This window comes from Podarcis muralis, chromosome 5 (genome assembly GCF_964188315.1).
Source record: "Podarcis muralis chromosome 5, rPodMur119.hap1.1, whole genome shotgun sequence".
In the NCBI taxonomy this organism is placed as follows: Eukaryota; Metazoa; Chordata; class Lepidosauria; order Squamata; family Lacertidae; genus Podarcis; species Podarcis muralis.
Window position 1 is genome coordinate 100,695,594 of NC_135659.1, and position 130,689 is coordinate 100,826,282.

At 48.2% G+C, this 130,689-nt stretch overlaps 4 protein-coding genes and 1 long non-coding RNA gene across 8 annotated transcripts; 3 read left to right on the forward strand and 2 right to left on the reverse strand.

Moving 5' to 3' along the window:
- Nucleotides 1-8,746: 8,746 nt before the first annotated feature.
- On the forward strand, nucleotides 8,747-25,762 carry LOC114599873 (WAP four-disulfide core domain protein 2-like). Of its 2 annotated transcripts, XM_028735666.2 has the most exons (4): nucleotides 17,325-17,502; nucleotides 17,820-17,969; nucleotides 24,506-24,658; nucleotides 25,579-25,762. In XM_028735666.2, the coding sequence occupies exons 1-3, from the start codon at nucleotides 17,394-17,396 to the stop codon at nucleotides 24,655-24,657; spliced, it is 411 nt and encodes a 136-aa protein (XP_028591499.2). In that variant the 5' UTR covers nucleotides 17,325-17,393; the 3' UTR covers nucleotide 24,658; nucleotides 25,579-25,762. The 2 variants fall into 2 exon arrangements, with proteins under 2 accessions (XP_028591500.2, XP_028591499.2); XM_028735667.2 differs by lacking the exons at nucleotides 17,325-17,502; nucleotides 17,820-17,969 and adding an exon at nucleotides 8,747-8,932.
- Nucleotides 25,763-29,447: 3,685 nt separating this feature from the next.
- On the reverse strand, nucleotides 29,448-40,126 carry LOC144327876 (uncharacterized). 2 transcript variants are annotated; one of them, XR_013393057.1, is made up of 4 exons: nucleotides 39,998-40,126; nucleotides 31,251-31,356; nucleotides 30,988-31,127; nucleotides 29,448-29,891 (listed from the first exon to the last, which is right to left on the reverse strand). It is a non-coding gene; the product is annotated as an uncharacterized LOC144327876 (long non-coding RNA). The 2 variants fall into 2 exon arrangements; XR_013393056.1 differs by having other exon boundaries at nucleotides 30,988-31,356.
- Nucleotides 40,000-44,819, forward strand: LOC114599876 (waprin-Phi1-like). Of its 2 annotated transcripts, none has more exons than XM_028735671.2 (4): nucleotides 40,000-40,172; nucleotides 41,210-41,359; nucleotides 41,975-42,127; nucleotides 44,168-44,819. In XM_028735671.2, the coding sequence occupies exons 1-4, from the start codon at nucleotides 40,064-40,066 to the stop codon at nucleotides 44,197-44,199; spliced, it is 444 nt and encodes a 147-aa protein (XP_028591504.2). In that variant the 5' UTR covers nucleotides 40,000-40,063; the 3' UTR covers nucleotides 44,200-44,819. The 2 variants fall into 2 exon arrangements, with proteins under 2 accessions (XP_028591504.2, XP_077785610.1); XM_077929484.1 differs by having other exon boundaries at nucleotides 40,004-40,172; nucleotides 41,219-41,359.
- Nucleotides 44,820-49,499: 4,680 nt separating this feature from the next.
- Nucleotides 49,500-95,820, forward strand: LOC114599962 (uncharacterized). Its single transcript, XM_077929530.1, has 28 exons — nucleotides 49,500-49,581; nucleotides 50,877-51,068; nucleotides 52,537-52,677; nucleotides 55,463-55,606; nucleotides 57,589-57,732; nucleotides 59,072-59,182; nucleotides 60,609-60,719; nucleotides 61,365-61,511; nucleotides 61,863-62,015; nucleotides 63,542-63,691; nucleotides 64,518-64,580; nucleotides 65,601-65,666; nucleotides 66,958-67,095; nucleotides 69,297-69,328; nucleotides 71,037-71,229; nucleotides 75,078-75,152; nucleotides 77,094-77,237; nucleotides 78,694-78,840; nucleotides 80,431-80,658; nucleotides 82,245-82,379; nucleotides 83,211-83,351; nucleotides 83,488-83,643; nucleotides 86,623-86,760; nucleotides 86,854-87,036; nucleotides 89,886-89,933; nucleotides 91,963-92,130; nucleotides 93,800-94,023; nucleotides 95,740-95,820. The coding sequence occupies exons 1-28, from the start codon at nucleotides 49,515-49,517 to the stop codon at nucleotides 95,818-95,820; spliced, it is 3,720 nt and encodes a 1,239-aa protein (XP_077785656.1). The 5' UTR covers nucleotides 49,500-49,514.
- A 3,859-nt stretch (nucleotides 95,821-99,679) lies between these two features.
- On the reverse strand, nucleotides 99,680-108,538 carry SPINT4 (serine peptidase inhibitor, Kunitz type 4). The gene is made up of 4 exons (XM_028735665.2): nucleotides 108,294-108,538; nucleotides 106,344-106,529; nucleotides 102,087-102,254; nucleotides 99,680-100,810 (listed from the first exon to the last, which is right to left on the reverse strand). The coding sequence occupies exons 1-4, from the start codon at nucleotides 108,385-108,387 to the stop codon at nucleotides 100,800-100,802; spliced, it is 459 nt and encodes a 152-aa protein (XP_028591498.1). The 5' UTR covers nucleotides 108,388-108,538; the 3' UTR covers nucleotides 99,680-100,799.
- Nucleotides 108,539-130,689: the final 22,151 nt, after the last annotated feature.

Consider the following 130,689-nt stretch of genomic DNA (forward strand, 5'->3'; position numbering starts at 1 on the left):
GAGTTTTATTGGCGTAAACTCAGAAGATAAGCCGTTTTTGGCTTATAACACTTCGGCTTCTGTTCTCGTCATCTTCAAGGCACCTCCATCCAAACTGCAGCTCCCCAATTCCACCCTCCAGCCCCGCCACGTGGCAACAATCAGTCTCTCCCTCTCCCTCCCCATAGAAACTACAACTCCCAGAATTCCTTGTTTTCCCACGCCACCGAACAGAAAGCAGCCGCGGAGTGGATGCCTCCTCCTCGTGGTCAGAAGGCGCAACTGTCCGCGGACCGATCGAGTTCCTTTGCGCCTCTTGCGCACCGAATATAGGGACTGGCAGGAGTGCCAGCTTGGCCCGCAACCGTGGGTGCCCGGGCCGTGGGTGCCGTGCAGAGTGCATGTCCCCGGCACCGAAATGTGTGGGTTCCTGGCCCCTCATGGGGAATTTTGCGGTTGCTCGAGCACCCCAGGAGTTGCCACCTACGGAATGAAATTGGGGAGCGGAGCAGTTTGCAGAAGGCGAAGCTGCCCTGAAGCATCCCCGCCCCGGGCAGCTTGCAGTCGGGGACTGTCGTAGACTGCACGCCTTTGGGGCTTCCCTCGCGGGCAAGCACACACACGACTTGCCCCGGGTTAGCATCCCGACCCTCCAACTGTCACGAGCTTGCGACATTTGGGTTAACCTCCCGAAGCGGATTTCTCCGCGGTGCGCTTGGCTGCGAAGTTGGGGGAGGGAGGACCGAGGCCCCTCCAGCATCTCCAAGGACCGTGGGAATGGGGGGGGGGGGAGTCATCGATCCGCCTCTGCCTCCTTGATTCCACCTCTCCCGGCAAAGGTGCGCAGGGCTGCAGGACCCGGGCTTAGGACCCTCCCTGTGGCCGCCAGTCAGGTGCCCAGTCCCGGCCGAGCGCCAAGAAGACTGCATTGCAAGGGGGTTGCGCTAGATGACCTTTGGGTGATTTCCAACCCTACAGTTTAAGGATTCTATAGGATTCTCAAGGGACACCTGGGAAGCAAAGGGAACCAAGACGCAGGTCCAGCTCCGCGGAGTTCCACTTGCGCCTATCAGTCCCCGCCTGCCTGTTGCAGAGAAACTTCTTGCTGCTGTTTAGTCGTTTAGTCGTGTCCGCCTCTTCGTGACCCCCTGGACCAGAGCACGCCAGGCCCTCCTGCCCTCCACTGCCTCCCGCAGTTGGGTCAAACGCATGTTGGCACCTCCGAGAACACTGTCCCACCATCCTGTAGGAGCAAAGTTCCAGAGTTTAACTCAGCGCCATACGCTCCAGCTGAACTCCTAATATTGCGTTTAAGGCATTAGCATAGAACCACTTGTGTGCTTCCTCTCTCTCCAGCTGCTTTTGCCACTTGCGTTTTGAACTGTGGTGCTTTGGCCTCTCTGAATTCCTCTCTTGTGCCCTTGCACTAACGATGCCTCCTTCTCTGCCACCCCCCATTTAAATTTTCATTGTTTTTTATCATCCACATCCCGGGGGAGGTTTCTTCTAAACCAGAGCCTCCTCGGCTCTTGCTCCACCAGCAATTAAACCTGCCCTGTAACCTTTTATATTTTAAGCACCAAGAGCCTGGTTCCATCCTGGTTCAGGTGGAGCTCTGCTTGCCCCAGAATTAGGGCCGGATTTAGATGAAGAGAGGCCCTCGGCTACTTCACTTGTGAGGCCCCTCCCAACCCCCCAACCCCCAGCCTCACGACTAGAAAACAGAAGAGTGTTATAAACAAAACTGAATGAAGCCACGGATGATGATGGGTACCGTATTTAAAATTCTGCAATTCACAATTTCTCCTCTAAAGGACATCAGAAAACTTCATCAAAATTTGTTTGTCTAAGTTTGTCACTTTCAATGTACAGAATGCTCAGTGCAGACAACCTCTCTTGAGACATCATGGCCCTTAATGCATTTTTAATTCTTTTGGATCTTGAAAAACTCCTCTCTCCCGAGCAGTTAGTGACCATAAGGCTAAGAAATAGCCGCAAGATTGCTTCCACATTAGGAAAGGCCATCTGATTTTTTTCCTTGTATATAATTTGATAAAGGAACTGGCGGAAATGACTGGCAGACCAGGGAGAAGAGTCGGTGGAAGAAGAATGGAAGAAGTTTAAAGACTATTTACAGAAATACTGTAAAATTAATGAATGTTAGAAAAATGTTGGAATGAAGTTATATGGCTTTAGTAGAAATGTTATAAGGAACTAAGTATAAATAGATTAATAGAGTATTAAAGGGAAAAATAAGGTTAGAATGTGTCGAGATAATTATAGGATAGAAAACAGAGGAAGATGGAAAGGAATTGCTGAAACAATTAACAGAAGTGGAATACAAAAAGGGAGGTGTGAGGAGGTCGAGGAAATAAGGGAAAGAAAGATAAGATGTTGAAATTGTTTGATGTTTTTTAAATGGTTTTTGTTTTGTTTTGTTAGTTTAATGTGTTAGTGTTATGTAGTGTCTTTGTATTGTATTGTATTGTCTATTTTTGTGTGTGTGTGTGTTTAAATTGTTGGAAAAGTAATAAATATTATTTTAAAAAAATATATACAGTGGTGCCCTGCAAGACGAATGCCTTGCAAGACGGAAAACCCGCTAGACGAAAGGGTTTTCCATTTTTGAGCTGCTTCGCAAGACGAATTTCCCTATGGGCTTGCTTCGCAAGACAGAAACGTCTTGCAAGTCTTGCGATTTTTTTTCCGCTCCCCCCCCTTTTTCTAAGCCGCTAAGCCGCTAAGCCTTTAATAGCCGCTAAGACGCTAAACCGCTAATAGCGCTAATCCGCTAAGCCGCTAATAGGGTTGCTTCGCAAGACGAAAAAACCGCTAGACGAAGAGACTCGCGGAACGGATTATTTTCGTCTTGCGAGGCACCACTGTATATAATTTGATAATGCTCTGTATGTGATGAAGAGTGTTCTGCTGTAAGCCTATGGCTTTGTCTCACGTACAGGTGAGTATTCCAGGGGATACTTCCATCAACAGTTCAACACCTTGCTGAATTTCTTGCTTAGATGCTATCAGAATAGCAAGAATGGAAAAAAACAATTGTGCAACATCGCTGTACACAGTACTTTTAAAATTGGGTTCAGGTGCATCTAATATAGGAATAAAGGATTTTATCCTAAACTTATCTCTTGAAGAAAGTGCATCTAAGGCATCAGGTGCACTTCTGTCATTTCTTTGTCGTTCCCTCACTCTTTGTATCCTTGTTTTGTTGTTAACATTTGGCAAGGTGGCTTTTGCTTGTTTCTCAAGTTCATCAAAATCTTCTCTTTAAAAAATCCAGAAGTGAACTGTACAAACTTGCACAAGAACTCAGTAACAGGTCTGATTTCTTCAGGGCTTTGCTGACCTTGTGAAAATGACCCAGCACACAGATTTATATCTCTTAAGATTCTGCAGATTTTGGCTGTAAACTAGAGTCCCACAAAAAAATTTCAAGTTGGGCCTTAGAGTTTCAAATTGGGCCCCACTGGCTGGCCCTGAGTCTCATAGTTGCTGGGCCCTGGTTGCCCTGCCCTCGCATGAAGTCTTGGGTTTGCAGTTTTAGGAGAGGGGAGACTGCCTGCTGGGGGGTGGGAGGGCTGGGGAGGCCCCTTGGATTTTGAGGCCATAGGCTTCAGCCTACTTAAAGGTAAAGGGACCACTGACCATTAGGCTGACTCTGGGGTTGCGGCGCTCATCTCGTTTTACTGGCCGAGGGAGCCGGCATACAGCTTCCGGGTCATGTGGCCAGCATGACTAAGCCGCTTCTGGCGACCCAGAGCAGCACACGTAAACGCCGTTTACCTTCCTGCCAGAGCGATACCTATTGCTCTACTTGCACTTTGACATGCTTTCGAACTGCTAGGTTGGCAGGAGCAGGGACCGAGCAACGGAGCTCACCCCATCGCAGGGATTCGAACTGCCGACCTTCTGATCTGCAAGTCCTAGGCTCTGTGGTTTAACCCACAGCGCCACCCACGTCCCTTAGACTTAGTCTACTTAGCCTATACATAAATCTGGCACTGCCCATAATGTTCCCCAGACAGTGCTTCACAAATCCAACCCCCTCTTCCTGAAACCACTGCCTCTTCCATGCATTGAGACTGCAAAGCTGTGTCTACCTTTGTGACCCTGCACACAGAACAGGCAGCATTTCAGAGCAAGCTACCACGGTGGTCCTGTCTCTCAGCATCCTACATTTGGCTTCCAGGACCTCACGTTTCCCTATATCATTGGTGCCAGCCTGCACCATGACCACTGACTCCTCCCCATCTCTATCTACCAGGCTACCAGTAGTGATGTATGGAAGTGAGAGCTGGACCATAAAGAAGGCTGATCGCCAAAGAATTGATGCTTTTGAATTCTGGTGCTGAAGGAGACTCTTGAGAGTCCCATGGACTGCAGGAAGATCAAACCTCTCCATTCTGAAGGAAATCAGCCCTGAGTGCTCACTGGAAGGACAGATCCTGAAGCTGAGGCTCCAATACTTTGGCCACCTCATGAGAAGAGAAGACTCTCTGGAAAAGACCCTGATGTTGGGAAAGATGGAGGGCGCAAGGAGAAGGGGACGACAGAGGACGAGATGGTGGGACAGTGTTCTGGAAGCTATGAAAATGAGTTTGACCAAACTGCAGGAGGCAGTGGAAGACAGGAGTGCTTGGCGTGCTCTGGTCCATGGGGTCACGAAGAGTCGGACATTACTAAACGACTAAACAGCAACAACACCTCAGTGATGGGAAACATCCACAGCCCTTTCACCAGGTGGGCAATTCACCCTGCGCTCTGCATGCCCATGGCACACCCAGCTATGCTCCTCATGACTGAATCACCCTCTGTGAGGATCCCTCCACCCGAAGCTGTCAACTTTCCCCCTTTTTTAAGGGAAATTCCCTCATTCCGAATAGGATTCCTCTCAAGAAAAGGGAAAATTTGACAGCTATGCCTCCACCCCATGCAGGATACAGGAGGAAGAAGTTGCCCGACATTGCAGCTGCATTACTGGCTTTGTTGAGGTTGTGCAATACAGAGGGGGGGGGGGAGCATAAACTTGAGAAGCCTCTGTGACATCCCCCCCCGGCCCAGACACAGCAGCAGTGTTGTATGTAAGCACCACTCATATTTTTCTGTTTTCATATTTACACCATCCACACTCCTGAAAAGGTAACTTTGCTACAGCTGCAGAGAGATGTTGCAACAATCCTAATTTTAGCACCTCTCTAGTGAAGGTCGAGTTGATTTGTTTGGTGGCAAATCCAGGTGGAGCTGACATTTGGCAAGGAAAGGTGTTCTGGGTCATCTCCAGCCTCTTTCAGTTTGACACCCCCCGTGGAATAGCTACAGTGGTACCTCGCAAGACAAATGCCTCGCAAGACGAAAAACTCGCAAGATGAAAGGGTTTTTGGTTTTTTGAGTTGCTTCGCAAGACGAATTTCCCTATGGGCTTGCTTCGCAAGACGAAAACATCTGGCAAGTTTGTTTCCTTTTTCTTAAAACCGTTAATACCCAGGGTGCATTGCTTGAAGAGGTGCAGTTGCGACTTGACTTCGAGGAGCAACTCATAGCACGCGGTGTGGTAGCCTGCTGGAGAATGTTGGGACCACTTCTTAAAATTACTGCAGACTTAATACAGTGGTGCTTCGCAAGACGAAAAATTCGCAAGACGAAAAAACTCGCAAAACGAATTAATTTCGTCTTGCGAGGCACCACTGTATTTTCTACATTCACCTTCCTACTCCAAAAGATCTGGCACTGAGAACCTTTTGGTAGTCTTGCCACCTGTTAAGTTCGTGGCTCCTGGAGAAAGAACAGTTTTGGTGCCCCACCACTGCCCAAAAAGCAAAAAAATTTCACAAAAAAGGTGGGCATAGATTTGCATTTGCTAATTTATACATAGAGATGCAAATGTAGAAGTAATCCCATCTTTAGACAGGTGAGCTGTGCTGTCTGCTGCCCAGGTGCTGGTGTGTGCAACTGTGATGGGCAACTTCCAGGCCCCCTAACCTACTGGATACTAACGCAGACATACATCCTATTAACCAACCATTCATTTCAATGGGGAGGAAGGTACTCTTAAGCAAACGCTAATTGAACACAACCCTTCCACATGTTATCCTTCCAAGGGCCTGAGGGTGGCAGGTTGCCCACATCCTTTGATCCTCACAACAACCCTTTGAGGTAACAGGGATTGGCTTAAGGACATGGCTAAGAAAGGACTGAAGCTGCATGTGGGAAGATTCAAGGCACACAAAAGGAATTGCTTCTTTTTGCAGCACATGGTCAAACTTTGGAACTGAGGGCACTTCTCCACACAATGCGCAGATAAACTATGGAACTCCCTGCCCCAGGAGGCAGCGATGACCACCTACTTGGATGGCCTTAAAAGAGGATTGGACAAATGCATGGAATAAGAGAGGGCTATCAATGGCCTCTAACCAGGAGGACTCTGCTCTGCCTCCGAAGTTTGAGGCAGCAGTGCTTCTGAATCCCACTTGCTGGAACCCACAGGAGGGGAGAGTTGGTCCTGCACTCGGAAGCTGCTTGCACCGCTGGTGTTTTTACAATTGGAAAATGGGATTCCCTGGCCCTCATCCCTAGAACCAGAGTGGTTCAGGGTCTAGAATGTCTTACCAGGACCTGGGAGAGACCAGAGTTCGATTCCCTGCTCGTCCATAAAGCTCCCTTTGGACCAGTCACTGCCTCTCAGCCTAACCGACCTCCCAGGGTTCTTGTGGGGATTAACTAAGCAAGGAGGCAGAAGCATCTTTGCTGCCTTGAGTTCCTTGTAGAGGAAAAGGTGTGATAGAAATGGGACGAATAAATAAAATAGTCCAGCACTCTGCTACAAGCACCAGATGTCCTGCCCGCTTGGTCCTACATCCTGTGACTATTATCCCCTTGTTACTATTTTGTTATGTTCCTGGTGATCTTGTATCTTGTGTCAAAGCGCATGATTAAATTGTTTGCTCAGGTGAAACTGGCAATAAAAACGGGATGATTGATGGGCTGCCAAGGTGACCATGTGCTTTTTATCTTTTAATCTCTCCCCCCCCCCTTTCCTTTTAGAGTGCACTCTCCTCCTCTGGAATTTGTTACATTTACTTTCCCCCTTTGGGATCCTTTCACACTCTGCTTGTTCCTTAATCCCCGTCTTTGCAAAGGCACGCCCTCGTGCATCGCACACACAGAGACACGCAGCCTTGTTGACACGCTTAGGCACCATGTTTCAAACACACACATGCGCTCAGCCCAGCCGCCTCCCCGGGGTCTCCCTGCCTGGGCGACCTCTCTGACCTTGGACAGGCCTGGAACACAATGTGTTATGTAACCTGGACACACAGCAGCAGCAGCAACACAACACCATCAGCTCACAAAGACATGCCTTGGCAGGGAGGGCACTGGGCTTAGCTGCGCATGCAGCCTTGCAAAGGTGGGTCTTGCTGTTTGGAAGGAAAACGGGGCGCGGGGGTGCTTTCCACCTCCTCCTTTGTCCAGTGAGAATCAGCAAAGCCCAATGGTTAAAATGACATCTTGCAAGCTGGCAGATCCAGGTTCGAATCCTGGAATGCCCAGGTGACCCTTAGATGATGATGATGATGATGATGATGATAATAATAATAATAATAATAATAATAATAATAATAATAATAATAATAATTTTTTATTTATATTCCACCTTCCCCAGACGAAGCTGGCCTCAGAGCGGCTAATAACAGTAAAAACAACACAGTTTACATAGAATCATAATCAATTAATTGAAATACATTCTAAAATCAGTTCATTCTGAAATCAATTCAGAGTCAAATTCATGGCAACCGTTGGGCTAGAGCTCTGTGAGGTTTACAGAAGGAGGGGGTCAGACTATGCTTTGACCAAAGGCTTGGTGGAACAGCTCTGTCTTGCAGGCCCTGCGGAAAGATGTTAAGTCCTGCAGTTCAACACCATTTACTGCCTGTAGCTTCCGGTTTATAAAAAAAATGCAATTTTGTGGGTTTGGCTGCCTTATAGAACTGTAGGAACATTTCTCTGCAAGGCAGGAATCACATTAAGGAGTCCCTGTCAGGTGGAGATGTGTTGTTTGTAAGCCAGCTTTTAAAATAAAGCAAGCTCCCCCCCCCAAAAAAAATGCTTAGAAATCAATGGCTGTGTTTTTCTCTCTTCCTCTTTAAATGAGTTTTAAATAAATGTAAAGCAAGAAAAGTGACTTAAAGAAAAAACATCATTGGGCTAACAGAAGCAGCAGCAAAACAAAGACCCACTTCGAGCTGGTGCAATAAAAATAGAAGGCTGAGTATGATTTTCAACACAGAATGGAATAAAACCCATTAGTACTGCCATGGATGGGGCAAATCTTAGAGGAACAACATCACATATTATTGAATCAACCAAATCCACTGATAAGCAGAGGGAGGGGGCAGACCATGTTCATCCATACTGACATCTGTCATGAAATCACACCAGACCTCTGCAAATCTACCCTTCTGACATTCTCCCCTGGAAATGCATCGCTTGTTGCTCAGTTTTTCCAATAAAGCAAGTTCCTGGCTGCGTTCTGGGTCCGAGGAACAAGGCAGGTGACGAGGTGGCTTTGCATCGATCGCATGGCTGCACCCGCTGGGCAGTCACTCAGGCAACCCATCAAGTCTCAGGCACGTCTGGGGCCGGCTGCCAGTGCCTCGGGCAAGGAGAACCAGCCTCAAATGGAGGGGGGGGACCTTGACTAGTCAACGAAGGTCACCTTGAAGCGGCCCCTCCCACCCCCAATTCCACCCACACCCACACAGCATGCCAGAGGGTTTATATCTTGGCTCGCCTCCACTTGGCTCCATGACCCTTCCCGCAGGCAGCACCATGAAGCTGGTCCTCACCGTCTGCGTCCTCCTCCTGGGGCTCAGCCTAGAGCTCTTTGGGCCCAATTCTCCATCAGCTGCAGCATCTCCTCTCCCCAAAACCATTTCCCAAGGTGAGTGCAGGTCTGTCATTTCCTCTTGAAGGGCTACAGGCTCTGGGTCTCTTGGGTGCCTGTCAGAGAGGCTGGACGAGGGAGACGTGGACCTGAACGAAACCAAGGCAGAGTCCTCTGACACCTTATAGAATCGTAGAGTTGGAAGGGACCCCAAGGTTCATCTAGTCCACCCCCTGAGATGCAAGAATCTCAGCTAAAGCATCCCTGACAGATGGCCATCCAACTTCTGCTTTAAAACATTCAAGGAAGGAGAGTCCACCTCCTCCTGTGGGAGACCCTTGCCCTGTGGAACAGCTCTTACCTTCAGAAAGTTCCTCCTGATGTTTAGTTAGAATCTCCTTTCTTTTAACTTGAATCCTCTGGTTCAGGTCCTCCCCTCCAGAGCAGGAGAAAAGCAAGCTTGCTCCATCTTCCAAGTGATGTTCAAAGACAGCTATCATATCACCTTTCAGTCTTCGTTCCTCCATCCTTTGAAACAAGTCCTTATCCGCCTGCCACATTTGAGCTGTTCCTAGTCCTTGTTTTATTGGCTGGTTGCTTAAAAAAGGGTTTCGGGCTCTCAGCCACCCTAGAAGTTTGTTTAAAAAAAAGGAAGCATGTTGTAAATGTAGACAGACAAATTAAGACGCAGCCCAGCAGGGAGTTGGACTTGGACTTGATGACCCTTAGGGTCCCTCCCAGCGCCACAATTTTGTGATTCTATGTGAGTTTGCGACTGGCAGCTTGTAACTTGTGACTCGGCTGGTGCTCAGCCAGCTGGCACCACCTGCCTCAGATCCCAGGTGAGTGTGCATTTCATCTGTGGGATGCTAGGGGGGAGGACCTGGCAGAGGCTGGGATGACCCTGAGGACTGAAGCAAATGTGAGGGGATTTTAAGATGGGGTTTGGAGGGAGGGGATGAGAGACGGAGGCAGAGAGAGGAGGAGAGAGAGAAGGAGAGCGTTTCTGGATTGCCAGAAAATCCATGGAGCCCCGTATCCCTTGCTTTGCACTCTCTGACCCACACAGGCTCAGGAATGCAGTGGGACCAGAGCAGGGAGGTGGGTAGAGCTAGAGGGGGGGTCTTGCAAACATTAACCACTGCAGAGGCAAAAGCAGGTTGACTCTTTCACTGCCAGAAGGAGGATTTCTGCCAGTTTAAAAGAGAACTCAGAGGCAGCGTGCAGAACCCAAAGTTATGTCTGCACCAAAATGTGTGCTGGGAGCCAGAGACTGGACCCGTTTCCAGCACATGTGTTAGTCTGCTGCAAGATTAGCTGCATGTGGAACACTAAAGGCAAGCACTTTTATTCTGGGAGAATCGTCTGTGGACAAGAGTACCCTTCCATTGATGCCCTGAGAGACACAGTGGTCCAGTGGCTAGAGCACATGGCTCGGGTCTAAGGGACCTTGATCAGCTCCTTACAGCACCAGAATTGTAATTGAGGTTCTTGCATCGCAGAGGGTTGAACTAGATGACCCTTGTGGGTCCCTTCCAACTCTTCAGTTCTATGATTCTATTAACTTGTTGCACGACCTTGAGCATGTGGCTTCCCCATCTGAAGACGGGGGTGATAGTGTCCTACCCTGCAGGGTTGTTGTGGAAGCTTTGTTCATTGGTGTATTCTCCTCACTTGTATTCTAATCTTCTCATTCTTTAAAGCTGAACTGGAGCAATCCAGAATTGATGTTGGCTGCAGTTTAGCTTTAGAGAGCAGGTTTTTGAGCAAAAATAAAAGAGTTCTCGGACAAAGAGCTTTAAAGCAGGGACTGTACCTGGAAACAGAAGAGGATAGGTAAGTGTGGGTCAGCCCTAGATGGTGCTTGGGGGTCCATTGAAAGTCTACAATTCTGGGATTCTATCATGGCTAGAACTAGTCACCAACTCAAAGACAACTCCAGGGGCCATAGAAATTTGCAGTGAAATCCATGGGCTCCTTCTGCTCTCTTAGTTCTCTTACTTTGTTCATCTTGAGCTAGGTGGCTTCTCAGTTTCCTTGGGTGGCTCCAGGTTTCTTGGTCCTGAATGGGGTAACTGTGCCCCTGAAGGACCAGGTGCGCAGCCTGGGAGTCATTTTGGACTCACAGCTGTCCATGGAGGCACAGGTCAAATCTGTGTCCAGGGCAGCTGTTTACCAGCTCCATCTGGTACACAGGATGAGACCCTATCTGCCTGCAGACTGTCTCGCCAGAGTGGTGCATGCTCTGGTTATCTCCCGCTTGGACTACTGCAATGCGCTCTACGTGGGGCTACCTTTGAAGGTGACCCGGAAACTACAACTAATCCAGAACGTGGCAGCTAGACTGGTGACTGGGAGCGGCCGCCGAGACCATATAACACCGGTCTTGAAAGACCTACATTGGCTCCCAGTATGTTTCCGAGCACAATTCAAAGTGTTGGTGCTGACCTTGAAAGCCCTAAACGGCCTCGGTCCTGTATACCTGAAGGAGCGTCTCCACCCCTATCATTCTGCCCGGATGCTGAGGTCCAGTTCCGAGGGCCTTCTGGCGGTTCCCTCACTGCGAGAGGCCAAGTTACAGGGAACCAGGCAGAGGGCCTTCTCGGTGGTGGCACCCGCCCTGTGGAACGCCCTTCCATCAGATGTTAAAGCGATAAACAACTACCTGACATTCAGAAGACATCTGAAGGCAGCCCTGTTTAGGGAAGTTTTTAATATGTGACATTTTAGTGTATTTTTCATCTTTGTTGGAAGCCGCCCAGAGTGGCTGGGGAAACCCAGCCAGGTGGGCGGGGTACAAATAATAAATTATTATTATTATTATTATTATTATTATTATTATTATTATTATTGACCTCTGAGAAAGAGCAGAGAAAACTCTCCCCCCCCCCATCCTCCCGCTGCACCCATGGCCCTCCCCCCGCTCATCTTCTTGCCACCGGACCCCAACTGCTCACCTGGGAACCAGCAAGTTCCTCCCAAACTTGCTGCTCTGAGCCTAGAAAGCAAACAAGGGCTGGGCTTTCTGTGGCAAGGGAGCCTTTTGTCCTCCGGAGCAGGAATGCAGACGTCATGGCGAAAGTCAATCTTTGGATACATCGAGTCCACACCTAATCTCATTAATCTGGACAGAGTCCAGACCGGACAGAGACTTGGAGGGGGAGGTCTTCTGGGCCGGCCGGCTGGCCAGCCAATCAGGTCCACCTGCCCTCCTGCCCACTCCCTTCCAGACCCTGGCCCCATCCTCAAGGTGAGAAGCGCAATGAATCATAGAACTGTGGAGCTGGAAGGCAGCCCAAGGGCCATCTAGTCCACCCCCGTGCAATGCAGGAATCTCTTGATTTTCTCCTATTTACATGCTGCATCTTTTCCAACATGATGACCAAAGTTCTCCCATCCAGGCACTGAGCAACCCCAGCCCTGCTTGGCTTCAGACTCATCCAGGCCCGGCTGCCTTTGGTCCTTGCAGCAGACTGCTAGAGGTGGTCAGGTCAAGTACACAGTAAACTGTGACCTGTTAGGATAAGAAGGCCGTACTTCCAAGCCGCCCAGAGCTTGCGATAATCCAGCTGCCGTGAGTTTCCCCATGTCATGACTCCATGAGATTTGTGCGCTCGTGCAACGTCTTTAAGAAGCAATCTTTTATGCATGCACCACACCCCCAAATGCACAAATGCATGGCTGTGGCAGAGAAAGCGAACCAAGCATGCTAGGATGGGGACGGTATTGCCCCAAAGGCTGGGGCACAAAATAAGCAGCTGCTTGCAATTTGGCAGCAGTTAGAGAGGTTGCTGAAAGGCAGAGCAGATCCTCAGGCTGAGCAAACACAAATACATCAGGCAGCAAACAAGTCCTAGAATGCAATGGCCACCCCCCCCGCTCCCCCCCCCCCTTTGCCACTGTTGCTTTCGCCCTCCTAGTTATCATCTGCAAGGTAAGTACCAATTAATCCTTTATGTAACAGACGACAACTCAGGTTACAAACTGCTGACTGGCCCAAAGAAGCTGGCTAGAAATGTAGTTCTCTCTTTCTCTCTCTCCTCTCTCTCTCTCTCTCCTAAACCCCTCCCTGAATTTGACCACCTTCCAAGTCCCTGCCACCATGGCTGCGAGAAGCGTTCTGCCCAGGAGCTCATCTTTGGCACACAACATGCCCAAATGCTCTTCTCAAAATGCGGCTCAAAGGACACAGGCGGGATTGTTCTCAGGCGAAAACGGATCTGGTCTGGATTGTAGGGCAGTTTTGCACAAAACGTTGGCCGAGGGAGGGAGGGGTGCTTTTGCTTGGGCCTATATAATTTCATCCAAGCTATAAAGCACCGTCCTAGACCCCTGCTCCCTGCAGAACCATAGAAGGATAGAGTGGAAGGGACACAAAGGGACACCTGGCTCAGAGCCCTGCAACGCATGGTTCCTGCATGCTCTGGCCATGTGGCAGCCAAGGATGACCAGGGAGGTCCCTGGCCCTGGAAAGGGGGGCAAATATCCCCATTGTGATAGTTAGGGGAGGGGCAAATGAGCCCTGGTCTCCCATTATTTTATTTATCTTCATCTGTAGATCTCAAGATGGTTTCCCAGCATAAAAATACAAGATGAAAACAAGAACTCAAACAAGACAAACTAATAATGCCCTCTGCCCACAAACCCCTATGCAACACAAGAGTGTCTCAATTCCGGAAATGTTTCCCAAACTCTCAGGCTTAGTTCTGTCCTATGAATTCTGGAGCACACAAGGCAAACAGACTTCCTGACAGTAAGAGCTGTTCGCCAGTGGAATTTGCTGCCAAGGAGTGTGGTGGAGTCTCCTTCTTTGGAGGTCTTTCAGCAGAGGCTTGACAACCATATGTCAGGAGTGCTCTGATGGTGTTTCCTGCTTGGCAGGGGGTTGGACTCCATGGCCCTGGTGGTCTCTTCCAACTCTATGATTCTATGATTCTATGAATTGCCAGCATTTCACATCAGACTCTGCAGCTCAGCCAGAATGGTAGCCTGCTCTGCAAGAACATCAGCAGATGATTGTGCTGACCTCTGGCTCATCCGCACCTACCCCACACTCGCCAGGTCCAAGTCCACACTTTAAAGCACTGTGTCTGAGCACCTTTTTCTTTTTGCCCCAGTGCTTTCCCCACAAAATCCACTCTTTAAAGCTCCATTGGAACAAACGGCAATTCGGGATTTCTGCCGATTGACATTCACATTGATCCAGCAGTAAGCAGCGGGTTTTCCTGGGGAAAGTGCCAGGGCCAAAATAAAAGTGCTTTAAAGCACAGACCTGTGCCTAGTAATATGAAGGAAGCCTGGATGAGTCCCTCAGTGCTGTGCCAAGCACCAGGATGACCTGCTTCAAGGTGCTGCTAAGGGCATTCTGCCTCTTTCCCCTTCAGCTAGCCAGAGCTTATTAGGGAAGCAGGGAACAGATCTTGCTGTTCTCCTGAGCATGGCAAACTTTCAGAAGGAGCCAGGGCAATACACCAGAGTCAGCTGTGCCATGAAAACATGGTTCACTGAAGAGAAGGACAAAGAGAGCAGGTGGGGATGCCTCCCTGCCATTTGCAAACAGATCCTTTTCTAACCACATCTTCCTCCTTTGTCGGTTCTTTCTGCTTTGCTTCCTAAGCCAAAAGGTAAAGCTAGGAACAATTACACAGCTGATCGGTGCAAAGGGGGAGATTAGATAAGCCAGCAGGGACCAAAGCAAATGGCATAAGAAGAAAGAAAAATCTGGGAGGGCTGAGGAACACCAGAAGCCAACAAGCCAGGCCAGCAGTCCCTCTGAGCCAGTGGTCCCCAAACTTTTTGGGGGGGCTCACGCCCTTGGTTTCATAAACTCAACTCTTGTGCCCCTATAAAAAGCATCTTTCGGGACTGTGGTTTGCAGGACCCACCAAGGAAAATAATGCAATAAACTCCAAAGCAAGAAGCAAGAAACAAGGATGAGGGACCAGATGTGCCATCAGCCTGATCCATCAGGCTCTTGCAAATATTTCTGGATAATGTGGGCAAATGTGGTTGTGGGTGGCTAATGTGTCCCAAAGATTAGGAATCCCTCAACAGAAAAGGAGGTGAGATCCTCTCCAGAGCTCGGTCACTCTCCTCTCCTCCTTACTTTGTGCTCCGATTAGGTAAAGGTAAAGGGACCCCTGACCATTATGACTGTTACCTCAAGTCGCAGACGACTCTGGGGTTGTGGCGGTCATCTCGCTTTATTGGCCGAGGGAGCCGGCGTACAGCTTCCTGGTCATGTGACCAGCATGACAAAGCTGCTTCTGGCGAACCGTTTCCCTTCCCGCCAGAGCGGTACCTATTTATCTACTTGATTGGCAAGTCCTAGGCTCTGTGGTTTAACCCACAGCGCCACCCACGTCCCGATTCAATTATGCTTCGATTGGAGATGTGCAAATATGGAAAGAAGACCCGGATCTGCCCCTTGGCCCACCAGTCACCCTTCCCTGTGTAAAGAAATCAGAGCTACTGCTGCACCCAGGCTCCTTGGCTCCTCTGTGCACACAGCTGCAGGGAGCCCACTCTGGATGACTTTCCAGCCTCCAAGGACCTGCCTGCCACTATCAGAGTGACTGGTGAAAAGAATGGATTCGGACCATCAACATAAGAGACTCTTATGAGGTTCTAAGAAGGTTCGTGATTCCTGGGCTGCTGTGAGAAGAGGATTTTGGACTAGATGGGCCATTAGGTAAAGGTACCCCTGCCCGTACGGGCCAGTCGTGTCCGACTCTAGGGTTGTGCGCTCATCTCACTTAAGAGGCCGGGAGCCAGCACTGTCTGCAGACACTTCCGGGTCACTTGGCCAGCGTGACGAAGCTGCTCTGGCGAACCGGCACCAGCGCAGCACACGGAAACACCGTTTACCTTCCCGCTATAAAGCGGTACCTATTTATCTACTTGCACTTAGGGGTGCTTTCGAACTGCTAGGTGGGCAGGAGCTGGGACCGAACGACGGGAGCTCACCCCGCCGCGGGGATTCAAACCGCCGACCATACGATCGGCAAGTCCTAGGCACTGAGGTTTTACCCACAGCGCCACCAGCGTCCAAGATGGGCCATTGCCCTGGTCCTTATGTTCTTGTGGAGGAACGCTTCAGCCAGGAAGTACTCACCTGCGATTACGACGCCCAGGCAGAAGCCAAACGCCCCTCCTTGCCAGCCAGTTCCTTTTCCATCAGAGCTCATGGCACCTTCATAGCCCATCTTCTTACGCTATCCAAGCAAGGGGTGCTAACCCTGCTTGGGCCGACAATCTTGCTTGCCCTGGAAGCTGGGAGAGTTAAACCCCCATTACGTAAGCGGACCTCTGTGTCCCTCGATCAGGCATGGTGCCTGCAACTGCAAACAAAGCATCAGCTCCAGCATTCCCAAAACCTTGCCGCATTGTTGACAGCGGGGATTTACCTGGTGTGAGAACACACGCAAGGAGGGAGGCTGCCAGGTGCCCTGTGACCCAACAGGGAGGGTGCAAAGGGACCTGGGTGGCCCCGCAGCCGGGCTAACATGGAACTTGAGACTTGGACAGCCAGCCTGGTACCTCAGATGACAGGCTTGCCCCTTCTCTCTCCTGCTCAAGGGCTGGTTGTGCAAAGCAGGACATCACTCTGCACTGCTCCCACCCCTTTGGTTGGGAGCAGACACCAACTGGGCACAGTGGATTGCTCTGGCCTTTGGTGAGGCCATGAGTTGGTGGAAAGCTAGAGAAGGACTGAGAGAGCCAGTAGCTCTTGAGGACTCAAGCAACACCGAGGACATCAGCCACTGTGAGAACAGGATGCTGTGCCAGGTGTGCCACTGACCAGACCCAGCCGGCTCTTCTTATTGTCAAACATGGCATCATCCTTTACCATCGACCACAATTCAGGTGGCAAGGGAGGCACTACAAGAAGATCTGGGTATACCCTGAAAAAGGGCAGAGTCTCTGCCACTCTGCTGCCTTCTCTGCCTCATGTGCTCCTGGACCTTTGCAGTGCCAGCAGCCAGCCTCTCTTCCTCCGAACCTTTCCCTGTGGCACCACATTCGGTGGCAAGCTCCCCCTGCCCTGGCAGGTCTCCTGAGAACCCCTTGCGGGCTCAGATGGGGAAATGTGATTTTGGTCAATGGCACAATGCCCTTGGCCTTCGGGATGCTGATCCGACTTGCACTTCTCCTCTGGGAAGAACAGGGGCTTGCTTGAGCATCTTCAACCCCTGCATGCTGCAAGGAGAGCAGGAGTTGGTGGAGAGACAGAAGGGTCCCTAGCCAGCTGAGCAAAGACTCCCAGACTCTTCTCTTATGGCTCCCTGAGCCTGCCGCTTCCTGGTTCACACCAGGGCCAACTGCGTTACTTGATCCGATCCGATTGTGCAATGGAAGGAGGAGGGAGCTGGGCTCCACTTGTTCTCTGTCCATCGCCCAGGAGCCTCTCTTCCCCCTCCCCACCTCCCTCCCCCTCCGCCAGCCACACCTGAGAGAGCTTAAAGCTTGGCCTGCAGCAGCCAGAGACCACAGCACCTTCTCTGCGAGGAACAGCACCATGACGCCCAGGAATAGCAGCTGCCTCCAACTCTTCATCCTCATCTCCCTGGTGGGGCTTCTCACAGCCTCGATTCTGCGGATAGAGCTGCTCAAACAGAACATTACAGGTGGGTGTGAGACAAGAAGAAGAGAAAAGCCCTTGTCTCCTGGCCCAGTTGGATGAAGAGGCCCGGCCCGGCTGACTCTCCTTCGGCAAGGAAACTCTCTTGCCTCTCTTACCTGCAGTGCGTACCTGGGAGGGAGCCCAGGGCAGTTGCTCTCCACCCTCCCAGAAAAGGCTTTTGCTGCAATGCCCGCCATGGGCATTGATGCCAGCTTGCCACCCCAAGGGCAGGAGAACTCCCTGCGGCCACATCAAGGGCCCCCAAGAAGAGGCCAGGTGGCAACCCTCAAGGCAACACTGTATTCTCTTTGCATTTCCCAGTTGCCGCAGTCAAAGGGGGCACATGCCCAGATACAGAGATGGAGAGCGCCAGCAGTAACTGCACGGAAGAGTGCCAGTCTGATGCCAGCTGCGAGGGCGTCGAGAAGTGCTGCCGGACGGGCTGCGGGGCCTCTTGCCATCTCCCAAATGGTAATGCTGGCCCTCCTGTGCCCCCACTGCAATCCTTCTGCCCCCCAGGAGCCAGTCTCAGCTAGGCAGCACAAGGTTGAACTGTGGAACTCACTGCCACAGGGGACCCTGATGGGCACCGACTTGGAAGGCTTTAAAAATAGGTTTGGATAACTCAGCAGAGGAGAGGGCTATCCATGGCTACTAACCAGGATGCTTCCGCTCTATCTCCACAGAGAGGGAAGTGGGCTCTGGTGCCCAGATCCTGCGTACAAATTTTCCATGGGCCACTGTGAGAACTGGAGGCTGGACTCCATGAGCCACTGGCCTGATCCAGCAGCTCCTCTTATAATCTTAGGCCTCAGCTTCAGCACCATGGTGCCAGATGTTATGAGTGGGGGGTGGGCTGCCTGTTATGGAAGCCCCCGCCCCATCTTTCCAGCAGTCAGTGACACCATGCCCAGTCCCCTCTGAATGGATGCAGAACGGTCAGGTCATAAGTTGGGCATACAAGGTATGCAGGTGAGGCCTGGGGTCTCCTGATGTGTGGAACGTCCTTGCAAAGAGCAGTGTTTGGGATTTTGCTCCTTCTGTGGCATAAAGGAGGGAGGTGGCATTTAAACAGGGGTTGGATGATTTAGCTGAGGTTCCTGCATTGCAGGGGGTTGGACTAGAGGACCTTCAGGGGTCCCGACTCTATGGTTCTGTGATTCTAAGCTTCTTGGTAGGAGGGTGAGAGAGCTGTGCAGGATCCAGCCTGAAGCCTCTCTTTGACAACCAGGATTCTGCAGAAGCAGGAGACAAGCATCTTCTTTGTGGAATGATAGAATTGCAGAGCTGGGAGGACTGGAAGGGACCCTGGGGGTCATTGGTGTGGTAATTGTACACAGTTATGCGGAAATTGCCTGGGGTCATTTGACCCTTTTTAATAGTTCTCTTTTTCTCTCCCAGAAAAGACTACCAAGACACTTTGTTTGAAAATAACACTTTACTTTTACTTGGTATTCTGAAACATATTTACATGAATTCATACATGAGACTGGTGAATATTCACAGGCACACAGCAGCATAAAAACAACACCTGCTGCTCTCACAATTAAAACTCGCTCTCTGCCGTTGACCACTGACCCAACAGTGGTTTTAACATCATAGGATCTGGTGCTACGGCATTAACCCTTGCATAACAGTTTGGATGCGCCATTCCCGCCATCTAGCCCAGAAATGTTCTGCCACTCCAGTCTGCAAAGAGTAACCATGTTCCTTAAGTGACTGGAGCCCCATGCGCAAGTGGGGCAGGATGGGGTGCAGAGGTGCCTGCTCACCCTCTGCCCTCCTCTGGTTAGGGAGGCCTTCATGGGAATTCCTGGTGTTTTTTTGGAAGTAAGGTAAAGGTAAAGGGACCCCTGACCATTAGGTCCAGTCGTGGCTGACTCTGGGGTTGCGGCGCTCATCTCGCTTTACTGGCCAAGGGAGGCAGCGTACAGCTTCCAGGTCATGTGGCCAGCATGACTAAGCCGCTTCTGGCGAAGCAGAGCAGCGCACGGAAACGCCGTTTACCTTCCCACTGGAGAGGTACCTATTTATCTACTTGCACTTTGACGTGCTTTCGAACTGCTAGGTGGGCAGGAGCAGGGACCGAGCAACGGGAGCTCACCCCGTCGTGGGGATTCGAACTGCCAACCTTCTGAAAGGCAAGTCCTAGGCTCTGGGATGGCCCATTTTGCTGCCTGAGGCAAAATGTTCAGGTTCCAAGTGCATCCCACCCCCTGCTGAAGCCTGGCTTGCTGGAGTCCAATGGCTGTGGCAGAGGCATCTGGCTCCTAGAGGCAGCCCCCCCCCCCACAAGAGAAGCGGCTGCGGCTTTTTCTTGGTTCTCTGGTGGGGGGCGGGATGGGGTGGGGAGGAGGCACATGCGGTGGCATTGGAGAAGTGAGAAACGGCAAGAAGAGCTTGTGCAGGGATCCCCTGGGCAGCCCCCAAACACTTCCAGGCTCCCCTTCCTTTGGGAAGTTGCCTAATTCTCCAGCTGAGCTTCTCCACAAAGCAGTGGGGATTCCTTTGTTTGGGCCCTTTCAGTTCTGTGTTTTAACGATGCTGTTAAATGCCAGGCTGGGACACAGGTGGCACTGTGGGTTAAACCACAGAGCCCAGGACTTGCCAATCAGAAGGTTGGTGGTTCGAATCCCCGCGACGGGGTGAGCTCCCATTGCTCAGTCCCTGCTCCTGCCCACCTAGCAGTTCAAAAGCACGTCAAAGTGCAAGTAGATAAATAGGTACCGCTCTGGCAGGAAGGTAAACGGCGTTTCCGTGCGCTGCTCTGGTTCGCCAGAAGCGGCTTAGTCATTCTGGCCACATGACCCGGAAGCTGTACGCCGGCTCCCTCGGCCAATAAAGCGAGATGAGCGCCGCAACCCCAGAGCCGTCCACGACTGGACCTAATGGTCAGGGGTCCCTTTACCTTTACCTTTAAATGCCAGGCTAAGCCTGCTAACCCCGTGGGCTGGCTTGGCCTTCAGAGGTGAGATGGTGCCCCATCTAGGCTGACAGAGATGCAGAGAGCTTTGCTTCTTAAGAGGATCTCCTTTTCGTCTCTGCGGGGCCGACGTTCCCCATTCGGAGAAGGTACTCCTGCCTCGTCGCCCAGGCATTTCTCTTTCGCAACCAGCTTCAGTTCCAGGAAATACTTAATATAGTGCTTAATATAGTGCTTCTTTCCCTGTTGAAATCCTTTAATGAGCGTCTCACACAGGCAAGAACTTAGTGTTGACTCAGGGCGTGTACAAACCGTACGATCAGGTGCTCCCACTGATGGGTGCAGGTGCCGTTTTGGGGTCCTGTGCCTGCAACATCATCCCCATGTTGTCCTTAGAATCATAGAATTGTAATTTGGAAGGGACCCCAAGGGTCTGCACTATTTAACTCATTTTGTCCCAAGAAGGCCCTTCTCAAGAGCTCATGGCCTGCATGGAGCTTTCTGAGGTCACCTTCGACTGCAGCAGACTGACAAACTTTGCACGGCTGTGCTTTCCACTTCCCGTGTTTAACATTATGAATGAAATGCTTTAGCTATGATCCCGGGATTTGAGGGGGGGGGGGTCCCTTCCAAGTGTATAAAATAGGCAGGATAGCAGGGCAGCAACCTTGCCATCTCTGTAGACTGACATCTATCTATCATCTTTATCTCTATCTATCTATCTATCTATCTATCTATCTATCTATCATCTATCTATCTCTATCTATCATCTATCTATCCATCCATCCATCCATCCATCCATCCATCCATCCATCCAGTGCTTCCCGCCCCCCCAAAATGTTAAGGCGTACTCTCATTTTCCTACTTATATTGAAATACTTCCCCTCAATGAAGCCAAACTTAGATTCACAAAATGTTTAGGTGTATGCGATATTAGGATTCCTGCTCCGTGATTGCAGTCATGTGATTGTTGTCTATCACATGACGGTGTATGTTTTGACTCCAGAGTGGGAAGTGATGGAGACAGGATGTTTGTGTTACTGTGTTCCGTGAAGTAGGACTATTGTCCTTCGTTCTTTTTCTCTTTGCTGTCTGATGCTAGAGAGAGAGGGAGCCGTGTTGCAGTGCTCCGTGTGTGTTGATATGTAAATAAAGTAGATTAGCCAAAATGCTGAGTTGCTGAGGTCTGTTACGCAAGCTGCGAAGACTCTGTGGATCCCTAAGTGTGCCGATGTCTGTTGGCATCGGTCGCTGTGATGTTCGGGCTGAAGAAAGCTTTTGAAGCTCCTGAACGATCAACCAAGAGGGAAAGAACATGCCAGTCAGGCATGTGTCTCTGCCAGGGTCCTACTCGAGTGCAGGTCAAGCTCCTGACAATGGTTATGGGCCCAGGGATTGGGGCCACACACCCAATGCCAGCAGAGGAAGAATGGGGGCTGTTTTTGTCCCGGTTGGAGTCTCCTGGAACTGGCAGCACGAGGCAAGCCTGTTCAGAAAGGCCAGCAGAAGAAGGCTTGATTTATAGCAGTCTGATAAGGACAGTAAAAGGGTGTTCCAGCTTAAACTAAGCTGCAGAATGGACCTCCTGACATGCATACCCTCGCGTCCCCCAGAAAAAGCTATCTATCTCTATCTATCTATCTATCTATCTATCATCTATCTATCTATCTATCTATCTATCTATCTATCTATCTATCTATCTATCATCTATCTATCTATCTATCTATCATCTATCTCTATCTATCTATCTATCTATCTATATCTATCTATCTATCTATCTATCTATCTATCATCTATCTATCTATCTATCTATCATCTATCTAATCTTCTATCTATCTATCATCTATCTATCTATCTATCTATCTATCATCTATCTATCTATCTATCATCTATCTATCTATCATCTATCTATATCTATCTATCTATCTATCTATCTATCTATCTATCTATCTATCTATCTATCATCTATCATCTATCTATCTATCTATCTATCTATCTATCTATCTATCTATCATCTATCTGTCTGTCTGTCTGTCTGTCTGTCTGTCTGTCTATCTATCTATCTATCTATCTATCTTTGCATCTACTGTGAGGCAATGTGAGGCAAGTACCAGTATCTCAGGCAGCATGATCCATGTGGCAGGAGATCTAGCCTCTGATGAATGCATCACCGCCGGCGCCTGCTCTTGATCCTGCAGTGATGGCAACAGCTGTGTTGCACTCCTGGTGCACTTCTTGGAAAGAAGGCTGTCACCTCCCCCAGCGCTGCCTCTACAGTGGCCTTTGGGTGAATAGGTGGCACTGACACTCTCCCCCACCCCTAGGGAGGAAAGGGCGGGGGCTGTCTTCTGGCGCCTCCTGGGGTTTGCACCCCACAGCATCCTTCAGTGGGCCTTCCCCCCCCTCCTTGCAGCAGCCTTTGATTCCCAGATTGAAACCAAACCCACACTCTTGCTTCCAACGTGGATCTTCACTCAGCCTTTTTTCCCTGGCAGGGGGCACCGTTTGATGGTTCAACTCGTGTGCCCAAAGGTCTTGGGCTGGGCCCCAAGGGTTTGGGTATGTATATGCAGAACCCTTGGAACCCCCACCATTAAAATAAAAAATAGGGGAAAAAGTTAGCGGAAACAGTGATTGAGGGGGGGGGGGAACAGAGAACACTGGTGCACACTAGTTTGTAAGGCTGCCCACCTTTGTGCACAGACAACACAGAGAGTAGCTAGGACTAGCAGTAGCTAGGACGTGCAGCCTAGGACCCTCGTAGCTACGGGACCGCCTCTCCTGGTCTGCCCCGCGGAGGGCCTTAAGGTCCACAAATGACAACACTTTGGAGGTCCCAGGTCACAAGGTGATTAGGTTGGTCTCAACCAGGGCCAGGGCCTTTTCAGTACTGGCCCCGACTTGGTGGAACGCTCTGTCCCAAGAGACTAGGGCCCTGTGGGACTTGACATCTTTTCGCAGGGCCTGCAAGACAGAGCTGTTCCGCCTGGCCTTTGGTTTGGACTCGGTCTGACCCTTGTGTTTCCCTCCCCTTATGGTCTTGATCTAAGAGCTACTTTTAAAATGAGGCTGCATTTTAAATTGCATTTTAACCTGTATTTTAAATTGGGTGTCCCCCCCTCTCTTTCCCCCCTATTATGTTTTTACTGTGATTTTATTGGTGTTAGCTGCCCTGAGCCCGGCTTTGGCCGGGGAGGGCAGGGTATAAATATTATTATTATTATTATTATTATTATTATTATTATTATTATTATTATTATTGCTGCTGCTGCTGCTTTAGACAATGTTATTGTGTGTCCAATTGCATACTTATTTGTACAAATGATCTATGATCTAGTTGAGAATCCTACAATATAGGGCAGCCTTTCTCAACCTGTGGGTCCCCAGATGTTGTTGAACTACAACTCCCATCTACAACTCCCTAGCTAGCAAGGCCAGAGCTCAGGGCTGATGGGAGTTGTAGTCCAACAACATCTGGGGACCTGCAGGTTGAGAACCTCTGTTATAGGGGGTTGGACTGGATGACGCTTGGGGGTCCCTTTCAACTCTACAACTCTATGAAAAGTGCAGTGTGGAAAAGGAAGTGGTGTGAGCTTCAAAGGCTTCCTGTGTCCAACCTGAGAGGTAAGTCTTGTCCAGTCCTAGAAAGTGTGCTTGGGGTGGCAGCCGTCCGTCTGCAGCAGAGGCCTCCCCTTTAAGGCAACTGCTGCTGCTTCCACTTCTTACTGGTTCCCCACAATAGGCATCTGGTTTTCCACTGGCCTAGAAGGGTCACTGGCCTGATCCAGCCGTCAGGCTCTTCTGGTGTTCTTTGTGACTCTGAAGCACCATCTCCTTTTTCCTCCCCTTCCTTCCACCCTTCCTTGGTCTTCTGCTTTGCAGGCTCCTTCTGTGATTCCACTCCAAGCCTGCTCTCCCTCGCCTTCACCCGCCTGTCCACGAGCAGTGAAAAGCCTGGGCTGCCCTGGAGGAGAAGACCCACTGCCAGATGGGTGGCAGAGGCTGCCTCTGCGCTTGCCTTCCTTTATTCCCTGTGGCTCCAGACGTCTCTGCCTGCTCACTCTCTGCTCTTCTCCCCTTGCAGATAAGCCAGGCACTTGCCCCAGCCTTTCCATCGGGATCTCCATGCTGGGCGCCTGCCACAATGCGTGCGAAGTGGATTCGAACTGCCCAGGGGACAAGAAATGCTGCCAGAACGGCTGTGGCAAATTGGCTTGTTCCACTCCTGAATTCTGAGGTGACCCCGTTGTGGGAATGTTCAGGGATGCAGGAGAGGATATATTGTTTGATTATAGCATTTCCAACTTGTGTGAACAAGTTCACAATTTAGCAAAGTAACATTCCCCTTTTGAAACTCACAGCGGATGTGTTTGCTCAGGCTCGCGAAAGCCTCTATAATAACTGTTCTGGTATTTTCCCCTTATTCCCTCATAAAAGATAAGACACGACACAGTTTTCTATAAAAGTATAAAAAGAGTTTACTCACATATCATTCTGTTCACAATCGGATCCCAGAAGGCAGACTTAGCTTAGAAAAGTAACATACACCTGGAAACTATCTCATAAGGAGACAGTCCCTTTGTCCTCTCTTGGCAGGAGGCCAAGATAGCATCTTTGGCTAAGCAGATGTTGCTTCTTTGATGCATGTAGTCACAGAGAGAGAGATGGCTGCCCTGCCCTGTGCTTTTGTCGTTACCTGCACAGGTGAGGCCACGCCCACCTCTAGTCACATGCAGAGGAAGTCTGTCCCAGCCCAGAAGGAAACCGGAAGTTGACCTGCTGGCTGGACTAACATTCCTCCCCATGTGTAAACATGTTCACTCTAGGAATGTTGTACTTGACTGCTCTTGTGTTTCACATCCCACAAATCCCATAACCTGCCATGAGCTCCCCACAGGGTTTACTCAGGCATCACGGTATCGACCCACTGGCAGGATTTCTGTGGGACATTTATGACACTGGGGTGGTGAGTGTCATGGGCTGGATTCTGCCAGCCCAGCTCTGGAGTGCCTGCAAAACACAGGCCTTTTCCCACCTTTATGTTGTGAACTGCCCTGAGATCTTCAGATGGAGGGCAGAGTCTAAATTTAATAAATGGTAATGATTGCAAAGGCACTCATGAGGCCGGGCTCACCCTCTCTCATCTTCCCTCTCCAGATGCAGCGTCCCGGACCTTGTGGAGCAGCAGCAGTGGGGGACCCTCCACAGACCCCGACCTGAGGGCAGTGACAACCACCGTCGCCCTGATGCTCTGCTCTCAGCACCTGGTCGCCTCCCCACCTCCGCCATGTTTGCTGGACCCCTTCGCCCACTTTTGCAGTAAAACTCTCTTTGCACAGCAGTCCCTGCTTCCTGTGGCTTTGTTGCTGCCGCTTGCTCTGCCCTTTAACCACCCGCCTCCCTTGCTCTGGGGGGGGGGGGGACACCAGGAAGTGGAAGATGGAGCACACACACCCCCCCCCCCCGGAGAGGCCCACCTCCCATTCCTCCCATCTGCCATTCCTCCCTCCTGGCTCACAGTGAAAGCCAAGCCAAGAAAAGAGCCACACAGATCGTGTGCTGAAATGCATACTGCACAGTAACACATGCCCTGTGTTTCCTGTGTTGTAAACAAAATCTGCCCTTTTTCCCTTATGGGGTACCCAAGAGCCCATATAGAGTCCTTACGTAGGTTCCCTATTGATAGGAGAAAATAACAGAGGCCAACCAGAGAATATTGAGAAGCAAAGCGGCTAGTAAGCCTGATCTTTATTGATCTGTTGCCACAGGGTGCTCCCCTCACCCGTAGGAGGGAGGAGGAACCCAGAACAATGGTGTGCAAGCCTTTATATAGACTTTTGAAATTGCCACCCTGTAGATCAAGACCACCCCCAGAAACATCATACATATATCACAGAAGGGGTGTAGCTCAAGACCACCAGCCCAGATACGGTACATCATCCCTACATCACAGAAAGGGTGGTCTACAGCAGAAATCTGAGTGCGTTGTTTACCTCCTGTCTGGCAGGTTACCTGTTAATGCTTACTTGACTGGATACCCTGGGGAGCCTGGCCAGTATTTTGTAATGATAAATACTTAGTTCCTGAACACAGACATACCCTTAAGACAGGATTTGTGAAGGAAAAGACAATGGGGAGGCTTTTCCATTTTCCTTTGACCTTGCAGAGAAAACATTTGGGAAAGTTTGGGAATCAAAAATGGTTCCAGGTCGGTCTTCTTGTGCTGATCTATATACGTGCTTGGTTGGTACACTTAGGAACATTTAACATATATCTAAGACCTCAACATTCCTATCACACCTGCTAGTTATGGGATTAAGGAAACTCTTCAAAGCAAGAGCTACCAGTTTTAGCAAAGGCGTCTTGCAAAGTGCTTTTCTTTGGTTGCTCTCAAAGAATCATAGCATTGGGGGGGACCCTGAGAATCGTCTAGTCCAATGCACACCTGCCCCAGATGGGGACAACCTTAGCGTCAGCACCACGCTCTAACCAAATAGCTCAGTTTTTGCAAAGCTTAAATTACTTGACAATTACTTGCTTTGTTTAACAACAAAAGACTCAACCGCAATCTGTGCCTGAATATTTACTTATTTTATTTATTAGATGTGTATGCTGCCTTTCATCCGTAGATGTCAGGTTGGTTCACAGCATAAAGATACAAGAGAAAAACACGAAAAACATAAAAACAAAAGCAAAACAATAGCACCCCCTCCCACAAACACATTTTTTTAAAAAATATGGATACTCAAACAGACCATGGCTTGTATTTCCAAAGTTTGCTATCCAGCTCTTCTTTCCTCCTGCCTTTATCTCCTGGCAAGAACCTGCTGCTAGATGGCCTATCAAGCCACAAATAACAAACCGTGGCTTCAGACGGTTGCTTGTTGGCAGGAAACAACCCATAGTTAAGCCCCTGGCCAGGTCTAGGCCTTCAGCTAATATGTCACAGTTCACTTTATGTGCAAATGAGGCAACATGAAACAGAATTGGAGGGCCAAATTTCAAAGCAGGAAGGAACACTTTAGAGCTGAGTGTCTCCTCCTGAAAATGCAGACCTGATTTCATTCTCTCGTGGGATGTTTCTCTGGGGCTGCTTCCAGTGTGCGCACAGGGACTCATTTGGAGCATGCAGGTGGGGGAATGAGCAGTTCCTTGCAAGTGTGCTGGGGTTCACTGGATCACTTACTAAAACCTAGCAAGGAAGCACTAAGGGAGTGGATCCCAGTTAGAGAGAAGACTTTTGCTTGTGGCAACCAGCAACCACACCAACAGGGAGATGTTTGCAGGTAGGAAAATCACAAAGCCGTTTATTGCCGTACCTACATACATACATATAGAAATGTTCCTGGTTCTAGTCTAACTGACTAGCCTGTGGTGTTATTTTATTCAATACGCTGGCTCCTCCTGTGATCTCCTGGAGGAACGTTCCAGCATGACCTCTCGAGGTCTGAGAGAGGAGTGTGAGAAGGCAAAGGAAGCCGAAAGCACAATGCAACCGGAGAGGTATCAGTCTAACCAACAAAGAGACAATGAGAGAGGTCAGCATAGAAATAAAGGTACAAGGGTAGTCTGGGAATCTGGAGGTCCATATCTGTCTCAGCACTCAAACTTCCTTTTTTCCCCTTCAAAATATTTTGTTGATTTTCAAAAATTCAAAACAAATAAACATACATACATACATACATACATACATACATCCTGTTTAAATCTTGGTAACATTATTAAGTGACTTCCTCAAATCCCCTTGGTTGAATTTCATTATATCTCATTTTAACAGTTTTCCAAAATCGATTTTCTCAAAAAAAATTAACTTGATCACTTAACATCTTTCATTCTTTCTAATTTTAACTTTAAACATCTTAAATCTTATCCTTACATAATTATATCCTAAGCCTATCAATTATTTGCAAGCTTTTCCAATTAAGTTATCTTAACATATTTAGTTAAATAGTCTTTACATTTCATCGATTCTTCCTGGTACTCCTCCTCCTTCTGGTCGCGGACTCTTCCAGTCAGGTTGGCCAGCTCCAAAAAATCCATCGTCTTCATCTGCCAATTGTCAGCACTCAAACTTCCAACAGGGCGCCAACCTCCTGGGGGGCTTGCTGGACAGCCCTTTCTTTTTCCCCTGCCTTGCACGTGACTTTCTGCACATTTGTTCCCACTTGCATGGTCAGCCTGGTCACTCTCAGAGGAGAAGCTGCAGGGCAAGGAGAAGATGGTGCTCCCCCAGAAGTAGGGTTGCCATACATCTGGGAAATCCCAGACATGTCCTCTTTTGGGGGTCCAACATGCCCATCTGGGGGATTTTTACATTTTAAGGGAAATGTCCAGGTTTGGGGATTGATTTAGTTAGTTAGTTAGTTAGTTAGTTAGTTAGTGGTTTCTTGGGCTTGGGCGGCTCAGGCTCAGACATGGGTGGCTTGGACTTGGGCTCCTCTACACACCACTGCCGCTGCCAACCTGAACCAGGGAAAAGGTCATGGCAGTGGCAGCCCTGCATGCCTCTTCCCCCAGCTTGGACTGGCAGCAGCTTGGTCTGTCCTCTTTTTTGCTCTTCAAGTTACGGCAAGCCCTTTAAAGCCCTAAATGGCCTTGGCCCAGTAGACCTGAAGGAGCGTCTCACCCCCCATCGTTCTGCCCGGACACTGAGGTCCAGCACCAAGGGCCTTCTGGCGGTTCCCTCCCTGCGAGAAGCAAAGCTACAGGGAACCAGGCAGAGGGCCTTCTCGGTGGTGGCGCCTGCCCTGTGGAACGCCCTCCCACCAGATGTCAACAACTATCAGACTTTTAGAAGACATCTAAAGGCAGCCCTGTTTAGGGAAGCTTTTACTGTTTAATAGGTTATTGTATTTTAATATTCTGTTGGAAGCCGCCCAGAGTGGCTGGGGAAACCCAGCCAGATGGGCGGGGTATAAATAATAAATTATTATTATTATTATTATTATTATTATTATTATTATTATTATTATTATTATGGCAACCCTTCCCAGCAGCAAGATCCACTTCCTACCCCCCCCCCCCCCATGCAAAGTGGGGCATCACAGCCAGCACCCTCCGGGCCTCTCGTGGAGGAGGCCCAGCAGTGAGTCTTATTGCAAACCGTATCATGGAACAGGACGCACCTGCAGCCCAGGAAACTTTGCAAAGCCATTTTCACTTTGCTTCTTCTCTTCCTTAGACCCAAAATTCCCAGTCCAATGCCAGTTAGGGCAAGTGCTTACAGGACAGCAGACCCTGCTTTCCTCTGAAAGCTGAGCCACAGTTTCTGGCCAATATCACTTTGTCATTGCACTAACTGACACGCCTCCAGTCGCTCTTCTGCAAAACGGAAAGAACCCAAGTGACTACCAGCTGTGCAGATGAAGTACATTTCAGGCAATGTCCGTTTCCTGCCACTAGGTGGCTGCACTGTGGAGGCTGCCCATTTCCTAAAGGGGCAGAGCTGTTCCCTTGCTGCTCTTCCGGCACTAGGGAAATGAAGAAGGAAAACTTCAGAAGTAAAAAGGGACCCAGGTTTGGGATGGAGGTCATTTGCTTGAGGATTTATAATCCCCTCTGTTTAAAAACCTCCCAATAGGGAGAGTCCACCACCTTCCAAGGTCATCCATTCCACCGTTGTACAGCTCTTACCACCAGAAATTTCTTCCCAAGCTTTAATCGGAATCTCCTTTGTTCTAACTTGAAGCCATTGGTTTGTGTCCTGCCCTCCAGAGCAGAAGAAAACAAGTTTGCTCCCTCTCACATGTGAAAGCCCTTGAGATATTTGAAGAGGACCATCTTATCTCCTCTCAGTCTCCTCCTACACCAGTGTGGTGTAGTGGTGAAGAGCAGTGGACTCGTAATCTGGGGAACCGGGTTCGTGTCTCCGCTCCTCCACATGCAGCTGCTGGGTGACCTTGGGCCAGTCACACTTCTCTGAAGTCTCTCAGCCCCACTCACCCCACAGAGTGTTTGTTGTGGGGGAGGAAGGGAAAGGAGGATGTTAGCCGCTTTGAGACTCCTTCGGGTAGTGATAAAGCAGGATATCAAATCCAAACTCTTCTTCTTCTCTTATGCAGGACAGACAAACCCAACTCCTTCGACCATTCTTCATAAGGCTTGGTTTCCAGACCCTTGGCCATCCTGGCCGCCCTCGTCTGCTTACCTTGCAGCTTGTTAATATCCTCCTTAAATTGTGGCGCCCAGAACTGGACGTAATATTCCAGATGTGGTCTGACCAAGGCAGATCAGACCGGTTCTATCACTTCCCTTGACCTGGACGCTACTTTTGATCCAGAAGTATAGTATCCAGATCAAGAGAAGGAGCAGCTAAGATACCCAGAGGAAGCAACAGACCAAATCTACATCAATATGGTAGGAATGCTGGAAGCTGCCTCGGACCGTCCATGTAGCACTATTTGTCACCAACACTGACTGGCAGCAGCAGTGGCTCACCTAAGCTTCAGAGGTGCTGCATAGGGGACTGTGGCCGGGGGGGCCATATGCAAATTAGCTGCAAACACAACCCAGCTACGTGACATTGAAGAGGCTAAACCTTCTCATAAAAAGGAAAGTGTGACTCACCTGTCTCAACAGGCCAGGGTCACACCTCTGGAGTTTTCCAAGTGGCCACAAAGTCTTCAGCTGCAGGGAAGGTTTTGCTGTTCATGGAAACATAGATGCAAGGTTGGAAGGGGACCCCGAGGATCATATAGTCCAACCCCCTGCAAGCAAGAATATGCAGCTGTCTCTCATGGGGATCGAACCTGCAGCCTTGGGTGTTATCAGCACCACATTCAAACCAACTGAGCTATCCTTGGTGGTCAATGTCTGGAGATGATACAGACCCAAAAGGGAGGGGTGCAGTAGGCATCCATAGCAGAGACACGTAGCTGGACCTCAGTGACCCAGGAAGGTCCATCTGGCTTCTCCAGGCCCTATAGGGCTTTCCACCTAAGAACCAATAGAGAGAAGCGATACGTTAGCCAACTTCAAGTCTCTGAAGCGCTGCCACATGGAAGATGGAGCAAGCTCGTTTTCTGCTGCTGCTCCAGAGGTGAAGATCTGAACCAACGGATTAAAATGGCAAGGAAGGAGATTCCGACTCAACATTAGGAAGGACTTTCTGACGGCTGTCTGGCCATGGTGGAATGGATGGTTTCATTTTTTTTTTTTAAATATTTTTTATTGCTTTGTTTTCCAGGGTCAAAGTACAACATTAATACATCGTCAATAACACAACAAGAGCTTTTTTTTTTTTTTTTACAAAGTAAAGAAACAAAAAAGAAAAAGATTCACTTTTTCAGATCCTTTTTCAACATCAACTGGACTTCCCCACATCCTCCATCCCTGCTTTCTTTACAATAAAAATCAACAGCAAATTAAAACCTTGTTTCATGTGTATTTGTATTTTCATCTAATTATTTACTCTAAAAGTTAAACTTTTCTCAAACTTAACTTAGTTTCAATCATTTCCGAATCTCAATACTGAAGCTTGTTTTTCTCAAAACTTAGCAAATTCTCAACATTCATATAACTTAAAATGTTTTTGTAAATAGTCCTTAAATTTTTTCCAGTCCTCTTCCACTGCTTCTTCTCCCTGGTCTCGGATTCTGCCGGTCATTTCAGCCAATTCCATGTAGTCCATCAGTTGCGTGTGCCATTCTTCCAGTGTGGGTAACTCCTGTGCTTTCCAGTATTTGGCTATAAGGATTCTTGCTGCTGTAGTTGCATATAGAAAGAAAGTTCTATCTTTCTTTAGCACTCTCTGGCCCACAATGCCCAGGAGGAAGGCTTCTGGTTTCTTATGAAAGGTATACTTAAATACCTTTTTCAACTCGTTATAAATCATTTCCCAAAAAGCCTTCACCCTCGGGCATGTCCACCAGAGGTGAAAGAATGTTCCTTCAGCCTCCTTACATTTCCAACATTTATTATCAGACAGATGATATATCTTTGCAAGTTTGACTGGGGTCATGTACCACCTGTACATCATTTTCATAATATTTTCTTTTAAGGCACTACATGCCGTAAATTTCATACCGGTGGTCCATAACCTTTCCCAGTCTTCAAACATAATGTTGTGTCCAATATCTTGTGCCCATTTTATCATGGCTGATTTAACTGTCTCATCTTGAGTATTCCATTTAAGCAACAAGTTATACATTCTTGAAAGCACTTTCGTCTTAGGTTCAAGTAGTTCTGACTCTAATTTTGATTTTTCCTCCTGGAAACCAATTTTTTTGTCCTTTTTAAAGATCTCTAAAATTTGGGCATAATGAAACCAGTCTCGCACCTTTCCTTTCAATATTTCAAAGCTCTGCAACCTCCAAGTGTCCCCTACTTTTTCTATTATTTCACAGTATTTTGCCCAGCCACCCCCCATATTAAGTATTTTTGTGGCCTTAGCCTCTATTGGTGACAGCCACCTCGGAGTTTTGTTTTCGAGTAAGTCCTTGTATTTAGTCCAGACAATAAACAAAGATTTCCTGACAATATGGTTTTTAAATAACTTGTGAGACTTTACCTTGTCGTACCACAGATATGCATGCCATCCAAAAGCATTGTTGAACCCTTCCAGATCTAGGACATCAGTGTTTTCTAGCAAAAACCAATCTTTCATCCAGCAGAGGGATGCAGCTTCATAATACAACCTTAAGTCCGGCAGGGCAAATCCCCCTCTTTCCTTTGCATCTGTTAATATTTTAAATTTTATTCGGGGCTTTTTGCCCTGCCAGACAAACTTCATAATGTCCCTCTGCCACTTTCCGAAACACTCCACCCTGTCCACGATCTGCAGGGCCTGAAACAAAAACAGCATTCTTGGCAATACATTCATCTTAACTGCTGCAATTCTTCCCAACAAGGAAAGTTTCAATCTTGACCAGATTTCTAAGTCCTTTTTAATTTCAGACCAACATTTTTCATAATTATCTTTAAACAAGTTCAAATTTTTCCCAGTCAAATTAACCCCCAGGTATTTCACTTTTTTAACCACATTTAGCTCCGTTTCCTTCTGAAACCCCTCTATTTCTAAAGGTGTCAAGTTTTTCACCAAAACCTTAGTTTTTTGTTTATTTAGCTTGAATCCCGCCACCCGACCAAACTCAGAGATTAGTTCTAAAGCTCTTTTTGTACTGGGTTCTGGCTCCTGTAATGTCAAAACCAAATCATCTGCAAAGGCCTTCAGTTTATATTGTTTTCCTCCGACCTGTATTCCTTCCACCCGCTGGTCCTTCCTAATCAAGTTCAGCAACACCTCCAGGACAGAAATAAATAGCAAGGGTGATAGGGGGCACCCCTGTCGTGTTCCTTTTTCAATTTTAAACTCCTCTGTCACCACATTATTTACTATCAATTTAGCTTTTTGTTCTGAATAAATTGCTTCAATACCATTTTGAAACGCCCTTCCCACTCCCATCCCTTCCAAATTTTTCTTCATAAATTTCCAAGATATGTTGTCAAAGGCCTTCTCCGCATCTATGAATATCAAAACTGCTTTCGTATTCAAGTTTGTCTGTAGTAGTTCCAGGACATCCACAATGTTCCTAGTGTTGTCAGACAAATGTCTGCCGGGGAGGAAGCCTGCTTGGTCTTTATGAATTACTTCATTTAAAACTTTTTTCAATCTATTTGCCAAAATATCAGCAAAAATCTTGTAATCCACATTTAGGAGTGAGATAGGACGATAGTTCTTAAGTTGAGTCTTTTCGGATTCCAATTTTGGTATCAAAGTAATGAATGCCTCTTTCCACGATTCTGGTGCCCCCTTCCCCTCCATAATTTGGTTGCATACCTCCATCAGTGGTTGAATCAAATATTCCTTCAATGTCTTATAATACTTGGAGGTAAGTCCATCTGGGCCCGGGGATTTGCCTAATTGCATGTTCTGAATGGAACTTTCAATTTCCTGTTGTGTTATTTTATAGTTCAGGGCTGTTTGTTTATCTTGTGTTAATTTTTCCAGGCCGTAGCTTTTTAAAAATTTATTTATCTCAGTCTCCACTTGGGGTCCTTGGGTATACAATTTTTTAAAATATTTCTGGAAACACTTTCTAATTTCCTCTGGTTTCTGAATACATTCTCCTTCAACCTCTAGATTGGTAACAAAGTTCAATTTTTGTCTCCTTTTCAGCTGCCATGAAAGCAGCTTCCCACATTTATTTGCCGATTCAAATGATCTTTGTCTCATCTGTTTAATTTTCCATTCAACTTCTTGATTTATCAGTTTCACATATTGTGCTTGATGGAATTTTATTTCTCTTAAAACTTCTTTTGATTTTGGGTTAAGTCTCAACCTTCTCTCTCCGTCCTTTATCTTTTCCAAAATCTTGTCCTTTTTACCATTCCAGAGTTTTTTCCTAATAGTGTTCTGTTGTATCAGAAAACCTCTCATAACAGCTTTACTTGCGTCCCAGATTGTTTTCTTTTCCACCGAAGTGTTCAAATTTATTTCAAAAAAGTCTTTCATCGTTTTTTGGGCCTTCTTTACAATCTCCTGATCTCTAAACAAAGAGTCATTCATTCTCCATCTGAAGGATCCAGCTGGTGTGAGTCTCAAATCCATTTTCAAGGCGTTATGGTCGGAGCAAGTTTTGGGGCAGATTTCAATTTTTTTGGTCTTAGGTGCCAGTCCTCTAGATATCCAGATTTGGTCGATTCGTGTCCAAGATAGGTGGGCCTCAGAAAAGAATGTTCCCTCTTTACCTAGAGGGTTCTTTACCCTCCAAATGTCAATCAAGTCCATATTGTCTGTAAGTTCAAAAAAAGTCTTTGGTAGTCTGCCATCTTTGGTCAAGTTTTGGTTTTGTGACTTGTCCATATGTGTGGAGACAACCCCATTCATATCTCCCATCAGAATGATGTTATTATAGTCAACATGGTCCAGCATTGTCTCATGCAGCTTCTTGTAGAATTCTGATTTCCCCTCATTCGGTGCGTAGATTCCTACTATCAGGAATTTTTCTCCTTGTGTTTGTATTTCAATCGCCAGAATTCTTCCTTGTTCATCTTTAAACACAAATTTTGGTGCTAGGCTCTCCTTAGCATATATCACTACTCCTCTTTTCTTGACTTTGTCTGATGAAATAAATTCTTGGCCTAGTCTCTTGTTAATTAATACTCTTCTGTGGAGCCTGGTCACATGAGTTTCTTGAAGACAAATGACGTCTAGTTGTTCTTTCCTCAATATATGAAAAATCCTTTTCCTTTTTTCAGGGGAATTTGCACCATGAATGTTCCAACTGAAGAGCTGCAGAGACATCCTGGATCAGTTTGTCAGCCAATAGGGTTGTCTCCCTTGTTGTCTATTCCTGGAGGTGGATCTTTTTGACCAGGCAAGGGGGGTGGCCAGGTACCTGCTGTTCCTTTCCGAAGGTCCTCCCCGTGATCGTTCAGGAACTTTTCTTGCTCCTCCGCTGTTCTAATTCTTACCTTCTTCTCTTTCCAGTTGAAAGATAGGCCTTGGGGGAATTCCCACCTGTAAGGAATTGTGTTGTTTCTGAGTAATCTTGCCAGATCTTTATATGTAGTTCTTAAGTCCAACAGCTGTTTTGGTATGTCTCTGAAGATTTCTGCTGTCTTTCCCTGTATCACCAATGAATTTTTGAAATGTAGGCCGAGTATATTGTCTTTTTCTTGCTTAGATCTCAATATGACCAAGCAATCTCTTGGTTTATCCTTTTTGGCCACTCTTCCCAGTCTAAAGGCGGTGACAATTTTAAAGTCCTTCTCTTCTGCCAAACCCCAGAACTTGGATATTTCTGCAGTCAAAAAGCTGATCAGATCTTCCTTCTCTGATTCTGGGATATTTCTAAGCCTAAGATTGCTTTCTTTGCTTTTCAGCTCCGCCATAGACAGGTAGGCCTGCTGTTCAGTGACTTGTCTACTCAGTGGTCTTACTTCTCCTCTTAGTTCCTCAATCCTTTTTGTATTTAGGTCTGCTTTTGCACTTGCTTCCTCGGCTAATTTTCGACTCTCTGTTGAAGTCTTTTCAATATTTCCTATCGCCTGTGTGTTTTGAGCAACTTGGTCTGTCAATTTATTAATTGTAGCTGTCACCTGGTCAAATTTAGCCGCTTGTTCATCAGCTTTTTTATTTAAAGCTGCCAGTTGGTCCAATATTTCTTTAGAGATAGGGTCTAGCCCTCCTGCAGCCATATCTTCCAAAACTGGCTGTTTAGATTGTCCTTCTTGCAGACCCGTCACAATTGGGACTGATGACCTACGATGCTGCACAGGCAAAGTTAATTGCAATAGTTCAGCTTGTTTTGCTTTTTTGCCGGCCCTTGTTTTTCCTGCACCACTCATTCCACAGCTGTCTATGTTTCAAGGTCAAATTGTAAATCCCATGGGAAAGGCAATCCAAAAAGTAAACATCCAGACACAAAAAAAGAAAAAAAAATTCCAAAACAACCAGCAGTTCTCAGAGACTTATAGTTCTACAATCCAGCAGGGGGAGCACCCCAGAAGTTAGAGAGGAAAGATGGAAATTTTCCTTTAAGTTCCCAAGTAGGGTAAATCCAAAACAGAGGGGGGGAACCCTCTAAATTCCCTTTAAACTGCAGAGTATAGAAGATCCTTACGAAGGTGCTTGCAACAGTTCCTTTCTTATAACTTGCAAAATAGCCCGCTGAAACTTTGTATCCCTATACACAGTCACCACAGTCTGATGTTACTTTGTATCCAGCCAGCCCGAGAGCTGGGTCTCTTAACGTTTATAATCCACAAAAGGGAAAGAGGGATAACCCAAACTCTGACCACTTATAATACAGTCTTAATTTGTCTTTAACTTTTGACAGTCGTTTCCGAATTTGCAGGGTAAATTCCAGGTTCTTTTTAACTCCTTTCCATGCTTCCGTTTTAAAAAGACTTTGCTCAGCACTTTAAACAGGGACGGAAGACTGACTTCCTTTTTAGCGTCTCCCGCTTTCAGCCGAAATTCACAATTTTACTGTTCAAATAAAGTCTCAAATCTCTTACTCACGAGTATGTTGTTTCCAATCAAATGTTCAAAGAAGAAAGGTCAGCGCTCATCAGCAGCAGCCGCGCGGCTTCACTTCCGCGGAAAGAGCGATGGATTCACAGCACCGCTACCCCCTCCACGTTCCGGAGCCCCTTACGGGGTCCCTTCTGCGTTTCCGAGGTAGCTCCTGGTACCCGCCGAATCCCACGGCCACGGGCTCACTCTACCCGTGGATTTTCTGAATGGGTCGTCGCTGTGCCGTAGCGCACGACCCTTTTCCGCGGAGCCCCTCTTCAGCAGCTGAAGAGGACCGCCATTGCCGTTTCGCGCCGCCTCCGGAATGGATGGTTTCAGAAGGTGATGGACTCTCCTTCATTGGAGATTTTCAGGCAGAGTTTGGATGGCCACCTGTGAGGGACACCTGAGCTGTGATCCCTGTGCTGCAGGGGGTTGGACTGGATGACCCTTGAGGGTCCCTTCCAACTCTACGATTCTCTGATTCTATGAGGAGATGTGCCTTGCCCTTCCTAGGAGGCCACCTAGTTTGCTTCCCTGGAGTTCTGAGCTCCTTGCCCTGTTTGTGGACTCCTTCAACGTGGGCTGCTGCTCCCAGCCCTGATCGTCCTGCTCAATCTCTCCTTTACTCTTAAGTAAGAGCCTCCATTCTCATGGTCTGGGCAGGGGGTGGGACAGCAGAGAGAGAGAGAGAGAGAGAGAGAGAGAGAGAGCTCTCTAACAACTGACACTAAGCAGGTCCAAAAATGACTCAACAACCATTTCAAATAAGCTTGAATTTGGCGCATTATTCTTCAGCCAATACTGGTACCCACTCTGAAACTCTGCTTTTCCTCACCCCCAGTAACTTGGGGGGGGGGGGGAGGAAGGCTGCCTTGCAGCTTTACAGGGCTGAAGTTCTGGATATGTCCTGAAAGAGGGCAGAGGAATGTCCCTACTGGCACCTTAAAGACCACCCTTGTGGGGCATTTCCTCTTCTGTAGCACCAGCAGCCACCAAGTCTAGGCTCTCTCCTTCCTAAGAACATAAGGAGATCCTGCTGGATCAGGCCAATGGTCCACCTAGTCCAGCATCCTGTTCTCCCAGGGGCCGGCCAGGTGTCTGAATGGGAAACCCACAAGCAGAACAAGAGGAACATTCTCCCCTCCTGTGTCAGCTGGTATTGTTGTAAAAAAAAATCTGCCCTTTTCCCTTATGGGGTACCCAAGAGCCCGTATAGAGTCCTTATGTAGGTCCTCTATCGGTAGGAGAAAATAACAGAGGCCAAGCAGAGAATATTGAGAAGCAAATCAGCTCGTAAGCCTGATCTTTATTGATCTGTTGCGACAGGGTGCTCCCCTCACACGCAGGAAAGGAGGAGGACCCAGAACCAAGGTGTGCCCGCCCTTATAGAGACATTTCAAATTGCCACTCTGTAGATCAAGACCACCCCCAGAAACATCATACCTACATCACAGAAGGGGTGGTCTACAGCAGAAATCTGAGTACTTTTTCAGGTTACCTGTTTAATGGTCACTTGATTGGATACCCTGGGGAGCCTGGCCAGTCTTTTGTAATGATAAATACTTAGTTCCTGAGCCAGGTCAGGCTCACACCCTATTCATATCTTAAATGTGCCCTTAAGACAGGATTTGTGAAGGAAAAGACAATGGGGAGGCTTTTCCATTTTCCTTTGACCTTGCAGAGAAATCAGTTTGGAAATCAAAAATGGTTTCAGGTTGGTCTTCCTGTGCTGATCTATGTACGTGCTTGGTTGGTACACTTATGAACATTTAACATATATCTAAGACCTCAAACTGACACGGGTGGTGCTGTGGGTTAAACCACAGAGTCTAGGACTTGCCGATCAGAAGGTCGGCGGTTCAAATCCCCGTGACAGGGTGAGCTCCCGTTGCTCGGTCCCTGCTCCTGCCAACCTAGCAGTTCGAAAGCACGTCAAAGTGCAAGTAGATAAATAGGTACCACTCCAGCGGGAAGGTAAACGGCGTTTCCGTGCGCTGCTCTGGTTCGCCAGAAACGGCTTAGTCATGCTGGCCACATGACCTGGAAGCTGTACGCCAGCTCGGCCAATAAAGCGAGATGAGCGCCACAACCCCAGAGTTGGCCACGACTGGACCTAATGGTCAGGGGTCCCTTTACCTTTAGCATTATGACCTCAAAATTCCTATCTCAGTATTCAGAAGCACTGCTGTGGCTAGTAATTCTTTCCTGCTGCACCATTAGATATGTCCCACCCCAGAAGAAGCTGCATGGAAGTTGCAAGGGTACTCAGGCTGCACCCCGAGAACCCCTCACAGCTTAGACGCAAGCACAGGATTTGTGGGAAGCCCTTAACCCCTGGCCAACACAGGTAAGAGCCATTCCTTGGGCTTCCAGGTTGCTGATGGCAAACCACCTGGCCTGGGCTGTGCTTCTCAGGAAAGATCAGCCCCCGAGTCTGAGCCTGCTCTCTGAGCCTCCAGCTTCCTGGTTCACACCAGAGCCAGGGGTGTTACCTGATCCGGTTGTGCAATGGAAGGAGGAGGGAGCTGGGCTCACCTTGTTCTCCAGTCATCGCCCAGGAGACTCTCTCTGCCCTCCCCACCTCCCTGCCTCCCTCCCCTCCACCAGCCACACCTGAGAGAGTTTAAAGCTTGGCTGGCAACAGCCAGAGACCACAACATCTCTGCAAGCAGCATCACCATGACGCCCAGGAATAGCAGCTGCTTCCACCACCTCCTCCTCGTCTCCCTGGTGGGGCTTCTCACAGCCTCAGCTCACCTGATAGACACAGCTGGGCAGAACGTTACAGGTGGGTGTGAGCTGGTGGCAGTCCCTAGGAGAGAAGGAGAGAAAAGCAACCAAAATGGTCAAAGGCCTGGAAACGATGCCTTATGAGGAACGGCTAAGGGAGCTGGGCATGTTTAGCCTGGAGAAGAGGAGGTTAAGGGGTGATATGATAGCCATGTTCAAATATATAAAAGGATGTCATATAGAGGAGGGAGAAAGGTTGTTTTCTGCTGCTCCAGAGAAGCGGACACGGAGCAATGGATCCAAACTACAAGAAAGAAGATTCCACCTAAACATTAGGAAGAACTTCCTGACAGTAAGAGCTGTTCGACAGTGGAATTTGCTGCCAAGGAGTGTGGTGGAGTCTCCTTCTTTGGAGGTCTTTAAGCAGAGGCTTGACAACCATATGTCAGGAGTGCTCTGATGGTGTTTACTGCTTGGCACGGGGTTGGACTCAATGGCCCTTGTGGTCTATTCCAACTCTATGATTCTATGATTCTATGAAAGCCCTTGTCTCCAGCCTGGCCCAGCTGGACAAAGGAGCAGAAGGGCAAAAGCTCAGCGGGGGGAGTGTCTGCCTTGCTGACAGAAAGACCCATCTTCTCAATCCCTGGTTTCATTTCCAGGTAGAACTGGAAGCTACCTCTACCTGGAATCTTGGAGGCCTGCTGTCAGTCCACCAACCAACAGCTCTCAGCCTCAGAAAGTTCTCCCTGATGTTTAGCCAGAAACCCCTTCCCTATAACTTGAAGTCGTTGGTTCAGATCTTACCTTCTGGAGCAGCAGAAAACAAGCTTGTTCCATCTCCCATATCATTTAGATATTTGAAGGTGGCTATCACTGTAGAGCTGGAAAGGACCCTGAGGGTTATCTAATTCCACCCCCCTGCAATGCAGGAATCTCAGCCAAAGCATTCATGACAGACGGCCGTCCAACCTCTGCTCCGAAACCTCCAAGGAAGGAGAGTCCACAACCTCTTGAGAGAGGCAGTTCCACGGCCAAACAGCTTTTAAAGCCCGGAAGTTCTTCATAATGTCTACTTCTCTTTGCCTTTTCCAGTTGCTGCAGAGAAAGCTGGCACGTGCCCCAATGCAACGCTGGGGACGGCCCGTGGAAACTGCACAGAAGAGTGCCAGTCCGATGCCAGCTGTGCGGGGACAGAGAAATGCTGCTGGACGGGCTGCGGGGCCTCTTGCCGTCTCCCAAACGGTAACACTTGCCCTCCTTTGCCCCCCGCAATTCTCCTGCCCCCAGGACCCAGTCTCAGGTGGGCCTCAATGCCAAGTTCATAGAACTGTAGAGCTGGAAGGGGCCCAATCCTGCGCTGCAGGAGTCGCACTTTAAGGTGCTGGATGCAACATGGGAGGATAGCTGTGACGGGAGGCAAGTTGCCCATTGTGCCAGGGGCCCCTCCGCACAGGAGAGTGTCCAGGAAAAGCATGCCCAATGCTCAGATTGCAACTTGGGCTAACAGCATTTGCTGGTGAGGTGCCAGAGAGATGAGTGGGCTGCAGCAAGCAACTCCTGATGGGTGAAGCATTCCTGCAAGGAGCACAATCTGAATTCCACTCCTTCTGTAGGATGAGGGAGGGGAAGCTGTGCAGGAGCCGGCCTGAAACCCGTCTGGAATTCTGCCAAGACAGCATGGATGAATGTCCTGTCTCTCCAGGCAATGCCTGCAAACAGTAGCATTGGAAGGGACCACGAGGGATATCCAGTCCAACCCCCTGCAATGCAGGATTTTTATTATTTTTGCCCAGCTTGGGTCTTGAACCCACGACCTTGAGATTAGGAGTCTGATGCTCTCCCTCTCTCCCCATGCAGATAAACCTGGGTTCTGCCCTCCGGACCCCCCTATCATATCACTGCTGGGCATCTGCAGGGATCAGTGCAGAGAGGACTCCGATTGTCCCAGCAACAGGAAGTGCTGCATGAGCGGGTGCAAGAAATGGAACTGTGTCCCTCCCAGAGAGCAAGGTAAGTGAGTGGCAGAAGAGCAGCATTTGGGGGGTCAAGACATCATTTCTGTGTTGTGGGTCTTCAGATGAAGGTCTCCGTGAACCTGTCAGTATTGATTGCTGCTGGTTTCTCATTTAGCTGGTCTCATGTTTCTCCTAATATGAACACCTTTGAATGTGATTTTGCCCGAGATGCACACTTTTGCAATCTGATGGAGGCTCCTTCGCAGCTAGCAGGTGAAGCAAAGACAGAGAGTTCCCAGGACTCAGCTACACGGCTGCAAATAAAACGTTTTAAGTGTGTTGCAAATGTATACAAATGTGACACTAGATGGCGAAAGTGAGCTATGGCAAATTCAATGTATATATATATATATTTAAAAAACCTTTTTTAAAAAAAGCATTTTCACACCATTATTTTTACATGTGTGTAGATTCCACCCTAGTCCACTGAGTAGACCTTGCCCGACAAGCAAAGTAGAGAGCTTAAAAGCTATATTCATGCTGAATAAGGCTAGGGATGGTCGTGTGAGATCTCATAGAAAATCATATGGCACTTGCAAGATCATTTCTGAGCTTCACAGATGCAGCATGCCGAGCAGACGTTGCCCCCGCCCCCCAGCAAAGCAGAGAGTTTAAAAGTTCTCTATGCACCCAAGCAGACCTGGCAAGAAATGAGCTTCTCCGCTTTGCTTGGGTTTAACTTGTGCAGTTTCAACCATCCTACCGTCAACCGCATACAGTTGAAATTGCTCAAGTTAAACATGCATAAGATGCTATTGCACTGTATACATAACTGAAATCATCCCATGTCCTTCCCCTGTTCACTTGCATTTCTGTCCCCTTCCTGTCAGGTGTCTCTACCTTGTAAATGGCACAGCCTTTGGGACAGGCACATTACAAACACCATCTACAGAGATGGTGTTGTGTGTCTTGCCAAATGCAAGGCGGTTCTTTTAAAATGAGATTCAGAAGTGACACAAAACACAAGTGAGTGAAAAGATTGAAGATTTGGTTTTAAACAGCAAGCAATATATACATGCCAAAGAAGCGCCTCAGTCTGCCACTTGGAAGCCCTCAAGAAGTGGCGAAGTGGCTCCCCCAGGTAGCCTCAGTTTGCACAGCCCCACAGCTATCAGTCTGTGAATGAGCTTCTCAGAAACTATGCCCCAAACCATCCAGTTTATAGCTAACTAGCCTGTTAGCCTGCATGGCTTGCTTGACTGGCTACGTGCAGATAATTCATTAGCTACCTCTCCCAGTGCCTCACTTTCTCCAAACACTGTCCGACATCAAAGAAGGTACCCAGCACTATCACTTCCTTCCAAAAGATTAAGACATTAAAGGCTGTTTCTCAGCCATCAATGAGCTTAACAAGAGATAGGGAAGGGGAAAGGAACAGGGGGCAGGAAGGGTAACCATGACAGATCACTTGTTGTTGTTGTTGAGTCGTAGCGTCCGCCTCTTTGTGACCCCCTGGACCAGAGCACGCCAGGCCCTCCTGTCTTCCACTGCCTCCCACAGTTCAGACTCATGCTGGTAGCTTCGAGAACACTGTCCCACCATCTTTTCCTCTGCCACCCCCTTCTCCTTGTGCCCTCCATCTTTCCCAACATCAGGGTCTTTTCAAGGGAGTCTTCTCTTCTCATGAGGTGGCCAAAGTATTGGAGCCTCAGCTTCAGGACTGATTTCCTTAAGAATGGAGAGGTTTGATCTTCTTGATCTCCATGGGACTCTCAAGAGTCTCCTCCAGCACCATAATTCAAAAGAATCAATTCTTCGGCGATCAGCCTTCTTTGTGGTCCAGCTCTCACTTCCATACATCCCTGCTGGGAAAACCATGGCTTTAACTATACGGACCTTTGTCGGCAAGGTGATGTCTCTGCTTTTTAAGATGCTGTCTAGGTTTGTCCAGGTTTGTCTAAGATGCTGTCTAGGTTTGACGGATCGCTCAACTCCTCAAAACACAAATATCTTCTGGATAGACCGCGCATACAGTGTGTTGCACACCTCCAGCAAAGTTATGCTCACTAATCCCTCTCTCATCTTCCCTCTGCAGATCCAGAAGCCGAGACCCCATGGAACACCTGAGGTGGGGGACCCTCCACAGACCCCGACCCCAGAGCCATGACAACCACTGGCCTCCCTCATCTCTTGGCACTTGGTCTCCTCTTCACCTTCGCCATGTTCGTTGGAGTCCCTCACCCACTTTCTCCCCTTGCACAGTAGCCCTCAATTCATATGGCTTAGTCACCACTGTTGCTCCGTCCTCCAGACCACCTGCGCCCGTCGCTCTGTGCATTCACACAACACCTGGCAGTATCAGGAAGCTGTAGGACCTCCCTTTCGGATTTGGGGTCCCACTTCCTGTCCCTCCCTCCTGGCTCAGAATGAAAGCCAAGCCAAGAAAGCAGCCATGTAGATCATATACCACAAGCAAACGCATTAAAGGTGCTTCTTAATATGTACAATAGAATTAAGGGTTTGTTGTTCTGTTCTGCGCATGTGCCCCCTGTGCCCTGTGTTTCCTGCTAATTATGGAGTTGAAGAAATTCTTCAAAACATTTCATGTCATGTCCCTGTTCAGGGAAGTTTTTAATGTTTGAAGTTTTATTCTGTTTTTAATGCGCTGTTGAAAGCCATCCAGAGTGGCTGGGGAAACCCAGCCAGATGGCTGGGGTATAAATAATAAATGATTATGTTCACCATCACCATCATCATCAATAATTATTTTATATATATATATTTTATTTTGACAACGTAATAATAAAAAATTGTTGTTGTTGTTGAGTCGTTTAGTCGTGTCTGCCTCTTCGCGACCCCCTGGACCAGAGCAGGCCAGGCCCTCTGTCTTCCACTGCCTCCCGCAGTTTGGTCAGACTCATGCTGGTAGCTTCGAGAACACTGTCCCACCATCTTGTCCTCTGTCGCCCCCTTTTCCTTGTGCCCTCCATCTTTCCCAGCACCAGGGTCTTTTCCAGGGAGTCGTCTCTTCTCATGAGGTGGCCAAAGTCTTGGAGCCTCAGCTTCAGGATCTGTCCTTCCAGTGAGCACTCAGGGCTGATTTCCTTCAGAATGGATACGTTTGAACTTCTTGCAGTCCATGGGACTCTCCAGAGTCTCCTACAACACCACAATTCGAAAGCATCAATTCTTTGGCGATCAGCCTTCTTTATGGTCCAGCTTTCACTTCCATAATAAAAAAAAGAACAAAAAACAAATAAGAATAGAAATGTGTGCCCCACCCCCGAGACCATTCCATTGTAACTATCCAACCTCCCAAAATTTCAGCACCTCTTGCAGTGGTTTGACCCCTTTCCTGTTTTCACGGTACAAATTCTACAAACACCGTCACATAAATGGTTATAAGGAACCATGCCTGCATGAGGTGAAGAGGGCAAATTCCTGCATCTGAGAAAAACAAGCTTTATCTTATGAATAACGAGGTGTCATAAAGCGAGCCAAAAAAGTGGGCATCGGCATTTCTTTGGAGTTATTCATGGCCGTGGAAATGCGTCAACAGGTTTTCTCTGGTCGCCAGTTTCTCAAGGTGCTCCTCCTTCCAGTCTCTGGAGCCAGGAACTCTGTTGTGGCAGCTCAATGTCACAAACGGGCCAAGGGCCAAGAAGGTCCCAGATTTTTGTATTATGAGTCCCGATGGAATGATGCCCTGATCCATTAAAATGAGCCGGATAATTTTTATTTGATAGATATGATGTTGTATAAATCCTTGGTTTTCTTTTCTTTTCTTCTCTTTTCTTCTTGTTCTTTTCAAACTTATTTGTTTTTTGTTTCTATACTTATCTTCATTGTATGTTTGCATTTTAAATCAATAAAGATATTAAAAATAAAATAAAATGAGCCAGAGAAAAGGCATATCCTGCTGATCTCTTTTTACTGATGGTTGCAATAAAAGGAAAAGCGCCTTTTTTTTTGAAGGAGGAGGAGGAGGGTTTTTAAAAATCCACGAGTAAATTAAAAAGATGAATAACTCCTGCTGCTTCTAGAGGAACAGTTCAATGCTGCAGATTAATCATATTACAAGGAACAGGCCCAGCCTGCAGGCTGACAATCTGAGGGTCAAACCAGACCCAGGGCATTGTATGGGCAAGGTTTTTTATTTATTGGAAAATGCACAAATGGTATCAGCTGGTGTGGGATGCGGAGGGTACGTGCCGAAAGGTGGATTCTTCTGAATACAAATAGCCCTTCCAGTGGAATCACAGAATCATAGAATTGTAGCCAGGAGGGAGCCCTGAGGGTCATCTAGTCCAACCCTCTGCAAGGCAGGATTCACAACTAAGGAATTCCTGGCAGTTGGACATCCAACCTCTGTTTAAAAACCTCCAAGGAAGGAGCATCGACCACCACCTTCCTTTTTTATATAATTTTTTAATTATTATTTTTTTTTGGGGGGGATGCATATAAAACAAAGCCATTTCAAACATCAAAATGCAGAGTTCTTTTGAACCCTTAGACCTCCTTCTCTCCCTCCATGGCTTCCATCTTTAAGATTAAATTTACTGCATTTTTTACCCTTATCTAGCTATTATATAACCATAATTACCATTACAACAATTCCACATTACAAGCGTCTTTCCATCCCTGCCAAAGGTTTTAACTGTTTACGGTGGTCTTCTAAATAAATGACAATTTTACTCCAGTCTTTGGAAAATACTTGATCCGCCACCTTCCAGGGGAGTTGGTTCCTCTGCCCAACAGATCTCACTTTCAGAAAGTTCTTCCTCGCGACCTCGAGGGTCCCTTCCAACTCTACAATTCTATGAGGTGTCAGAGGACTCTGCCATAGTTGCATCTGAGTCCATCTCCTCCTCGCCGGCCTCTCTGACTGGCACCCAAGAGACCCAGAGCCCTTCATTAGGAAATGGCAGACCTGCAGAAGATGGAGCAAGCTTGTTTTCTGCTGCTCCGGAGCAGAAGACCCAAAGCAATGGATTCCAACAACAAGAAAGGAGAATTAAGCTTCCAACTAGACCTTCTGACAGCGAGAACTGCTTGATAGTAGAGCTGATCACCTCAGAAGGTGCTGGACTCTCTTAACTGGAGGTTTCCCATCAGAGGTTGGATGGCCAACTGCCAGGAAGCTTCTAGCTGTGATTCCTGCATTGCAGAAGGGGGGTTGGACTAGATGACCCTTGTGGATCCCTTTCAACTCTCCAATTCTATGAAGAAGAAGAATTTATTATTTCGGCCACAGACCAGTTCCAGCCCACATACAATATCAAGGAAATCATAAAACACAATAGGGATACATTTGAATTTGCAGTTAGGTATGACAGGGGCACTACAGATATAGCAACAGTTAAAAAATATATAAATTAAAACTTAGTCACTAACATATAAAGGATGCGGGTGGCACTGTGGGTAAAAGCCTCAGCGCCTAGGGCTTGCCGATCAAAAGGTCGGCAGTTCGAATCCCCGCGGCGGGGTGCGCTCCCGTTGCTCGGTCCCAGCGCCTGCCAACCTAGCAGTTCGAAAGCACCTCCGGGTGCAAGTAGATAAATAGGGACCGCTTACTGGCGGGAAGGTAAACGGCGTTCCGTGTGTTGCGCTGGCTCGCCAGATGCAGCTTGTCACGCTGGCCAGGTGACCCGGAAGTGTCTCCGGACAGCGCTGGCCCCCGGCCTCTTGAGTGAGATGGGCGCACAACCCTAGAGTCTGTCAAGACTGGCCCGTACGGGCAGGGGTACCTTTACCTTTACCTTACTAACATATAACCTAAAATTATTATTTAAGGCCTTGATCATTCAATTCTATGACTGTAGGAGCAACAGCTGTGCAAACTTGGCAAGGTGCTTTTGTGGCCTCTGGCTGGAGGAGCAGAGATGCATTGTCCTGGAATTCAATGGGCAAAGCAGGAAACCTCTGCTGCTTCTGGACTCCCCCAGTCCTTGGCAACATGATTCCTCTTGTCCTCCCCTCACTGTCTGCAGAGAACAATGGAAAGGCAACTGCTGACAAATGGACACAGCCAGGCAGCAGCGCAGCAGAAAAATATCTCTTGCAATCACTCCCAATCACTTCACCCTCCCAATCACTTCAATTTTAACTGCATCCCCTTACCACCAGTTCCTGCCAACAAAGACAGCTTAACTCCAATGAAACTGTTATAAGAATTTTAAGGTCTTATATATAAATGTACTAACCAAGCACTGACATAGATCAGCACAGGAAGACCGACCTGAAACCATTTTGACTCCCAAACTGACCAAGTGTTTTCTCTGCAAGGAGGGAGCGGGTGAGGGAACCTTCCCATTGTCTCAGGAACTGGGAAGTCACCATCTCAAAGGAATGGCCAGACTACCAGGAAAGGCAATCACATAAGGCATTATCAGATAACCTGGCAGACAGGAAAAACAACATTCACATTTCTGTTGTAGACCACCTTTTCTGTGATGTAGGTATGATGCTTGTGGGGGGTGGTCTTGGGTTACACCCCTTCTGTGATGTAGGTATGATGTATGGAGGGGTGGTCTGGAGCTCCAGGGCAGGGAATTTAAAATGTCTCTATAAGGGCGGGCACACCTGGGTTCTGGGTCCTCCTCCTTTCCTGCGTGTGAGGGAGTACCCTGTTGCAACAGTTCAATAAATATCAGGCTTAGTAGCTGCTTTGCTTCTCAATATTCTCTGGTTGGCCTCTGTTATTTTCTCCTACCAATAGGGAACCCACGTAAGGACTCTATATGGGCTCTTGGATACCCCATAAGGGAAAAAGGGCAGGTTTTGTTTACAACAAAACAGAACTACATTTTTGCCATATTTCTAGTATTACTGTGTAGAAACATACATAGGAAGCTGCCTTATACTGAATTGGAGGATTGGTCCATCCACCTCGGTATTGTCTGCACTGATTGGCATCAGCATTTCAGGGTTAGGTAGGGGAGATTCCCGGTCCCACTGAGTCCAGCATCCAGTTCTCCCAGTGGCCAACCAGATGCCCATTATGGGAAACCAGCAAGAAGAATCTGAGCACAAGAGCAACTCTCTTCCGTCCTGCGGTTTCCTGCAGCTGGAATTCAGAAGCACGACAGAGTCATCTCCTCCAGCACTTCTTGTGTTTCCACGGCTCAGTGCTCAGGCCTCCCTGGGCCTGTGCTCCGCTGCTTCAAGGCCTTGACCCAGGAGCTCTGCTCATGTCACGATGACAGCTGCAGATGAGAAATCGTGGCTTGCCGGGAACCAGGATAACAAAACCCTGGAGAAGGAGGGCAGAGGCTGCTTTCATGCTGGCAGGGACCCACCGCTGGCTCAGATGGGAAACTCCTGTGCAAGCGCCCCCTGTTCTCCTGGGAAGGCAGAGAGGGAGGGAGGTCCGCCAGGCCAATGTATATATATAGCCCAAGGCGGTCCAACCCCGAGCAGGCCAGCCGCTTCCATGCAGCGCCATGCAGTTCCCATCCCTCTGCCTTCTCGCGGGGCTGATCGTCTCAGTGGCCAAGCCAGGGCTGGGAGGTTAGTGGAGAAGGGTGTGCAAGCTGAGCCAAACAGAAACGTGTGTGTGTGTGTGTGTGTGTGTGTGTGTGTGTGTGTGTTTGGGTCTTTGGGTTTGCAAGAAAGAGATCTCTCTTTTTTTCTAATTTTATTAAATTTGCTTAGTAACATAACATTATTATATATATTCTATAAAACAAAGAATACAAAACAACATTCATTCATGCTACAATGCATAACTACATAACATTAATATATATGATTTCTGAAAAAAGGCTTACATAACAAAATCAATTCAAAATACCATCCGGTTTACCTTTTTCTTCCCCCCCTCGCTCTCCCCTGCAACCCTTCCCCCCTCCCCCCTGATCATATCTTTATCCATGTACACAGTCTGTTCATTCGAGCTTGTATGTTAGGGTTGGCTTCCCCTCTTTCTATCCAGTCCCTGTAAAAAGCCCATTTATTTGTGATTCTTTGGCATTTGTTTTCCCATCTATCCTCTGCCACTATCTGTGCAAATATTTCTGATTGTACGCATTCAAAAACATCATCATTCCATTTTTCCATGTTCCATTTGGCCTTTTCTTTCCATCCCAGAGCAATAACTGCCATTCCAGCTAGAATCATAATCTTGTACAACTCGCAAGAAAGAGATCTGACTCTTCTCATGCACAAGCAGGGAGTCCCTCTCCTCTCCTCTCCAGGAGCTGCTATGAAGGGATTTGAAGCTAAGGGACTATTGATTTTTTATTTTACTAATTGCATTTATATCTCACCTTTTTCTCTCCCAGGAGCTCAAGGTGGCGTACGTGGTTTCCCCCCCTTCCTCACTTAATCCCCACACCTGTGAGGTAGGCTAGGCTAAGAGGCACCATCTGCCTCCCCCCCCAGTCACACCCAGTGAGCTTCATAGCCAGGTGTGGATTTGAACCCTGGCCTCTCCCAGGTCCTACTCTGACACTCTAACCGCTACACTGTACTGGCTCACACAAGGAGGCTGTCTTCTCCTGAATCAGACTGTTGGTCCACCTAGTCCAGTGTTGCCTACACTGGCTGGAAGCAATGGCTCTCCAGAGCTTCAGGCAGGACTCTATGCCAGCCCTATCTGCAGATGCCTTTGGGGATTGGGACCTTCTGCTTGCAAGGCAGCTGCTCTGCCACTCAGGGATCAGCAGCCCCCACTGGCAGCTTTTCTGGAAGACCTTCCTCTCCAGAGAAACACCCTCTGGAGCAGAGGAATTCACAGGAAAGGCCGGCCAACCAAGAGGAGGCTGGGAGGCTCTGCTGCCCGAATGGTCTCTTCTTTTACACAGCAGGCGCTGGAAAGGGAAGCCCACTGCCCTCAACTCCTGCCTCTGCCCCTGAGAAAGCTGGCCTGTGCCCACCAGGGAGGAATCCGGATGCCCAGCCCTCCGAGGTCTTCTGCCTCTCCGACGCTTCCTGTCCCGGCAGTGAGAAGTGCTGCAACATGGGGACTCTGAGGATCTGTGCGCATCCTGCAATGGGTAAGTGGGGCAGACAGAGGATGGGGGCAGCGGTGGTGAGAACCGCCTGCTTAGCGGAGGCCAAATGGTTTGACTTTATACAAGCACAGAGTTAAACTATGGAACTCTCTCCCACAAGAGGCAGGTGGTGTCCACCATTCTGGATGCCCTGAAAAGAAAATTACCGTATTTTTCGCTCCATAAGACGCACCTAGTTTTTAGAGGAGGAAACAAGAAAAGAAAAATTCTGAACGAAATTATTATTATTATTATTATTATTATTATTATTATTATTATGCCCTCTAATCTGGTGGTCATCACTGCCTCCTGTGGCAGGGAGTTCCATATTTTATCTATGTGTTGTGTTCTTTCTTTGACCTCTCCTGAATCGTCCGATCTTCCTGAATCCAGTCCAGAACTTTGATGACTCCTGCAGGTGAATCAACCACAACTTTTTATCTATCAAGCTGGAGTTGGGAGGAGAAGGTCAGGATGAATCCTCCCTCAGCACTGAGTCACCAGCACAAGCCCTGAGGCCACTCTGAGGGACAGGCTCCCTGGCCAAAGGGGTTTCTGCTGTGGGAACACGGCATCCCTTCTGGTCCGTCTCCTCCTGGCTGGGACAGACCCACAAGACCTCCCCACTCTCTGCTGACTCAGTGCCTGACCTGCGCCCACCTGGCTTGGCCTCAGATCAAGAACATTTCTGGAGGAACCTCGCCTCTCGCTGAAGTCTTCGCCAATGGGGTGAAATTCCGTTCAGGTCACACTTCAAGACGAACCTGCCCGATTTGCTCCTTCCAAAAATGCAGGCATCCTTCAAATTTTGCGCAGTTTCCCACATGAGAAAGAATAAGTTAATAAGTTAGAATATGCAGGAAATGTAAAAAAAAAAAAAAAAAATTAAGGAACCGCAGAAAGAGGAGGAAGGAAGTTTTGAAATGTGAGAATGATTGTAAAACTATTGAAATGTATATAACTGAAAAGCATAAATAAAAAAATAATACTTTTTTTAAAAAAAGATGAGAAATGTGTACAAGACTGTAAATAACAGGGGAGTGTGTGCATAAGTGAAACTAACATGCAAACATGCAAATTCCTTGCAAAATTTGTATATTCAGCCAAACTGCATAGACAAGCATGTATATTTTCATGGAGAAAATGGTGACAAGCCATGACGGTTATACTCTGCCTCCATGTCAGACACAGTAAATGTTTCCGGATACCAGTTTCTGGAAACCACAGGAGGGGAAAGTGATCTTGCGCTCAGATCCTGCTCCTGGGTTTCCTGTTGAGGAATCTGGCTGTCCACTGGGAGAACTGGAGGCTGGATTAAATAGGCCACTGGTCTGATCCAGCAGAGCTCTTCTATGTTCATATGGTGAATTTTCACAAAGAAAATCCATGGCAATATGGGGAACTGAACTTGAGTTTGGAAATATGAGAAATCACATTGGCAGATTTTGTCCCCATCCCTCTTCTTCCCCAGTGAGCCCAGGCTACTGTCCGAAGCTCTGCTCTGGACTGAAGGAAGCCTGCCACGTGAGCTGTCTGGATGACACCTGGTGTGGCCCCGGGGAGAAGTGCTGCCCTGACGATTGCCACATGCGCTGTGTGGCAGCTGCCCCAGGTAAGCAGGGGTCTTTGAGCTGGCAGATCTCAGCTTGGGAGAGGGAAGTTGCGTGTCAAGACCCCGTAGCCACCCCTCGTTGGGAAAATAACTCACACAAGACACGGATATTAGGTTAATGTTATTGGGCAAATTTGGCCACAACTTTATTACAGAATGTGAGCAGTATTGGCTTAGGCATTGATTGGACCCAACTATATCTGACTCCTGACTGATGCGCAGGAAGTCTGGTAAGGGTAAACCACTGGAACGGGGAGCCCTGTCGATGCAGACCAACTCAAGCTCCCCCTGGTGTTCCCATTGGGGTCATGTCATGGCCCTAGCCCCCGACACGGGCTTCGGACAAGATCAACACCCCCGGATTCCTTTAACGGAATACCCTTAAGCTTGGAGGGGCAGGTGATGGCCACACCTTTCCTCCCCCATCACAAGGTCAAACAATGCCTAACCACAACCCTAACAAAGTTGTGGCCATTGCTACAAGGTAGGCAAAAACCACATGGCCAAACCCAATTTGCCAAGTGGAAAAATTCATACCAGGCCCCTCAATGGTGACCAACCGAGGTCCATAGTAAGGCCAGTGCCTAAAACCTGCAAAATAGGGAGGGAGGGTGGGTGATTGAGGAGCCAAAGCCCTCCGACTCACGCATCTGCTTAAACAGACCCAGACACGCCCCGGCCAGAGGATTGGCTGGCCAGGCTCTGACATGGCCAGGATCCCTGGGCAATGGGGGACTAAGTCCCCCGCCCCCGGAGGGGAGTGGGTGGCCACGTGATCCACCGCAACTCCTCCCCACTGGGAAGTGGAGCGGCTCTCTCGCCTGTCTTCCTAACCATAGAATCACAGAAATGTAGATTCAGAAAGAATCCCCAAGTCCAACCCACTACAAGGCAGGAATCATAGCTGAAGAACCCCTGACAGGTGGCCTTCCAACCTCTCCAAGGAGAGACACACCCTTCGAGGGAAGTGCGTTCCACTGTCAAACAACTCTTACTGTCCAAATGTTCTTCCTGATGTTTAGTCATAATCTCCTTTCTTGTAACATGAATCCACTGGTTGAGTCCTACCCTCCAGAGCAGGAGAGAACAAGCTTGTTCTCTCTTCCATGTGACAGCCCTTGGGATATTTGAAGAAGACTATCATATCTCTGCTCAGACTCCTCTTTTCCAGGCTTTGTTGTTTAGTCATTCAGTTGTGTCCGACTCTTCGTGACCCCCTGGACCAGAGTGTGCCAGGCACTCCTGTCTTCCACTGCCTCCCTCATGTTGGTAGCTTCGAGAACACTGTCCAACCTTCTCATCCTCTGTCGTTCTCATCCTCTGTCGTCCAGAACTGGACCCAGGGTAGAATAGACCTTATGCCACATGCATAAGACGAAGCAGAAAATGGGAGATTCAGACCAGTCACTAAAGGAAGGAATCCTTCACTCTGGATGCAGCTAAACTATGGAATTTGCTCCCACCTGGAGCACTGATGGCCATTCATTTAGATGGCTTTAAAAGAGGATCATGGAAGTGAGAGCTGAACCATAAAGAAGGCTGATCGCCGAAGAACTGATGCTTTTGAATTCTGGTGCTGGAGGAGACTCTTGAGAGTCACAAGGAGGGCACAAGGAGAAGGGGACGACAGAGGACGAGATGGTGGGACAGTGTTCTCGAAGCTACCAGCATGAGTTTGACGAAACTGCGGGAGGTAGTGGAAGACAGGAGGGCTTGGCGTGCTCTGGTCCAGGGGTACATGAAGAGGTGGACACGACTAAACGACTAAACAACAACAGCAACAACAAAAGAGGATCAGACAAATTCATGAAGCAAATGAAGGCGATTGAGAGCTGGTCCTAGGAACACAAGCAGTTGCCTTATTATCCCTTGGGCCTCCTAGCTTAGCACTGCTTGCACAGAGTGGCAGCAGCTCTCCATGATTTCAGGCAGACATCGTGAGGTTGCTTATACCCAGTGCTTTTTTTCAGGGGGCACTCAAGGGTATGTAGTCTGGCACCTCTTTTTGTTGTTGTTGAAAAGTGTGGCACTTACTGCAACAACTGCATGGCCAGCACCTATTTTTCTAGGGGGGGGGAAGCACTGCTGATACCAGGCATTATTTATTTGCACATGGCTTAATGCCCAGATGTGCTGAGTGAAGAAATCCTCCCTCTTCAAAGATTTGCCCTGGCTGCCAATTTGTTACCTGGCCAAATTCAAAGGCTTCCCTTTGAGTAGATAAAGCCCTCCAGAGCTTAGAGTCAGTTCGGTCCAAGAATCGCCTCCCCCCGCAATCTAAGTATCCTGCCAACTGCTTTGACCTCTGTAATGGGCACATAACGTTCCTTCTCCGCTTGCGAGGGGTTGAGCTTTCCAGGTGGCAACAATGACAACATTCTGGCACTCGCTGCCTGCGAAAACGGTAGGTGCCCTCCGTGTTGCCTCTTCTAAATCACGGTGTTCATGTCTAGGGAACAGACTGGAACAGTCATTGGGACAGAAGATTAATGGCAGCCTTGATGGGCAGAGGCAGGAAGAGGCCTGTGGGGGTCACGAGATCGGGGAGCAAAATAAACACTCCAAATCAATAAACTTGCATAACTAGCACCAGAGGACAGGAATGTCACTTCTGAGGAGGGGGGGAGGTATGGGCACCCCCGGTCTCTGAGAAATCTGCATTCTGGGTCTAACCTAAAGTGTAGACGCTGCAATACATGTCATACTGAAAGGCTCTTGGGCAGCAACCTTGGAGCAGGAGAACAAAGGCTTCAACTGAATGGCATTGTGCTGCTTTCTGCCCCAGTTAGGCCTGGCATTTGCCCACGGAGGATGGCACAGCTGAATGGCACCCCCTGCAGGAACCAATGCGAAGATGACAGAGACTGCCCTGAGGACCGGAAGTGCTGCTTCGCTGGCTGTGGCCTTGAATGCCTGAACCTCTCTGCAGGTACCAGAGCCATCTCATGAGCATCTCTGGGGTGCAAAGCATGGGGGTGGGGAGTTTCCGGGTGCTTCACTTTCCTGCGTCACAGGGGGTTGGACTAGATGACCCTCGCGGTCCCTTCAAACTCTACAATTCTATCCTTCTGTGATTCTAAACTCTCAGGTGCATTCAGCCAAAGGTTGCAAATGCAGGCATGGCCATCCCATCTGGTTCTTCACCACGACACCAAACTTGCTAGCCAGCCGGCCACTCACAGATCAAGCCAGGCCACCCAACCTTAGCAGTCAGCTGCTTACAGTGCAAATAGTTGCAGGTGGCTCAATTAAGCAAGCCCAGCCACATCGTACCAGAAGAGAAAAGAGGGAAACTCACAGACTCTCCAAATTGGGCACCCTTTCCTGGGCAGAAAAGTCCTGGACAGGTGAAGTCCTTCCTGGTTTCTGGTCCCCACAGAAAGCAAGTTTGGGATGAACCCACCGATACTTACAGTTATCTGTGTCACATGACAAGGCAGGGATGACGGAGGTGCAGCGATACCTGGAAAACAGTTGTAGGAGAGAGCAGAGGGAGGAGGGAGCTTTGTGCCAGTGACCCTCCTGCTAACCTTATTTGCTCAATGAAATGCACCAGCAGGTTTTGTTTGCCAAACTCACTGCTGGATCTGAGAGAAGGTGGCCGGGAGCCAGTTTCCCAACGCTCTGAGAAAATCCTCCGCAGCCAGTTAAGGCCTCTTCATACAACAAACCTCTGCCTTTCCCAACGGTCTCCCAGGAATAGGACTGAGCTCAGAGAGGCTGTGGGCCAGGGAGCCTGGAGAATGGGAGAGGGTTGTTCCTGTTCCAAGTCTTTAAGCACAGGGTTAAAATATGAAGGATTTGGAAGAAATGCACCCAGGTCTTCCCGCATTGCCAGGAGGTGATGGGCCCAGTGGCCATGATCTTAGTTTTTTTTATGTTGAGCTTCAGACCATGTTTTGCTCTTTCCTCTTTCACCCTCATAAAGAGGTTTTTTAATTCCTCCTCACTTTCTGCCATCATGTTTACTTAGGAAATATTTATCTGCTGCCCTTGTTATCCAGGGCAGTTCGCAATGACATAAAACACAGCGAAATAAAAGCAGCAGAGAAAACAACAACCCAAAGATATCATTGGAAAAGTTTTAAATATGTGGGCTTGTGTGACCTGAAAGAAAAACAGTCCCTGGCAGGTCATCTGTGCCTCTTTAATCACACAGTAAATGTGGCACATTGGACAAATCAAATGTATTTTTTGGCACAGTGATTCACTTGTGCAATTTAAAGGGTTGCCAGACCCTTTCTCTCTCATGTGCATTATTCAAACAATTTTAATGCTTCTCTTCCTTTTGATTTAAAATGCTAAACCAACTCCTATTATTATTTATCGTGCAGTTTCCAAGCACAAAAACCCAGTATACAGTCATTAAAACATCAACATCCATAATTAAAATATGTTCCTCTACAACCAGGCCTTTGGCTGATTAATATTCTACAGCCTTTCAAGTGTGTTTTTACAGTGGTTTTTTCTGGGGGGACACAGGGAGATGCATACCCCAAACATTTTGTGAATCTTTGTACTTTGGTCCATTTACAGTATTTTTCCCGATCTGAACTATAAAAAGGTGGTTTTCTTGAGTCAAAATGAGAGTAGCCCTAAGCATTTTTGAAGGGGGGAAAAGCACTGTGTTTTTAGGTGGGGGTGCTATTGTTTTGTTGTTTTTGTTTTAACTACTTATGTGTATTTTTACGTTGTGAACTGCCCTGATACACAAATTAAAAAATAAAAAATAAAATAAATGAATGACATTAAAACTTGTGGGCATCGAATGAAGCTGCGTTTGGGGAGGTTCCAGGCTGATAAAAGACAGGGTTCTCTCCATGCAGCACAGGGTTAACTTGTGGAACTCCCTGCTGCAGGAGGCAGTGAGCAAGATTGTGACTGTGAACAACCCTCTCCCCCCCCCCCCAGAAAATCCCACTCCGTGTTCAGAGGCACCAGCCGAAACCACTCCAAAGAGCTGCATCGATTTCTGCAGGGATGCCTTTGACTGCCCAGCAGGCGAGAAGTGCGTCGCCACGGACTGCGGCTTCAAGTGTTCAGCGCTTCACCCAGGTACCTTGACTTCCCCTGGTGGCATTCCTGAAAGGTCAACTTCTTTCTCAAGCCACTTCAGGAAGGCTGGAGTCTGTCAGGTGACACACACACACCCAGTATAAACCTCTGCATTGCAAAGGTTGGGCTGAATGTCCTTTGGGGTTCCTTGCAGGTCTACAATTCAGTGATTCTATTGTTCTAACAAAATAAAATAAATTCTTTCCAGTAGCACCTTAGAGACCAACTAAGTTTGTTATTGCTATGAGCTTTCGTGTGCATGCACACTTCTTCAGATACCTGCATGCACACGAAAGCTCATCCCACTAACAAACTTGTTGTTGTTTAGTCGTTTAGTCGTGTCTGACTCTTTGTGACCCCATGGACCAGAGCAGGCCAGGCACTCCTGTCTTCTACTGCCTCCCGCAGTTTGGTCAGACTCATGCTGGTAGCTTTGAGAACACTGTCCCACCATCTCGTCCTCTGTCGCCCCCTTCTCCTTGTGCCCTCCATCTTTCCCAGCATCAGTGTCTTTTCCAGGGAGTCTTCTCTTCTCATGAGGTGGCCAAAGTCTTGGAGCCTCAGCTTCACGATCTGTCCTTCCAGTGAGCACTCAGGGCTGATTTCCTTCAGAATGGAGAGGTTGGATCTTCTTGCAGTCCATGGGACTCTCAAGAGTCTTCTCCAGCACCATAATTCAAAAGCATCAATTCTTCGGCGATCAGCCTTCTTTATGGTCCAGCTCTCACTTCCATCCATCACTACTGGGAAAACCATGGCTTTAACTATACGGACCTTTGTCATATAGTGATGTGATGTCTCTGCTTTTTAAGATGCTGTCTAGCAGGAACTGGCAAGCCACTCCAGTATACCTGCCAAGAAAACTCCATGGACAAAGACAACAGGCATATAACAAACTTAGTTGGTCTCTAAGGTGCTACTGGAAGGTCCCCCCCCCCCCGGACTATGGCAGACCAACACGGCTACCTACCTGTAACTAGATCTATTGTTCTAGTTCAGGGATGTCCAACTCCCAAGAGACTGTGATCTACTCCCACTATTAAAACACTGAAGGGATCTATCCATTGGAGTGACCAAAGCTGTTGAGCTTGTTGAGCTTTTTAGGAGTAGGAACCCCCACAGTTGTTCAGCTTCTTCTGGGGAGACTTCGGCAAAGTTGTTGAGCTTTTTGGGAATGGGGGGGGGGGGTGATTGATCAGGATCACGCAATCAACCAGGAAGGCCCCGCGATCAACCGGTAGATTGCAATCGACTGGTTGGACATCCCTGTTCTAGCTGGTCTTAATGGGAAACGCTTCTCCTGCTCTTGATTCTGCCCCATTCCCCCCCCCCCCCTCAGCTGCAACCAAAACAAACACAGCGGCACCGAGACTTGTGGGACCCACCTCAGCCACCGTTTCTGCACCTGGCCAGCCGGGCAAGGGCCCCATCCTGACCCCCCCACCTGCAGGTGAGTGACTCTGGAGGGAGTTCCGCTGGGTGTACTGAGGCTACAAGGGCAGAGCCCTCCGCTGAAAACTCAGGAATCTTAACCCTCCCCAAAAAACCCTCCTCAAAATCTCAGAGCCACACACCTTTCCTGTTCCCCACACCTTTTAGGTCCCTTGTAGGGGCTCATTCGCAATTCTCTTGTGCCTTGCCTAGCCTAGAAAGCATGGCCATCCAGAGAAAATTCCTGCTTGCTCCCGTTGAGCACTAGAGAGTGGTTTTCTCCAGGGGACAACGAGTTTTCTCCAGACTGCCATGCTCTCTGAGTGAGGCACCAGTGAAGTGTGGAGGAGCCCATAGAGGGGCATCTCTGCCAGTTTCCCCTTCTCCTCCTCCTAGGTCAGCTCCTTGCACTGCTCAGCCAATCCTCACCCAGGCATGTAGCTATGGCAACAAGGTCCCTCCCTCTTTCTGAGCCCTTGGAGCGGGGAGGAGGGGGTTGTGGAGTATTTTGTGACAGTTGGATCTCCAAATCTATGCACCTTTTCATGGTTGAACAAACCCAGAAACAACCCTCAAAGCGGTTCACAAAGAGAATGAAACAATAAATGGTCATTGAAAGCCACTCTTGAAAGCATTCAAAAAATAAGTTCTGCAATAAACTAAATAAAGATTAAATGTGCACCAGCAGACCCAATGCGTCTGTGCCAGCTGGTCTAAACAAGAATGTTTTCTTTTCTCTTTTCTCTTCTTTTTTATTATAATAAATAATAATAATATTTTATTTATACCCCACCCTTCCTGGTTCAAAAACCAGGCTCAGGGCAGCTAACAACAAATTTAAAACACTTTCAAACGCTTAATTATATAAGCAGCATAAAATACAGTATAAAAACATGAATAACAATGAAAATCAAAAATCAATTAGATAATCCCCAGGGCTAGCTGGCTGAATTGGTCCTACTTAGGCCAGCGAGGAGACCAGGGGAGAATTGGCTGTGGGGTCTCAGAGTGGATGATCTTCATAAAAAGGGAGGGGGAGGGAAGGGAAATAAAAGATCAGGCTGTATTTAAATTAAAGGCCAGGCGGAATAGCTCTGTCTTACAGGCCCGACGGAAGGAGGTTAAATCCTGCAGGACCCTGGTCTCGTGGGACAGAGCATTCCACCAGGTTGGAGCAATCACTGAGAAGGCCCTGGTCCTGGTGGAGGATAGTCTGACTTCCTTAGGAGGTTATTCTCTATGGTTATTCATGGACCTTAAGGTCCTCTGCGGGGCAGACCAGGAGAGGGGGTCCCATAACTATGAGGGCCCTAAGCCACAAAGGCCCTTAAAGGATCACACAATCGACCAGGAAGGCCCCGCAATCGACCAGTAGATTGCAATCGAACGGTTGGACATCCCTGTTCCAGTTGGTCCTGCTCTTGATTCGTCACCATTTTCCCCAGCTGCAACCAAAACAAACACAGTGGCGCCGAGACTCGTGGGACCCACCTCAGCTGCCGTTTACGCACCTGGCCAGTCGGGCAAGGGCCCCATCCTGACCCCCCCATCTGCAGGTGAGTGACTCTGGAGGGAGTTCCGCTGGGTGTACTGGGGCTACAAAGGCACCTATTTGTTAATTGTAAGTGCCTTAGTCGAATCCTGCAAGTGAGTCCATTTCAGTACATTGTTTCTGTATATACATCATAAAAGCTTCCCAGTCTTTACTGAAGTCATCACTGTCCTTGTCTTTAAGTCCTTCAGTCAATTTTGCCATTTCAGCGTATTCCACCAGCTTTCCTTGCCATTGTTCTTTCATTGGCATTTCATCACTTTTCCATCTTTCAGCTAATAAAATTCTGGCTGCTTTTGTTGTACACATGAATAGATTCTTCTTATCTTTTGGCAAATCTTGTCCTAAAATCCCTAATAAGAATTTGCTTGCTTATTAAACAAGAATGCTTTCAGCCTGCACAAGTAAAGGTGGCCGCTTGATATCAAGAGGCAGGCAGTTCCAAAGTGCAGGTGCTGGAACATCAACGTCTTAGAAATGCAGAAGGGGTTTTGTGCAGCACCACTAACAGTGCCGGTTCTGGTGTTCAAAGCGGTCGAACACAGAGAAAGGCAAAGTGGGCATTTATGGGGTAACCAATGAACAAGTTTTAATCGTGGAAACAAATGTAATTCCTAAACTCTCCCCCTCTGCTTCCCTCTCCTGTCAGAGGCAGAGCGGCCTGGAGCCTGTCCTGTCGTGCCCCCAAATACCCCACGTTGGTGCTGGCAGGGGTGTAGGGCTGACAGCGAGTGCCCCGGAGCAAGGAAGTGTTGCTGGAATGGCTGTGCCCGCGTCTGTTTGGTGCCTCTCCTGGGTAAGTTGCCTCATGGAGGGGGTTAAGGGTCAGGTATAATAATAATATAATAATAATTTACTATTTGTACCCCGCTCATCTGGCTGGGTTTCCCCAGCCACTCTGGGCAGCTTCCAACAAAGATTAAAAATACATTACTGAGTGAGATGAGCCAATGGTAGCTTCCTAGGTTATCTCCTGGTCACCATCTCCCAAGCTCCTTCTCTCTGGGAATTGCACTGCCCAGCCAGATGGACACTGGAAAGCTTTCCTGCTTCATTCGTCCCCTGACCCCTCTCCAGCCTGCTCTGGTGGGATCCTCACCACCGTTGCCTTTGTGCCTCAGAGGTCCATGGGCTTTGTGTGTTGCAGTGAAGCCCGGAGCGTGTCCTTTGCAGCTCAGGGGCTCCATGGGGCCTTGCCCAGAACCATCCCTGAGGAACTGCAGCCACGACTTTGACTGCGAGGGCACCCAGAAATGCTGCTCCATCAGCTGCACCAATGTCTGCAAGGAGGCGGAAGAAGGTAAGGCTGCCCTGCTTCTCCCCAGGCTCTGGGGGCCACGCAAACCCATCCTGTCTCTTCCCCTCCCTTCCAGTTCCTGGGCCTGGCTAGGAGGGCTCTTGGTGGCCACAGCTGAGTCTGCACAGAAACACACACTGGGAGGCCAGCAAGTTTGGAGACGGAAGTTAATGGGGAGCTGAGCGGAAAGAGACTGGGTGATCCACAGGGCTGCGTCCTGCTCAAAGCTTAAACAAACTCTGCCACATTTAACCCTGGGATCTGCTCTAGTCTATATTTTCTTCCTCTCCTGACTCTTTATGGTCGTTTCCATGAAGTACTGCATTCAGATGGCTATACGATTACTGTGTCACCAAGTATGATTACATTTTCACCAAAGGTTACATCCGCTGAGTCTATTACTCTGCTTTAAAAAAGATATTTGCCTTGCATGCGCAGAGGATGGGGTCAAGATGACAAAGGGCCTGGAGAGAGAGGGGGGGGGGAGATATGAGAGCAATCTTCAGATAGCGTTGCCATATTTCAATAAGTGAACATCTGGAGCTTTTTTGGACAAAGTGGTGGAGCTGTTTTGCAAAATCTCAAAAAACAAAACAAAAACCCCACCACCTTTTTGAGCTATTTTTTAAGAGGGAATGTTCAGAAATTCTGCCATGACACTATTTCTGATGGACGATTGGCAGTCCTATCTTCAAATATCTAAAGGGCTGTCACATGGCAGATAGAACAAGCTTGTTTTCTCCCCCTCCTGAAGCTAGGAGCTGAACCAATGGCTCCAAATTGCAAGAAACGAGATTCTGCCTAAACATTAGGAGGAACTTTACCTAAAGGTAAAATCTGTTTGACAACGGAACTGACTCCCTTGGAGGATCGTGGAATCTCCTTCCGTGGAAGTTTCCAAACATAGGTTGGATGGCCACTTGTCAGGGAATCTTTAACTGTGATTCCAGCATTGGGGGGGGGGGGTTGGACTAGATGACCCCCAGGTTCCTGTCCAACTTTGCAATTCTACTACTCTCACCTACAAGTAAGAGTCTCCGCCATTGTGTTTTGGGTGGGAGCCCGGACAGTTGGGGGCATTGCTATAGGCCCTAAAGAGATTTGGTTTGCAGTCCTATGGCCCAAATCATAGCTGTCAACTTACAGATTTGAAAATAAGGGACCAGCAGCCTCGAAAATGAGGGATCAGCAGCCAAAATAAGGGATTTTCCGGGCACAGGTATGTTCAGCTTCTGAGCCCCTCTGAGCCAAAGGCAGAAAGCCCAGCCAGCAGCCAAATGAAGCCTCATCAATACGGGACAGCAGCGGGACATGGCGCTGGGATAAGGGACTGTCCCGCCAAATAAGGGACACTTGACAGCTATGGCCCAAATTTGCACAAAACTTGCATATGCTAATTTATATGTATAGATTCAAATTTTGGCCACGTTTTGGAAGTAAATCCGCTGTTCATGCCAAGAAAAGAGAGTCCTGGGGCTGCCCACTGCAGCCAGTTTCTCCCTCTTCCCCTCTGATTCCCCCCCCCTTAGTGCGCCCTGGGACCTGCCCCCTCCAAGCTGCAAAGAGCCAGGAGCCGGACTGCTCCACCTTGACCTTCTGCGTCAGAGACAACGACTGCTCCGGGCCCAACGAGAAGTGCTGCTGGCTGAGTTGCGGGTGGGTCTGCCTGGCTGTCACAGGTGAGGCTGAGGATTGGCTGGGGAGGGCAGAGGATACTCGGGGGGGGGGAGGGTGGCACATGAACTGGGCACATCCTGGAGTCAGGGCTGAAGACTGGAGGTTCCTTTGCCCATTTGGGGGTGGCACCTCCACTAATTATTCCCCTTACGGTTTTGATTTATGGGCTACTTTTAAAATGAGGCTGCTTTTTAAATTGCATTTTAACCTGTATTTTAAATTGGGGTCCCCCCCATTATGTTTCCATTGTAATTTTACTGGTGTTAGCTGCCCTGAGCCTGGCTTTGGCCAGGGAGGGCAAGGTATAAATAAAAATTATTATTATTATTATTATTATTATTATTATTATTATTATTATTATTATTAAACTCCAGGGGTTTCTCTATAACAAGAACATTGGCTGATTAATCAGTCTATGGCCTTTTAAATGGTATGTCGAGGGGTTCTTGTTTTTGTTTTTTATATATATTATGAACCACCCTGTGAACTGCTGGTGAAGGGTGGTATAGGGAATGAATGAATGAATGAATGAATGAGGTTAAGTCCAGGAACACCCCTAGACTGTAATCTAGACCGCTGAATGGGAGTCATGCCCCATCCAAAACAAGCTGGATCCATGTTATGATGGATGTTTAATGCTGTATTGTTTTTAACACTCGATTGGAAGCCGCCCAGAGTGGCTGGGGAAACTCAGCCAGATGGGTGGGGTATAAATAATAAATGATGATGATGATGATGGGCACCTCTGTCTGGTCTGGATTAAGCTGCCATTTGTTCGCTTTCCTGTGGCCCATTAATGCCAAGCCATTGATAATGCTCTTTTCTTAGATAGTCCAGCTATGGCACCGCCGACATTCAGCGCTGAAGCCCAGACGGAACTTGGAGCCACAGGTTGGTAGAGAGAAGGAACAGAAGGAAGAGGGGAGGGGCCTGCTCCTTTTCTCCCCCCCCCCCAGGTGGACTTATTAATGGACCCCTATGCCCCCAGGATATCAAGGGTCCCATTTTATTCTCACCTTGATATCCCACCTTTTCCTCCAAGGACCTCAAGGTAACGTCCATCCTTCCCTGCTTCCTCAAGGAAACCCCACAGCAACCTTGGGAGGTAGGCAAGGCTGAGAGACGGTCACCCAGGGAGCTTCATGGCTGGGGGGCGGATTTGAACCCGGGTCTCTCCCAGGTCCTAGTTTGACTCTCTGACCATTACACCATGACAGCTTTTATCCCTTCCCACTGAAACCCTTCCCTCTTCTGTCAGAAACTCTGCCATTGGAGACTCTTTAAAGAGAGGCAGTCTTTTTTCTTCTTCAATTTTTTTTTATTGATTTTCCAGATTTTTCACACATGACCAAAAACATGATAAAACACACAACAAAGACAATAAACACAAAAGAAAATTATTATTTCAAATACCTAAATCTCTTAACATTGGTAACTGACTTCCTCAAATCCCCTCTTTCTGAATTTCATTATATCACCTGTATAACAGTTCTCCAATTTCATATTTCTAATAATATTAACTGCTTTCATTGACTAACCTCTTCCCCTTTATTATTATTCTAATCATTAATATTTTCTGCCTTATATTCTTATTCTACCCCTAGCCTATTTGTTACTTCCAAGAATTTTCTATTTATCTTATATTACAATATTTAGCTAAATATTCTTTAAGTTTCTTCCAACCCTCTTGTGTCTCCTCTTCTTTCTGGTCGCGGATTCTTCCAGCCAGGTCAGCCTGCTCCAAAAAATCCAACGTCTTCATCTGGCAACCTTCTGTTGTTGGTATTTCTTGCTAGAGAGGGGCAGTCTTGCACACCCAGAAAATTGCCCAAATTCCAAGAACCAATGAAATATCAAGTGTTAAGGTGTCCACCTACAGCTTCTTGTTTCTTTCACGGTGCTTTTCCCCAGGGGCTCCAACTCTTACGCCTCTTCTGAGGAAAACAGAGAAGCCAACAGAGTCACCGATATCAGCAGGTAAGGAGGACGAGAGGAGAGGAGAGCCTTCGCCAATGTGGCACCTGCTAGACATGATGGACCGCAACCCTTTGTGACCAATGAGGGGCCAGAGCTGGTTGCTCAGGTATCTCACGTCTCCTGGGGGGGGGGTGTTTAGAAAGTCACAACCTTGCTGAAGGACCTTCACCTGCTGCCCCCCCAAAAGTGAATAGTGAAACTTCATGCATTCCTCATATAAAGATCAGTGAAATATAAAACCATCCACTTGCAGAAAACCATTAAACAATAGACCAACAAGGTCTACCTACACCAGATAATCCTGGCAACAAATGATTTGTAGGTCCAGTTTTTGGAAAACCGGGTTTTGAGAAGGGCCCTGCTCTTCAAAAATGAAGATTTTTGAGATCCTTAAAACATCAGAAGTGAGAATGCTTCTTCCACCTATAAAGGCACTTAGCTGGCAGATGGGATTGTTTTTCTTCCCTGTATTTCTCAATTTTTGATCTCCTAATACTCATTCTAGTCCCCGCATGCTCGTTGTTTCAGTTCATGTTGATGATTAACGATCTCTTGCCTGTTATCTATGCTGCTCTAAAATGTGGGTTTTAAAAAAAGAAAAAAGAAAAAAGTGTACTTGTTGTATTGGACTTCTATCTATAATATTTTTTAGGATGTTGTAAACTGCTTAGGAGATTTTCCTTGAAATACGTAGCGGTTCATAAGTGACCTGAACATAAGTATATACAACTCCCAGCAGTGCCAGCCCAATCAGATGTGCTGAGGAAGGCACTGGGGGAGAACATAAAAGGTAAAGGTAAAGGGACCCCTGACCATTAGGTCCAGTCGTGGCTGACTCTGGGGTTGCGGCGCTCATCTCGCTTTATTGGCTGAGGGAGCCGGTGGACAGCTTCCGGGTCATGTGGCCAGCAAGACTAAGCCGCTTCTGGCAAACCAGAGCAGTGCACAGAAATGCTGTTTACCTTCCCGCCGGGGCGGTACCTATTGATCTACTCGCACTTTGACGTGCTTTTGAACTGCTAGGTGGGCAGGAGCAGGGACTGAGCAACGGGAGCTCACCCCGTCGCGGGGATTCAAACCGTGACCTTCTGATCGGCAAGCCCTAGGCTTTGTGGTTTAACCCACAGCGCCACCTGCTTCTGGGGGAGAACATGGGGGGGTAATTTCTGCTTATCCCACGCCAGAGGCTCCCATCCCAGCATCTGAGGCAATGTGGAGTCAGCCGGAGCCCAGAGCTTTTGGCCAGGGGACTCAAACCTTTCCATTCTCGGGTGTCTTTCTGTTTGCACAGCAAAACCCGGCCATTGCAGGGAGTCGGCATACAAGTGTGGGAAGACAATGCTCACCCATGAATGCAAGAGCGACAGCAGCTGCAGTGGGACCATGAAGTGCTGCCTGAGTGGCTGTTCCTGGAAGTGTGTGGAGCCAGGTAAGGGCAGTCAGACCCCCACCCCACCCCACCCCACCCCACACACACCCTGCCTGGCAAGAGGAAGTCACTCAGCTTTATCCTTTTGCAACAGGGGCCTTTGCTCAGCACCCACAATTCCAGCTGCTCTAGACAAAATGCTCTTAACCGTGATGAGTTTCAAAGCACCAAAGAGATTATGGAGGCCAGAATTCACAGAATCATAGAACTGCAGAAATGGAAGGGGTCCCCGGGGGTCATCTAGTCCAACCCCCTGCATTGCTGGCATCACAGCAACAGGATCCCCAACAAATGGCTATTTAACATCATGCATGAAACAAATGCAATCTATAAAACGCTATTAACACAGCAGCAACTAAAAACATAAGCCAAACATCACTATTACAGCAAAAGGCGTGTTACACAATTAGCAATTGATATGGCAATAATAATAATAATAATAATAATAATAATAATAATAATAATAATAATAATAATAATTTATTTATACCCCGCCCATCTGGCTGAGCTTTCCCAGCCACTCTATAATTTATAAAAGAGCATTTACAAAACGGCAACTAAAAAAATAAGCTGAGCATTGTTAAGTTCACATGCACTCTCTCCATGCCCCCCATGATTCATAATCTTTCTATTCAGTTCACTACACATAAAATACTCATAATGCCCGTTGTTAAGACAGCTCACCCAAATGCTGCACCTGCTGGAGTCCTCTGGTCCTCCATGATCATGAAACGAGTGACCCAGTTAAATCATGGGTGTTTTTTTCCATTATGTTTTATTACATTATTGTTATTTAATGTTTGTAAGCTGCTTTAAGATTCATTTCAATGAAAAGCGGCAAGGAAACACAATAAATCAAATCAAACGGGGGGGGGGGGAGGCTATTTAAGGTTCTTCCTAATTTTGAGTCAGAATCTCCATTCTTGTCATTCAAATCCATGGGTCCTCCCCTCTGGAGCATCAGAAAACAAGCTTGCTTCCTCATCCAGGTGACTTCAGATATTTGAAGATAGCTATCCTATCGCTTCTCAGTCTCCTCTTCTTCTGGCTAAACATTCCGAACTCCCTCAACTTGGTTTCCAGACCCTTGATTGTCTTGGCTGCCCTCCTCTGTACCCCATCCAGCTTGTCCATAACCTTTTTTTAATATGTGAGAAGGTCTAGGAAACTTCCAAGCCTCTTAAACCCAGTGAGCTGCCTTTCCTGCAGTATTGGCCCTGTATGAATCTAGAGAAGTCTCTGCAAGGGGGTGGAGTCTAGAATAGGGGGTCAGGAGATAGAGGTTTCCAAAACCTCAATCTGCGCTCATCATTTTTGGGAGCAAGTGGCTCGCTTGGAGCTATCCATGGTCCTGAAGCACCAGCCTCACCTGTGGGCTCCTGCATCAGTCTTGAACCTGAGGTCAGCAGTCTGGGTTCTTCCCATGGTGAATTGTGGCAAGACAATGTTTAGCACAATCTGCTCAGCCTGCTGACAATACTGTCCTTTTCTGATTACTCACACACTCCAAAAAAAGTTACAGGTAGGTATCTGTGTTGGTCTGCCGTAAGCGAAACAAAATAAAAAATAAAAAATTCCTTCCAGTAGCACCTTAGAGACCAACTAAGTTTGTTATTGGTATGAGCTTTCGTGAGCATGCACTATCTGAAGAAGTGTGCATGCGAAGTGTCTCTGAAGAAGTGTGCATGCACACGAAATCTCATAGCAATAACAAACTTAGTTGGTCTCTAAGGTGCTACTGGAAGGAATTTTTTTATTTTGTTTCGACTCCAAAAAAAAGCATTTGATGAATCAGAAGATGCTGCAGTCTTGGAGAGCCATTTCTAAATATGTGTAAAAATAGGTGGTCATAATTTTCAAGCCGTTTTCTACTTACACAGTTATGAACGCCGTGTTAAGAAAAAGTTTGCAGTAAAGTGAAGCAGCGTTGAAAAGAATGTTTTACCCATTTAAAAAATAATAATAATGAAATGCCATAATGTAAAGAGAGCCAAGCTCTTGGCTCACAAGCTGCTTCACAGGTGTTGTAAGGGGTTGGACTAGATGACCCTTTGTGCCCCTTCCAGTTCTGCAAAAATTGGGGATGAGATTATGGAACTAAGGAGGCATTAACCCAGAAATCCCGGCCTTAATGTGTCTGAGGCAATGATTCACTAAAAATTTCCTATTCACCTGTCACTTGTGTGCATTATCTTTTGCAGGTGTGATGTCCAAGAAGGCCTCTATCTACAGAGTTCATAAATAGCCAGTAGAACCCATAGACTGCTTAAAATGAAGTAAATATTTCACCTGGAACTTAACACCCTTATTTTAACTGTTGACACTGTTATGCTGAAACTGAAGGAAACAAATAAAGTTCAATATTTAATATTGTGTGTGGTTGTTGTTCTTTTAACGCAATAAAGAACAGCAAAACCTTGAAATGTAGAATTAGCTGGGGTCAGAGCTAGGATTAAGCGCTGCTGCTACACCAGCTATTTAGAAAATAGCCCAGTATATATAAGACAAAACTGGATTGGTGCCGCAGGTAACCCAGCCCTCATTTTGCCTGCGTGAAACTTGACTGTCTTGATTCATGCAGCAGTCTGACTGTGAGGCTGGCTTGAGTGCGATTCTGAGCTATTCTTCCCTTCGGAATAAATGAGGCCAGAATCTTATCATGGAAATGTTCCTTATTGTATAAAGTAACTTCTGCGAGGGGGAACAGATGAGCAGAAACTCCGGTTGTGCAATGTCTTTGGGTCCAACTGCTCCAGGATCCTGGAGAGGGCTTGGAAAATGCATGTTTGTTGTTGTTTAGCCATTTAGTCATGTCCAACTCTTCGAGACCCCCTAGACCAGAGCACGCCAGGCATTCCTGTCTTCCACTGCCTCCTGCAGTTTGGTCAAACTCATGCTGGTAGCTTCGAGAACACTGTCCAACCATCTCGTCCTCTGTTGTCCCCTTCTCCTTGTGCCCTCCATCTTTCCCAACATCAGGGTCTTTTCCAGGGAGTCTTCTCTTCTCATGAGGTGGCCAAAGTCTTGGAGCCTCAGCTTCAGGATCTGTCATTCCAGTGGGCTGATTTCCTTCAGAATGGAGAGGTTTGATTTTCTTGCTGTCCATGGGACTCTCAAGAGTCTCCTCCAGCACCAGAATTCAAAAGCATCAATTCTTCGGCGATCAGCCTTCTTTATGGTCCAGCTCTCACTTCCATACATCGCTACTGAGAAAACCATAGCTTTAACTATACAGTAGTACCTCAGGTTAAGTACTTAATTCATTCCAGAGGTCCGTATTTAACCTGAAACTGTTCTTAACCTGAAGCACCACTTTAGCTAATGGGGCCTCCCGCTGCTACCGCACCGCAGGAGCATGATTTCTGTTCTCATCCTGAAGCAAAGATCTTAACCTGAAGCACTGTTTCTGTGTTAGCGGAGTCTGTAACCTGAAGCATATGTAACGTGAAGCGTACGTAACCTGAGGTACCACTGTACGGACCTTTGCCGGCAAGGTGATGTCTCTGCTTTTTAAGATGCTGTCTAGGTTTGACGTTGCTTTTCTCCCAAGAAGCAGAAGATGCATAGCATCAGGCAAATGTCCAAGTGTGGCCCAAGGAAGGTCCAGCTTGGCATGTGCTGCTGTCGGCCCACATGAGACTGAGCCACCTCCAGGTGGTGGCTGAAAAGATGCTTCTAAAGGGGTGAGGCCACCTTCATGGGGCCCTGCAGACCAGAGTCAGCCAGGCTGACTGGGTGGCTGCTAAGAGTGGCGTGGCGAAAGACCCAAGCAGGCATTTTTTGCAAAGCTCACAACATTTTCCTTCCTGCAAGAGTCACGCTGACCCGCCCCAAGCAGATTTGTTGGGCCACTAGATAAGGCTGTTGACACACCCTGGCAGAGTGACCCGCACACAGGATTCTGGGAATTGTCACCAGCTGACCAAGAGGTGGGCAGGTAGCTGTGTGTGTCACAAGCAGAACGGCCAGGTCCAGCCTGGGGGGTTTATATTCCAGCCTCGCCCACCCTGGCAGAGGCACTGCCAGCTCCAGCCACAGCCATGAGGGCCCACCTTGCCGTTTTCCTCCTCCTGGGGCTCTTTGCCCTCCGAGTGGAGCCCAGTTCTGCCAAAATGATGAAGCACAGGGCACAGGGTGAGTGCTGATTCTGCTGTTCGGGGGGGGGGGGGGGACACAAGGTTGGTGCTTGTAGAAATTCACCTTCCCCACATTACCATTCCAGGCGGGCAGAAATGGAATCATTCTTGCTTAGGGAATCCTCGTTGTTCAAAGAAAGAGGGCAAAAGAGGATATTTGCACAATCTCCTTCTGTTCCCCCCAATAAGATACTGGCAGTGTTTCTGAAAAGCAATTGCTGGAAACCCCAGCACTGATTTGCCAAGGAAAATGCAGTCAGGAGAAGCACTGAGGGGCTTCTGGGTTTGGTATGACAAGCAGCGGCAAAGGAGAAAGGTTTTCTCTCTCTCTCCTGACACCAGAAGTTGCAGACATCCTGAAGCTGAATGTTGGAAGGTTCAGGACGCATGAAAGGAAACCCTTCTTCATGAAACAAATAGTTAAACTGTGGGACTCCCTCCCTCTGGAGGCAGCGATGGCCTGCAGCCTTTGAGGTGATGGTCATTGTTAGTTGCTCTCCATCTCAGCAGCTCCATGGGATGGCTTGATAAGAGAGAGACTCTGGGATAAATTTAGCAGTCATGTAGTAAGAGGAGAAGGGACGTGGGTGGCGCTGGGGGTTAAACCACAGAGCCTAGGGCTTGCCGATCAGAAGGTCGGCGGTTCGAAAGCCCGTGACGGGGTGAGCTCCCGTTGCTCGGTCCCTGCTCCTGCCCACCTAGCAGTTCGAAAGCACGTCAAAGTGCAAGTAGATAAATAGGTACCGCTCCGGCGGGAAGTTAAACGGTGTTTCCGTGCGCTGCTCTGGTTTCGCCAGAAGCGGCTTAGTCATGCTGGTCACATGACCCGGAAACTGTACGCCGGCTCCCTCGGCCAATAAAGGGAGATCAGCACCGCAATCCCAGAGTCGTCCGTGACTGGACCTAATGGTCAGGGGTCCATTTACCTTTACCTTTAGTAAGAGGAGAGAGGTCCCCCGATGGATCAGAACTCGGCCACATGGCAAGAAGCAGCGAGTGGGAATGAATGGGGAGTTCTCCGGACAGTCCCTCGAGCAGCCACTTTGAGATTTTTCATTTTAAACTTGTTCATAAATGGTTCAGACTTAGCAATGAGCAGTGAAGTAGCCAAATTTGCTGCTGAGAAAGAAATGTTCGGCCTGGCTAAAACAAAAATGCAGTTCAGCATAGGCAAGTGTAAAATGATGCCTATTGGGGGCGGAAATTCTAACTTTACATGGGGAGTAATGGGGTCTGAAGGGGCAGTGACTGCCCAGGAAATGGGCATTAAAAATAAGAACATAAGAAGATCCTGCTGGATGAGGCCAGTGGCCCATCTGGTCCAGAATCCTGTTCTCACAATGGCCAACCAGATCCAGTGCAGAAGCCCACAAGCAGGATCTGTTGGTGTTTTGCAACTTTGACCTGTTGCAGGACCTTAGCAGGGCATACGCGTAGTTCACGAACACATTCCAGTCAGTAGGACATAAATCATTATGCCTGTGTGAGACCTAGAGCTGTCTCCAGGCTTCTATATCTCCAGGCAGAAATTCTCCTTAACTCTTAATCGACTCTGTGTGAAGCTGCACAGAATTGCACGTAGTCAAATTCCCAACAGGATCTGAGCCCAAGAGTGGCTCTCTCCTCTCCTGTGGCTTCCAGAAACTAGGATTCAGAAGCCCCACCTTCCAGCCCTAGGAGTCTTCACAAGGGAGCTGTTTCCAGAGGAAGAACTGTCAGGGGGGAGAGACTTTGTGCTGCTCATCAGGCAATGGCTTTTTCCAGCTGCCTTGCCCAACCATCCAGCCCTGGGAGCCTTTCCCAAACCACGACTTTAATAATAATAATAATAATAATAATAATAATAATAATAATAATACCTTTATTGTCAATGTGCAACCTGTGTACAATGAAATTAACCAAGTCTCCCTCCCTCCACACACAAACACTTAATCTCATTGCACTCTGTGTGCTTGTCGCAAAACACACCAACCCCGAAAGTCAGTTGCACTATATTACTTTCCGTCCAGCAGCCTAACAGCCCACGGATAGAAACGGTTATCTTGTTTTAGCTTGTTGGTATGACTGATTATGGGACGCGGGTGGCGCTGTGGGTTAAACCACAGAGCCTAGGACTTACCGATTAGAAGGTCAGCGGTTTGAATCCCCGCAACGGGGTAAGCTCCCGTTGCTCGGTCCCTGCTCCTGCCCATCTGGCAGTTCGAAAGCATGTCAAAGTGCAAGTAGATAAATAGGTACCGCTCCGGCGGGAGGTAAACGGCGTTTCCGTGCACTGCTCTGGTTCGCCAGAAGCGGCTTAGTCATGCTGGCCACATGACCCGGAAGCTGTACGTCGGCTCCCTCGGCCAAGAAAGCGAGATGAGCGCCGCAACCCCAGAGTCATCCGCGACTGGACCTAATGGTCAGGGGTCCCTTTACCTTTACCTATGACTGATTCTACTTCTATATCTCCTGCCCGAGGGTAGAAGATTAAAGAGGTGCTGGCCAGGGTGTGAGTCGTCCCTGAGAAGTTTCCTCACTCTCCTAAGACAACGATCCCTTGCGATGTCATCTAGCGGACTCAGGGGACAGCCCATGATATCATGTGCTGTGTTCACCACCCTCTGTAAAGACTTTCTGTCTGTGGCTGTCAAGCCAATGTACCACACTGTGATACAACATGAGAGGAGTTCATCAATTGTTGTTTAACATTGTTCTTTCGCAAGACCCTGAGAAAATGGAGTCTCTACCACCTGAGTTATATTGTTTTTCCAAGTGAGGTCTTCACTAAGGTAAACTCCCAGGAATTTAAAGGAAGAGACTCTCCCCACACAACCCCCCCACCCATATAATGGGACTAGTTCCCCTCTCTTCCTCTGAAAGTCCAACACCATCTCATTTGTCTTGCTAATATTTAGGTGCAAGTTATTCTCTAAGCACCATGTAGATACTTTTTGAACCTCCTCCCTGTACGCTGATTCATCTCCACCTGTAATTAGACCCATTATGGTAGTATCATCTGCAAACTTAATAATTGCAGTAGATGGATCAGATGAAATGCAGCATATGTATACAGCGAGTACAGGTAGGGACTCAGCACACATCCCTGTGCTGAGCTTCAGGGAGGTAGATGTAACAGGCCCAATCCTCACTGTTTGTGTCCGATCCCTCAGAAAGTCTTTAATCCAGTCACAGATGGTAGAAGAAAGGTCTAGTTCCATCAGCTTTTTGATAAGAATGTCCGGGAGGATGGTATTAAAAGCCGAGCTATAATCAATAAAGAACATTGTTAAGAACAGCAGAAGCTGCTGGGAAGAGAGAAAAGGAGTTTGGGGATTTAAAGAAAAACAGATTTATAAGTTCTGTGCCTTTGTTTCTCAGTTTGATCCTCCTATGGGATCAACGATGCTCTGCATGGAGAAGTACTTTGATTTATCCATCCTGAATCTTCCAACAAACGCTGTTGAGTTTAAGCAAGTGTAAAGCGATGTGCATTGAGGCATAGAAGTGACGACTGTTCACATGTACACTCACCACAGAGTCTGAACTGGTGTGGACTGAGCAGGAAGGAGATTTTGGGGTTGTGGAGTGTGGCTCAATGACAATCTCAGCCCAGGGTTTAGGGAATTTTTTAATGTTGGATGTTCTATTGTGTTTTTAATATTCTGTTGGGAGCTGCCCAGAGTGGCTGGGGAAACCCAGCCACATGGGTGGGGTATAAATTAAGTTGTTGTTGTTGTTGTTGTTGTTGTTGTTGTTGTGCATGGCAGCTGTAAGGAGGGCAAATCCCATGCTGAGTTGCTGATGGTGAAAAGTCCACAGGCTCTGCTGAGCACCTAATCAATTATTTTTATTTCCTCCTTGTAGGTGCGAATCATCACGAGTCAGGAGAAATTCACATGGATGAGGAGACCTTCCAGACTCCAGTGCTCTCAACAAACGGTGAGAAACTATTTGCAAAGTTCAGCAGGAGTCTAACAAGCTTTTGGGACATCAGCGTTTCTCAAGCTGTGGACCAAAGACCCCACAGGTGGGCATCAGTCCACGTTCAGGTGAAACTCAGTGCAGCTTCCTTTTCTCACAGTGGCCAGCCAGGTCCCATTATGGGAGGCCCATAAGTAGAATCGGAGCATAAGAGAAACGCTCCCCATCCTGCAGTTTCCAGCAGCTGATATTCAGAAGCAGCACTGCCTCCAGCTGTGGAGATCGTATCTATGGGACCGCCTCTCCTGGTCTGCCCCGCAGAGGACCTTAAGGTCCATGAACAACCATAGAGGTCCCGGGCCCTAAGGAAGTCAGATTATCCTCCACCAGGGCCAGGGCCAGGGCCTTCTCAGTGATGGCTCCGGCCTGGTGGACTGCTCTGTCCCAGGAGACCAGGGTCCTTCAGAATTTAACCTCTTTCCGTTGGGCCCATAAGACAGAGCTATTCCGCCTGGCCTTTATTATTATTATTTTTTATAAAATATTTATTAAAAGTTTTAGACATTTATAGTCACCAAACACCTATAAAACCATCACCCTAATACAATAAACAAAGAAAAACACAAAAGAATAAAAAGAATAACACATAATACAAAAAACATACAACAACAAAATCAAGTAGTTCATAACCATATTTTCTTTGCTTTTGGACTTCCTCGCATCTCTCGTTCCTGCGTTCCCAGTTTCTAGAGTTATAAACAGCAAATTATCACCTTGTTTCAAATCTTATTTTGTGATTTTCCAATATTATGTCTCTAACTTTAAATATTTTTACCATAAGCTTAAATACTTAATTTAGACATGATATTAGTCCGAAATTTATCTTCTTCTCAAATTTCACTTATTCTCATATTCCCTTCAGCTAGTTTGCTGATGCCCTGTTGTTCTCATTCCTGCATCCTTCTTAACACTCATACAGTTTACAATGTTTTTGTAAATAGTCCTTAAATTTCTTCCAATCCTCTTCCGCTGCTTCTTCTCCCAGGTCACGGATTCTGCCAGTCATTTCTGCCATTTCCATATAGTCTATCAGTTGCGTCTGCCATTCTTCCAGCGTGGGCAAATCTTGAGTTTTCCAATGCTTAGCGATGAGTATCCTTGCTGCTGTTGTTGCATACATAAAGAATGTTCGGTTCTCCTTTAACACCCTCTGGCCAACAATGCCCAAAAGGAAGGCCTCTGGTTTCTTAGGGAAGGTATACTTAAATACCTTTTTCAACTCATTATATATCATTTCCCAGAAAGCCTTGACCCTAGAGCAGGTCCACCAGAGGTGAAAGAACGTTCCTTCAGTTTCTTTACATTTCCAACATTTATTGTCAGGCAAATGATATATTTTTGCAAACTTGACTGGGGTCATGTACCACCTATTTATCATTTTCATAATATTTTCTTTTAAGGCATTACATGCCGTGAACTTCACACCGGTGGTCCATAACCTATTCTGCCTGGCCTTTAATTTGAATTCAGCCTGATCTTTTATTCCCCTTCTCTTCCCTCCCCCTCCCCTTTTATGAAGATCACCCGCTCTGAGACCCCACAGCTAATTCTCCCCTGGTCTCCACACTGGCCCAAGTAGGACCAATTCAGCCAGCTAGCCCTGGGGAATTATCTAACTGATTTTTGAATTTTATTGTTATTCATGTTTTTATACTGTATTTTATGCTGCTTTTATAATTAAGTGTTTTAAATTTGTTGTTAGCTGCCCTGAGCCCGGCTTTTGAACCGGGAAGGGCGGGGTATAAATAATCATCATCATCATTGCCATCATGTCTAGCAGCCATTGATAGGCCTCTCCTCCGTGGAAGCGTCTCGTCTTCTTTCACCAACCCAGGTTGGTGGCCATCACTGCCTTTGTGCTTTGGTCAATGGTGCCCTCTCATCTCCTTTCCTGCCCAGGGTCCCCGACGCCCGGCAAGTGCCCTGCCACTATCACCCATCACCACCTGGGAGCTGCCTACTGCAGCGAGGGGAGGCCCTGCCCAGGAGACCAGAAGTGCTGCCGTGTGGGGAATATTCTGAAGTGTGTCCTTCCAGAAGGAGGTATGTATGCTGCCCCTGCTCCCCATATCTCAGTGCCATGCATGGTGGAAAGGGACATGGTTCTTCTAAAAATTTCCTGGCTGGGACGGAGCAATGCTCAAGATCCTGAAGGAGCCCTGTGAATTTCCCTGCTGTTTGCCAGAGTGTCCTTGAGAAAGGACTCTGCCTACGCTGCCTTCTGCGCACAACCATGAATCCTAGAGTTGAGTTTCTTGCATCTGGAGGAGTTACAGGGTGCAATGGCCGAGCCTCACCCTAAGAAAAACCCCTTCCTGATCTCCTCTGCCATGAGTAAGTGGCCTTACAGTGGCCCGAGTGGATGAGGTCAAGCACTTTGCACTGACAGGAGTGAGACCTCGTCAGCATGTAAATCCTGTGCTCAGAGATCTGCCCTGGTTGCTTATCTGCAATTGGGCCAAGTATATACAGTAAAGTGGGATGCAGGTGGCACTGTGAGTTAAACCACAGAGCCTAGGGCTCACCGATCAGAAGGTCGGTGGTTCGAATCCCCGTGACGGGGTGAGCTCCTGTTGCTCCTGCCAACCTAGCAGTTCGAAAGCACGTCAAAGTGCAAGTAGATAAATAGGTACCGCTCTGGCGGGAGGTAAACGGCATTTCCGTGCGCTGCTCTGGTTCGCCAGAAGCGGCTTAGTCCTGCTGCCCACATGATCCGGAAGCTGTATGCCGACTCCCTCAGCCAGTAAATTGAGATGAGCACTGCAACCCCAGAGTTGGTCACGACTGGACCTAACGGTCAGCAGTCCCTTTACCTTTATACAGTAAAATGTATAACTTGGGACCAGTTTACCTACAAGATCAGCTTACCTCAGATGTTCCCACTCCACCACTTCCATCAGTGTAATGGGCACTATTGCAGGTGCCACAAAATTCCCGTTCTGCATCTCTGGGAATCTTAATCTTAATCTTGCCGATTCAGCAAAAATCCACCCAGACGCTGTTTTGCAGCCCGATTCCCAGATGTGTTCAGGAAAACCCGGATGTATGGCAGCCCTATTTTAACTTTTCAAAAGTCTTACATGGCTGTTGTTGATTAGTGTTTCATTTTATTCTTTCTGGGGCACTTACATTTTATGAAATAAATACAATGGATGCTCGGGTTGCAAATGTTATCCGTGCGGGATGCACGTTCGCAACCCGCAACGTCCACAACCCACAGTGGCACGTCTGCGCATGTGCGGGTTGCACTTAAGCGCTTCTGCGCATGCGCGACTGCCAAAACCCAGAAGTAACCCGTTCCAGTACTTCCAGGTTTTGGTGGTCCACAACCCAAAAAAACGCAACCTGAAGCATCTGTAACCAGAGGTATGACTGTAAATAACTTGCAATGCTCCAGCCTTCATTTATGGCCACCTCCAGCAGCAACAAACCCAGCAGCTCCCAGAAGAATGCTCTCCTGTGGCGCAAGAGACCCACTGACTGCCCTCTTCTCTTGCAGTGCATCGTGGCTACTGTCCCCACTCGGAAGATCATGCTGCTTCTGCCTCCTCCTCCTCCAGCCCCTGTTCTGATGACTCCCAGTGCACCTCAGAGGAGAAGTGTTGCCTGAGAGGTGGTCTCAGGAGATGCACCAAGGCTCAGCCAGGTACCGGCCGTGACAAGCACCTGAGGCCCCAGCACCCCCACCCCACACTGCAGGGGCCTCCAGAAGGGCCAAAGCAAGCACTGGGAGGCAGAAGAGTTGATCCTTTCTCCCAGCACCCGCTCCCAGCCTTGATTCATATATATCCATCTGGCTGGGCCTCCCCAGCCACTCTGGGCAGCTTCCAACAAAATATTAAAATACAATATTGCATCAAACATTAAAAGCTTCCCTAAACAGGGCTGCCTTCAGATGTCTTCTAAAATTCAGATAGTTGTTTATTTCCTTGACATCTGATGGGAGTGCCACCACCGAGAAGGCCCTCTGCCTGGTTCCCTGTAACCTCACTTCTCGCAGGGAGGGAACCGCCAGAAGGCCCCCAGAGTTGGACCCCAGTGTCCAGGCTGAATGATGGGGGAGGAGACGCTCCTTCAGGGATACAGGACTGAGGCCGTTTAGGGCTTGAAAGGTCAGGACCAAGACTTTGAATTGTGCTTGGAAATGTCCTGGGAGCCAATGTAGGTCTTTCAGGACCAGTGTTTCACTCCCAGTCACCAGTCTAGCTGCTGCATTCTGGATTAGTTGCAGTTTCCAGGTCACCTTTAAGTGTCCAGGCTGAATGATGGGGGTGGAGACGCTCCTTCAGACTTTGAACCCAGAGCACCTCAGTCCTGCCCACCAACCTTTGCTCTCCTTGGCAAGGAAAAGCCCCCTGGGCAGCTGGCCAGCCATGATGCGGCCACAGGAGAAGGTTTGGTGCCAAAGGTGCTCAGGGTGTGTCAGGATGACCCTGCCTTATCAGCAGACCTGAGAGCAGGGAGGGTTGTGCGTCGCGGTCGTGGCTCAAGCCAAGAGCCCGTTGGCATCTCCTGCCTGGTCTGCTCCTCCCCTTCCAGAAGATGGCTTGGCATAGCCAGGGTGGCTGGGCTAAACGGGCCACTGGCCTGATCCTGCAGCCTCCTCTTAGGGCTCTCCTTTTTGCCAATTCATTTTCATTGATCTTCCAAATTTTTAACAGATTAACAGCAAATTAATTCAAATTTAACACAAATTTAAAAGTCGACTTCATTTTTACTCACCTATTATCTATGCTTAATTAAGTATTCAATGTATATGTTTAAATCTACGTTTGGTTCTTGCTCCTATTTACTTAATAATTATTCGCTTAGATTCATACTGTTATGCTATTTATTTGGATGTTTTGCTTATGCTGGACTATGACTGTAATAAAGTACTTGACTTGAAAGTTGACTTTTAACCCCCTCCTTCAAAATGTTTCTCTTCCCTCCCTCCTTTGCTACGCACAATAAAATACTTCCTAATTTCTATTACTTTCCCATCCATTCTCTATTGTCATTGACTGCTCATGTTCAATTCCTGCTGAGACTTTTCTTTAACTATTTCCCCAGTTAATCAAGTAGATTTAATCTTCCTTTGTCAATCCATATATGTGAATCACTGATCATGATTTTGAATTGTAATTTCCTCCCATGCAACTTCTTCTTATGGCTCATCTTACCGTATGTCCTTAAGTTCTTACGGCAACAGACTCAGGATGCCTTTCCCCTGCTTGACTCTTCCCTTCCTCTCCAGAGAAAAGGGGCCTTTGCCCCAAGAGCCGCCTTTTGCCCGCGTTCCGCCCATGCGACAGCGAGTGCGAGGACGACCGAAGTTGCAGCCTTGGGCAGAAGTGCTGCTTTAAAGACTGTGGCTTGAAGTGTGCCGACCCCGAGATTCACCATCAGGGCAGCGGACAGCGCGACAGGCAGCTCTGGGAAAGGGAGAAGGCTGACCACAGTGGGCATGGCGGGCAGGAGGAAGGTGAGTTGTGGAACCACAGGTTCAGAGGACTGGAGAGTTGGCAGGGACCCATGGATCCCCCTTGCAATGCTCTAGGGCACGGGTCGGCAGCTTAAGGCCCATGGGCCACAAGCGGCCCACAAGGGTCGTTTAACCGGCCCACGAGCCACCCCTGAACTGAGCCGCTCGCTCAGCGAGTCCCTGCATGCTGCGCTAAACTGGCACAGCATGGCGCAGGGACTCACTTCTGCAGCACCGGAAATCGTGTCTGCACACATGCAGATGCCTGAAATTGCGGACGTGCACACGATCCGGCCCATGGAGGGATCTCCGCTGGAGTAAACTGGCCCAGACAAGGTAAACCTTGCCAATCCCTGCTCTAGGGGGGAAGCGAAGCTGCCTCAGAAGGAGGGGTCTGCTGTGGATCTCTCTCTGGCAAGTTGCCACTGCCGCTGGGCCAAGGGAGGGTCTTTCCTAGGCAGAGTCTGGAGGCTCCAGAAGCAGCAGCAACAGCAGCAGTGGGAACGTTTGCCGGATTCTGATTTTGGCCTCATTGCAGGGAGGCGAAGAGCTCCTGATGAGTCCAGGAAGAGGGCCTAGCCCCCTCCTTCAGAGGAAGGCAGGGCGAACAGGGACAGAAGTGGGGTGGGGGGTCTTCCACAGTTGGGCAGGTGTCCCAAAAGAAGTGTGTTGTTAGGATATTTTGTTAATGGCTTCAGTCTGAGGTGCCATAAAAAGGGAGTGAAAGGAACCAAGAGCCTTGGAGAGCTGCTACTTCTAAGTCTAGAGTTCTGCATAGCCCCCCACTCATTTTTCAGTGGTCCAAGGCAAGCAGTGAGAGGCTCCTGCAGATGCTGGTTGCACCCAGAGGTGCAGCAAGGTCAGGTGGTACCTGGTGCGAAAAAATTGTTGTCACCCCCCCACACACATTGCAATTTTTGGGAACGTTGCCAGGGGTGTGAGCACTAACATAAGATAAGATGGAGTTCTTGTTATTAAATATACCAAGAAAAAAGCACACCAAGAACTCAGGCCAATGTAAATTTCAATAGTGGTCCCTACTCACAAATCAAGTCAATAGTAACAAAGACTAATCCATTCAAAAGTCTGTATTCTGACAATGAATACAAACTCAAATAGAGGTTACAAACTCTAACAGAGATTTCAAACTCATAAAGATATTTGAGTTTGTATTCCTTGTCAGAATACATACTTTTGAAAGGGGTGTGAGCACTGGCAACCGGGAGTGCGAGCACTGCCCATCAGGGGGGTGCCAACGCCATCCGCTAACCACAAAAATCTGACCGCTGATCGCATAAAACCGCCTGCCTGGGATGCAAGCGCCACCCACCAGGGGGGTGCCAGGCTGATCGCCAAGCGTGTTTGCGTGATCAGCTGGCATATTTTCATGACAACGATCATGCCAGTCATGAAAATCCACCCGCTGGAGGTGAGAGCGTCACCATGCCAATCTGCCCAGGGGGGATTTTTGTCACCCTCCCCAGGCATGAAACCTGGGGCAGACCGCACCCCCCCTTGTGACACCTCTGGTTGCACCCCACCTCTGTAGAGCATCCCAGTGTGAGAGTCCACTTTCTCTCTTTCAGTGCGCCCTGGACAGTGCCCTGTGCCCCATGGATCCGGTACATGCGTAGAACTCTGTCGCAGTGATGCCTCTTGCCCGCTTGGGCAAAAGTGCTGCAGCAACGGCTGTGGCCACAAATGCATGAAAGTCACTGGAGGTAAGAGAAGTCAGTGGGTGCCCAAGCCATCGCTCTGAGCACCTTCATTTGCACATCTATGCAACCTTAGCCTACGATGGAGGCGCTCGCAGCGTCAGCACCCCAGCAGACCTCGCTTCTCCATGAGTCACTTCTTTGGATCTGGAACTGAGCAAGCTGTGGGGTAGCTGTGGGGCAGTGGGTCTTCTACACCTGGGCGAATTGGACAGAACTTTGGCAAAGAAAGCAAAGAATGGAAACTGAATAAAAAGAAAACGTGTAGGGAGGAGAATCTGGTGATTTTTTTCAAAGTGCCAAATGATACAGAAATGTGGATAACTGAATTTAAGATTGGGGAAAAGGAGAAACTGAGAGAAAATGGAATTGATGTTTTTATGATTGATTGATTGATTGATTGATTGACTGATTGATTGAATTAATTAATTAATTAATTTGTACACCGCCCCTTCATCCAAAGATCACAGGGCGGTTCACAACATGAAAATACAGTGGTACCTCGGGTTACATGCGCTTCAGGTTACAGACTCCGCTCACCCAGAAATAGTGCTTCGGGTTAAGAACTTTGCTTCAGGATGAGAACAGAAATTGTGCTCCGGCGGTGTGGCAGCAGCGGGAGGCCCCATTAGCTAAAGTGGTGCTTCAGGTTAAGAACAGTTTCAGGTTAAGAACGGACCTCCAAAATGAATTAAGTACTTAACCCAAGGTACCACTGTACAAAATACCTAATAAAAGCAAACAGAATACCTAATAAAAGCAAAAGCAGAAGAGCTGAAATCCTCTCTCTTTTCAGCGCCAATGAAGGGCTCAATATAATCTCTCTCTCTGTTACAGTCAAGCCTGGCATCTGCCCTGCTCTGGCTAAAGGCAATGAGTCGCTGCCCCTGCAATTCTGCTCCACGGATGTCAGCTGCCCAGGGGACCAGCTTTGCTGTGAGACCATGTGTGGGCGGCAATGCTTGCTCCCTTTCGGAGGTGAGGAACTCCCTGGCGATAGAAGAAAACACTGGGGGTGCTCTCCAGCTTGGCTTGCCAGATCATCCTCAATGTTCCCTGCAGCCTTTCCAGAATTTCCTCCTGTTCAATCTTCTCCCTTTCTTCTTTTACCCAGTGCCCAGAGGATACTGCCCCAGGGAGCCTCCCCAATCCAGCCAGAATGTAGCAAATTGTTCTTCTGACTTAAGTTGCGGTTCAGGCGCTGACTCCCCAAGGAAGAAGAAGTGCTGCAGTTACGGTCATCTGCAGACTTGCCTGGAGGCTGAGGAAGGTATTGCTTCTCCAGGAATGACGGGGGGGGGGGGGGTGTGTGATGCCAGCAGGACTTGGGAAGGATGTTCATGGTGCTTTGTAGAGCCCAGAGTTTGGATCCTGCCCAAGAAGGGGGCAGGTGCAGCGGCCGCTTGCAGAATCTCCACTCCCTAATGCCCAGCTGTTTTGTGATTGCCTGTGGTAGTACTGTGGGACCCAGGGGTGGGAGAGAGCAATGCACTCTGCACATGCTCACAGCACTCTCATTTGTCACTTCCTCACACATTCTAGGATTGAGCCCTGGCATTCGAAACACCAACCAGAGCCTCTGGACTCTGTTGCCACAGTGCCTTTTTCAGAGATGTCTAGAGAGGGTAGTTCAGGTACATGCAGCTATGAAAGACAAGAGAGACCATTAGCATTGGCCAGGAGAAGGGAGAGAGTCCATAATAATAATAATAATAATAATAATAATAATAATAATAATAATAATTTATTTATATCCCACCCATCTGGCTGGGTTTCCCCAGCCACTCTGGGCAGCTCCCAACAGAATTAAACGCACAGTAAAACATCAAGCATAAAAAACTTCCCTAAACAGGGGTTCCCCAAACAGGGGTTCCAGGCAATTACCCAGGTCCAGTTTCCTTGGAGGTCAGACTGTGGTGTCTTTAGGATATGTGGTTGTATTCACACATATATCCAGCCTAGGCATAGGATGGAGGGGCTCATGGCATTAACACCCCAATAAACCCTGCTTCTCCATTAGCCACAGCACAGAGCAATTCAGTCTCTGTGTCTCCAGCTTCCAGCCTGCTTCCAGCTCAGCTCACACACAAAAACTCCTGCTATGTAGCACTTGGATGAGGGGGATCGAGGAAAGCTCCCCACACACCATTAGCCTGGAGAGTTTCATCACTTAGTTGTGGCTCTTGCAGTCTGGCTTATCCTTTGGGAATGCCAAAGAGGACACTTAAGGGGCCAGCCAAGGCCAATGGCTCACAAAGAGACTTGTCTGACTAGCTCAGCAACCTCCACTGTTCTGTTCTAACCCTCCCTGGGCGCAAGACCCCAAGTGTGGGAATGTTCAGGGATGCAATATATTGTCTGATTATATCCTTTTCCAACTTGTGTTAACAAGTTCACAATTTAGCAGAGTAACATTCCCCTTTTTAAACTTGCAGCGGATGCGTTAGCTCAGGCTCGCTAAAGCCTCTATAATAACTGTTCTGGTATTTTCCCCTTTTTCCCTCATAAAAGATAAGACACGACACTGTCTTCTATAAAAGTATAAGAAGAGTTTACTCACATATCATTCTGTTCACAATCGGATCCCAGAAGGCAGACTTAGCTTAGAAAAGTAACATACAGTGGTGCCTCGCAAGACGAAATTAATTCGTTCCGCAAGTCTCTTCGTCTTGCGAGTTTTTCGTCTTGCGATGCACGGTTTCCCATAGGAATGCATTGAAAATCAATTAATGCGTTCCTAGGGAAACCGCCTTCAGACCAGGTCCGGGGACAGTCTGTCCCCCGACCTCTTCTGAAGGCTGGGGGGGGCGAAAGTCTTTGCTCCCCCCGCCTGCATTCAAAAGCCCTCCGGGACAGCGGAGAAACGCACTGCGTTTCTCCGCTCTCCCGGGAAGGCAGGCAGGGGGGAGCAAAGACTTTTGCCCCCCGCTGGCCTTCAGAAGAGGTCCAGGACCTCTTCTGAAGGCTGGCGGGGGGCGAAAGTCTTTGCTCCCCCCCTGCCTTCAAAAGCTGTCCGCCCAGGCTTCGCGGACCTCTCCGCAAAAAGCGGCAGCGCTGCCGCTGCTTGCGGAGAGATGCCGGCATGCTGAAGCCTGGGCGCGCCGAGATCAGCGCGCCCAGGCTTCGCGGACCTCTCCGCAAAAAGCGGCAGCGCTGCCGCTGCTTGCGGAGAGATGCCGGCATGCCGAAGCCTGGGCGCGCCGAGATCAGCGCGCCCAGGCTTCGCGGCCCTGCCCCCGGCATTGGGGCATGGTCCCGATGGCGGGCGGCGGGGGGAGGCGTTCCCGCCCGTCCACCGGCATCGGGGCATGGTCCTGATGGCGGGCGGCGGGGGGAGGCGTTCCCGCCCGTCCACCGGCATCGGGGCATGGTCCTGATGGCGGGCGGCGGGGGAGGCGTTCCCGCCCCACCGCCCGGCATCGGGGCATGGTCCAGGGCTTTTAAATTGCCCCGGAACAGCGGAGAAGTCCCCCGCTGTCCCGGGGCTTTTTAAAATGCTGGCGGGCGACAGCGGAGGCGCTTCCCCCCTGTCCCGGAGATTTCCCTATGGGCTTTCGTCTTGCGAAGCAAGCCCATAGGGAACTTCGTCTTGCGAAGCGCCTCCAAAACGGAAAACCCTTTCGTCTAGCGGGTTTTCCGTCTTGCGAGGCGTTCGTCTTGCGGGGTACCACTGTACACCTGGAAACTATCTCATAAGGAGACAGTCCCTTTGTCCTCTCTTGGCAGGAGGCCAAGATAGCATCTTTGGCTAAGCAGATGTTGCTTCTTCGATGCAGGTAGTCACAGAGAGAAAGATGGCTGCCCTGCCCTGTGCTTTTGTGGTTACCTGCACAGGTGAGGCCACGCCCACCTCTAGTCACATGCAGAGGAAGTCTGTCCCAGCCCAGAAGGAAACAGGAAGTTTACCTGCTGGCTGGACAAACATTCCTCCCCACGTGTAAGCATATTCACTCTAGGAATGTTGTACCGGTACTTGACTGCTCTTGTGTTTCACATCCCACACCAAGAACTGGAAGGGACTCGTGGCGTCATTCAGACAAGAGTGTGGCTGGAGGAGGTAGAACCAGTGGCGTAGCAAGGTCAGGTGGCTCCCCATGCAGAACATTTCTTGTCAAACCCCACCACCACCACCACATTGAACTTATTAAAAGAAGGGAAAATAAGCTACTTAGAACTGGTCTCCTGCTTCTGTGGTTCAGGGCACAGATGCAAACCTCTCCTCCTTCACCACTCTTTTCTCTTCCCCCAGAGCACCCTGGCATGTGTCCGAGAAAGAAAGTGGTGCATAGCTTTGCTCCCTGCGAGGACAAGTGCCGAGACGACAGAGACTGTGACGTCACCAAGAAATGTTGCTTCAGCGGCTGTGGCCGGGACTGCCTGGACCCAGGTACTGGCACAACACCTGCACAACACTAGCACAAAAAGGGCACAGACCTCAGAGCATCCCCTCCTTGACCTCCATCCCCTCTGCCTCCCACAGTTCCCAGCGACCGATGCCTATTGCCCCCTGAGACCGGATTATGCAGAGCATACGTTCAACTTTACTTCTACTGCCCAGTGCGGAGGAAGTGCCTTCAGTTTGTTTATGGTGGCTGTGGGGGCAACAGCAACCGATTTAGCACAAAGGAGGAATGTCAGAAGTCCTGTGGGAAAATCAACGCAGGTATGGAACATCTGCCTTGTTTTTTTTAATATTTATTGACTGCAAAGAAAAAATTTAAAAAAAGAATAAAGGGTGCATCATGGACTCTGCCGCCCACTAAACTCTCAGCTCACAATTCGAATCTGGGAAAAAGAAATGGCAGGTTGACATTAGAAGAGTTCTGCAGGTAGACGAGTCTCATTCAAACTCAGCCTTGGGGAGTTAACCTGGCTCTGTGCTACCCAGGAAAACCCAGCTGGTGGCAGCAACAGCCAGGAGTATTTCTACAACTGCTGATGCAGCAATTGCGATACTATCTGGAGTGGTTAGACCTGACAGCTGCAAAATATTCAGCAGGCAAGTGGTTGTTAAACAGGCAGCTCTTCTCCAAAATATTTTGTGCATACACGTACACAAACACACACATACACACAGACTGAACATCCATGCACATTTGTGCAAGGGAGTCCATGGAAGCATAGAATGATAGAATTGTAAGGTTGGAAGGGACCCCAAGGGCCCTCTAGTCTAACCCCCTGCAATGCAGAAGAGTGGTACTGTTATTTCTCTTGACCTGGAAACTATAGCTCTGCTGACGCAGCTTAGAATAGGAGCAGCTCTCTTGCTGCTGCATCCCACAGTGGACTCGTGTTCAGCTTGCAGTCTGCTAAGACCCCTAGTTGCTCTGGGGTTCCTCACTGGCACAGGCACTTAGGGGTTTGGTTTCCCAATTACAGGTAGGTAGCCATGTTGGTCTGCTGTAGTCAAAAGAAAATAAAAAAAATCCTTCCAGTAGCACCTTAGAGACCAGCTAAGTTGTTCTTGGTATGAGCTTTCATGCACATGCACACTTCTTCAGATACACTGAAACAGAAGTCACCAGACCCTCATATATAGTGGGAGGGTGGGGAGGGATATTACTCAGAAGGGGGGTGGGAATGGGTGATTGGCTGAGAGGTGTGGTAGACCTGTTGATGACTGTTAAGGACTGCAATTGGTCTTACAGGAAAAAGCAAGGGGTGAGATGGCTAAAAATAGCTTTATCATGTATAATGAGAAATTCTTTTGTAATAGTCCTATTTAATTGCTCATTTTCTACCATTGTGTATGCCATCAAATGCCAACAGTGCCCTTCAGCCCTCTATATTGGACAGACAGGCCAAACCCTATGCCAAAGGATAAATGGACATAAATCTGACATCAGGAATCACAAAACAGAGAAACCAGTAGGAGAACACTTCAATCTCCCAGGACATTCTATACAATATCTCAAAGTAGCTGTCTTATTACAAAGGAATTTCAGAAATAGACTGGAAAGAGAAGTTGCTGAATTGCAACTTATTGCCAAACTTAAAACCATGGAGAGACCTGGTCTGAATAGAGACATTGGATTCTTATCTCATACATGATAAAGCTATTTTTAGCCATCTACAAAGGTCTGGTGATTTCTGTTTCAGTGTATCTGAAGAAGTGTGCATGCACACGAAAGCTCACACCAAGAGCAAACTTCGCTGGTCTCTAAGGTGCTACTGGAAGGAATTTTTTAATTTGGTTTCCCAGTGTCATTCTCTGGCCCAGAGGAAAGTTGCGCCAGTCATGGGCAACTGTCGCCTGCTGCCTGTGGTTAAACTGCTCCTGGCTCACCTCCCACAGCTGCCTTATAAGAAGGTCCCACCCCCAGGGAGCCCCCACTCCGCTTCCAGAGAGCACCATGCAGCTCCACCTTGCCCTTCTCCTCCTGCTTCTGGGGCTCCTCTCCAGCTGTGCCAACTCTTCTGCTGCTGGTGGTGGTGAGAGCTGGCGTCACCTGCCAAGGGGTGAGTGGGGGACATGGCGGCCGTGCACCCCACCTGAGGGTGGGCTCTGTTTGCCCAGGCCAGAGGGGACTGATGAGGACAACCAGGCAAGGACTGCGCCAGGTCGTCCTGCCCAGAAGCATTTAGCCCTTTCGCCCTCAGCGCTTGCAGGTTCAGGGGCTGAGATGAGGTCCAAATTCCTGGGGCCTGGCAGTCCGATTCTTTTGATTTATGTAATTCTTAACCAAATCCAGATTTTACGTTCAGTGCATGCACAGTTCTGAGCAATGGCTTGCACACTTGTGCTGTGAACTGAGCGTTTCTGAGCATTTCCAAATCTATAGGAACGTTCGCTCCTGTGCTTTGACGGCAAGACAGCACAGCCTCATTTTATGATTGTATGTTTTCGTAAGCAAACCCTGTGTGAATACAACAAAGCGCTTGTGTGATACACATTGGGTTGTGTTGCCCACGCAGGCCTAACATTTAAAGTGCATGGTTGGTTCTGCAACAATCGTGTGGGTGCTTGTATTATTGATATGAGTCATTAGGATCTTGATATTCTCAACAAGTATGGATACCATCATATTTATTATTAACATAAAAATGAGACCATGCCGTTATTTTATATCTATGTAAAGATTCTTAGCCTTTGCAGAGGTGCCCCCCAAAAAAAATTTAGCCTGAGTCCTGGCAGCTGTTTTGGATTACGGCAGCTGGCTGTGCTGCAATAGGAACGAGGCATTCATGGCCCATGCAGATGTTTCTGAACTACAACTCCCTTCCACCTCACCAAGCATGCCCAATGGCTGGGGTGAAGATGGGAGTTGTAGTTCAGCAAGCACCCGGTGGGCCAAAGGTTCCCCACACCTGGCATATGCAATGACAAGGAAAGGTCCCTCAAGTTTGGCATCAAGATGCTTCTGGGGCAGGGCCCCACTGAGAACGATGTTAGGAGTGATGCCAAGTGCCACACGGAAGCAGACGCGACCCGGTTAATTTCTAGCCTTTCCCTGATACAGGTAACTTAAGGTTGGCCTCTTGAATTTCACCTGCCATTATCTCTTCCTTTAGGAGCTGATGAGGAGCTTCTGACGGAGCTGGCATCCCATTCTGTTCCTGGTAAGTGTAAAGTCTGTGATGTGAAGGCACCTTCCCAAGTTTTCTCAACAGGCTGGTGATGCCTCTAGGATGGCAAACATTCCTCTGCGTGTTTTTAGCATTCTCTCTCTCTCTCTCTCTCTCTCTCTCTCTCTCTCTCCAAGTTATACAAATCGTTTGGCTGATCCAGAGGTTTCCAACCTTTGCGAGTCCATAGCTCCCTTGACCGCAAAGCCAGCAGCCCCCAACCCTTTTCAAACATCCTCCCTTGTGGAGTGTTCCCTCAGGCTCCTTGGGAATCACTCCAGTAGCCGCTGCTGCCACTCCTGTCTTTGAGCTGCCCCCTATCTGCCCCATAGAGAGGTGCCTCCTCACCCTGCCCCTGTGGGCTTGTCTGTCCATTCCCAGTAACAAGGGCTGGTGGACTGCCTGTCTGGGCTCCCGCTTGCTTGCTTGCTTGCTTACTCCAAGGACACCTCAGTTCCTGGCCACCAGCACCCCCTGGCCAGCCCCAGAGGCACCATTCGCCTCAGTAGTGCAGCTAGCCACTCAGGCACCCAGAGCAGAACACGTCCCGTGCACCCGGAGGGCAGGGCGAGCCACCCAGGGTGGCAATTGGCATGGCAATCGGCACCCAGGGGGTGTGGCAGTGATCCACCCAGGGAGGCGATTGGCACGGTGATTGGCACCCAGGGGGGCAGGGCAGCAATCCACCCACGGCAGATTTTGTCACCCCCCTCTAGGATGACACCCAGGGCGGACCGCCCCACTGCCCCCTTCCTACACCCCTCCAGCTGCTCAAGCCTTTGGGAGGCAGAGATGCGAGAGGCATCAGAGGAGGGATGGAAGGAAAGAGGGATGGAGGCCAGTGTTGCCCACAGCACCATCCTTCAAGGCACCCCAGGGTGCCATGGCACACTGGTTGAAAACCGCTGGGCTAATCAGATGGCTTTAAAAGAGGTTTGGATGGATTTAAGCAGGAGGAGAGGGCTACCGATGGCTCCTAGGCAGAATGGCTCTGCTCTGCCTCTACAGTCAGAGGCAGTGAATGGTTCCAAAGGCCAGTTGCTGGAAAACCACAGGAGGGCAGAGTTGCTCTTGTGCTCAGATCCTGTTCCTGTGTTTCTCGCAAGACTCTGGTTGGCTGCTGTGAGCACAGAATGCTGAATGAGATGTGCCATTGTCGTGATCCAGCAGGTTCTTCTCATGCTTTTATGTATTACTGTATTTTAATATTTGGTTGGAAGCAGCCCAGAGTGGCTGGGGAAGCCCAGCCAGATTGGGGGGGGGGGGGTATAAATAAACTAGTAGTAGTAGTAGTAGTAGTAGTAGTAGTAGTAGTAGTGTAGTAGTAGATGATTAATGTTTCCCACCAAAGGAAAAACAAAACACATCAACTACAAAGGAAATGTTACATATAAAATAAATTCTTCCATACGTTGAGACTTCCGCCATCCTCAGCATGGGTTCTTCGTTTCCTTGTTGACTGCATATTGTGTGACCTTTAACTTATCATAAATTATCTATGATCTTTGTAGCATGCAACATTGCAGAAGTTAATCAAAGAACGTCAAAGATTTCATATGTCAACCATGTTCTTTTAAATATAATCTGTACGTATCCCATTCTTTGTTAAACTTTTGCTTTGTCTCCTTCCTAATTTTCCCTGTCATCTTTGCCAATTCTACATGGCCAAATAATTTCACCTGCCATGCCATTTTAGCTGGCATTTTGTGTCCCTTCCACCATTTGGCTATCAGCATTTTCGCAGCAGTGATTGCATACATGAATACCTTCCCCAGTTCCTTTGGAAATTCCCTTATTCCGAATAGGATTCCTCACAAGAAAAGGGAAAAGTTGACAGCTATGCTCTCCTTCCATGGAGGTTTTTAAGCAGAGCTTGGGTGGCCATCTGTCCTGGATGCTTGAGCTGAGATTCCTTCCTGCTGGGGGTTGGACTAGATGACCCCAGCGGGTCCCCTCCAACTCTACCATTCTACGATTCTCTGACCTCGCCAGTCTGTAAAACGGGTTTCTCCTCCGTGCCTAGATTTCTGCAACCTCCCCAGTGACCCCGGCCATTGCGACAACTCCACCCTTCGATTCCACCACAGCTCCCACACGGGGCAGTGTCTGAAGTTTCTCTACCGAGGCTGCGGGGGCAACAGGAACAACTTTGGGACGCAGCTGAGTTGCCTGCAGACGTGTGCGGATCCTGGTGAGCAGGCAGGGGGACAGTCCGGTGGGCTGGGGACGGGGAGGGTTAATTGATCCCTTTCTCTGGTTGCTTTATGCATGCCGTGAAATACTGTATGCAAGATGAAAGAAGGAATGAGAGGTCAGCAAACTTTTTCAGCAGGGGGCCCGTCCAGGAGGGAGAAGGGACCGCCGATCCCCGACCTGTTCTGGGGGCTGGGGTCGGCAGAAGCTCGGACTTCCCCCGCCTCCAGCCCTGCAAGCTCCGGGAGCGAAGGCAAGGCTGCGCGCAACCTTGCCGCCACTCCCGGACCTGTTCTGGGGTCAGTGGAAGCTCGGGCTTCCCCTGCCCCAGCCCCAGCCCCGCGGCTAAAAAGGAGAAGCCTGAAGCCTGAAGCCTGAAGCACCCGCAGCGCAACTGCCGTTGCGTTCAGGGGGCTTCAAGCAGCTATCCGCAAGCCGTCGGAACGCAGCGCTGCACTCCGAAGGCTTGCGGATAGGCGCCTGAAGCCTGGAGAGCGGGAGGAGTTGGTGCACACCAATCCCTCTTGCTCTCTAGGCTTCGCGTTGCTGGAGAGGCGCTGCACAGTTTTCCCTCTCTGCGCAGCGCCCCTTCAGCGAAGCAGGAGGAGAAATGGAAGGGGCTCCGTTTCCCCTGCCACTTCGCTGAAGGGGCGCTGAGCAGAGAGGGGGAGAATTTTTTCCCCCTGTTCTCCCCCTCCTATGGTCCAGTGCGTCCTATAGAGCAAAAAATACGGTATATTTTGAGGGGGGGGGGGAATGAATGAATTCCTCTGCCCCACAAATAACCCAGAGATGCATTTTAAATTAAAGGACACATTCTACTCATGTAAAAACAAGCTGATTCCCGGACAGTCCGCGAACCAGATTTAGAAGGCAATTGGGCCGGATCCTGCCCCTGGGCCTTAGTTTGTCTACCCGTGGGCTAAAGTTTCCTTCAGTCTAAAGCTCTTTGAAACAAATGTTTTCAAAGACTGTCTACAGTCCAGAAGGGAGCAGGCCAAACAGACTGCCTTGGGCAAGGAGTTCCACAGATGTGGAGCCACCACTGAGAAGGCCCTAGACCAGGCTGAGGAGCCCGTTACGCCTGAGGGCCATATTCCCTCATGGACAATCTTTCAGGGGCCACATGGTTGTTTACAGTATTCCCTTAAATACATTATTATTATTATTATTATTATTATTATTATTATTATTATTATACCCCACCCATCTGACTGGGTTTCTCCAGCCATTTTGGGCGGTTTACAGCATAACTAAAAACATAATAAATTTCTCCCCACCCCCATTTTCATTAAATTAAATTCATCTTTTTAAAAGTTCTCTTACATTAAAAATATGCTACTTGTGCATCTGATTCTACATGGCTCTTCCCTTTGTCAGAAAATATTCTGTGTGAAGTCAAACTAAGTTCAGTCTCCTAAAAACAGTCCTAAGAATAAAAGACACAAAATTTAAAAAATGAAAATGAAATGAAAACATAATGAAAACACCGAGCCTTTAAAGCCCTCCCTAAACAGGGCTGACTTCAGAAGTCTTCTAAAAGTCAGGTAGCTGCTTATTTCCTTGACATCTGACGGGAGGGGTTCCACAGGGAGGGCGCCGCCACCGAGGAGGCCCTGTGCCTGCACAGAGGAAGATTTTGGCAAATTCCTGCTGTTTCGTTCCAGGTGTCTGCCAGCTCCCACAGCATCAAGGAAACGGGGACGCTCTGCGCACTCGCTTCTACTACAGCCCCACCTCCAGGACCTGTGAGGGGTTCATCTACCGAGGGCACGGAGGCAACGGAAACAACTTTTTGACGAAAGAAGACTGCCTCCAGTTCTGCGCAGCTCGTGGTAAGGGCAGGCTTGCTCCAAGGACACCGTCAGCTGAGATTCCTGCATTGCCGGGGGTTGGACTAGATATCCCTGGGGGTCCCAACTCGGCAGTTCTATGGTTCTATAACAGGGGTCAGCAACCTAAGGCCCATGGACCGGAAGAGGCCCATGGAGGTCATTTGACCAGCCCACGAGGAGCCGCCCCCCAACCGAGATGCCCGCTCACACGATGGGCTAAACCGGCACCGAAAATCACATCTGCAAGTGTGCAGATGCCAAAAAACGTGGGCGCGCAATCCGGCCCAGGCAAGTTAAACCTTGCTAACCCCTGTTCTATGATTTGCATGCAGAAGGTCCCAGCCAGTTTCAATCCCTAGTTCCGCAGCTGCAGGGCCAGAAGGGATCCCCTTACCAAGACAACCCCAGAGTAGTGCAGCAGCTACTCAGAACAGATAAGTGGGGGCTAGGTAGATCAGGGTAGGTGGTTTGGACTAGGCAGCATCCTGCATGTTGGGAGATTCAGGACAGAGAAAAGAAATAACGGGGGGGGGGGGGTTAAAATAAAAAACAGTCTAGTAGCACCTTAGAGACCAACGATGTTTGCTGTAGGTATGAGCGTTCGTGTGCATGCACACTTCTTCAGATACTGTGAGGTTGATGGACTTCCATTTCATGCGACTCAATGTGGTGCCTTTCATGATTCTAGATTCAGGTAGGGAGCCGTGCTGATCTGACTCACTCGAAATAATTAAAAAATTTAAACAATTTAGAACAATTTTTTAAAAATAAAAAATTTAGAACTAACTTAGTTTGTCTCTAAGGTGCTACTAGCCTATTTTTTAATTATTATTTTTTAAAGTATTTCTAATTTTATTAATTATTTCGACTGCGTCAGACCAACACGGCTACCTACCTGAAGACAAAAGAAAGTCCTCCTTCATGCACCACATAATTAAACTATGGAACTCACGGCCCCACTAGGCCAAGGTGGATGACTTGAAAAGTGGGTTGTACAAATTTGTGGAAGTGAAGAGGGCTGTCGGTGGCAACTGGCCAGGATGGCTCTGCTCTGCCTCCGCAGAGGCAGCAATGCTTCTGAATAATAATAATATAATAATTTCTTATTTATACCCCACCCATCTGGCTGGGTTTCCCCAGTCACTCTGGGCGGCTTCCAAGAAAGTATTAAAATACTGTAATGCATCAAACATTAAAAGCTTCCCTAAAGAGGGCTGCCTTCAGATGTCTTCTAAAAGTCAAATAGTTGTTTTTCTCTTTGACATCTGGTGGGAGGGCGTTCCACAGGGCGGGTGCCACCACCAAGAAGGCCCTCTGCTTGGTTCCCTGTAACTAGGCTTCTCGCAGCGAGGGAACCGCCAGAAGGCCCTCGGTGCTGGACCTCAGTGTCCGGGCAGAACAATGGGGGTGGAGACTCTCCTTCAGGTCTACTGGACCGAGGCCATTTAGGGCTTTCAAGGTCAGCACCAACACTTTGAATTGTGCTGGGAAACGTACTGGGAGCCAATGTAGGTCTTTCAAGACTGGTGTTGTGTGGTCTCAGCGGCCGCTCCCACTCACCAGTCTGGCTGCCAGTTTATGGAAACCGCAAGAGATCCTGCATGCTGATTTCCCACAGGAATCTGTTTGGCCACTGTGTTCACAGGATGCTGGTCTAGGTGGGTCCCTGGTCTGACCCAGCATGTCTTCTGATGGGTTTATCATGTTCCAAATCTCCAGCTGGTAAGACGAGCCCTCTGAGACTGATGGGGGTGCCTCTCTTCTTTTTCCAGGTAGACAGTGACACCCCCCTCCAAGGCAAGATGCAAAGCTCCCGGGACCCTCCAGAGAAGAGACCACCAACCCAAGGCTGACCCCCCCCCCTTCCTTCTCCTCTCTTTCTCCCCCTCGCTTGCCCACACTTATATCTTAAGACCTCGGTCTTTGCTTCTCCAGCCACAGCCCTCAGAAGGGTCCCTGCTCCCTCAGAAGGGCTCCTTCTCCCTTGCTGCCCCTTCTGGCAGTGTGGTGCAGTGGTTAGAGCACTCTGCCATGAAGCCCACCAGGGGACCTTGGGGAAGTCACCCGTCTCCCAACTTAAGCAAGACTACAGTTCTGTTATTCCATGATTCTGTTGGGTGGGATAGAAAGGTCATGTGGCCATTTTTGAATTGCAGGGGGTTGGACTAGATGACCCCTGGGGTCCCTACCGACTCTACAATTTCATGATTCTGTGTCCTCCTCCCCCCCCTTCCAGAGAAGAGCCCTGTGATACCATCTCTCTCGTTCCTCAAAACTCCTTTTCTGCAAAGTCTTTGCACAATGCATTCATCCTTTGTTACCTCCCTGCCTCCCACCAGATTGTAAGCTTTTGGGGGCAGGGACCTGACTCTGCTTCTGGTACTCACCATATGCCTTGCTGGCATGGGCGTAGCCAGGATTCTTGTTGTTGGGGAGGGAGTTGTTAGGGAGCAGGCTTTTGCTGGGGGGGGGGGTGGCAGAACCACAGTGAATTTTGCATTTTTAATGGTTTTCAGTCATTTTTGAGGATTCAGCATTCTAAGGCTGCTCTAGCTGCCGGTTTGCTTGGAGGGTTAAGCGGAGCTTTGTGCGCCCTGCAATAAAACCACTGCCTTATCGCCTTACTTATCGCGAAATTGACATATAAATTGCAAGATAAGGACAACTGTGACTTTAAAGAAGAATGGGAACCTTTTACAAATTATTTTAAAAAACAACAAAATAAACTGGACTCCTAGGCAGGTTTTGAACAAACATACACAAACTTATTGTTACTAATATAATAGATAGATAAGTTGAGGATCTTTACATTTTTATAGCATGCAGAGAATAATATGTGTTAAAAAAATCAGAGAGAGGAGCTGAGGGAGGGAAAGGGGAAATGGGGGGAAACATAATGAAGATGATTTGTTGGAATAATTTCTTATGTGAAAACATTTAATAAAATTTAAAAAATAAAAAATCACTGCTTTATCTACAGCCTGGAGAATCTGGTGATTGTGTTGTAACATAGAATCATAGAATCATAGAGTTGGAATAGACCACAAGGGCCATTGAGTCCAACCCCCTGCCAAGCAGGAAACACCATCAGAGCACTCCTGACATATGGTTGTCAAGCCTCTGCTTAAAAACCTCCAAAGAAGGAGACTCCACCACACTCCTTGGCAGCAAATTCCACTGTCGAACAGCTCTTACTGTCAGGAAGTTCTTCCTAATGTTTAGGTGGAATCTTCTTTCTTGTAGTTTGGATCCATTGCTCCGTGTCCGCTTCTCTGGAGCAGCAGAAAACAACCTTTCTCCCTCCTCTATATGACATCCTTTTATATATTTGAACATGGCTATCATTTCACCCCTTAACCTCCTCTTCTCCAGGCTAAACATGCCCAGCTCCCTTAGCCGTTCCTCATAAGGCATCGTTTCCAGGCCTTTGACCATTTTGGTTGCCCTCCTCTGGACACGTGACACTCCAGTCGCCAAACTGTGATGGGCTCCTGGAGTTGCAGGCTCAGGTTCCTTGGAATAAAGGTCAGCAGAGACTGTGGTTTATTTAGACTAGAGGGTTTTATTTACACTCATGTACATTGTTACGAAAATCTAGGTGCGAGGCTGCTCTGCCACCTAGCTCATCGGACTGAGGTATCTGAAGGTATTCTGGGAAGGGGGACGTAACAAACCTGCCCCCCTCTTCCGCTGCGCAACAACATCCAGAGACCAGGATGGGGTTGGGGGCTCACAGCATAGACACCCAAACACCTCTCGCTTCTCTGTAGGTCGCAGCTTTGGCTCCAGCACAGAGCAAGCAGGTCTCAGTGTGTCCATCTTCCAGCCTACTTCCATCTCAGTTGACTCCTACTGAAATATACTTGGAGTCGAGAGTGGATTTCATGCTCTTTATTCAGCTCATAGTGGTGAGGAGGAATGGAAGTTCCCTCAGAATGTCTGCTTTATATACATTATTTACACAATGGGCCCCATGTGATTGGCTAATTCCGGGATTCACCTGTAGGCTAATCAGGTTGTGGATTCACTTCCACCTGGAGCTGGATTGGGTGGCTCCTGTGGACCAATCAGACTGCTGCATTCTGAATCCCATTGTTCTAGGACCAATCAGACTGCTGCATTCTGAATCCTATTGTTCTAGGACCAATCAGACTGCTGCCTTTTGGGTCCTATTCAACTCAGTACATAACACCTACCTAGCAGCTAGGTAAGGGGGTGGAAGAACCCCCCCCCCCCATTTGTTCTATGGCACAGAGAAGATACTTCAGTTCAGCTAATGGTGGTGCATAAATAGCCCAAGTCATTGTCTGGACAAAGAGACTCATTTGGCCAGCTGGCTTCCATCCATTCCACCCTCGTAGGCTCCCAAGAACCGGAAGGGGCATCATCCAGACTGACCCCAAAACTCACAGCACCGCAACACTGCCCCACTGCTCTGAGCCTGCCGGGCCTGGGGGGCTCGTGGTAGAATTGCTCGTCATGCTCCCGTTTCCACAAGACCTACCCCAAGGTTTTGTGAGCAGCTTCAGCACAGACTCCAACGCCAGCCCATTCTCCTCTCAGCTTTGTCTACTGCTGGTGCCATGCAGAGAGCGGCTTTGTGGGGATTTTCCAGACCCCAAATTCTTCTGAATCAAAAGATCTGGAAAACTGCAGGGCAGTGGGGGAATTCCTGCTGAAGGTTCGAGTTTCTAACCCCAGCTGTTGTGGGAAGCCTGGGGGCATGCAAACAGGCGCTTAAAGGGCTTTTTGAAGAAGGATGAGGGTCATTGCGTCCTCTGGGTCAGGTCCAGGGCCGGATTTAGGTTCGATGAGGCCCTCAGCTCCTGAAGGTAATGGGGCCCTTTATATGTCCAGCTGCCCTTTGTCAACAACAAAAAGCTCTTTTTGTGTTGAATAGATGCTATATGGTAATTTATGGAGCTAATAAGTATCTCAAGCCATTTGCGCATGTGGCCATGCAACCAGTCCATGCAGAATGTAGGCACCCTATATATAGAAAGGAGCAAACCAGTTATATTTTAGGGAGCAGGTGAGCAGGTGGGGACCATGACTTACATCATAGGAGCCGACACAACACAAAACATGGTTGCTGTATGTAGATTTCATTTTATTTGTTTTTTATCTTATATTATAGAAATGTTCATCCAGGTTTTTTTTCCTTTACATTTTTTGGGGGCCCCCAAGAGAGTGGGGCCCTAAGCTATAGCTTGTTTAGCTTATATGTAAATCCAGCACTGTCCGGGTCTCACTGCTACAGCTTGGAAACTTCTGCCTTCAAATAAGGCAAGCAGCTGACACAGCCCTCTCTGCTGGCCAGGACCTGAACCTGAGGACGCCAGAGAAAGATCTGCATGGGATGAAGCTTGGCCAGCCCAGCCCAGTTTGACATGTCTCTTTAGACCCAGCTAAGGAGCACCCAAGAAGGGCTGGCCTCACAAACAAGACTGGTTGTCCCCTTGTCCAGCCCCCTCCCTCTCTGCCTACACCTCTGTGCTTGGACAGGTGCTGCCTGGAACATAGACATAGCAGTCAAATTTCAGATTTGAAAATAAGGGATCAGCAGCCTCACCTGTCCCGGGGACAGTCTATGGGATATCTAACAATGCGGGATAGCAGTGGGAAGCAGCAGGAAATGGTGCTGGAATAAGGGAATTTCCTGGTGGGGAAAGGGAAGGTTGACAGCTATGAACATAGATCCACCAACCAAAATCCATTTCTTTATTTCTTTATTTGAGTATTTAGAAAGCACCAACTCATCAACAGAGAGACTAGATGACCCTTGGCATGGGCGTAGCCAGGGGGCGGGAGGGGGCAGCTGCCCCCCCTAAATCAATAAAAAAATTAAAAAATACATAGCTAGCAAAGATCCTGGCTATGCCCATGACTCTTGGGGTCCAACTCTACAGTTCTAGGATTCTAGGAACTTAACACTCAGGAGGCGGCCAATATCTGCCTTTTTCTGCATCTTGGACATAAGGTGACATCTTTTTCTCAGTGGGCACCTGCCTTGCATGGCTCAGTTTCCAAATGGGGGAGAGGATCTGCTATGAGCTTTGCTTGGACAAATGCAGTTTTTGCTTCACGTTTCCTTGGGATGGGGAGCACAGCCGTATATCCTAGCAAAGCCCTTCTCCCCTTCCAAAGCGCAAACAAGTGCATCTCACGCCACTCAGGTCGTCACCGAGGTCAGGAACAGCTGCAGGGGAGCAGGCAGTGGGGGCTGCAAGCAACAATTGGGGAGCAACGGAAACCACGAGAGGGGGCAGCCACATCAGCGGGTCATCCAGCAGCGCTCCTTGGGTAAAATGATCTCCTTCCTTGGAGGTTTATCAGCAGAGGTTTGATGGCCACCTGTCAGAGATTCTGCATTGCAGCAGGTTGGACTAGAACTAGACTTCACCACAGGATCAAGGATCTACGAAGATGTGGACCAAGAGGCCTGAAGCAAAAATTCTTGGTCTCCCCTGCCAAGACTATCACTCTGGAAACAGGAAACAGCAGAGAAGTGTCAGACGGGGGTTAAGTATCGATTGTGACACGGGCTTTCGACACAGGTATTGCTTTCATGCAGAAACATGTTGGACGCATTGCAGAGGGTGAGGCATTCCCAGGAACCCACGATCAAGGAGCTGGCAGGTTGGAGAGCAGGCAGAGCGCGCACCCAGGATCCCTTGCTCCTCTCATCCCATTTTCCGAAACAGAGTCAAAGATGTCAGGGGTCTCTGAGCCCCTTCTCCACCAGGCCAGGAAGGAAGGTGCAGCTGCTGAGAGGAGGACGGAGTCAGGTCTCGCAGCGAGGGGACAGGTCTGCCCCAATGGCTTTCTCAGTCTAGGCTGTCCCTGGAAAAGAAAAGAGGACAATTTAGAGAAAGGGCAAGTCATGCCCTCCTCTGGAGCTCGGTGGGTCCAAATATCAATAATAATAATAATAATAATAATAATAATAATAATAATAATAATAATAATAATAATAATAATTTATTTATACCCCACCCATCTGGCTGGGCTTCCCCAGCCACTCTGGGCGGCTTCCAACAGAGTATTAAAATACAGTGGTCTGTTAAACATTAAAAGCTTCCCTAAAGAGGGCTGCCTTCAGATGTCTTCTAAAAGTCTGGTAGTTATTTTTCTCTTTGACATCTGGTGGGAGGGCATTCCACAGGGCGGGCGCCACTACCGAGAAGGCCCTCTGCCTGCTTCCCTATGACTTGGCTTCTCACAGTGAGGGAACCGCCAAAAGACCATTGGCGCTGGACCTCAGTGTAGCCCCACGTAGAGCACATTGCAGTAATCCAAGTGGGAGATAACCAGAGCATGCACCACTCTGGCAAGACAGTCCGCAGGCAGATAGGGTCTCAGGCAGATAGGGATCCCCTGCACAGCTGGATAGCTGCCCCAAGAAGCTCCAAAGAAACACTCCAGCTGCTCCATCCTCCATATTACACCCCTTCAGAGATTTGATGACGGCGACCATATAGGAATCTAGGAAACTACCCTATACTGAATCAAACCAATGTTCCATGTATTGTCTACACCAGACTTCCTCAACCTTGGCCCTCCAGATGTTTGAGACTACAATTCCCATCATCCCTGACTGCTGGTCCTGCTAGCTAGGGATCATGGGAGTTGTAGGCCAAAAACATCTGGAGGGCCGAGGTTGAGGAAGCCTGGTCTACGCCGACTGGCAGCAACGGCTCGGCAGGAGTTCAGTTAGGAGTCACTCTCAACTCCACCTGGAGGTGCCATTGAATCTGGGATCTTCTGCTTGCAAGATAGATGCTCTTACCACTGAGCTATATCGCCCTTCCTCATATCACCTCTCAGTCATCTCTTCTCCAGGCTAAACACACCCAGCTCCCTCAACCGTTCCTCATAAGGCTTGGTTCCCAGGCCCTTGATCATCTTGGTCACCCTCTTCTGCACACCTTCCAGCTTGACCATATCCTCCTTAAGTCATGGTACCCAAAACTCTGGTTGGGATCTGGCCAAGGCAGAATAGACTGCTCCTATTGTTCTGGGCACTAGACTTCTGCTGATGCAACCTGGAATAGCCTGCGCCTTTTTTGCCGCAGCATCACACTGTCAGCTCATGCTATGCTTAAAAGTGCGTACTCACGGGACTTCCCGCAGGTTCGGATGCAGTCGTCTACCGTGTCAAAATTGTTCTTATTCCCACCGCAGCCGCCATAGACGAACTGCTCGCATTTCTGGGTGGAGGCGTTGTAGAAGTAGCGAGCAAACATCGCCTTGCAGTTTCCGCAGACCGAGGGCAGGCGGCAAAAGTCTGTGGGGTCCAGAGAGAGGGAGAGAAGGGAGGGTGCAAAGCAATGTGAGGCAGGCCTTAGGAGGAAGGAAACATCAGAAGGCCCCCACCTTCGTTGGCAACGCTCGGTTTCTACCCTATTGATCGATCTTCTTGGCACGCAGGGGAGAAAGAAGGACGGAGGAGAATTCTTTGCATAACCGGACAGACTGGATCTGGAAATGCGCAGGCAAACTCAGGGAGGCTTCAGGTGTTGATGCTCAGGCATGTGCTGGCTGGTGACAAATGTCACCCTCGGGTGGAAAAACCATGGCTGAGCTCATGCCCCAAAAATGCCAGCTGTCCTCGCCTTCCTTTTCAGTTCTCCTGCTCCAAATTGTGCCTCAAGGTTTTAGAAAGAGCAAACTTCCAGAGAATTGTTGCATAAGACAAGGTGATACTTAAACACCGCGGTCATATTTCTCACATAAACCAATTTTAAAAGTGGGATAGCCCAGGAGTCAGCGCTGGATTTACGTATAAGCTAAACAAGCTATAGTTTAGGGCCCCACTCGCTTGGGGGCCCCAAAACAATTTAAAGGATAAAAAAAACTGGATGTGCATTTCCAAAATATAAGATTAAAAACAAATATAATAAAACCTACAAACAGCAACAGTGTTTTGTGTTGTATAGGCTCCTGTTTGTTATGTGCAAACGGCTTGAGATACCTATTAGGTCAATAAATGACCATATAGCAACGCAAAAAACAGCGACAATTTGTTCTTGGCAAAGGACAGCTGGTCATATAAAGGGCCCCATTACCTTCAGGAGCTGAGAGCCTCATCAAACCTAAATCTGACCCTGACAGGAGTACAAACAAAGGGATGGAAACTACGGAACTCACTTCTGCAGGAGACGGTGGCAGCCACCAACTGATAGCTCAGTCAGCAGAAAGCATGAGACTTTGGGTCGTGGGTTCAAACCCCATTTTGGGCAAAAGATTCCTACATTGCAGGGGGTTGGACTAGACCAGGGGTAGTCAACCTTTTTATACCTACTGCCCACTAATGCATCTTTCTTGATGGTAAAATTTCCTTACCACCCACCGGTGCTCGATGGAAGGAATTCAGCTTGTGTTGTAGAACCCACCACCGCCCACCTAGAATCCTGAAACACCCACTAGTGGGCAGTAGGGACCAGGTTGACAACTCCAGGTCTAGATGATACCTTGTTGTCCCTTCCAACTCTACAATTCTGTGATTCTATGAAAAAGGCTTAGCCAATTTCATGGAGGATAGGTCTGTCCACTAGCCATGATAATAATAAAAATAATATAATAATAATTTATTATTTATACCCCGCCCATCTGGCTGGGTTTCCCCAGCCGCTCTGGGCGGCTTCCAACAGAACACTAAAATACAATAACCTATTAAACATTAAAAGCTTCCCTAAACAGGGCTGCCTTTAGAGGTCTTCTAAAAGTCTGGTAGTTGTTTTTCTCTTTGGCATTCCACAGGGCGGGCACCACTACCGAGAAGGCCCTCTGCCTGGTTCCCTGTAACTTAGCTTCTCGCAGTGAGGGAACCGCCAGAAGGCCCTCAGCGCTGGACCTCAGTGTCCGGGCAGAATGATAGGGGTGGAGACGCTCCTTCACGTCTACTGGACCGAGGCCTCCACAGCTGGAAGCAATAGCGCTCCTGAATATGAGTTGCTGGAAAAGGCAGGAGGGGAGATCGGCACTTCTTTTGTTCTTTTGTTCTTTGTTTTTTAAAAAACACACACTATAATTTTGCTCCAAATTTGCTTTTGAATATGTGCAGAAGTTCCTTTCACTTTGTACCTTTGAGGTACAAAGCTTGCTCTCTCACACACACAAAGTTGGGAGGGCTTCAAGTCACACCTGCACAGGTGGGTTTTCCTGCCTATGAACAGCCACAGGTGCGTTGGCAACAGCTGGCAACAGACAGCTGGTGATGCGCAGCTCTGTGTTGTGCTGAGGAAGGTGAGGACGATGGAGAAATTCGTGGCATTTGCATCATCCTGGTTCTGAGATGTTGTTTTGGTGTAATGTTGCCAGCCTGGCCCAGCCCTCCTCGTGATGCAGTCAGAGGTGGTTCCCACCCAGCGCAAGACACAGAACCACAAAGAAACGTGAGGCAAGCCACGCTGAAGGGTGTGGGGACACAGGTCAGCCTCTTTCTCCCTCCCTCCCTTCCCGAGACACAGGTACTCACACCTTCAAGGTGAACATCTCAGGTGTGAGGAGGGATTTGGCACAGGAAGCTACTGGCTGGTTTCCAGATTCCATTGCAGCCACTGCTACGCAGAGTGGAGAATTTCTGCAGGCACGGCTCCCTTCGCCAACGCAGCGCCGTGCTTGGAGAAATTGTACCTGTTGGAATTCTCCCCATTTTGGAATGTTAAGAGCAAGGAAAGTCTGCCCTGTAGGGGAGCGCAGCAAGGAAGCCGGGTAAAGCACCCCTCAAACCTCAAGCAGTTTACACTTGCCACACGTCTGTGTCCTGTAGAAGGAAAACTACAATTCCCATTTCCCATTGGTGGGGTCTCCCAACACCTCGATCTCTCCGTTCCCTGTAAGTCAGGGCCACCGAAGAATGAGCGATGTTCTGAAGACTGATTTTCAAAATTGCATTTTGAAGGTCCCTTTTAAAACACACGCAAACCCTGTGGTGACTTGAGCTGCTGGGAATCTTCAACTGATCCCTGCATTACAGGACGACGCCTGTCAGTCCCTGAACTCTACAATTCTATGACTTTTCAAAGGCAGAAATTATCCAGTTGTTGCTTGAGAATCCCGCACCCAATATTATTTTTCGCACTTTGAACATGACCGGATGCAACCTTCAGGAGATGAACCAGGCCCCTAAGAAACCCACGGCTCTCTCCAACCAGCCGAGACTCCTGGCCCCCTCCTTCTACTCCTCACCTGCCCCCATCCATCGCTTTTGTCCCACGTGGAGGATGCTGCCTGGGCACTCTGTGGGACCCTGAAACCTTCCTCCTCCCTCTGGTCAGCCCCAGGCCAGAACATGCAGCTGGCCTGGAAACCCCAACTTGCCAAGCCCTCGCTGAGCTGGGGTGTTTGGGCGGCTGAAAGCCAGTTCCCCATGCTGACTAGATCAGTGGGTCCCAAAGAGGCCAGTACTGCCCCCTGAGAGGTGCGGGGCTACCTAGGGCTGTTAGCCACAGTGGCTATGCTTTGCAGTTTAGAAATCTCATGAAATAAATAAACAAATGGGTGGGGGAACAGCACTCAGTGGCAGGGAGGCTTCTTGCAATTCCCAAATAATAACTGACTTGCACCTGCACCTTTTGCATAGACTGGAAGTTAATAATATTAATATTATTATTTATTATTTATAATAATAATATTCCCCAGACACTCTGGGTGGCTCCCAACAAAATATTAAAATACAATAACCTATTAAACATTAAAAGCTTCCCTAAACAGGGCTGCCTTCAGATGACTTCTAAAAGTCTAGTAGTTGTTTTTCTCTTTGACATCTGGTGGGAGGGCGTTCCACAGGGCGGGCGCCACCACCGAGAAGGCCCTCTGCCTGGTTCCCTGTAACTTGGCTTCTCGCAGGGAGGGAACCGCCAGAAGGCCCTCAGCGCTGGACCTCAGTGTTAGTGACCCTTGGAATTTAGTATTCTAGCAGTTTTCTAAAAGAAAATTTTAAAAAATCTAAGCAATTTAAGGGCCGTATAAGGTACAATGTCTTAGTGTTCCAATCCAAAGCATTTCCACGTAAGGCTCTGAATAAAGGTTGAATATCATGTTTAAATCACATTTGTCTATATGATTACAGCCAATTGGGGGGGAGGGACCCAATAACATGATTCAGTATAGCAAAAAAAGGGGGGGGAGAATCTGCACCAATCATGTACAATATCCTTTAGGAGTCCAGTGGTGGGGTGCAGAAATTTATCGAATGTGAAAGAAAGCGAGAATTGAAGAATAGGGTCTCCCATTTTTGCCACAATAACTTAGGAAAGCTTTGGTGGGGTGAACTTTTTAGATTGCCTGCCTCCCACGGACACCCCCCAAGACACAGAAAAGAAGCGGCAAGGGGCAGACAGGTAGGGGCCCCACCCAGCACCCCACTCACCAATGACGGCTTCCTGGCAGACGTAGCCACAGTCCCCTGGGCAGCACTTCTGGGTGCCCGGGCACTGGGAGTCATTGTCACAGGTGGAACAGGACTTGTTTTGGAGGCAGGCGCTACAGTTCCTCTCTTCAAAGATGTTCGCCACGGGCGGCACGTTGTAGCAGTAGCCGTCCTTGCCGTCCTTGCCTGCAAGAGCCACAGGTGAAGCTCACCAAAGGGACGGGGAAGGGCAGTCAAAACTATCAAGGGGGTGGAGCAAAGGTTGCAGCCTTTGGGACTTTTGGGTGGCCAGGTGATTGTCTACACTTCCACTTGTACTGTGTCTACAAAGCACGGGTCCAAACAGTTTTGCTTTTGTCTCACCGCTTTCCCCTGGAAAACCTGCTCTTTAGGGATCAATCGGAACAAATGGCAGTTTGTGGAAAACCTGATTGCTGTTTGTTCCAATTCAGCGCTAAAGACTATGTTTTCCCAGGGGAAAGCAGTGGGGCAAAGAGGCGTGCATAAGCCCTGGGAGGCAACATGTCGAAGTTTATAAAACAATGCCTGGCTTGGAGAAAGGGGAAAGAGAAAAGTCTTTCTCCCTCTCCCTCTCTCTCTCTCTCTCTCTCTCTCTCTCTCTCTCTCTCTCTCTCCTAATACGAGAACTCATGGGCATCCTATGAAGATGAATGTTGGAAGACTCAGGACAAGTAAAAGAAAATCCTTTTTCACACAGTACAGAGTTAAACTGTGGAACTCCCTGCCACAGGAGACAATGAGGGCCACCAAGCTGGACGGCTTAAAAAGCGGATTAGAGAAATTCATAGAGAGGGCTCTCGCTGGCTACTAGCCAGGATGGCTCTGATCAATGCTTCTCAAAGCCACTTGCTGGGAACCTCAAGAGAGGAGAGTGTTCTCATGCTCTAATCCTGCTTATGGGTTTTCCCATAATGAACATCTGGTTGGCCACTGTAAGAACATAATGCTGGACTAGGTGGGTCACTGGCCTCATCCAGCAGGATTTGCTTATATTCTTAAGAGACCCACAAAGGGTCACTTACATAAGCCACTTTCCAGAGCACCCCTCACAAAGAAGTGCAAGAGGTAACAACATAAGATGAACCACGTAATACCTCTTCTGTATTTGTAAGAACTTGGTTGTTTCGTATGGCAGCAGTTTCACTTTGGAACTCCCTGCCTATTGATGTCAAGCAGGTCCCTTAGCTCTGTTCTCTTTGGCACCTAAAGACGGCAGCTGGTGCAGAAGGGGCCCTGCCCAGGCTGTGCCCCTATGCGCACACAGTCCCCCGCCCCATAAAGCATCATCAGTTCCAAGGGAAGATATATTGGGGAGCAATGCTCAGATCACCTGCTGCTTGGTGCACACCCCTAAAAACAAACAGCCCCACCCCAGCCTGGACAGCCCACCTTGTGGGGCATCTATATAAACACTGTGCCAGAGGGGTCCCATCATTTCCTGGCCTGGACCCACAGACCACTGGTGGAGAGAGAAGGAACGCCATACCACAAAAGACTCAGCTGACTCAGGTGTGCGTCTTGGGGATGGGGGTGGGGTGGAAAAGGAACTGCAGAGCAACAGCCAGGAGAAGAGAAGGCTGAAAGGTGACATGAGAGCCACCTGAGGGCCATCACCTGGAAGATGGAGTAAGCTTGATTTCTGCTGATCCAGAAGGGAGGACTTGAACCCATGGCTTCAAGTTACAAGAAAGGAGATTCTGACCAAACCTTGGAATGGTCTCCTTCAGAAGGTGGTGGACTCTCTTTCACTGAAGGTTGGGTTGCCATATGTCAGGGATTCTGGAGCTGTGATTCCTGCATTGCAGGGGGTTGGACTAGAGGACCTTTGGGTCCCTTCCATCTCCACAATCCTGTGTTCCAGTGACCACCCAAGGTGTCCCCAGCCCAGCCTCAGAGGCCCCAAGCTCCCCTCTGACCACTTCGACTCACCTTCTGCTTCCTTGGCGTCCAAAGAGGGCATGCAATGGGCCCCCAGGGCCAGCAGGGCTACGGAGAGGAGGAGGAGGAGACCACCTGCCTTCATGGTGCTGTCAGAGCCGTGTCTGAGCGCTGCCAGCCGAGCCCGGTGGCTTTTAAAGGGCCAGGCAGGCGGGGCCGGCTCACGGGGGACGCGCTAAGGCTTGTCACAAGCCGGCTCACTGGATTCCCTTCTAATCCGGCCCCAGAGCAACAGCCCTACCCAGGTCGGCGTATTCCCAAACACGGGGGAGGCGTCACAGGGCGACACCCGGCCGCAGGGAGACCAGTCAGACTGGAGCCTGGCAGGGGGAGGGAGCTGTCAATCTCCACTCTCCAGGTTTCCCATTTTTCCCAATCCTAATTTCAATTGTCCACATTCATGCAGCAATTTGCAATATATGTGTATTTAGTCCTCCTAAAAGCTCACTAGTGTTTTAGGATGAATTTCACCTGACAAAGGGATTTTTGGGTGTGGTTTTCACTCCTTTCATTTTTATAGATAGATATAGATAGATGGATAGATGGATAGATAGATTAGATAGATATAGATAGATAGATAGATAGATAGATAGATAGATAGATGATAGATAGATAGATATAGATAGATGATAGATAGATAGATAGATGATAGACAGACAGACAGACATATGGCAATGTAATTATCATTGTTTTAAAATTGTGTTTTGATACTGTGACTCATCTTGGGACCTTCGGGTGGAGGGCAGGAAATTCTTAATAATAATATTTCTAATACTAATAATAATAGCATTTCATTATACTAATATAACGGATTTTGTGTGCAGTTTTTACAGAGCCATGCACCTCTGTGCACATTCCCCCCCCCCCCCATCTATGCAATTTTGTACCTATTCAGGGGGTGTGGAGAATTGCATTGCAAAATTCAGAGAAATGTGAATGTCAACAGAGAGCTGTGTTTCGGTCGGGCTGGGCTGGAGACTTGAGAGGCAGCACCCGTGTGACCTTCCTCCCAGTCCTCTTGGCCCCCTCTGCCTCCCACACTGTGCAGAGTTCGCCAGAAGGACAGGGCGGCTTTCGGTGGCCACCGAAAGTGCACCTCACCCCACCCTCCCTCTCCCATTGTTCAGCTATGGCTTATCATTAGCCAGGCTAAGCACCCTGGCACCTGACTGGCAGAGCTGAGCACACCTGGATTGCTGCACCAAGCAGGGAAATCGAAGCTGCGGAGACCGGGAGCCAGGGCTGGGCTGGAAGGAAAACGCAGGTGCTGCAACTGGGACAAAGAACAACAACCCTCAAAGCCGTTTGCAAAAATGATACGAGAAAAATCAACAATCATTTAAGACTTTGGTAAAGTTAAAATAGCAATTACTTCTGGGTAGACTTGCCTAAACTGAAATGTTTTTATCAGGCACCAAAAAGAAGCACCAGCGATGGCTCTTGCCTGATGCCGAAAGGCAGAGGACTCAAAAGTACAGGTGCTGCCACGCTAAATAATAATAATAATAATAATAATAATAATAATAATAATAATAATAATAAAGGCATTGTGTGGCACCTGTAAGAGGGCCAGTTCTGGGGTGAGGTGATCTTGCAGGTAAACTGAGCCCAAGTTGTTAAGGGCTTTGCATACTAATAGTTAGGGACGCAGGTGGTGCACAGAGCCTAGGACTTGCCGATCAGAAGGTCAGTGGTTTGAATCCCCGTGACGGGGATCTCCGTTGCTCGGTCCCTGCTCCTGCCAACCTAGCAGTTCGAAAGCACGTCAAAGTGCAAGTAGATACATAGGTACCGCTCTGGCGGGAAGGTAAATGGCATTTCCATGCGCTGCTCTGGTTCACCAGAAGCGGCTTAGTCACGCTGGCCACATGACCCGGAAGCTGTACACCGGCTCCCTCGGCCAGTAAAGCGAGATGAGCACCGCAACCCCAGAGTCGGCCACGACTGGACCTAACAGTCAGGGGTCTCGTTACCTTTATACTAATAGTTGAACTTGGCCCGGCAACCAGGGCAGATCTCTGGGCATGGGAGTTATATGCCAACAAGGCCTCACTCCTCTTAGCAATCATGCTGCACCTTCCTCCTTCTCCTCCTCTTCCTCCTCCAACCTGCACTGCCTGTTTACTTCTCCCACCATCATGCCCGCCTCCTGCCCCAAAGGCACCTGGCCTGGGCTCCCACCACCACCTGCGCGTGACCTTGCCCTGGCCCCAGACATCCTCCTGGCTCCTGACCCAATGGTGCAAGGCATCTCGGGGTTCAAGGCCTCCCCCCATGCCCTGAGCTAGACCTACAACCCCAGGCACAGGGACTGGGCATCTCAGACTCCCTCTTGTGCCTCTTGCCCCCTGCTGCTCTGCCAGAGGAGGAGGGTAAACTGTGGAACTCCCTCCCACAGCAGGCAGTGAGGGCCACCAAGCTAGATAGCTTTAAAAGAGGACTGGACAAATTCATGGAAGAGGAGAGGGCTTTTGATGGATGCTAGTCACAACAGCTTTGCTCTGCCTGCACAGTTGGAAGCAGCAGTGCTTATAAATGCCAGCTGGTGGAAACCACAGGAGCGGAGAGGGCTTCTGTGCTCGGATCCTGCATCCTGGTTTCCCACAGGCACCTGTGAGAACAGGATGCTGGGCCAGATGGTCCATTGTTCCTGATCCAGGAGGTTCTGATGTTCTTAAAGATCCCTTCCAGTCGGGATTCTGGCCTCATCATGGGACTGAAACTGCCTTGGTTGCACTGCTTGATGATCTCCGGCGGGCTAGGGACAAAGGTGAGATCTGTTTCCTAGTTCTGCTGGATCTCTCAGCGGCCTTTGACACCATCGACCATAGCATCCTTCTGGACCGTCTAGAGGGGTTGGGAGCTGGGGGCACTGTCATACAGTGGTTTCGCTCCTTCCTCCTAGGCCGTGTTCAGAAAGTGGTGGGGGGGGATGAGTGTTCAGACCCCTGGGCCCTCACTTGTGGGGTGCCTCAGGGTTCGGTCCTCTCCCCCATGCTTTTTAATATCTATATGAAGCCGCTGGGAGAGATCATCAGGGGGTTTGGGCTGGGTGTCCATCAATATGCGGATGATACCCAGCTCTACTTCTGTTTCAAATCAGAACCAGTGAAGGCGGTGAAGGTCCTGTGTGAGTGTCTGGAGGCAGCTGGAGGATGGATGGCGGCTAATGGATTGAGGCTGAATCCTGACAAGACAGAAGTACTGTTTTGGGGGGACAGGAGGCAGGCAGGTGTGGAGGACTCCCTGGTCCTGAATGGGGTAACTGTGACCCTGAAGGACCAGGTGCGCAGCCTGGGAGTCATTTTGGACTCACAGCTGTCCATGAATGCGCAGGTCAACTCTGTGTCCAGGGCAGCTGTCTCCTAGCTCCATCTGATATGCAGGCGGAGACCCTCCCTGCCCGCAGACTGTCTCGCCAGAGTGGTGCATGCTCTAGTTATCTCCCACTTGGACTACTGCAATGTGCTCTACATGGGGCTATCTTTGAAGGTGACCCGGAAACTACAACTAATGCAGAATGGTATGAGCTTTCGTGTGCATGCACACTTCTTCTTCAGTGTGTATCTGAAGAAGTGTGCATGCACACGAAAGCTCATACCAAGAACTAACTTAGTTGGTCTTTAAGGTGCTACTGGAAGGAATTTTTGTTTTGTTTTGTTTTGTGTGTTTTTTTACTATGGCAGACCAACACGGCTACCTATCTGTAACTAATCCAGAATGCGGCAGCTGGACTGGTGACTGGGAACGGCCACCGAGACCACATAACACCGGTCCTGAAAGACCTTCATTGGCTCCCTGTATGTTTCCGAGCACAATTCAAAGTGTTGGTGCTGACCTTTAAAGCCCTGAACTGCCTCTGTCCAGTATACCTGAAGGAGCGTCTCCACCCCCATCGTTCAGTCCGGACACTGAGGTCCAGCTCCGAGGGCCTTCTGGCGGTTCCCTCCCTGCGAGAAGCCAAATTACAGGGAACCAGGCAGAGGGCCTTCTCGGTAGTTTAACAGACCACTGTATTTTAATACTCTGCTGGAAGCCCCCCTGGCACAAATCTGCAATGTTGCATCTTACAGGCTTCCGGAGTGTCGTTTTGAATGGACGGGTGGCTGGAAGTGAAGGGCCAGGTACCTTAAGCCGCCCACGGCTGATTTGCATTCGACAAAATCCATCCAGAAGAGCGATCCTGGAATTTCCAGTTACTTTGCACCTGAAGCTTCTGGCTTTGCCGTCTATAAAGGAAATGTTTAAGTGCACCATCCCAATATGAAATGGAGTAATTAAGTTGCTCACTTCTCTGTTTCAATTGCAAGAACCTCTATGTTATTCCTGCACAAACCCATTCAGAAGCGACAAGGGCGAGGCACAGAAATGGGAAACAGAAAGGTTAGCGCAATTGTTGTGGGTTTCTCCACGCTGGACGGGAATTTCTTGGGTGCGTAATTTTTGTAGGAACATTATAGCCCACGTCCTGGCAGTATAAACACCTCACTTGCCTTGGTAAATTTGAGGGGGGAAGGTCTGGGACTGGCCAGAGAGAAAGTCCTTCTCTGAGTTAGGGATGGAGAAGAAATTCAATCCTGTTTAAATTTAAAGCTGAATTTATCACATCTGCACTTTTGAAAACAACAGACAACCCAACATGAAGCCATCCTTCATCATTCACACTAAAACAAGCCTACTTCAGAAAGTTGATGCAAATTTTTATCTGTTTTTAGCCTGTGATTTATTACTTAAATTACTGTTGTTATTTTTTCTTATTGATAATTTTGACGTTTTACCTATTTTTGTACACCGCCTGGAGGGTTTTCTTTACAATCTGGTGTTGCATCAGTCTTATTAAAATAAATAAATAAAATAAATCATCCAGTTTTCCTGATGCAGCTCTCCAGCCAAACAGGGTTCACAAAAAATGCATTATATTAGGGAAATTGCTTACAAAAATGTGTATTTCGGTCAAAACTCCAAACAAAAAAATGTGTTTATTATGAGAAATTCACACAAAAGTGTTGATGCATTTTTTTATTTTATTTTTTGCTGATGAAACGGAAAGCACTGAAGTTGACAGATCCTAATTTAAATGGGTCTACTCTGGAGTAAGACAACGTTGGCTATAGCTCTATGTTGTTCAGTCCCTCAGTTTTATCCTCACAAGGCAGGTGAGACTGAGAGAGAGAGAAACAGGCCCAAGATGGGATTCAGAACCAGGAGTCTTCCCAGACCAAGGCCATGATTCAACCCATGACTCCATGTTGGCTCCCTGGCAGGCTGCTTCTGCCTAGGATTTCAGGGTGTGTAGCCTCTGCTGACCTCAAAGATCCATTGAGTGCCTGTGTGGCTTAGGCCATCCCTCATCCGTCTCTTTGCTAATCCTCCTTTTCATTTTCCTCTGCCTGCACTTTCATTTCCATATCTAAAGATACATGGAGAGGAATTCAGGGCAGCACTAAGCAGATCTCCCCACCAGCTCAAGCATTTCTCCTTGCGGGATGCAATCACAGAATCCTAGAACTGTAGAGTTGGACTAGCATCCAAGGGCCATCTAGTCCACCCCCTTGTGATGCAAGAATCACAGCTGAAGAATCCCTGACAGGGGCCCATCCAACCTCTGCTTGAAAACCTCCAAGGAAGGAGAGTCTACAACTTCCAGAGGGGAGTCAGTCCATTCCACTGTCAAACAGCTCCTACTGTATCAAGCAGTTGGTCCCTTACCTTTCCCGCCCTGACCTGGCCACAGTGATCCACGTGGCGGTCACCTCCAGGCTTGACTACTGTAACTTGCTCTATGCAGGGCTGCCCTTGAAGCTGACCCAGAAACTCCAGCGGGTGCAGAATGCTTCAGCGAGGCTCCTTACGGGGTCTCTGCCATGGGAGCATATTCACCCAGTGCTTTTCCAGCTGCACTGGCTCCCGGTGGAGTCCAGGGTCAGGTTTAAGGTGCTGGTTTTGACCTTTAAAGCCCTATGCGGCCTAAGACCCATGTACCTACGGGGACCGCCTCTCCTGGTATGCCCCGCGGAGGACCTTAAGGTCCACAAATAACAACACTTTGGAGGTCCCGAGCCTCAAGGAGGTTAGATTGGTCTCAACTAGGGCCAGGGCCTTTTCAGCCCTGGCCCCGACTTGGTGGAACGCTCTGTCACAAGAGACCAGGGCCCTGTGGGATTTGACATCTTTCCACAGGGCCTGCAAGACAGAGCTGTTCCACCTGGCCTTTGGTTTGGACTCAGTCTGACCCTTATGTTTCCCTCCCCTTATGGTTTTATGATCTATGGGCTACTATTAAAATGAGGCTGCATTTTAAATTGCATTTTAACCTGTATTTTAAATTGTGTGTTTCTTTCTATTATGTTTTTACTGTAATTTTACTGGTGTTAGCTGCCCTGAGCCCGGCTCTGGCCAGGGAGGGCGGGGTATAGATTATTATTATTAATTATTATTATTATACTGCCAGAAAGTTCTTCCTTGTGTTGAGTCAGAATCTCCTTCCTTGCAATTAGGATCCTTTATACTAAGTCTTCCCCTACTAGCAGAAACCAAGCTGGCTCCCTCTTCCAGCCCTTCAAATATTTGAAGATGGCTAGATATCTTATCACTTCTCAGTCTCTCAGCTAATTTGGGGGGCAAAGCGGGGAAGAAAGACCTGCTGTACGAGTGGAAGTCTTTGTACTTTGCGTTCCCACTGGTAGTGTTTGCTGTTTAAATTTTGTCCATAGATTCGTTTAAAGCCCTTCTGTTCACCCACCTGGATTTCCAATTCCACTCCGCCATTAAAAAAACCCAAAAACGTTTAAAAGCCTAGTGCACAAACTAGGAGGTGGCAGTGCAAATGCATATCAGATTTCGAAAAGCCGGCATCACTAGATCAAGTAAATCTGTTTTTCCACGTTAATTAACCTAAATGGTTTTAATTGGAATTTGGACAAATGTGCAGTTAATTGTTACTGTTCTGGATCTGATTCAGATATCTTGTGCTATTTGATTGGGCGAGAGAATCCTCGAGGTCCCTCCCAGCTGAGCAATTTCTGATTCTTTGATTCCTCAGTGGGGCCTGCAAACTGCTACGTATTCTGAATAATGCTTTACGTAGGGTAGGGTGGGGGGCACCGAGACTGAGTTTATGGAACCAGGGGAGAGGAGACCCAAACAAATTTGGGAGCCACAGGTCTAGACACTAACGGATGAGTTGAACGGGCTAAGACAGGGCACCTCCGTTATGTAGAACGTAAGAAGTCCCGTGTGGCTGGATGAAGCCAGTAGCCATCTAGCTCAGCGTTGTTCTCCAGTGCTCAACTTGACTTTAGCTTTCTTTGTTTACTGTATTCCGCACCCGTCTGTTCTTAAAAGATGGAAGAAACCCCAAGTGTCCAATGACTGGTCTGAAATAACCAGGTTGGGCTACAAAAACTGCTGGAATATGCTGGAAATGGCGGAGCTAACAGAAAGACTTAGAGACAAAGACAACAGAGAATTTTAAAAAAGACTGGGAACCATTCGTGTTATATCTACAATGTAAAGAAACGGACTCACTAGCAGGGTCCCCCCCCCCCAAAAAAAAATGCTTTATTGAATTCAATTAATAGCAAAACATTTTTTATGTATGGTATGTTGAAATATACAAATAAACACTTACAATTAACCAAAATAAATATAGAAACTATTAAGGTGTTAAAAGGATAAGAGAAAACAATAATTAATATAAATAACTTCCCTGTTTAGAGATGTTTTTAATATTTAATGCTGTATTGTTTTTAACACTTGATTGGGAGCCGCCCAGAGTGGCTGGGGAAACTCAGCCAGATGGGTGGGGTGTAAATAATAAAAATAATAAATTATTATTATTATTATTATTATTATTATTATTATTATTATTATTATTATTAATTATTATTATTATTATTATTATTATTAATTATTATTATTATTATTATTATTATTATTATTACCTCTCTCGCCCTGACCTAGCCACTGTGATCCACACGACGGTCACCTCCAGACTGGATTATTGTAACTCGCTCTACGTGGGGCTGCCCTTGAGACTGACCCAGAAACTCCAGCGGGTGCAGAATGCTGCAGCGAGGCTCCTTACGAGGTCTTTGCTGCGAGATCATATTCATCCGGTGCTATACCAGCTGCACTGGCTCCCGGTGGAGTACAGGATCAGGTTTAAGGTGCTGGTTTTAACCTTTAAAGCCCTATACGGCCTAGGACCCTCGTACCTACGGGACCGACTCTCCTGGTATGCCCCACAGAGAAACTTACGGTCTTCAAATAAAAACATCTTGAAGGTCCCAGGCCACAGAGAAGTTAGGCTGGCCTCAACCAGAGCCAGGGCTTTTTCGGCTGTGGCCCCGATCTGGTGGAACACTCTGTCACAGGAGACTAGGGCCCTGCGGGACTTGACATCTTTCAGCAGGGCCTGCAAGACAGAGCTGTTCCGCCAGGCCTTTGGCCAAGGCACAGTCTGACCCCCTCCTTCGGCAATCTTCGCGGAGCTCTAGCCCAATGGTTGCCAGTGGCTTGAATTAATTAATTTTAGAATGAATGATTTTAGAGTGTTGTTTATGCTGTACTTTTGTACTGTTTTATTGTTGTTAGCCGCCCTGAGCCCGGCTTCAGCTGGGGAGGGCAGGATATAAATAAAATTTATTATTATTATTATTATTATTATTATTATTATTATTATTATTATTATTAGATATAACAAAGCAAGCAGGGGAAGTTAACATGTAAAAAAAACCAGAAGAGGAACTTGGGGTGAATTTTGGGGAATGTATTCTTTGTAATTTAATTTCAGTGATTTGATGTGTTGCCAACATGATAAAAATGTAAATTTTAATTAAAATATATATATGAAATGACCAGGTTGGGGAGAGACGACTTCCGCTGGCCTGTTCCTGGCGCTTGCTGCGTAACCTGCCACCCTCACACCCAGGAGCTGAGCCTCAAGACAGGAGATCGAGACACAGCCCCACCCCAGATGCAGGGAGAGGAGTTCTCGGCGGCTGATCTCTAGCTCCTCGGAGACTCCCCAGCCATGGAGGTTCTGTCAGTCTGGCCGCGAAAGAGCCACCCCAGCAACACTTGACGGGCGTGGCAAACATGTGCCCAAAACAAATACACCAGACTGGATTTGGGAGGCCAATGTTATGGCAGCCGACTGAAGAGGCTGATGTCATCCTGTATTATGTCAGGTGAAGGGCAGGTGAGCACGGCTCGGTCAGAGTGGCTTCACTGGCCCAAAAGGACGACGACTGATGTTACCCCCAGATCAGTAAGAACATACTGATGTGGCTTAGGGCCCTCGTATTTATGGGACTGCCTCTCCTGGTCTGCCCCGCAGAGGACCTTAAAGTCCATGAATAATCCTAGTTTAGAAGTCCCAGGCCCTAAGGAAGCCAGACTATCCTCCGCCAGGACCAGGGCCTTCTCAGTGATGGCTCCGACTTGGTGGAATGCTCTGTCCCATGAGACCAGGGCCCTGCAGGATTTAACTTCCTTCCACAGGGCCTGTAAGACACAGCTATTCTGCCTGACTTTCAATTTGAACTTAGCCTGATCTTTTATTCCCCTTTCTTCCCTCCCCCTCCCCTTTTTATGAAGATTGCCCGCTCTGGGATCCTGCAGCTAATTCTCCCCTGGTCTCCTCGCTGGCCCAAATAGGACTAATTTAGCCAACTAGCCCTGGTGATCATCTCATGTTTATTGGATGGATTTTCCACCTAAATTGATTTTTGAATTCTGAATTTATTGTCATTCACATTTTATACTGTATTTTATGTTGTTTTTATTGCATCAATTAAGTGTTTTAGATTTGTTGTTAGCCGCCCTGAGCCCGGTTTTCTGAACCGGGAAGGGCGGGGTATTAATAAAAATATATTATTATTATTATTATTATAAGAGGAGCCTACTGGACCAGGCCAATGGCCCATCCTATTCTCACAGTGGCTGAACAGTTGCCTATTATGGGAAACCAGCAAGGAGGATGCAAGCACAAGAGATGGTTTCAGAAGATTGCTGCCCCCATGAATCTGTCTAATCCTTTTTTAAAGCCAGCATCTTCAAAAGCAGAGACATCACCTTGCCAACAAAGGTCCGTATAGTGATGTATGGAAGTCAGAGCTGGACCATAAAGAAGGCTGATCGCCAAAGAATTGATGCTTTTGAATTCTGGTGCTGGAGGAGACTCTTGAGCGTCCCATGGACTGCAAGAAGATCAAACCTCTCCATTCTGAAGGAAATCAGCCCTGAGTGCTCACTGGAAGGACAGATCCTAGAGCTGAGGCTCCAAGACTTTGGCCACCTCATGAGAAGAGAAGACTCCCTGGAAAAGACCCTGATGTTGGGAAAGATGGAGAGCACAAGGAGAAGGGGACGACAGAGGACGAAATGGTGGGACAGTGTTCTCGAAGCTACAAACATGAGTTTGACCAAACTACGGGAGGCAGTGGAAGACAGGAGTGCCTGGCCTGCTCTGGTCCAGGGGGTCACAAAGAGTCGGGCACGACTAAACGACTAAACAACAACAACAACAATTTTAAAAGCCAACCAGGTTGGTGGGATCCTGCTTGCAGCTTTCCCATAATGGGCACCAGGTTGGCCACTGTGAGAACAGGAGTCTGGACTGGGCCGGGCTGGGCCATTGACTCTTCTTACGTTCTCATGTTCTGCTCCTGATGACACCCAGGCTCTGCATTGGATCATGGGGGCCAATACTCAGAGGCCTGATCCTGGCAAGGCAGAGCTTCGATGAGCAAGTCATTCACCTGGCAGGCGAGGAGGCAGAGTTCAGCCTGTTCGGCACAGAGATGCAATACACACAAAGGGTGAGGTTCACAACCTGGGTGTGTGGTTAAAGTCAATGTTGTTAATTTTCCAGGAAGCCAGACATTCATTCATTCATTCATTCATCCAATCATTCATTCATTCAATCATTCATTCCTTCTATTTATAAAAATGTTGATATAGCATCAAAAACAACCTGTCTCCTGGCAAAGCCACCAAACAGTAAAATCGCAATAATGTAAACAAAACATAGATGGCAGTGCAAAGGCGCCATGTATTCCTTCCTGAGATTAAGCACTAGAAAAGACTCAAGGGCAGAGGTGTGTTTTAAGCATGCGCTGAAATAGCAAGGGTTGGAACTGGCTGGAGCTCTGAATTAGATTACTGCAGGGCCCTGTGCATGGGGCAGCCCTTGAAGCTGACACAGAAAGTTAAGTTGGCCCAAAATGCAGCATCCAGATTACTGGCTGGGGTTCCATTTAGGGGGTTGGAGAAGATTATTATTATTATTATTATTATTATTATTATTATTATTATTCATCTGGCTGGGCTTCCCCAGACACTCTAGGCAGCTTCCAACAAAATATTAAAATACAGTAATCTATTAAACATTAAAAGCTTCCCTAAACAGGGCTGCCTTCAGATGTCTTCTAAAAGTCAGATAGTTGTTTATTTCCTTGACATCTGATGGGAGGGCACTCCACAGGGCGGGAGCCACTACCGAGAAGGCCCTCTGCCTGGTTCCCTGTAACTTGGCTTCTCGCAGTGAGGGAACCGCCAGAAGGCCCTGGGAGCTGGACCTCAGTGTCCAGGCAGAACGATGGAGGTGGACCGAGGCCGTTTAGGGCTTGAAAGCTGAGCACCAACACTGATGATCCTCAGGACCCCTTCCAACTCTATGAAAAAATCACTTCTCATCTTCCTATTGGTCCAGAAGCTGAGACCTAACCGTCCCTGCAGCTTCAGCAAAGGTCCCTGTGGCCCATAGCCAGCTACTGCATGGACGAAAGCCTGAAGGAGACAGGTCTTTCCACTGATGGCTACTCTGAGATTTCCTGACTCTTCTTTGGGCCTCTGCCTTACATTCTACCCGTCCCTCCGACGTCAATCACATATTAGGAAAATTCCATGAGTCAGCCTTCAGTGACCTCTCCTCCAGAAGGAATCCAGCCCTGGATCTTCTCGCTGCTTAGGAGCACTGAGCAATGTCTCACCTGGAGTGGGAGGCTGGAGCCAGCTAGGAGGTGCGCAGTCATGCGGGCACAGGAGCCTCACGCCAGATGGGATCTTCTTCACGCCCTTCCCTGCAGGGATGCTGGATCAGTGGGTTAGCAAGTCATTTATGGAGGCCATGAGGTGCTCCACTTCCTGCCACACGCAAGTGTTCCATATTCATATCAGTGCCAGTCACACTGGCATCACCATACAGGCATAAAATGAGCCTGCAGGATCAGGCCAATGGCCCATCTCGCCCAGCATCCTGTTCTCACAGTGGCCAACCCGATGCCCCAATGCAAAACCCACAAGTAGGATCCAAGCACAGAACCTCTCTCCACTCCTGTGCTTTCCAGCAACAGGAATTCAGAAGCATATAACAACAACAACAACAACAACAACAACAACAACAACAACAACAACAACAACAACTTTATTATTTATACCCACCCATCTGTGGAGGCACAGCCTAGCCATCATAACTTTCAGCCCTCGAAAGCCCACTCGTCCTCTTTGTCTCATCCTCTTTTGAAGCCAACCAAGTTGGCCACCATCATCTGCCTCCAGTGGGAGGGAGTTCCACAGTTTATGCCCTGTGTCAAGAAAGACTTCCTGAATCAGGTGTGATGGCCTGGGACTCAAGCTCAGACTCGGAACCAGAGGAGTCTCAGTCCGCACCGGATCCTTTGCCTCAGGCATCACCTGAACCAAGTCTGGGGCCTGATCCTGAAGAGTCCCAGTCTGCACAGGTTCCCCTGCAGCAAACACCATCTGGGCCGAGTCAGGGGCCTGAGCCTGCCCTGGCTCCAGATGTGGGGATGACCTCCTTGCCTCCAGCTGGGCCATCACTTACAGCTGCTCCACTACCGGTTGGGTCAGGGGAGGCTGAGGTGGCCCCTGGGTCTAGTAACCCACCGACCGACATCTCCCGAGCTGCAGAGACTGAGGTCTGAGAGAAGGAGAGACCTGAGTACTCGCAGGAGGAGTGCTTGCCTTCGGGTGAGACAGGGAGGTGAGTGGCCGGGGGATCAGGACCGGCCGTTACCCTGACAAAGATAAAAGGCTGTCGGACCCTGCCCCAGGTTGCGGGAGCAACATTGCTGTATGCCAGATCCTGCCTGAGATCCTGTACCTGTCCTTGCCTGGTTTCCTGCCTCGTGTCCTGCCTTGGCCCTGTCAGACTGACTCCTAGTGGGACCTTCGGTTTCTGGACCGGTCCTGGACCGCGTTTCATGGGTTACCCCTGGGCCCAGCACGTCAAGGATGCCCTTGAGTTCTAGTGCTAGGAGAGAGAGAAATAAACTTTCTCACAAAACACCATTCATCATTTCACACACTCATACCATCTTTGCCCCCCTTTTAATTTAAACGAAAAAGTCCCAGATACTGCAGTTTTTTTCACATGGGGAAAGTTGCACCAGGCCAGAGATGTGAACTCTGTAGTTTTGAGAGGGAAGAAGGAAGAGGTGCCACTCCACCTTTGTTCCCAAAGTGCCTCATTGCTAGAGAAACGCGTCTCCCTTCCTGGCTTATTTCAGGGCTGGACTTCACTTCTTCTATGTGACCAGAGTTAGAACCATAGCAACGTCTAGTCCAACCCCCTGGGATGCAGAAATCGCAGCCAAGTTTCTCTTCCCAGTGCCCTAGCTGACCTCTCTCGCTGCACGGACGCCTGCCCTGGTGCTGGGTGTGGCAGGGAATTTCATGGCAAACGAGATGGAGAGGGATCAGCAGAGGTGTAGGCGGGAGGGAGAGGCAGCCATTCCAATGGGATTGTTGTCTCCTTAATTGCTGCAAGGTGCAGGTGCAGATTCTGGCTCAGTGTGGGAGGGAGCAGACGAAAAGGGTGCGCTCTCTCGCTCTCTCTGGCATGGAACGAGGGAGGTGTGTCAGGTCAAAGGGTGCTACAAACCATGTTTGGCCCTCCTTCATAGAATCATAGAATTGAAGAGTTGGAAGGGACCCTGCGAGTCATCTAGTCCAACCCTCTGCAATGCAGGACTCTCAGCTCAAGCATCCATTAACAGATGGCCACCCAACCTCTGCTTAAAAACCTCCAAGGAAGAAGAGTCTGCAACCTCCCAAGGCAGCCACTATTCAACTGGGCTATTGTTCCTCTCTTAGGAGCCCCAAGTATAGACTACTACAATGTGCTTTGTTTGGGACGGCCCTTGAAGACTCTTTGGAGGCTTCAGATAAGAGCATCGGATGTGTCTGCTGCCTCCAGGGTCACTGGGGCAGCGTTGCAACAGCACTCCAGCTTCTTCCCTGTGGGCAAAATTTGGCAGTCGGTTTGCCCACAAACAGTGGTTCTGGCACGCCTGAAGAAACATCTCTTGCCTGCCCTCCAACTGTCCCACACAGGAACACCAAAGAGATGTGTTTTCAGTGGTTTCCCCAGAGCTACAGAACAGCCTGCCATCAGGACCTCCCTGGGATGGAATCTAAGCTGTGACCATTTATGGTTTTCTGCTGTTTCTGCAACTGGGCTCATCCATCACATATGCAGAAATGTCCCACAATCCCAACCCCCAACCCCTCCAGGTTTCTGAGCTTGGAACTTTCTGAATGGAAATATAGTCAACTGACCCTTTGCATGTTCAGGGGTGAACAGCTGACTAAAGCATCAGATAAAGGCGGCTCAAGGTTGCCATGACGCTGATATATCACCTGTCACCTGACAATCCTCCTCCTGCATCTAAAGAGGAATGAATGAATGAATTTTATTATTTTGGTCACAGACCAGTTCCAGCCCACATACAATATCAAGGAAGTCATAAAACACGATAGGGATACATTTGAATTTGCAATTAGGTATAACAGAGACAATACAGATATAGCAACAGTTAAAAATATATATAAATTAAAACTTAATCACTAACACATAACCTAAAATTATCATTTAAAACCTTAATCATTCTGATAGCACAGCTTGTTCCCTAGGTTTTATGGCAATCACACAGAATTTGGCTACCATTGACGGGGTGGCGCTGTGGGTTAAACCACAGAGCCTAGGACTTGCCGATCAGAAGGTCAGTGGTTTGAATCCCCGTGACGGGGTGAGCTCCTGTTGCTTGGTCCCTGCTCCTGCCAACCTAGCAGTTCAAAAGCACGTCAAAGTGCAAGTAGATAAATAGGTACTGCTCCGGCGGGAAGGTAAACGGCGTTTCCGTGCGCTGCTCTGGTTCGCCAGAAGCAGCTTAGTCATGCTGGCCACATGACCCGGAAGCTGTACGTCGGCTCCCTCAGCCAAGAAAGCGAGATGAGCGCCGCAACCCCAGAGTCGGTCACGACTGGACCTAATGGTCAGGGGTCCCTTTACCTTTACCTTTACCGTGATCTCAGGATCCTTGTCCTCTACCAGGGATTTTAGACATTGAAGTTCGGACTCATCTGGAGATTTTTGCATAGCAGGGGTAATAAATACCGATCATATATCCCCGTAGAAACGGCAGCGTAACAAGGCATGAGAGACAGTTTCTACCTCCATCAAGCCGCAGGGGCAGACTTGTTCCACGTATGGCTTACCCTCAAATCTGCCCTGCAATAAGGCAGATGGCAGCACGTTGAATCTAGAAAAGGTAAATGACTGTCTGTATTTAGGTATTTGTAATTTTGACAAATAATTTGCTGGGGTAAATCCTCTCCTGTTATCTTTTATTGCTGGGTGTTTATTCATCTCGCTCACATGGCATTGCAGTTCCACATCCCAAATTCGTTGGCAGATTATTGCTCTAGCTTTCTCATATCAGGGCCTGTGGGGAAAACCCCAAGCCAAAGAGGAATGTCCACCTGAAACAGCCACCTCGGGCTGCGATTCCTGCATTACAGGGGTTGAGCTAGATGACCTTTGGGGTGGGGGTCCCTTCCAACTCTGCAATTCTATTATTCTATGACCCTTGGAGGGACTTGCTGAAATCATGAACAATTAAGCATGGCATCTCTCTTTACTGTGCCCTGGTGTTTATGGGACTTCTAATTAGTTTTGCTTTATTTCTTTGTTTCACTAGTTGTTGCTCCAGATGCTATAGACCTATCCAAACTAAATTTTGAAAATGTCAACAAGAAGAACAACAGAATCAAAGGGAGGAGGCAAATCTAGTCCCATGTAAGTGCTAATTAGATAGATAGATAATTTATTATGGTCAAAGACTGGCTCACATAACAAAGTAAAAACAGCGTTCATAAAGATAAAATATACAATCGGAGCAGATTGCAGCAATAGCTCATGAGTTAAAATTGAGATATATACATACACCCGTACAAGTGAGATTTGGGCTACCATAAAAATTGACCCTGAGGCGCCCCAAAGGGCGACTTCAGCAGTTCCCTAGTAAGCTATTTTATTCTAGAGGATGATCTGTTGTGCCTAGAAATCTGGGCGCAGAATCTGGCTGCCAGCCAGGTCGTCTTGTGATCTTTGCCTAAGAGGAGATAATTAAGTTTAGACTTGTCTGAAAGATAGGAGAGTCTCTTCAGCAAAGGATCAATGGTGTCTCTACGAATCTCAGCATAAAAAGGACATCTAAAAAATATATGTTTGTGGCTTCCTATTTCCCCTAATGGGCAGGTGCAAAGTCTCTGTGAGTAAGGGACTCTTCTATAGGAGCCTTCCAGAACCGGTGAGGGCAAGGCTGAGCTTCTAGCAAGAGTGAAGGTCCTTCTTGCATTTCTGGATTCTACTCAGAAGAGAAAGCACAGCACCCTCCCGAGACGTCTGGATTGAACTGAAGGCACCTTTATGGAGACATGAAATTCAGGCTTAGCAGGGGGTTGGACTAGATGACCCTCTGGGTACCTTCCAACTCTTCAGTTCATTGATTCTGGGTCTTCTCATGCCCCCTGCTGCCCAGAGACAAAACTGCAGGCAGGACTGAACAATGAAGTTCTGGCTGAGTTGCGTGGGAAGAAGAAGGAGATGGGATGGCCAAAATCCATATACTCTGCGGTTGTGAGTCATAGAATAATAGGATTGTAGAGTTGGAAATGCCATCAAGATCACTTCTGCCATTAGACACCTCTCAGCACTCCAGCAGCAATGGCTCCTGGATGTGAGATGTTTTGCCATGAAGGAGAAAGAAACTCTACTTCTTGCACCAGAAACCATCTGGAAATGCCACGGGTTAATTTCCTTGGTGGAATATTGGATTGAGGTCACTGCATTGCTTCTCTGAGCCTCCTGACTCTGGGACTCTGGAATAGTTGGTGCAACTTGCTCTTCCGAGATGAGCTGAAATCAAAACTTTAACTGTGGCTCTGCTGCCATGTCTCAGAAAGTTCTGTATTTGTGAAACTGAGCATGATTAAGTGGGCACAAGATGTGGGTCACAATATTGATTATGAATTATGGGGAAAGTTGTGGAAAATAAATAAGAATTTTGCGGCATGTTATGCCCTAAAAGAAAATATGATGGAAATGGCCCACAGATGGTATTTAACACCCACCATGTTGGCGAAAATGTCTAAAAAAGAAAAAGGTATATGTTAGAAGTGTAATGAAATTGGGGGATCTTTTATCCACATGTGGTGGTCCTGAAAAATAATTAAGGAATATTGGGAAACTATATAGAATGAATTAAAAAAGATACTTAAAAAAACTTCCCCCAAAACACCTGAAATTTTCCTCTTGGGGATGGTAACAACGGAGGTCCCCAAAAAACAAAAGAGTTTAGTACTATATGCCACAACTAGAACCCTACTGGCACAAAGGTGGAGAAGAAGTCTAGTACCCACTCAGGAAGAATGGCAGTGTAAAATGTTCGAATATGTTGAACTGGCTGGTCTGACGAAGATAAGGCATGTAAGGAGGAATGGATAATGTTTATTGACTATTTCAAGAACCAGAATAGACAAATACATGCGTAGCAGGTCTTGTGTAAATCCAGCAGAGTTGAAATAGATAGGATATTTAAGATATAACAAATTGGATGATTAAAAAGATGTGGATTACGCAGAGTAGTAGAAAAGCAAAAGGAACCAGGAAAAGATTGGAAGGGAAGTTATATGTCATATGAAAACCTGCTGTATTTGGTAAGAAGATTATAAGTGGGGCAGGGGGTTAAATATGCTCTCTGTTCCTGATTTTGAAAATGAAGATTAGATAGATGATAGATAGATAGATGATAGATAGATATAGATAGATAGATAGATAGATAGATAGATAGATAGATAGATAGATGATAGATAGATGATAGATAGATAGATATAGATAGATAGATGATAGATAGATAGATAGATGATAGATGATAGATAGATGATAGATAGATAGATAGATGATAGATGATAGATAGATGATAGATAGATAGATGATAGATGATAGATAGATAGATAGATAGATAGATAGATAGATAGATAGATAGATAGATGATAGATAGATAGATAGATGATAGATAGATGATAGATAGATAGATAGATGATAGATAGATAGATGATAGATGATTGATAGATAGATAGATAGATAGATAGATAGATAGATAGATAGATGATAGATAGATAGATGATAGATAGATGATAGATAGATGATGATAGATAGATAGATAGATAGATAGATAGATAGATAGATAGATGATAGATAGATAGATAGATAGAGATGATAGATAGATAGATAGATAGATGATAGATAGATAGATAGATAGATAGATAGATAGATAGATAGATAGATAGATGATAGATAGATAGATAGATAGATAGATGATAGATAGATAGATATCAATGATAGATATATAGACAGACAGACAGACAGACAGACAGACAGACAGACAGACAGATAGATGATAGATAAATATAGATAGATGAGAGAAAGTTCTGTATCTTCATTGCGTCATTGTTTCTTACTCCATGCACACAGCCCATGCAAACGTGGTGAACAGGCTCCTTAACTGGTGATTTCATGAAAGAGTTTCCTGCCCTAACAGCTTGTTTCCTCAGCCCCATTTCCTCATTCTTTTCATGCATCTGTATTTTTAATGACTAGCTGGACCCCTTCCGTCCTCTTTCGTCATTTTAGATGAGAAGTAACTGGCCGTTTCTTTAGCCATTTCATAAGAAGAACAACGCAAGGCTTGTTTTTGGTCAGTTTGAACTCTTGTAACCTGTTGATTGGTGATAAATGGACCCTGTTCCTTATGTAGGTGGGACCTTTTCATCTCCCACCTGCTTCGAACCCTGGAGCTGTTGGTCCTCCAATTAAAATACCGCCTGGTGGGATGTCCTTGTACACTTGGTGTTCCCTCTTGGACTCCTTGATCCCTGGAGCTCAAATTAAGGCTTCTTCAGTGCTTCATGTCCTTAACCGACCAAGCTCATCATCAGTTTACTCTTTTCCAGCCCAAGTCTTGCCTCCCAGCTTCAGAGCCGGTCTGGGCATCATCAGCTGTAGCTGGAAGAGAAGAGGGGGCAAGGATTGACTTCAGCCCAGCTCATCTTTGGGGCATCCAACTTATCTCCAAAGAGCACAAGGTGATTTGAGCTCCTCATTCTTCTCCTTCTGCAGCTCCTCCTTCTTCTCTGGGCCAACCTGGCCTCTGTACCTGCAGGTAAGAATCGTTGTGGAAGAAGCCTTGCAGACTTGTAGCACTGGAAGGGAGCCCCAAAGGTCATCTTCAGCAGCAAAAATTTGGTTTGCAAGTAATGGTTTCAGCTGTGTGGGTGCTTGAATTCCCTCAAACAGAACGCACAGGGGCAGGTCCGCTGCAAAGCAACTCGGGTCAGAGCCTGGATCAGTAGTCCTGGGGATTCAGAGCCTTCTCCAAGCACCACGATGAGGTCCAAGGATATCTTCTTCCTTCTTCCAGCATTCGTTGCCCTCTGGGCCAAGCTGCCTATGGTGTCTGCAGACCTTGGTGAGTACAGGGCTTGAAACCCTCGTGGTGCGGTGGGGATTGTTCTTTGATTCCCTGCCTCCCCATTTCATAGAATCATAGAAATGTAGAGTTGGAAGGGACCTATTGGGGTCCTCTAGTCCAACCCCCTGCAATGCAGGAATCTCAGCTAAAGCATCCTTGACAGATGACCATCCAACCTCTGCTTTAAAGTACCCATTGAAGGAGAGACACGCTTTTATTCAGCGACACCTTACAGGACAGAGTCCCAAACTTTAGCCACTATAGGTCATCTTGGCTGTTTCGTCCTCTCCCCAACCACCTTCTGCCATCCCATTGCCCCACCATCTCTCATCCAACCACACTTTCCCCCTTCTTGATGAAATCCACTAAATGATCTGCGACTTCCCCTTTCACCGCTGAGTTTCCGCTTGCATCACTTTCCTGGCTCTCTCTCTCTCTGAACCTGCTGCCTCTTGCCTCCACCCCTTTCCTTCCTCGTAGAACTGTCAATTTGGAAGGGACCTGTTGGGGTCATCTAGTCCAACCCCCTGCCATGCATGACTTGAAGCTAAAGAATTCGTGGCAGGTGGCCATCCAACCTCTGCTTAAAAGCCATCACCTTTGGAGGGAGTCCACTAAGCAGCCTTGGCCCAGTAGACCTGAAGGAGCGTCTCCACCCCCATCGTTCTGACCTGACACCAAGGTCCAGCGCTGTTATGTACTGAGTTGAATAGGATCCAAACTGCAGCAGTCTGATTGGTCCTAGAACAATAGGATTCAGAATGCAGCAGTCTGATTGGTCCTAGAACAATGCAGCAGTATGATTGGTTGGCAGGAACTACCCAATCATGCTCCAGATAGAAGTGAATCCACAACCTGATTGGCTTACAGTAGAATTCCGGAATTAGCCAATCATGTGCAGCCCATTGTGTAAATAATGTACTGTATATAAAGCAGATACCTTGAGGGGACTTTCATTCATTCCTCCTCACCACTATGAGCTGAATAAAGAGCATGAAATCACTTTGCGACTCTGAGTATATTTCAAGCGCTGAGGGCCTTCTGGAGGTTCCCTCACTGTGAGAAGTGAGGTTACAGGCGACCAGGCAGAGGGCCTTCTCGGTGGTGGCACCCGCCCTGTGGAACGCCCTCCCACCAGATGTGAAGGAAATAAAGAACTGTCTGACTTTTAGAAGACATCTGAAGGCAGCATTGTTTAGGAAAGTTTTTAATGACTGGTGCTTTAATGTGTTTTTAATCTTTGTTGGAAGCCGCCCAGAGTATCTGGGGGAACCCAGCCAGAAGGGTGGGGTATAAATAATAATAAATTATTATTATTATTATTATTATTATTATTATTATTATTATTATTATTATTAACCTCTCAGCAACAGAAAGTTCTTCCTAAGGTTGGGTGTGAATTTCATTTCTTGGAATTTGAATCCATTGGTTTGGGTCTTCTCCTCTGGAGCAGCAGAAAGCAAGCTTGCTCCATCCTCCCTGGAGCCTAGAACCTAGATGGTTCTAGGTCCACCTCTCCATCTCCTGTTCTCCAGGCTAAGCAGATCCAACTCAATGAGCCCTTTCCAGAGCCTTTATCACCTAGGCCAGGCATAGGCAACCTCAGCCCTCCAGATGTTTTGGGACTACAATTCCCATCATCCCTGACCTCTGGTCCTGTTAGCTAGGGATCATGGGAGTTGTAGGCCAAAAACATCTGGAGGGCCGAGGTTGCCTATTCCTGACCCAGGTGGTCTCTGTCTCTCTTTGAACTCTCTGCTTTCCAGTCTTCTCAGCGCCCCCATTCCTCTGCCCCCCACCAGGTATCTGCATCATTCCTCCGGACGAAGGACTCTGCTTTATCCTGCAAGAGCGCTGGTACTTCAACTATGAGAAAAAGGAATGCCTGCCCTTCACCTGGGGGGGATGCAAAGGGAACGAGAACAACTTTGAGACTCGGATATTGTGTGAAGCTGCCTGCAGCAAATACGGTAAGCCCCCCGGAGAAGCCCCCGTCCCGCAGAGAGGGCTGCTCAGCTCCAGAAGCCCCTTTTAAAATGTTCAATCCCAAAGGTTTAGTTATTGGGCTATTTGGTCATCGCATTGCACAGAATCGTGGAGCTGGAAGGGAACCCAAGGGTCATCCAGTCCAACCCCAGGAATTTATAGCCCACCTTTTCTTCCAAGGAGCTCAAAATGGCCCGTGTGGCTCTCCTCCTCATTTAATCCGCACAACAACCCTGCGAGGTAGGTTATGCTGAGAGGTAGTGACTGGCCCCCAAGGCCACCCAGGGAGCTTCCTGGCTGGGTGGGGATTCGAACCCTGGGCGGTGGAGGGCATGTGTGCTGTGTCCCCTTGGTGAAGTGGTGGTGGGACTCGCCCTTCTGATAGGAAATGCTCTGTGGGGGGAGGACAAAATGGGGGGCCGAGAAGCATCCATTGGTGGGGGAGTGAGAAATGTCCCTGTTTTCATCTGAGGGAAGTTGGAGGGAAGTCTCCAGGGCTTTTCTGATTTCCATGCTGTTCCAACATCCTGTTCCCAACATGGTCACTCAAGCTCTTTTAT

What these genes read in the sequence shown, in the direction of transcription:
- LOC114599876 (XM_028735671.2), top strand. Translation starts at nt 40,064, where the DNA reads ATGACGCCCAGGAATAGCAGCTGCTTCCACCACCTCCTCCTCGTCTCC. An exon ending in CTCTTGCCGTCTCCCAAACG is followed by an intron (nt 41,360 to 41,974) that starts GTAACACTTGCC and finishes CTCCCCATGCAG; the next exon opens with ATAAACCTGGGTTCTGCCCT. An exon ending in TGTCCCTCCCAGAGAGCAAG is followed by an intron (nt 42,128 to 44,167) that starts GTAAGTGAGTGG and finishes TTCCCTCTGCAG; the next exon opens with ATCCAGAAGCCGAGACCCCA.
- SPINT4 (XM_028735665.2), bottom strand. Translation starts at nt 108,387, where the DNA reads ATGAAGGCAGGTGGTCTCCTCCTCCTCCTCTCCGTAGCCCTGCTGGCC. An exon ending in GGACGCCAAGGAAGCAGAAG is followed by an intron (nt 106,530 to 108,293) that starts GTGAGTCGAAGT and finishes TGGCTCTTGCAG; the next exon opens with GCAAGGACGGCAAGGACGGC. An exon ending in CTGCCAGGAAGCCGTCATTG is followed by an intron (nt 102,255 to 106,343) that starts GTGAGTGGGGTG and finishes TGGACCCCACAG; the next exon opens with ACTTTTGCCGCCTGCCCTCG.
- LOC114599873 (XM_028735666.2), top strand. Translation starts at nt 17,394, where the DNA reads ATGACGCCCAGGAATAGCAGCTGCCTCCAACTCTTCATCCTCATCTCC. An exon ending in GCTCAAACAGAACATTACAG is followed by an intron (nt 17,503 to 17,819) that starts GTGGGTGTGAGA and finishes TGCATTTCCCAG; the next exon opens with TTGCCGCAGTCAAAGGGGGC. An exon ending in CTCTTGCCATCTCCCAAATG is followed by an intron (nt 17,970 to 24,505) that starts GTAATGCTGGCC and finishes CTCCCCTTGCAG; the next exon opens with ATAAGCCAGGCACTTGCCCC.
- LOC114599962 (XM_077929530.1), top strand. Translation starts at nt 49,515, where the DNA reads ATGCAGTTCCCATCCCTCTGCCTTCTCGCGGGGCTGATCGTCTCAGTG. An exon ending in CCGGGACTGCCTGGACCCAG is followed by an intron (nt 86,761 to 86,853) that starts GTACTGGCACAA and finishes TGCCTCCCACAG; the next exon opens with TTCCCAGCGACCGATGCCTA. An exon ending in CTGTGGGAAAATCAACGCAG is followed by an intron (nt 87,037 to 89,885) that starts GTATGGAACATC and finishes CTCTTCCTTTAG; the next exon opens with GAGCTGATGAGGAGCTTCTG.